This window comes from Archocentrus centrarchus, chromosome 15 (assembly GCF_007364275.1).
Source record: "Archocentrus centrarchus isolate MPI-CPG fArcCen1 chromosome 15, fArcCen1, whole genome shotgun sequence".
Lineage (NCBI taxonomy): Eukaryota > Metazoa > Chordata > Actinopteri > Cichliformes > Cichlidae > Archocentrus > Archocentrus centrarchus.
Window position 1 is genome coordinate 14,042,698 of NC_044360.1, and position 144,179 is coordinate 14,186,876.

The following is a 144,179-nucleotide window of genomic DNA, read 5'->3' on the forward strand; positions in this document are numbered from 1 at the left end:
CCCACCATGGCTTCAACAGCGAGTAAATAAAACAGGACTCTCAGCTCAGGGTTAAATGGTTAGTTGGCTACTGGTTCACGCACATAAAATTAATCTGCACCTCTCTGGCTGATTCAGTCTGTGGTCAGAGCTTTTCAAATATGACACAACTGCTTGTTTCATTTATATGAATGCCTCCCGGGTTTGGGGCTATTTTTGAGATCAAGCAAGTAATTTCAGAATGTCTCCAGAGTCAAAGATAGTGTCACAGCTTCTTTTCCATGTTTTCTGATTTAAAAAAAAAAAGAGTAATAATAAAAAATAATCAGTGAATCTACCAAATCTGCTAAACCAGTGATACTGAGTTAAGAGATAGGTCAGGCTTTGTGATCAATACATTATTATTGCAGATGAGAACTCGATAAGTCAGAGCAAGTACAGAAACATGCATGTATAAACTTGTAGAAGTGTCACTCACACACACACACACACACACACACACACACACACACACTACTTAAAAAAAAAAAAAAAGGTGTTCTGTATTATAATAGTTGGACTGTGCTTGAGGTTTTCATTACAGTTGAAAGTTGAGGTTTTTAGCCAGTGTTTTCCGTGATTGAAATTCTCAGTCAGCCATCAATCTGCATTATAGACTGGTTTCCCCTTGTCTGGTGGGGGCTAACTGAAACAGATTGAGACAGCTCTTGCTCACTGCATCACTAATGGCTGGCAATGAAAGACGTCTCTGTGCAGTTGACCCGTATGTGGAACAGGATCACGTCGCAGCTCAGAGCGATGGGGAGAACGCAGCTCAATATAGGGAGTCTCTTCGGCATCACTCACCAGTCAACAGCATCCTCATCCTATTGACTAAATGTTGCCCAGAAATAGAATCTAATCTTGGGGTTTGGACAGACTCTAGTTCTCCTAATGGTCCACCATTAGCTGACTGGAACAAAGCCCAAAGTATACAGAAATATAACAATATATTCTTGCGGTATGCACTGCATGGCAATAATGGGATCCTTATTATTGCCATGACACCTGCGTACTCTTCTGTAGTTATACTCAACAGCAGAGATCAGAGATGGCGCAAGAGTGATTACTCACTCACCTCTGCTTTGAATTCTTCTCATTATTTTCTGTTATTCAAGCCTCCATTAACCCTGAGAAAAGGCCACAGAAAACAGCAGGGGAAATTTGGGGGAATATGCATTTTCTCCATTCAGCTGTACTGAATGGATAATACAGAAGTGAAATCTAAGTGAAACAATTTCCAGCCCATTTTGCAGGCAGGCCACAGCCGAGACATTACCTGCATGACATAATTGACAGTGAACACAGGCAATCTTGTTAATTGATTACCCAGACCTGTGCTAATGGAAAATGCAAAGCCTCATTGTATCTTCCATAAAGCCTCTGTCAGTAACGTTTCCCCACAAAGACTACCAGAGGCAGACCCACTAATGTTTCCAGACTTTCCCCTCAGGGACCCCATACATCTCATCACCTTTCAGGCTGTTTTAATTCCGTGCATAATTACCAAAATATAAGATGATTATTCAGTCAAATGTTTATAGTGACATAGTATCTGACACACTGTTGATCAAAACAAACTTAAGTGAGAGTACACCCAATTTCCTTTTTTTGTTTTTTTGTTTTAATCCAGGTTGAGATGATGATGCGGGGGTATCGGCCCCGCTCCCCTCTCGTGCAGGATTCAGCCTCCAGCTCCTCCTCTGATGCATCGTTTGCATCAGTACTTGGGAGCACTTGTCCGCGCGCTGCTGCACCTCCCTACAGTACATTCAACCACTTTACCAGGTGATGACAGAAACGTGCTCAAGACTAAAATGATATGTTTTTAACGCGCCTGAAGTCGGAATCATCGTAGAATGGAGACGCGCCTCGGTCACTGCCTTTTATCGTTTTCTCTGAGTGGATTTGGCTCTTCACCATAACTTCCATCCTGGGTGGAACAAAGCGGAGGTAAGGTGCATTCCTTCTTGCCATCTGCCGCTCATCGCAGCATTTCCCCGGGAACTCTCGGCACTGGATTTGGCAAATTTTGGAGAGGCACCAGCTGAAGAGTTTCTTGGATTTACGGAGGGGTCACCAACCTCACGCGCGGACGAAAAGCATAACGATGCGGAACTGACCGCGAGCAAAGAAAGTTCGTCCAAAGTGCAGCCACGGTTGGGGAAAAATATCACAAGTTGTCTGCATAAGGGGGCCTTAAGCAGTAACCAAAACCTTTCCCAAACCGAAGTGTTTCCACGCGCGTCTATCCCCTTTCCCAGTAATGTAACCGAGAATAACACAGCTGATGGAGAAAATAAAATTGGTGATGTGACGGAAAACGAGGACAGGAATGTGACAGGTTGGAGACGTAGTGCGAGAAGCGCAGAGACTTGGTCCGGATTCAGACCTGAGGGCGGGGAGGATGCTTCGGTTTCGGACCAAGAAGAGTTTCACCTCACAAGTTCGACATTTGCACTCATCGGGGATACGGCTCATAACCAGGCGATGGTGCACTGGTCCGGACAAAACAGTAGCGTAAGTAGTTAATGTGCTCCAGATTTACGCACGGACCTCATTTTGACGCAGTGTGGTCATCATTCAGCCACAGGTCTTATATGGCAGTAAGAGTCATCCAGAGCTTTAATTTCGACCACGAATAACGAGATGAAAGATTCAAACTGAGAGCTTGCAGAATTTAAAGATATCAGTCTCTGCCTTGCACCCCTCCCTCTCTCTCTCTCCCTCTCTCTCTTTCGCTCTCGCTCTCTCTCTCGCACGCGCCCATACACGTGCACACACACCCTATTCATGCTGTTGTTTATTGATCGGCTGACTTGGCAGATATGGTAAAGAAAAAAAATGTTCTGCATACAGAGTTTAAGGGGAATTATGCCCTTTTGCTCTTTTGTCCGTGTTTCTCCTATTTAGTCACTCACATACTAACACATACGCTCATTTTCCTTTCCCCCTTTTTGGCAGTTCTCTACATGCATATGTTTTTTTCACGCAAAGATGGACTCAATAAACCTATCATTCGCCTCCAAACGCTTATATCTGCTCTGCTCAGGGAAAGTAAAAAAAAAAAAAAAGTCATAATAGTATAATAATTAATAAGTAATATAAGTACAATCATACAAAGAACCTGAACCTGAAGTCTTTTAGAAAAAAATACAAATTAGGGATAAATGAAGCACGAAATAACATCATAATACATTGATATGTTTAAAAACGAGCACCTGGAGACGGATGGATTACAGGTTGAAAGACAGCAGAAAGCTTGAACTGCTCAGTGGGGTTAATTCCCTGATATCCAAAGGGGCGTGCATTCTACAGTTGGGACAGATCCAATTTTCTTACGTCTGATTGTGGTTCTGAACTTCAAACAACATACAGTGGAGGATGTGAGTGAATGTAAATGCACTTAAAACAATAGGGAGCCTTATAGATGGAAACTAGTGAAACACCATAGAACCTTATATACAAGCTAAGACATCTAATATCTGTAAAGTATATATGGAGCACTGCCAAGTTCAGCTAAAACCAGAATCACTCAGTGGTCTTTTCTTCTTGTTCTGGTAAATAGCAAAAGCACCAGACTTTGTATGATTTGCAGTAGACTAATCTAATTATCAGTAAGACCACTGAAGTACACAGACGAGTCTAGTCTGCTCAGAATTAAGCACAAACTGGGTTTTTGATGTGGCAATATTTCTGAGCTGTGAGAATGCTGATTTTGTAGTGTCATGTTATGATATGATCAAAGTCCAGTGCACTCTCTCTAATGTCTATTGCTTGGGCTTGAAATGGGGAAGCAGAGAGCCAGGGGTTTTGGACAGTACATTTCTTTTGTATATATAATTCTGTGTCATCAGCATAGCTGTGGAAATTTACAATTTGAATACATTTAATAGCTGCTTTTTTTAAGTATTGCTCTACTTTGACGTTAGGACAGTTACACCTATTTGCTTTCTTGCTCATAGTTCTGATAAGGAGCCTTTCTCTGTGTACATGAACACTAGTTATGAAGCCAGAGCCAGCTGGTGGTTAGCCGAGTTTTGCATTAAGCCTGGAAGCAGGGGGAAATAGGTTCTCTTGTTCATCCAAAAGGTAATATTTACCTATCAGCGCCTCTAAATGATACTGATAAACTATATTACATCTTGTCAACAAAAGCAGAAACTTCTGTGGTTTATAGTGCGGCTCGAATTATTTCTTAGTTGTTTCCCTCCGGTTTGCATCCATTATGCTAAGCTGTAAGCCTCACAGCGTACAGTCTTCTACCTCTTGGCAGGAAAGTGAATAAGCTTATTACCCAAAATGCTGTATAGTTAGAGTATAAAAGGGGCAGTACCCTGGGGTACTAAGGATCATCAGGTCATACAATGATAATAAGGAAGCTGAAGTGTTGTTGTGTATGTTTGTGTGTTTTTAAATTAACAGCATGAGTTAGTTATACTCCTAAGCCTGTTATTGTATTAAGTCATTTTCACCAGGATTTGGCACTATCATCTTCACAGTTGCATGATGAACTTTCTGCTTCAACAAATTTTCCCCTTATGCAGAATCTCACCTCGCCTACTCACAGTCTAATGTGTGTGTGTGTGTGTGTGTGTGTGTCTGTGTGTGTGAGAGAGTGTGTGTGTGTGTGAATGTGTATGTTTTCCCACTTCTGCAACTTGCCACACCCTCTCCCCTTCTTTCTCTCTTTTTCTGTGTGTGTAAGTGCAGGCCAGGTGGTCACTAAGAAAACGTGCAGATTTTCCAGCTGGTCTACTTTTTACACATCTATTTAAAGCAGTAATCTATTTCAAAATGAACCGAGTTGCCTTGTCCTAATTAAACATCTTTGCTTAATCTATTAACACTTACAGTTTAGTCATAAGGGCTTTAATCAGATTCCCTGGAAACAAGAAGACATTTAGTATCACACATCACAGGCCTAAACAGCCCTGTCTTAGGAAAAACACGTTTGTTTTATTGGCTCTCTGATACAAAGAAAGAAGAACTGTTTAGGGGTCCATATATGCCTGTAGTGTTCATATCTGGACACGAAACATCTCCTGTGGTTTGTTGTCACACATTTGTTTTCAAGTTTGTCATACATGAAATAATGACAAACAATGACTTGTTTTATTTGCTCAAAAACTCTGGAACCCGGTTAAGTATTACACCTAAAGAAATTCACTCAGTTTGTACAGTCTGTGTTGCAGATGGTCCAAACTCATTGTTGACACATCCTGTTATTTAGTTTTTCTGTCCGGCTCAGGCAAATGCTTTGCCTCTCGTTTGCTCCTGAAGCCCAGTTGATGGATGTTACCAGTTGTTTATCATTTGTCCAATTATCACAGCTCACAAACGAAGCTGCAGCCTCATTTCAGCTTTTCAATCAACACACAAAAAAAAACAGGCAAAATCAAAAGGAGTGCTCAGTCCATGCTGCTAATTCATGTGGTCGTTGTCTGTCAAATTTAACATTTCAATACCAAGGGTGCTTTCATTAGAGTTGAACAATTTAACTGTAGCAATTAATTAGCAACCTTCAAGCACTCCATTAAGATAAAGGAATTGTAATAACTGAGATATACTTGAATGTTTGCTTCATGCTGAACTGTAGTGTTGCATTAAATTACTTTAAAATGATTTACCTGCATTAGATAATTTCAATAAGCTCAAATTCATCATTGGCCTTTGAGTGGAGCCAAGGCACAACATGTTTTACAGCAGGAATTAGAATGGCTTAAATATCCACAGGTGGTTAGTGTGTGGTATATTTGCATCAGACTTTGCTTATTTGAAGTTTGAACAAACGAGGTGTGTGCAGCTTCAAACAAGCTGCCTCTTATCTCTGCCTGCATCTTTATCAGTGCGCTGGTTCTCTTCCAACAAGTCCTCCAAGCAAGCGATTGTGTTCAATCTGTTGTTTCAGCCGTCATAGCCCAAGTCATATGCATTCCTGGCTTGAGACTGGGACACTGGACTAAGACTCTCATCTAATTGTCAGGATTTGCCTTTAAAATAGACCCTTTCACAACACTAAACTAATATTAGAAAATTTCTTTTTGTAGGTTATAAGGGTGATGAATTCCACCCTACCTCAAATAGTCAACACACTTAAAGTGTAATTTTCTGGGGGAGGACTGTCTATTCTCTTTCTGTTTTGCAGAATGGAGAAAACATCTTAGGTGTGCTGAAAGAAAAATCATCAGCCCTTGTAAGAGGTAATGGGAATAAAGATTTTGGACTCTACAATAAGGATGGAAAAAATGGTGGCTAAAGTTTTTTGGTTTTTTTTTTGTTAATGTGCATTTTTGCAAAGATTTCAGGTCACTGGCTGATGACATGTGTATAAATTGGTCAAAACGTATATGCCCACACAGTACAGGGTTAATCAACTGTGTATTAGTTTCAGTTTCAGCCACACTAAAATACCTTTTTTAAAACAAGCTTGCTGTAGTTCATAATGAATCTTTTTATGGCGCACATGTGGAAATTCAGACTGCAATTTTGGTCATCAGTATTATTAAAAGTGCAGACAGGTGACCAAAATTTAATCAGGTAAATAATCAGGTGTTGTGAGTCCCCATCAACTGAGCCTTTAACTTCAAATGATGTGGAAAAAATCAGAAAAACAGAGCGATTTTCTCCATTTATTGAAGGATTAGGCTGCGTGGGTCCAACCAAATTTTTCTAAATAATGATGCGCTAGTTTAACGTTGAACCTTTGATATTCAGTTTATCTGTTGTCCTTGTGTTTGAATGGCTTCATTCAGGTGCTCTAGTTTCCTCGCACAGTCCAAAGACTAGCAAGGTGAAATCTGGAAAGAAAAAAAAAAATTTGCCTGCAGGTGGTGAAAGGTGCTTGTCATTCTGTTTCCCCTGTGAGGCTGTCAAACTGTCCTAGGTCTTGTCCATGATACTCTGGGATAGGATTCAACATCACCGACCTGAAAAATCTGTTCTGGTGTGTTTTTACTTTATCCAGCTTGTTTTAATGTTACACAGAAGAAGAATAATACAGGAAGGACACTGTTATATTTGTTGTATAAAGGAAAAATCTAGAGGCAGAAAGCTTTTGCCAAAGCTGGAAGTGTAAACCACATTATTTTTCTTTCCCTGCTTCTACCTTGTTAAGGTCAGGACAATGAAGAGCCCTACAGCATCCAGGACAATTCTCAAAAGTTTTTGTTCACATGAAAACGCAAATTAGTAGCAGAGAGCCTCCCTAATACATCTCCCAGTCCTTGAGCTTTTCAGGAGTTCAGGCATTTATCATGGTTTATAATTATTTATCATGGTAAGCTGAATAGCCTGCTTCTGGGTACTCAAAATCTTCTTCTGTCTGTAGTATTGAATTTCTGAGTGCTCTATGCTCTGCTTCTCTGCTTTGAGCAACCGCGAGGAGGAAGCTTCACAGTTCATGACAATCCATATTTTCAGCTTCCCCATTTCTGCAGAGAGCGTCCTCCTCTTCATAGATCATGTTCTTGATAGCTTGGTGCACAGCTTCTCCTCATCTGCCTCATTGAGCTTCTGGTGAATTGTCTCATCCACTACTGCAAAACTGGAGGCTGGCCAGGTATGCAGTCAGTCACTAGTTTCATCCGACTTTTTAGTCGCCTCTATGACTCACTGACTGAATCATAGATCAAATTTCAACAGTTCCACTTTTTCCACTGATTGTCTTCTGTGCCCTTGAAAGTCAATATGTGTGAGCATCATTACAGTATCCTTTTAAACTGTAATGTTGTTGAGCTGAGTCTTTGTGTCTGTTAGGCTTGGATTGTAAGAATGATGAGATGAGCAAGATGTTAGGGTATTCACTGTCAATGCAAACATCTGTCCTATAATAATTCACTTTTATGTGGATATAAATCTATGCTATCCCATAAAAAGTGAGGCTACCACACCTAAACTACACAAATGTGAAAAAAAAGAGTCCATGGAAGACAACACTTAGGGTTAAGAAGATATGTTATGATCATTTAAGGATGAGATCGTGTAGTTTCATTTATGCTATCAATGTGAATAAAAATGTTTTTTTTTTTTTAAACCAATAATAATTAAGGAATCAAAAGTAAAATGTTGGTATTACAGCATTATGGAGGAGGTAAGTAAATGAATACATTAAAAGTAAGTCTGGAGATTTAATGCACAAAAAAAAAAGAGAGAAAATCTGCAGGGTATTGAAAAACTTGAAAGTCACGTCTCCTTCCTTTATAACTTCCAGGCTTCTTCTCCTTTTTTGTTTTGCCATAAATACCATCATCCTGGAGTCACTGTGAGAATGCTGTGTTTGCCCAAAGTACGATATTCTCAGTACAAAGCTGGCCTTACTCAAAGAAAATGCTAATGTATGAGCACTAGGAATATGCAGGATAAAATTGGCAGAAATAAGCAGTATATGGTGAGAAAAAAAAAAAAAAACTGTTGTGTGGATCGGAAAAAAAAGTAAAAAATGAAAGAAACATGCAAAGTCTTGGCAGGAGAGTAATAATCAATTATTCCTTTTATGTAAAGCAAAGGGGCAGCAAACATACAAAAGATGTCACTTTTTAAAGAAAATGAGCACAGGTCAGAAAGGATTCTGGGATTTATCAAAAGGATTGCTAAAAGGAGACCTTATCCATCATTATCATCATTAATGAATGTAATGAAAGCAAAATAATGCTTTCATTCTTTCTTTAAATCTCTAAATGTGTAAGTTAACATAAAATGCACTTTTCCCTGCTGATCAATCTGACACAATTTCATGTCCCATTTCTATCAAATGCCATATTGAAATAATTACAATCGAAAATGCGACTTTCTCTGCAGCAAAATCGAATCTGGATCATGGAGCTGCCGTCTTTCCATTTGTTTTTGCACTATGTTCTTTATGTTGCACTTAAATTGTTAAATATAGTTTAGTCATTAACACCTTTCCACCATTTTGTCCTGCCTGTGTAAATCCTGCCTCTTCATCATAGCGTCACAAACAGCTGTGTTCTGCCATTTCTTCAAAAAGCATGTTGACATGCTCAGACATCTTCAGACAACCCATGACCGACGCAGCCCGAGCGGATCTCCACCAGCTCTCCTCTCTCCCGGCTGGTTGCGATGGCTGAGATGCGGAAGCTGAGGGGTTGGCGTAGCGTTGTTTCGAGGAGGGAAACTTCACACGCATAAATAAATTCATGAAATACATAATGATAGCAACTGCAACACCATGACTTAGCACAAGACAACCAAAGACAACAAGATCATTTTTCCTGACAATTTATGGCTGTGGTACTGCCTGTACTGCATGGATAAACAGAGAGACTGTTTTTTTTAAAGCTCAGCACTGCACAGAAACTACTGGCAGGATGAGTTCAGCTCTGCCGAGCCACCAAGCCTTCCTGTGGTGAGGTTCTCTAACGCCTTGAAATCCTGCTGAGTGTGGTTTTTTTTATTGGCAAGCTGCGTTCCCCTCCTGGGTTTCCTTTCTTCTGCACCGAGTGCGGTCTAACCGAGCAGAAATTCCAAATTCAAATCAGGTAACGATCTTATTCTAGACTAGGATAAAGTTAATATGTCAGGAACAATGCATAATGAGATCTCACCTCTTTTTTTTTTTGTCATAGACATCTTTATGTTAATACAACTTATGTTGTGCAGGTCCACTCTGGCTGTTTTCACTGTGACTCACTGTTGTTTCATGAGCAGCTGCTAAAGCTTCAGAATAATTGGAGTAGTACCAGTTGGTAAGCAAAGAGCTGGCCTTTTCATATCTTCACAGTTAATGTTAGAATTACCGCTGTATCTTGAAGTAGTATTTGAGTTGTAAGCTGATTGGTGTGCCTCAGTGCCTCAGTGCTCCAGCTCAAACACTCTGCCAGTGGTTGCTGCTGTCAATATTCTTTTGTTGGCTATTGCTCAGTTTGCACCTCATTTTGTGGTTCAGAACACTTTCATTTTACAGTGGCCACCTGCATTACTTGTTCATATACCATCTGGCTGCTGCAAGAAAAGCATTATAATCAAAACCATAACTTTGATTTGCTCACTCGAGTTCTCCGTTTTGGATTTATAGCGATGCATTTTGGCACAGAGAAGGATCAGCTGTTTTACTTTATTTATGTCAGAGGAAACTGAAGAGTCCAGGGAGCTTTTAGGTTTGTCAACATGCTGCCAATCTTTTTACCTTTTCACTCAGCACTTCCAAATTTCAAACTGAGTGCTGAAGATTTAAAGGGAGTTTTGAAAAAAGAAAAAAAAGAAAAAAATCCTCACGCAGCGGGCATAACTTTTTATTTGGCTTGGAAACCTACCCACTTGCTGTCTAATCTTGCTTGCATTGATCAGACCCCTCTCCCCGTGCACACTGAGGCTCCAAAGCTTAGCGTGCAGCTGTAACCCAGCTGCTGAACTAGCCTGGGCGTTCATTTATGGTGAAGAAGCAAATGATGCGAGAGTATAAGCTTAAAGAAGAGGAAACCGTTTCAGATGGCTTGCCAACCGAGGCTTCTACTTCAACGCTGCGCCTTTGTCTCAGCATGAGAAGTCCAATAAAGTCAGATACTTGCTGTCCTGCTCGAAAGCCGAAGCTGTAACACGAAGCTGCACTTAAAATGCTGATCATTTGATGCTTACTGCCTGCCAGAGTAACAGAGTACTGGCATCAGGCACATCCTTATTTCTGCGAGAATGACAGTAAATATGTGCTCTGTCTTCTTAAAACAGTGGTTTAAAATCTTTTATTTAAATTCCCAGGCAGTAATATTTACTGTGATTAACACCTTCTTGTATTTATACATCAGTCTTATCAGGACACTGATATTTTATGTTGTGCAAAGTGCTATTGTGAAGTTGCTTCATAATTTATGATTGCAGTGACCTGCTATCCATGGGAGAGCCAACAGCTCTGACTTCAAACAACCTAGCTCCAGCGCAACATCTGCGCTACGAGGAAATGTTGCCTTTGTTAATGAAATGATATAAATTGATGTGGCAGACAAAAGCCTCTGTACATTATGTGTCTCACTCAGGTGGTATTGAAGTGTATGACAGCATGCTCTCCTGCAGGCTTTTGTTGCCATGGAGTGCATTGTAGGGCAATAAACACCGTAATAGAATTAGACAATTCTTTCTTTTTTAGAGGTGTTAAATGATGCTGTTTAATGTGGTAATATTATAAAGTGAAGTTTCATACTTTTTGCTCTGCTGCCCCTGGGGCTTTTGAATTTGCTTGCTAAGCTTTTTTTTTTGCTTTTTTTTGTTTAGTTTTTTTTTTTTAATCCTTGAACAGCATGCGCTCTAACATTGTTAACACCTCTGTGGTGTGGGTATCTAGGTGTTGTCACATTTCTTCTCCCAATTAGTTTGCCTTATTTGTGAAATTCAGTGCCACCAGTTGTCACACACTCGAGCGTCATCATAACACATATTCTTGATGTCCTATTAAAACGTGCGGTAATTAAATTTGTTCCGATCACGTTATTTATATTAACAGCAGATCATAAGTCTACTTGTGATGTGAACCTGTTAAATGTGAACGTGCAGCGGTGAAAAAGGCTTAGACAGTGACCACTTTTTGATATGTAATATTCGTCTTTATTATTAATATTCCAGTGAGTAACTCCTGTAACAACTGCTTTTATGGAATCATCCATCTGTTTAATTGCTGTGGCAAGATGTGATGACAGTTTTATTGATGGGCCGTCTTAATTCCAACAGCTGATAAGGCCCGATCAGCGGGTTGGTTAAAGTAGGAATGAATTGCAGTGTGTACTCTGCTGCTCATTTCATTTGTCTCAGGTGTTCATCCTTCACTAAGCGAATCGCCACACTGCTTTCTACCCCCGTGCCACCCCTACCCCTCTGCATACAACACCTTCATTTCACACCAGTAATCTCTTCACCTTAAGCTCTTTAAGTCCCCATTAAGCTTCCATTCATTCTTATATAATGATCAAATTCATCCCAGGCCATTTACCTTCAAGATTTAAGCTTTACAAAGGATTAAGAGTTGAAAAATCAATTTGCTTGCACTTGGATGTCAAGTAATCCACTTTGGAAACATGCTGGAGTTACAGCAGCCTAATGTGCTATGTACCACATGGTAGCTGTAGCAGAGTAGGTTAACTGCCCTGAAACCAGGATCACCGATTTGCAGTATAAACATTCGTGGTTTGTGTGGCGATACGCCATCTCGCTGAGTCCTCTGCAGCAAAGTTTGATTATTATCATTAAATGCTTTATTTAGACATATTCATAAATTAAGAAAAGAAAGTGCAAGGGTAGTTGCAGATAAATTAAAAATAACCTTTTAAATGTTTCAGTTTTTTGTAGTTCATTCCATTTATAGGCAGCAAAAATATTTAAATCTGGTAGTCCTTTGACTGGACATTGTTTAAATTTAATTAAAGAGCAGAGGTAAGCAGGCAGTTCTTACAGCCACACAGTGCTACTCTCTTCTGTAAGCTTTTTCATATAAGATACATAAAAAAAATAATCACCTGTGATAAATCCCTACTGTGATGCATAGAATCAAGAGGATTTAAAGTGGATGAAGAAGCATGCATATAAACAGTATCACACAGATTATACAATTATCTTATGACTATTGAATGAGAAACAGGATTTGTTTCTCAAAACAAAATCCAATTTTTGTTTTTTAGTTTTTGATAGGTGTTCCACATGGGTCTTAAAAGTGAGTTTAGCATCCAGCCAGAGTTTTTATAACAACAGTTTTAGTTCTACGACCGTGAAGGGTTTGAAAATGGCCTTTAGGCTGGATGCATCATTATTTCCTCCAAGAAGGTTATGTAATTGTTTGGTCTGTTACTCAAAAATTTTTTGTCTTAAAATTGTGATAATGGTAGGCTTTAGTAAATTGTAGCAAATAATGAAATAACAGTAAGTGTTTATTAATCATTCATAATGTTATAGTCTAATTATGTGATTAGTTTATGTAATTAAAAAAAGCATTATTTCATATTTAGGCTGCTGGCACTGATTCATCGGTGGCTCACATGTCTTTGTTGTAAGTTGTCTGATTTAAACCCTAAACCTAAACAAGGTGCTTCAATCTAACCGGACAGCTGGCAAACGCAAAATGAAACAATTGAAATCAAAACTAAGCAGTGAAAGAAACAGTACACACACACACACACACACACACACACACACACACACACACACACACACACACACACACACACACACACACACACACACACACACACACACAGATTTTCCATATCTGCCTTTCTGTATATGACATAAACATAAATAAGCTCTATAAACATTATCTGGATTGTTATTCTAAAGTTGCAGCTGCTTTACTAACCTGCTATTCAATAATTAGCAAATATTAGTAACTATTATTTCATTGTGTGTTCATAGTAAATAGCTATTAACTAAAGGTTTATTAATGATACATTTGCCATTGATTTATATGGTTATTATGATGGGTTACTAACATTTTTACAAATGCTTGACCAAACCTGTAAGTGATTAAGTCTGGAGTCCATCAAGATCTGCTCAGATCAGATTCTAATAAATAAAAAAATAAATAAAGGTATTGGAGTTTATTTTTCATTCAAACAAACAAACAAACAAACAAACAAACAAACAAACAAATGGGAAAGAAGGAGTGAGCCATAAGCCAGAGTAGAATATTAACCAAACAGTGAGTTGCAGAGTTGTTTTACCCCTACTGTAGGCAGCTGACACCAAATAGGACACCTTTGTTCCAATTCAAAGGTAAAGATGTGCTAAAACACATTTTAGTATCATCTGAATTCAGAGGACAAATTACCATGTGGTGCATTCATTAAAAGAAAAGCCTTCATCTGGTGGTTTTAAATAGCGATTTAATAGCTTCTGTGACACGGAGAGCACATTTCTGACATAGACATGCCGACAAAGTGAATATTGTATCACTTTATTGATGTGTTAACTGCAGCCATCAAGTTTCACCTTACTTTCAGCATCCCTCAGAACACAGGAATCTTTTCCAGCCAGCAATAAGGTAGATCCACATGACATTTTGCTGTAATCCTGGAGTCTTTCCAAGGAAATGCATAAAGTTAATTGCCATACAGAAGAGGGGGTGGGGGTGTAATTTGTCCTAATTTTCAGACTGCTGCAGGTTGTTTTATTGTGTTAAACAGAGGTGATAAGCTATTGATAATAGGCTATTCATGTGAGCTATATACTGTAACAGCTCTTCATTATGGAGAAACATGAATAGGATGATTGAAGTTTTTATTATATATATATATATAGTAATTGCAAATATGATATAATTGGGTTGCAAATCTTTTGAGATTATCACATCTGTAAATCAAACAACTGCAACCCCATTTATATAATATACAAAGTAAAACACTAGAAAGCTCAGATAATAATAATAATATTAATAATAACAACATGTATGGACCAAGTTCCTTAGGGCCAGAATTTGTTAGACAAAGACACAGTTTTTGTAGTTTTAACTCTGTACACCACAGTGGATTTTAATTAAAACAATCTATTTGTCATTGAAATGCAGACTTTCAGCTCTAATTCAAGGGTTTAACAAAAGTTCAGCATTAACTGCTTATGAATTGCAGCCACTTTTTTTCGCTTGGCTGTTTCGAAGAAAAAGTTGAGCTATTGTTGTAGCCTTGGCGTTGGCGGCGCCTGTTCTACAAAGACTTTAACGTTGGCCATAACTCGAGAATGATGTCACCTAGGATGTTCAAAATTCACACCATAAATGCATACTAGTCGCGCTGGACCCATCACACACTTGTTCACTGACATTACTATAACAGTATTTTGACCCCCCTCCCCCCACCGCCCCCTTACAAATCCCAAACAGCCGAGGGCTGGCACCCACTCAGCGGTGCTCTTGTCATGTATAGTCCTCCATTTGCAGAGACTCAAGTAATAGGACAAAGTACCATAATTCTAAATATAGGGAATTTTTTTTAAAACCTGGATGACTGCCTTAAGTCTAGAACCACCAAATACTGTGTTTGCTCCTCTGAGATGCTCTGCCAGGCACTGCAGTCATCTTCAGTTGATGCTTGTTTGTGTGGCTCTCTGCTTTGTATTTAATAACTGAACCGCATGCTCTACTGGGTTGAGATCAGGTGTCTGGCTTGACCACTGAAGAATATCCCATTTCTTTGCGTTGAGAATCTCTTGGGTTGCTTTGCAGTATGCTTTCAGTCATTATCCATTTGCTCTGTGAAGCACTGTCTGATCAGTTTTGCACCATTTTGCTGAATCTGAGCAGAGAGTATAACCCTGTACACTTCACAATTCATTCTGGTACTTCATCAGGCTCTTTTAGATGTTTTCTGGCAAAGTTTAATCTTGCCTTCTTGGTCTGGAGTGTAACCAGTGGTTTGCATCCTGTTATAAACCCTCTGTATTCCCATTAATGAAGGCATCTCTTAATTGTAGATCTTGGGAATTATACGCTTACCTCCCCGAGAGTGTTCTTGACTTGGTTAGATGTTGTGAAGCTGCTTTCCTAAAGTTTTTGCTGTCTCTCTGATAGGCTGTCTTTGTGCCTACAGTATATTTGGGAATTACAGGCATATTGAGGACAAACTTAATTTGACTTCATGTTGAATAATTTAGCTTTCAAAAAATCTTCAATACTACTGTTTTTTTTCTTAATTTTACAGCTAATACTGTAATTGATTTTATGTGATTGGCCTGAAAGTGCCACATGCAGTCCAAAGTATTTTTTCTGCTTCACTGAAATGATGCATTTTTGTAGAGAGCGCGCTTTTATCTAATAGAGATCAAAAGGACTTGTCTGATTTGAACCTAGAATAGGACTCCTGTTTGGACTTTTTGCATGCAGCAGTTTGATAAGGAAGTTAAAATTTCTTGTTAATATGAAGACGTTCTTACTTATCATAGGGAATGTCACCCCAAACGCTCATAACACTTGATAATTAGAAGGTAGCAGGGAAAAGCTCAACAAGATGCCTCAAAAGGCTTCCCGAGAGAGTTATATGATCTGCTGGTTTTATGATTCCCTAGTGCAGGAAGGGCAGTGCATGAGCAATTAATTTGCGTAAAGGATGAAGGGCACAACGTGAACAGCAGTTCACGTGGTGCCCTTCTGTTAAGCAGATATTATTTTATTTTTTTATATTTTTTAAATGAATGCCTTTGGATGGAATAAGTATAAGTAGGATGATTTCTTCACTGTGGATAAAAAAAGCAAGTAAAAAGTGTGTAAACATGACTTCATGCACAGTAATTACAAGCACATGCAAACACACTGGCTATGATTAAGATTTGATACTTTCCAAGGAAAAGAAGCAAATGGAATTCCACAGTGAACAATTTATTATTAATTTACACGACTGCATGAAATTTGCAGTTTTTATGTGTTTGGTAAAGGCCCATGAATCCTAAACCACATATGTAAGTGACATTTTTTATGACTCTCCACAGAAAGGATGTCCCATATATTTCTAAGGTCTGCCTTTCTATGCCAAGAATAAATTATAGTGTTTACTGATTTATTCATTTAGTCATCGCTCACCAGTGGTAGCGTTTCTTGGTAGTCTACTCTGTCTCAAAAAATATACAGATATATAAAACGCACTATATCATACATATGTGATCAGATTATCCCTGAAAATATGCACGAGTCTTTACGGCATATGGTGTAGTGGCGGTGACAAGGCATCGTGATTTTGTTGTCTTTTTAATAAAGCATTGTCTGTCAGGCAGATTAAAAGACATATGTATGGAGGACTTTTGTTTCACTATCTGACACTTTGTGGCTGCTATCGAAAACTGATGATGCACACCTTCACAGCCCGTAATCCGTTTGATCTGTTTGTCTGTAGGTGATTCTCATGTTGACAAAATACTACGACTTCAACTCTGGCAGAGTAACGGAGAGTTCTTTATGGAGGTAAGATCTCCTCTCTGATATTATGGTCTATATTTATACAGCAGGACACACTGATGTTACTGTTATGTTGATGTTAATGTAATTGCGTACTCCAGTGTCCTGTTTGGACCCTCGGAGATCTTGTTTACCAGCTGAAAAAGCATTAAAGTTGAATTATCAGCTTGACCGCCTTTGCTAGTTTCTTATGTTTTTAATGTCATTATTGCATCCACAATGGCACCATTTACTTTTCTGTCAGTAAAAAGGTGAAACATTCACTGATTTGGTGTAATAGTAGCTATATTTGGGAAAGTCTACCCTCTGACACCCTGTGGTAGATACAAGAGTTTTACAACTTCAACCTTTCTCATTTTAATGATAATGATTTTTTTATTCTGGCCATTATTATCAGAAATACCCATTTAATATAATGGAAAGAACACAAATTACTGACCGAGTAGGTGCAGGCTGAAGCTTTAGCTTTTCACCCCTATATTCTAAATATTATTTTCTAACTAAATTTCATCAAAACAAACACCAAAAAAAGTAAAAAGTTAGGAACAAATCTTAAACAAGGACAAAAAAAAATGCTCTAATTTCAAACAAGCTCTGACTACAACTACAACGAGATTCCTCCAACTGGTGGAGCATCACTAGTGGAATAGTCCACTCACCCTAGGTGGAAGCTTTTCCCTGGTGGAATATCACCAGTAAAGATCCATTGTTTTCATGAACTCTGTTCATTTCCCTGATCCTTGTTAAATTTTATTTGGAAAGAGAGTACCTTGGAGTTTTTGATGATTTAATCTCTGAATGCAGTTTGGAGGTAGATTATTTGTGCTTTTTACATTACCAGTATAGTATTGAAATAAACTGAATAATACTATTATAAGGCATGTAGTTAATTATCTGACCCATTTTTAAGCCTTTTCTCTGTTGCATATACACTGTATTAGTGTTTGTTTTGAATGTGTTTCACCATACTGCCACACTGTAGGTAACGCACAGTATAGGTAATGATTTTTGATTTATATGAAATTTTACATGTGCAGAAGTTTTGGACATTCATGTTTTGTACATTTTTTTATATTCGCCTAACGAGTGAAAGATCCCCTGTTTGATGCCGGGAAGAGACACAAATCCCTTTGGGGTTGTGTCAGAAAGGGCATCTGGCATAAAAAAATCTGCCAGATCAGACATGCAGAGCTGCCCATTCTGGCGGCCCCTTGCGAATAAGGGAGCAGCCAAACGTAGCTTTCATATGAGCGGTCCAATAGAATTTATAGTCAATTATTATGCCCAAAAATCTAGTTTCATATAGTCTTTCTATTCCAGTCTTCATTATTTTTACTTCATTTTTTAAATTCACCTGTCACTAAATATTATATACTTTGTTTTGCAATTTTTTTTTTCTTGTAATTTCTGCCCATTTCCTTTCTACGTTATTCAGAAGCTGTTCCAGGTTTTCACAGAGCAATACAAATTGGCATCATCAGCAAATAAAGTGAATTTTAACAACTTAGACAAGTTACATATGTCACATATGTATGATATGTAATATTAATTCTTACTAAAGTCATAAAAAATTAGAAGAAAACAAGTGATTTTGCTGTTATTATCAATATTCGTTCATTAAGTTCTGTGTCACATTCTCATGTCAGGTTGTCAAATACTGCTGTTGATCCTTTTAATTCCACAGTGCAATGGCTGGTTTGTTTTTGCTTTTACAGAAATGTCACCAAGCACCTAAAACCCATATTTATGTTGGTGACAAATGATAATCAGAATGCAATCTGTGAAATAGTCCCTTTGTTTAGGATGAAAAAAAGAAATTCAAAACCTCATTGTTAAGCTTTTAGACACACATGCCTTTTTATCCTCCATTTGATTTGTAAAAGATAACAGCCCCAGGGTAATAATCAAATGTCAGCATCAATAATAATAATAATAATAATAATAATAATAATAATAATAATAATAATAATAATATGTCCTAGCCTTGCATGCCACACTGGTTATATTGTTTATTTTGATAATTAAAAAATTCTCCATCCATCTAGCAAATTGCTTCATGACTTCTACTGTGGTAATTTTCTGCTTCCCTGAAATGCTTAATGATACCATCAGCATCTTAACTAGTAGGTGTTCCTCCATTCTTCTCCTCTCTCCATCAAAATCCATTTACTTTGTCCTATAATTGAATTTTAGGTCAACTGATTATGGGACCACATATGAAAAGCTTAATGAGAAAGTCGGGACAAAAACCATACTGAGCTACTTGTATGTCAGTCCGAACAACAAGAGGAAGGTAAGTGTGAATGTGCATGTCATGTTTGTGTATTCATAAGTCTGTCAGTGGGGTCATTATGATTTTTACCCCACGCAGCCCTGCAGGAGCCTGCTCCTTGTGTGTGTTGCACTAGCACACTTAAGCCCTGTGGAATGGATGCTGTCATGGCGGGCCGCTGATTCCCCTGTCTCTTGTCTTGTCTTGTCTTAGATCATGTTACTGACCGACCCAGAAGTGGAGAGCAGCTTGCTCATTAGCCTTGACGAGGGGGCGTCCTATCAGAAATACAGCTTAGCCTTTGAGATCCTCAGCTTGCTTTTTCACCCTGAGCAGGAAGACTGGATTCTGGCTTATAGCCATGACCAAAAGGTAGTGTGTAGCTGTCAGATGGCATGAAATAGTTGCAATAAAATCTGAAAATGTGACAGAAAAACATCTCCATATGAGAATGTGGGCTGTTGTGTAGGGATTACTTGATGTTTTTTCATTCTTTTGTTAGCTTTGCTTGAATGTTCTATCAGACTGAAGTCACTGTGGGGTCACAGCGCAACTAATCTCTCTATAAAATGATACAAAACATAGGTTGCTGTCATGGTCAAAAGGATTCGTTTTTTATGTTAAAGCTAACTCTCAGAACATGGTCGTCATGAGCACAGACATCTGCCACTTCTGCATCCCTTAACAAGCCATAAGGTGCAGCTACAGACAGCTCTGGATGGACGTGTCCTTAGAAAGCACAGGGGAAAGTTAACAAGTTAGACACGCCCAAACAATGCACAAACTCACTCACACACAATGGCAAGCATGAGCAACCCCCACCACCATTATATGATGTGAGAACCCGGCTGTCTGCTTTACTGAAAACCAGAGGCATCAAACTCGGACTCCCCAGCCTGCTATAGGACTTGATTTTCAGAGTAGGAAAACAGTCAAGGTCTGAGAAGTGAGATAAATGATGCAGGGAGGAAGATGAAAGCTTAGTTGTGAGCCATTGACAGGTCAAAATAAAGATGCTCCAGAGAAGTTTGCCTTCGGGTCATTCTGTATGTCTTTGTAAAAGCTACATTTCAGTGGGTTTTTTCTTGTTCTTTTTTTTTTTTTTACCGTGGCTGTAGCCGGGTTTCATTTTACATTTATTGATTGCCTGTCATGTCTTTTAAAAGTTGTAAGTACTTAGATAAGTCAAAAATGATATTGCTGATCCTCGTAAAGCTGCGAGCTTTAGGTGCACGTTGCTCAATCATTAAGAAGAGATGACAGGCTTTCGGACTGCTCGAACACAAATAAAATGGCTTTATAGAGAAAAATTACAATGATTGCTACAAGAAGAATTTTATAATGCCAGGTTGGAGTCCTGCTGTGTTACTTTAAATCAAGACGTGTGATTTGTAACTCAGAGGCCACATTGTGTATCCCTTTCCTCTTATTTAAGTCATCACAATAGATGTGCAGCATTCCACGTTTCACTTAAAAAAATATGACTTCTAAGTGTTACTGCATTTTCACATGAATTGATGGCTCTTCTCATAATCCATGCACTTAGTAGTGTCATATTTAAAAAAAAAAAACTTCATATTGATGCCACAAAATTTAAAGATTTGGCAGCTGCTTGATAATACAGTTGGACATAAATCTTGAAATAATCTTCTTGGATATTCTCTCTTAGAAAAAATGATCTTTATACTGTACTTCATGCCATAGACATTTGATTAATGCGTTCCCATTTTTCAGCTCTATGTCTCAGTTGAGTTTGGGAGGAGATGGCAGCTTGTGCATGACAACGTCGTCCCCAACAGATTCTACTGGTGAGATCAACATCCAGTCATTTGTCATTCTGGTAGAAACACACTGCATTATTTTCCACATGAAATATGTAAATTGAGTTGTGTGCATTTTTAGCATTCTGCTCAGAACAGTAGCACAGAGGGGAACGATCAGTCAGCAGCTTGTTTACAGTAATGACAAAAAAAGAGGAAAGGCAAATGTTATCGAGTCAGATTTAAGCTGAACATCTAGAGTGTGCCATTTTTTTTTATAGTTTTAACTTGGGTCTGCCTTTTTTACTTTGTCTTGTAAAGCACTTTGTAACTTTGTTTTCAAAAGTGTCATATACATTTTTAAAAAAAAATATAATAATAATCATAATCATTATAGGAAATGTCATGGTTGTAGAAAAACATGTTGACATTTGTTATTTCAGCAACGGTAAAAATTATCTCAACGTAAAGCCTTTTGGTTTTAATAGTAAATGCCAAGTGAGGTTTCCAGGCAGCCAGATCTTGTATTTATAAATATTTTATATTTGCTTGTCGTTCTTTTTATTTTTTTTACATAATGTGCTGTGTCTAGTTTACACACACTTATTAATATTTGATCCGCTGAATGCAATCTCCTCATAAAATATTTTTGGCATCATATCCAAACTTTATCCATCAGTTTTTCTTTTTTTTCATGTACCTTATGCAATCAGGACTGAGGTTGTGGCTTAGGGCTTCTGAGTGCCCCTTTGTGTTTTAGCTCTATTAGTTTAAGAGAACTGGTACAGGGACTGTAGTCCAGGATATATGTTAAATTTACGACAGGTTTTATAGTGGCTGGCTTCAAAATCTTTTTCACACCCTTGTCTAAATAAATAAATAAATAAACGAACACATATTAATCAAGGAGGTTGAAATGACATACAGTGGAGTGATATACAGGTTTTTGTTAGTCTTGAAATACATCATGTTGACAGTATTATGGTAAATACAAATCTTTAGAGGAGAGGTAATGACTAAGTAGAAATTAGGAAAAGTAATAAAAAAGGCATTTTAGTGCCTTGTTTAATGATGCTGATATTTTTATCCTCAAGGCTCACTGCTTATGGTGTGTTCAGGGGTAATAGTTAACTTTCTAATTTATTTAATTTTTTCTAGTCAATAAAGTTAAATGCAGAACGATAGACAACTTTGGGTTAAAGGTACTTCAGTTTGCATTTAGCCTGGAAAATATTCATATGTTGAAACTGCTACACGAAGTAAACCCACAGGATTTAGTGACTCTCTGTGTGAGTTTGGTATTTATTGCATCAAACTCCCAGCCCACAAGGACAAGGACTAAAAATACAATTTGCAGTGGTGAAAGAGCTTGTCACACATTAATACTTGTATAATATTGCCCACACAGAAATCCTGTCCCATGTTCAAAAAAAGGCTTCATACCTCCAGCACAGCATTCTCCTAACCAGCCTTCTACAAGAACTCGTTAAATGGAAATTTACAGAAAGTGTATGATCACTGTATAATGATCTGTAAAATATGACATAGACTTGATCTTTCTGTGTAACCTAAATAATAAACTAAATACAGTACTGTGCAGGTCTTGAGCCACCTCTTGTTTCTTTATATTTTGCTTCCAACGAGCCAGACTTTCTTGTTCTTTTTAAAGCGGGCTTGAGCAATAGTTCTCCAGGCCTTCTGGGGGTCTTTCAAAGTTTATCTTTGACACTGACTGCTTTTGCACTCCTTGTACCTGACCATTTTTTGTGCGTGTTTTTTTGTTTGTTTGTTTGTTAATTGGCTAATTAATCATCCGAGGATAAAAAAAGAGAGGCACCTAACTCAGTCAGTGTTGTGTCTGACTGAGTTCTGGCATCTGGCATATCATTGGAAAGCCTGTTTATTTCCCTTAAACTGTGCCACATTTGCAAGGAAAATGCATTTGTGGGTTGAGCAGCAGAGAAGAGTATGTGGGCTGCCAGTGTCAAACAGCTTATTCTGTTATTGACTCCTGTTTTGAGCTTCTAGTACCCCAGGTGCTGACAATCAGGCTTGTCATCACTGGAGGCAATCTCAATGCAGAGAGATAAGAGATGTAAATCTGCAACCAGTGGCAATCCCGTATCACCACAGTCTTGGACTGAACTCTATTTTCCAAGATGACAATGCTTACCCCCACAGAGCAGGCTTTATCAGAGACTACCTCCAGAATTTGGGAGTGGAGAGGATGGAATGGCCTGCCTGCATTCCTGATCCCAACCCCATTGAACACTTGTGGGATCAGCTTGGATGTGCTATTCATGCCAGAGGGACCAAAACAACCACATTGGCTGATTTGTGACAAATGCTGGTTGAAGAATGGGATGCCATCCCACAGCAGAATGTGACCAAGCTGTTGAGCAGCATGAGGAGGAGGTGTCAGGCTGTTGTGGTTGCATATGGTTCTTCCACATGCTACAGAGGCCCCTGTTGGTTAAATTAATAAATTGTTAAATTGCCAATGTCTTGTTTTGTCAGACCAAACAGGAGTCAATAACAGAATAAGCTGTTTGGCATTGGCAGCCCACATACCCATCTCTGCTGCTCAACCCACAAAAGCATGTTCCTTACAAATGTGGCACCATTTAAGGGGAAATAAACAGGCTTTCCAATGGTATGAGATTTACTGCTAAGAAGTATTGTTACTACAAAGCAATAATCAACCAAACACAAATTTCCTTATTTTTTGTGCTAAGAAAGAAAGAAAGAAAGAAAGAAAAAAGAACACGTTGGGTGAGCTACACTGATTTGTATTAGCAGAAAGAGTGCAGAGCACTGTGCTGTAAATTCATTTATCAGTAGAAACCACCTTAAAAGAAAAAATAAAACAGGAAAAATTTTCAGTTCTAACTTCCATCTTCTCTGTTGTTCTCTAGGTTTTTTCTATGATTTTTTTTTTTTGCTGCATTAAGTGACTTTATCTTCACTCTATGCAAACAATTATTACTATAAAACAATGTAAACAATTATCACAACAAATGAGTTTTACTCTGCGAGACTTTTGGTGTAAATATCTCATAAACAGCAAAAGGAAGCCATGCAGTTTCAGTATAACCAAAACCCCAGACTCAACCTGAATCAAACATCATTATATGGCATCAATGCAATATGCAATATAAATACTGGTCAGTGTAAAATGACTGGGTTTGGTCAGAATTCGCCTGTGATTGTCACGGTCCTGGGCCTGTGGCCCAGTGCTTTCAGTTCTTTGAACTTTCATCTTTTGTTATTTAATGCCTCCCAGGGTTATTATTGGTTTTTGCAGTTTTGAGTTTGTACGTTTTTCTTATAGTTTCTAGTCGGTTTCCTTGTTCTAATTGGTTTATTGATATTAGCTCCTGGTTTCCCTGTGTTCTATAGTTCAAGTCTGCGTTTTTGTCATGTTAGTCATTTCCTGTTTTATTTTGCAGCCCTTGTCCTGTGTGCATTGTGTTTGGTTTTGCTTCCCTTGTTTAATTAGTCAGATTCTGTTCACCTGTGCCATGTTCCCCAGGTGTTTCCTTTCTCCCTAATCAGCTCCTGTGTGTATTTAAGCCGTCAGTTTTCTTCTGTTACTTTTTGTGTCTTCTCTCATGGAAGTATGGGTTCTGTTCCAGTTTTCTTGTGTTTAGCAATTAGCTTTTGTTGAAGTGCTCCTTCCCTCTGTGTGCTTTTTTTTCTTTTTTGAAGAATCAGCAATAAAGCTTTTTTTTTTTTTAAAGTTCAGTTTGCCTTTAGAGTCCTGCATTTGGGTCCACTCTGCGATAACTTAATAAATGTTGTCTTTTTTTTTTTTATTTTGAATGTATTATTATAATTTAAAAATAAAATCTAAGAAAATATTTCTCATGGCCAGTCAGGATGGGCTACATACAGTGGAACACTATCAGTTATGGATTGGCCTCCCCAGAGCCCATATCTCAACATTATTGAAACAGTGCGGGATCATTTTGACAAAGAATGGAATAAAAGGCATTTGACATCCAAAGAAGAGCTTAGGATGTCCTTCAAGAAACCTAGAGAGCTATTCCTGAAGACTGCTTAAAGAAATTACAAAAAAGCTGCCTACAAGTTCAGGCTGTGTTGAATAATAAAAGTAGTCATACCAAAAACCGACTTTCCAGCTTGTTAGAATTTTGAAAAGTGTTTCATGCAGTTTCCCTTATAAACTGTAGTTCCCTGTATGTTTCAATAAATAGCTGCAGCTATTTCCACATTTTCTAGCAAAATATAATATAGTTGTTCTTTATTAGAGAATGTGTTCATAATTTAGGTTTTTACAAGACATCAGCAGATGGTCTTTCCTCACACACCACAAACAATTTGCTCTGAGAATCTGGAGCATCACACATAACAGCAGTTTGTTTTTAAAAAATAAATAGCAAACAAAGAATTCACCTCACTAACACAGACGCATCAATGCAACATTTCACAGTTAAAGACATGTTTGATTTCTTTTTTTTTTTTTTTTTTTGCCATCATCTGAAACAGCGAGTGTTGCCAAAGGATTAATCAAAAATCTAATTTGCAGTGTTCAAACGTGTGCCCACATTCTTTTGTCTTTGAGGAAAGATACAAATCCAAATATGCCAGAAAATATTTCACCCAATGTAACATTGTGCACTGCCCAACTTAACAAAAAGCATGTGGTAGCACATACCATGCATTCATAAATGCATACACGAATAAGCATATTGACATAAAAAGTTAAATGCAATTTATTTTCTGCTGCTATTAATCACCTGCTTTGTATTAACAGAAATCACTCAATGCCATTGCTTCTGTTTTTTTATTTAGCTCATCCCATCAACTGCACACCTGACTATGAAGAAGACATTAACATGATTGATAACCCATTAATCTTGATGACTGAAATGCCTTAGTTGTTGCATTAATTACTGTATTGTTCTTGCATTGCATGAGATACTGTTAATTCAGGTATGTTACTTATAGTTCAAAAGGTTTTAATCAAAGATTTTAATCAAATGTTTTTCTCATGCACAAAGCCGTGTATGAATTCTTGATAGGTCTTGCACCCTTGCTGTAAAATGTTACCAATCTTTTAAAAGGCACCCTCAACAGGCGTTGGTTATTGGAGAACATAGTGTAACATTGCAGGGGGTTATTTAAGAGCAAGGGCTGCTGTTCACTGATAGAATTGGATGAAGTATTTGACAGAAAGTCCATTAAAAGAGATGGAGCTGTGAGGCAATTACAGAGTGCTGAGGGAAGCAGGATTGGAGCTTTTTATATTGTAGTTCAGACACAGTATGGAAAATTAGAACAAACCCATCTTCTGTCACAACAGCTGCTATTAATAAAGAAGTGGCCACCCCAGTCACTCTATACTTAACTGCTATCATGAAGAATTTCTGGTAAAAGTGAATAAAATGGTTAAGTACACTTTACAGATAACAAATGGTGCAGGTCGAATGACCATCGGGTTCGTGTCTATGGTTATGGTTGCTATGTTATTGCTCCTGAACAATAAAGCAGCAAACATCACTGCAGCTTTTCTTATTTCTCATGACTAAATAAAATTATATATGAAAACCAACTAATCTAAAACAAATATTGGACTTCTAAGACCCAAAAAACCATCAATTACTGTGAGTGCAATGCACTTAATTAGCATTTTTCTCAATTTCCTTTGTTTCTATTACAGCTTAATTATGTACAAGGCTTCGCTTGATTCAAATGTATCCAATGCTTTTTGAATTCCCAAAATAATTTTAGGCAACATAAGATGATTAAAGGGATTAAAAAAAAGAAGAAATTTGTTACACAAAGAACAATATTCTGCCTTTTCTTTAAGTTCAACTAACTTTGAATCCTTTGCAAATGTACGCAAGTCAGTAAAATTATATTTATGTATAAATAAGTTATTTCTGAGTGAGTATTTGCGGTATTCAGACAGTTTATGGAAAAAAGATGCAAACCCCACCCCCAGCAGACATTTTAGCTGATTTGAACATTGTCTGTCTCACAAGCATGTCACTCTCCAAACACTGAATCACAGAGATAACACAGAGATCCTGTTGTCCATGCCCATAATTTTCTAAGGTTATACAGTTTTTTTTTTTTTCATTTTGACATACTGTATTAACACATTGGACCTAAAATCACACAAAAAACATAAAATCTGAGTAGAATTTTTTTTTTTTTTTACTGTGACAACTACAAATATGTTTAACAAAATACTTTTAGAATTTAAAATGCAAATATAATATAAACCAATTTTAAAAACATATGCACAAATTTTGCACACAACAAAATTATAAACACCTATTTACATTAAAATGCAGGCAATGCCTCAGGATTTATTTATTTTTTTTTGTAGAATTATTTATAGCACAATCAGTTGCCACACAAATTATGGCACAAATTTATCACTCTCACAACTTTCACCTGTTGCTCAGCAACTAAATTCCACACATTGTCATATTACTTTTTGATTGTTTGATGTGGTGTTTTTTTTTTTTTTTTTTGTGAGTGTATTTGCTTGCAGCACTTTCTGCTAGCAAATATCCAGTTTTTACCGTTTCTTCCTGCACTAAACACATGAGGACAACATACAGGAAACAGCATGGTGTAAATTATTGATCATAACTCTGGTTTTACTTGTTCTCTCAACACAATTTAAAAGCTGGTATATAGTTTGAAGTCCACACTTTAGACATAGACTGCTGCTATGTTGACTTAAATCTATGTCATATGGACATGCCTGGGTGTCTGCAGGGTTTTTTTGTTTTTTTTACCTTGACCCAATTATGACAATAGTTTAATCACGTGATCTAGGGGTCACTGGCCATCTTTCATACGAATTGCTGCAGTTTTGTTAATAAACAAAGATACCAAAAACAATACCCTCCAGGCAGGGTAACTATTAAGATACATGGCAACTAATTAGCACTGGCACCAACAATAAAAATACTACAATATCAATGTAACAACTTCTTGATTTTTGGATTTACAATATATGATTAACTGTTTAATACTTGTAACCACAACTTATCACACAAGTTCACCAACGAGACCACAGTGGTCGGCCTGATCACTGTTGGAGATAAATCAGCCTACAGGGAGGAAATACAGGAGCTGGCGGTGTGGTGCATCAAAAAAAACCTGGGGCTGAACACCACTAAGACCAAAGCATTAACTTCAGGGGGCAGAGAGGGGACCATGCTCCACTCCACTCCATCAACAGAGTGTGTGTAGAGATAGTAGCCTCATTCAAGTCCCTAGGGACCCACATTTCTGAGGATCTCACCTGGCCTGCCAACACAGCAGCACTGGTAAAAAAGGCCCAGCAGAGACTCCACTTCCTGCGAGTCCTGCAGAGGAACCACCTGGAGAAGAAGCTGCAAGTGTCTTTCTACCAGGCCACCATAGAGCCAGTGGTGATGTACTGCGTGTCTGTCTGGTTCACTGCCTGCTCTGCTGCAGACAGGAGGGCTCTGAAGAGGGTCACTAGGACTGCTGAAAAGATCATCGGCTGCCCCCTGCCCTGCCTGGAGAACATTGCCTGCTCTTGCTGCATCAGCAGAGCAAAGAAAATCTTGGCAGACCCTTCTCACCCTCCTGTTCAACCTGCTGCCATCAGGGAAGAGACTCGGGTCCCACAAAGGCAGGACGAACAAGCTGAGGAACAGTTCTTACCCCTGGGCCATCAGACTCTTGAACACTACACAATAATACACAGCAAGGCTTCACTGATTCACTACTCACTTCTGACTACCTCACTGGTCACAGCGCACTGCTCAGTGTTTGACCATTCACAGACCACTGTTTACTGTGAACATCTGGCATATTTATTTATATTTCCCTCAACCCTGTGCTATATTAGTACATTCAATATAACATCTGGTACAAACTCTTAATATTTGGTATATTTTGTATATTTGTTACATTTATTTATGCCCCTGTAAGTCCTTGCTTTCTTTGATAGTTATACTCCTGGTCTTTGTAGCATATACATACTGGTTTTACAGTATTTTTTTTAATCTTCTTTAGTTTTTATAAAGAACTGTGGAGTTTTTGTCATACTCCATGTTTGATGACAAAAGCTTTCTATTCTGTTATATTCAATTAAGGGGGGCATACAGTATAATGCTTTATTTTTTATTCTGGGTCTCTATTAGAGTAGCTTTGCAGCACTTACAGTTAAAAAAAGTAAAGTAAATTTATCTCATTCTAACACCATACAGCCCTTCAGTTGGGTTTCTGCTTGAAAAAAAACTGCTATTAGTTCTGGGCTCTTTAAGTCCCCCATCTCAAAAAGCCTGCTGTGTCCTGATTGGCCAACATGATAAAGCCTGGTAAAGAGCAGCTCCAGGTGCTTTTGAGCAATAGCACATCTGCTTGGCAGTGTGGAGATACATACAGTACCAGTCAAAAGTTTGGACACACCTTCTAATTCAGTGGTTTCATTATTTAAAAAGTGTCTGCATTGTAGATTAATGCTAAAGTCATCCGAACTATGAAAAAATACCTTTGGGATTATTTAATAAACAAAAAAGTATTAAACAAACTAGAACATGTTTTATATTTTAGATTCTTCTAAGTAGGCACCTCTTGCTTAGATGACAGCTTTGCACATCTTGGCATTTTCTCAGTCAGCTTTATGAGAATGGCTTTCAGTTAACAGCTGTGCCTGTCAAGAGTTAATTTCTTGCATTTCTTGCCCTCTTAATGTGTTTGAGACCATCAGTTGTGTTGAAGAGGTACAGTTGTTACACAGTGCATAGCCCTATTTGAGTAATGTTCTAATCAATATTGTGGCAAGAACTACTCAACTAAGTGAAGAAAATCAAAGCAAAAGCGCCTACTTTGAAGAATCTGAAATCTAAGACATATTTTGGTTTAACAATTTATGTTTTACTACATGATTCCTTTATGTGTTTCTTCATAGTCTGGATGACTTCAGTATTAATTTACAATGTAGGAAAAAAAATAAATAAAATAAAAACACTGAATGAGAAGGTGTCCAACCTTTTGACTGGTACTAATTGTTTTCTGTACTCCGTATTTTAAAGCCTCATTCTGGCCACTGCCATGTTAGATTTTGGAGCCTGGAGTGACCAAATTTGGAAGAGCCAAACACAAAATTAGTTCTGCTAATGTGTGCTTGCATGGTTAGAAAACTGCATCCATAACCTTTACAGGTCCACTGGACAGGCATACATACCTGTTAATTAGTGTAGCAGACTAACAAAATACCAGAATTTAACTCGTCAAAACTGAAGCACAAATTTCTTGGACAGGCTGTACCACACCGCAAGCCATAATATTAGTCAGATAATTTCATTAAAATGTGCCCAAAGACACCAGCAACACACAGCGGAGGGCTTGAATTAGCAGAATTGAGGCCAAGCAGACAGATATTGTGTTCAGCAGCCTGCATCAACACACATCACTCAAAGCAGCCAGCCTTGAAGCCTTACAGTACCAGTGTCCAGAAGGATGAGTAATAAAGATCAACGATACATTTGTTATAAAGGAGGAAACAGTCTATAAGGGCAAAAAGTATTTATTATGTATTTCTTCTAGCCAGGCTGTAAACATGGCTTTTATTGCTTTAAGATGGCCATTTTACTATGGGAGTCTGTGACTCATCTTTGGACCAAGCTTCAAGTGGCCTCTGCTGATTTTTAACACTTAGCTTTTTCAGGCCTGGAGGTTGCAAACCTACTGAGCCAGAATCAAATCTGAATACTAGAATTGACAGCATAAAAAATCCATCAATATGAACATTACAGGAAAATTATTTTTACTGCATGTTCATGGAGATGATGTAAGCATATCACAGATTAAAAAAAAAAAAAATCTAGACATGTTAATAAATGGCTTGTGATTGAAACTCCAGCATTATATCATGTAATAGGCAGGTAATTAGTGTACCCAATCTGTTACCAAAACATAGATGCCCTGCTGTAATCTTTGTTGCTGCAGAGCTTTTTATATACCAGACTAAATTCAGACATGTACGAATGGATTTGAGAAACTGCCATTTCTAATCAAGAACAAAACATTTGTGTTACTCACTAGGTTTGTACTTTGCTTTTGGGATATCCTACCGGGAACAGGAGGAGGCAGTGCTCACAAGCAAAGGATGTTAACGCTCTACAGGCACCTGAAAGCTGGCCAGTCTGAACACAGTATTCTTTTAGGAAAGATGGGTTCATTGAGCTCAGAGTTAATATCACCTTTTTCATGCAGAGGCTTCAGCAAAGCTTGCACATCAGAGGAAAGTGGGCTTTTAGGCAGTTTGTACCTATAATATCTGTTTAGGAGAAAAAGATAAACGAGGCTTTTTTTTTTTTTTTGCTTTTTTTTAAAATGTGAATCTGACAGTGGTCCATCCATCCATTTTCTTAATTATCCACTTCAGGGTCATGGGACAGACACTGGTCATAAAACAAAAAGTAATGTTTGTCATAATGTTACAGGTCCAGACTGGGCTTGGACAAAGAACAAGGAATGATTCATCTGGAGATCAGCGTCTCTGATGGGCGTGAGTCATAACAACATGTTACCTGGGCAACACAGAAAAATACATTTAGCACAGTTTAGTTTAGCAGCAATTTTTTTTTTTTAAATCCCTAAACTTGAAAGAAAGAAAGAAAGAAAGAAAGAAAGAAAGAAAGAAAGAAAGAAAGAAAGAAAGAAAGAAAGAAAGAAAGAGAAAGTGTTGTTGGTGCTAAAATTCTTCTTCCCATTTGGATACATGAAGAGTCTTCATACAGTCGAGCTCTTCATTTTTGAAGGGCTGGGCTGTGACTTGGCTCACTCGGCTTGACTTTCTTGGCCATGACACAGAAAGGGGGGCACTTCCATAAGGCCTAGTGTGTTAATGCCCTATCTCTGTAGAGAGTACTTCATTTGGCTGATGTTAACAAACTGGGACAGCTCTCTCGACTTCATCTATTAGTAAGAATATTGGCTTCCAAAATTTTGCCTCTACAGTTCACTTAAAGCCATGAGCATAACCACTGCTAAGCCTTGATTGAGGGCTACAGAAGGTTGTTTGTTCCCATGTTTTTGTTGTCTTTTTAGCACTAATTTCTTGCTTACCACAGGGTCACAGTACATAACCTGTAAACTTCAGAATTGCTCTGATGGAAACAAGAGCAAGCCTTTTCCTGGGTTCATCATCCCTAATTCCCTTGTGGTTCAGGATGAATACGTTTTTATCCAGGTGGGTTTTTATTGTGGGGTCTGGTTTCATTAAAAGAGAATTAAATGCTGCAAAACCAATGCATTCAGTCTTGTCTTAATGTACAGTCATGTTTTTCATTAACTAAAAGGGGCCATTATCCTGTGAATGGATGGAGTAAAAATTAAATCACAGTGTGGTCTATTACTACAACTCCACTCTGCCATCATGCACAACATCCTAATTAGCAACAAAGCTAGAGTTTTGATGGTGGTATAAATTATTTGACCCAACCTTTGTGCAATTAATGTCTTCATTTATGTTTATGGATGTTTACTATAGATGCGATGCACTCTATTTTGCTTTTGTAGGTGCCAGTAGGTGGCCAGTCTGTCCGTTATGTGTCCTATAAACGAAATGCTTTCTACCCGATGAAGCTTCCCAAGTACACGCTGCCAAAGGTAAGATAACTGGAAAGCATGCGGTGTTTGAGATGAGCATATTCAGAAGAACAAGCAACATTAATTTAACTGTAAAACATTTATTCCTCCAGGATATTTTGTTTTACTCATTGTAAGGTTTTTATGGGTTGATTTTTGTCTCCAGTAACGTGTGATATTTCCTGACACATTCATTAAATTGTTTTCCATGCTTTAATCTCTTGAAAACTGATACAGGATTGCATAATTATGTCTCTTTTTTAGTTAATATCCATGTGCTAATTTTCAGTTCTCTCATCTATATCTACTTTACTTAAATTATATTTATTTTAAAAAAATGAATCCAGCACATCCCAAGAGCTCCCCAAAAATGTTCTGAAGCAGAAAATGTCAATTTAGCATCTGCACAAAAACGCACTGACTTCCACTTACTGCCAGCACAGCAGGACGGCTCAGCAGTTTGAGAGACTGTGTTAGAACAACAGGAGAGATTTAGTTCCAACAGTGTTGTTTCAATAAATCTATCCATCCTGCCGTGTATTCTGTGACCATTTTCTTGGGAAGGATACATCTTGTGCACCGTGCTGGATAAGAGATCCAGTAAAATTAAGAGCTTTGCTTCATTTTTAGGTCATAGCATGAAATGCCTGAGGACTAATTGCTACACATCCTGAGTGAGCAATGTCAAGAAGTGACAAATTGTTAGCTTGGTGATGAGTGTGTATGTGCACCGCTAAGCAGATTTACACGTATTTGTTCTTTAAGTGAGTTCTTAAGAAGCATATTGGCACTTGAGTAGTTGACTAATCCACACAAAGGCATCCGCTGATGATTTCTATATATTTAGGACTTGCAGATAATCAGCACAGATGATAACCAGGTGGTGGCAGCAATTCAGGACTGGCACCAGAATGACTCCTACAACTTGTACATGTCTGAGTCCAGAGGGCTATTCTTCACCCTGATGCTGGAAGACGTTGTGAGCAGTCGAGGTCCAGAGGGAAATATAATGATAGACCTCTATGAGGTAGGCAGTGACTCTGCTGCAGGGGTGGTGCTTTCATCTGACTACATGGTTTTGTAAAATCAGGGCAGTGACTTGGTTTTGTAACTTATCCTAGTCATATATTTCATATATTTATCATATTTTCTGCTTATGTTTTTGCTATCAAATCAAAGAATTCTCAAATTAGATTTGCTTCTTAGAAATGCAGCAATTATTCAGTATTATGAATATTAAAAAAATTGTATTAAAAAGTAATCTGATTGCAGACATATACTTAAACTATTTTCCTACCCTCTGACTATATGAGGACTCTGAAGGTAACACGGGGAAAGCCATCAGAGACACTGTGTCTCTAAGAGTACCATCCAAAGTTAAATCACTGGTTTGGGACCTTTCTTGTGTAATAAAACAGACTCTGACAAGTAAAGTACCAACAGACAGCCCAAAACTTTCCTAAGAGTTCTTGTGGATTTTCTGCTGTGTTTTCCCTAAGTGCACTGAGATGTTTTAGATGCCCCTCCCATAATGAAACAGATGCTACACTGCATTCATTCTGCAGGATCTAAATGTCTCTCTCATATCTACTTTATGGCTGCTTTATCATCATTTTCGTGCAACATTACAGTTGCACAAGAAAACATTTAACAGGTTCAGTCATTAGATAAAGGATCATTGATACACACATTTAGAAAACACTGTCACTTACAGTGCATAGTCACAGTGCAGAATACTGGCTTTAACTAGTGCCCTGAACATATTATATCTGTGCTGACAGATCTACTATGAGGTTGCAGCAGATGCACATGTATGCATCAGCCTAGATTATCCTCATCCTTAGCCAGCAGTAAAAGCATCACATTCAAAGCAAAAAAAAAGAAAAGAAAATAGCCATCAGCAGTGGTTATGCTGCTTTCTGACCAGAAACACTTAGCTGTAGTGACCAGCAGACGATATGAAACGGTCATTCATACTTTGACAAAGATTTGTAGAAATGGAAGAGAAATATGAGCGCAAGTGATAGCTGCAGGTGAGAGTCTGCATCTCTGTGCACATAAATACAAAGAAGAAGACATATCTCAGGGCTGTGCCATATGTTGTTTTGATTTTGCAGAGTCCTACAGATGGTCCAAAATAGTGTTCCATGTCAGAAAAAAACTATCACTTTCAGACATCTCTTCCTCCCCAAACTAGGTCTTCAGCTTTACTTAAGTTTGAATAATTTACGGTTATTTTTTTTTCCTCCCTTTTTGTTATTTTTCCCCCCACTGCTCTCCTTCTCTCATGTTCTCAGGTTGCTGGGATTAAAGGGGTGTTCCTGTCAAATAAAGTTGTCGAGAACCAAGTGAAAACTTATATCACATACAACAAGGGTAGAGACTGGCGTCTTCTTCAGGCTCCAGCAACGGATCTCCAAGGAAACAAGGTCTATTGTGAACAAGTAAGTGGGCCACTGACAAGAGATACATTTGGTTATTTGGATTTCCATTATCTGCTTGCAAAAATACTGCAGTGAATCATCCTAGACCATGGTCAAAGTCTGCTGATAAATATGTGTCATAGCAACACAGGTCTGTGTATGGCAGCAAGTGAAGAGACCCATTACAATGATTGAGTTTACCTTTGAGTATTTGTTCATATAGTATCAAATACTTTAAAGGTAATATGTAAAGGGAACATATGATATTTTTTCTTATTTTGCGTCATATTCAAACATATGTAAATGTGATCCTATGATCACATGTTTTGAATAGTTTTCATTCATTTTCTGTGGTGATCACTTCTGGGCACAGCACCTAGATGAAGTCAAACATGAATGTACACACTCTCTCAAGAGAGTATTACTGCAGCACTACTTAAACAGCAGCGTGCAACAACTGTACAAGTCTGTGAGGGAATGGCGGCTGGGGAATCTAAAATCATGAATGAAAAAGTCAATTACTGTGATGCACTTTCAGGTCAGTCTTTACATTAATTGCCTTTAGACATTACAGTTTTGCACTGAAGTACAGTACTGAATTTTACAATGTGTCTATGTCCTATAGAGACTTACATTATTGATGTAATATGATGTGAACAGTAGTGGCAGTGACACACTGGATGATGGAACTGGGACATGAGTAAATTTTGTAAATTCAGCCTAGGTTTTAGAACGCTATGCCCCCAGTGAGTAGTATTTTATGTACTCTAGCATAAAAATAACCCACAGTGCAGCAACAGCAAGTCATTTTACTTGCTGCCTTATGTTTGTTGTTTCCTGATATTTTTCTGTTTTCCATGTCACATATTAACAGTAGCATGTAGAAAGTTTTTCTTTTTTTTTTTTGGAACATGTACCAATGGATTTAAAGGCCAACATTTTCAATCAAACCTTTACAGCAGCAAAAGGATCAGATGATGGTCACAAGCACTAGGTGCTGCCCCTCTTCAGGCTTCCAGAAGCTGGCCAATCTTAAGATAGTATACTTCAAGGAGGAAGGACCTAGTGGAACGCCTTTCATTAATGAGGGTGCATAAAGGGGCTTCCACACAGGAAGCAATTTGTTTGTTGCACATTGCTATGTTGCAGACAGTTGGATGCTGGTGGACATTCAAGGCTCCAGTTGCCTAAGTGACCCCCTCATATGACTGTTAACAGTCGTTGCTTCAAACAATCACTTTGAAGTTGAGAGACCTGCCCACTTCAGGTTGCCAGTCTTTATTTCACCCATTGTTGCTTAAAGTTGCTGAATGTCGTTGACATTCAATGGTTTCTGGTTGCCATGCCGTTGCTAGTTGCTTCCTTTGCAGTTGCTCCTTAACAAGCAACCCCTTGTTGCTTGTGACTTCCATAATTTTCAAAAAGAATTTAAAAGAATTTAAAATGGAAAGAATTTTACAATTTAACGTAACATTAGATCACAGAACACTTTTCAACATCAGCCCAGGCTTAATGGGTTTGGGACCAGGCATATTCTAGATATTGATTTTATGTATTTTTCTTTGTAAGGTAAAGTTTTAACTTGTATTTATGTACACTAACAGCAAAGGGCTCCTTATGTCATGCATTGGATTTCACTCTTTTAATTATTTTCTTTGAGTTATCCCTTGAGTCTCAGATTCTCTAAATCACCTGATAATATTATGTAGATGATGTTGATGAAGTTCTAGTTTTAAACATGTGGGGATTAAATTGTTTGAAAATCACTGGATTCTGTTTTTATTTACATCTTGCACAGCATCCCAGCTTTCTTTGAAACCCAGACTATACTATATCCCTTTGTGTAGCGTGTTGGATCACAGCTTTTTTGATATTTTGTTTATGTGCTGAAATGCAGCATGTTAGTGTATTTTGTCCCTTTCTTTTCTCCTTTCCTTTTGTGTTTTTTTTTTTTTTTAAAGGAAAAAATAGGTACATTTTGGCAAGCAAAGCTTCACATTATTTCACATTCCACCATGGTGGGTAAAGACAAATCAAAATAGATAAGGAGAACAAACAAAAGTGGCAGACTTAGTCAACAAGAAATTAAAGTATTAAATTAAAAAAATTTTTTTATATAGAGGAGAGTCTAAGCCATAAATTAAAGCTAAAGAGGCACTTAATCCAAAAAGGTCCCACAAACTGCTTTTTAATCTACCACACATTCACTCAGAAGAGATTTATCTCTGCTGCTGCATCTATCCAGTCTAAAATGTGGAACTGTAGCCATCTTCCACTATTCTGGGATATGTAATAAGTCTAACCATATTTATTAAGTATTACTCAGTATGTGATATAGCATAAGCCGGGAATCATATTCCTTCATTAGCATTGATTTGACTGGGTTACAGCTGCAACTAATATTTCTTTCTCGTAGTTATTGTAATATATATATTTTTTTATTATTCTTGTTATCTTTTATCATAACATACTACAACCCAAATATATTTGGGTTACTAACATATATGGCAATCAAATCTTCACATCATCTGCTGTCCATGAAGCAGATCTGTATTAATGTTTCATTTTACCTTCAGCAAATTAATGTCCTCCGTGTTTTGCAGCCATACTGTTCGTTGCACCTGCACCTCCATGTATCGGAGAACCCGTACACCTCGGGAAACATTGTCAGCAAAGACTCAGCTCCAGGAGTTATAATAGCTTCAGGTGAGACGATTATTTGATTTGCACGTTGATTTGTAAATCCATAGTGTTGTTCACGCTCTGCCTTAATGTTGCTTTTTGATCACAGCACACAGTAAGATCTGCTTTTTCAGATCCGATTCCAGCATTTTCTTTCGTAGCTGACAACAGTTTTGAATATAAAAGGAAATCTGTCTTTCCCGCACATCTGTTGCATGTTCTTTAGAGGAACAAAAGCACTTTTGTGTTGCTTCTGAATTAACGGTCGGATCTGAAAACGTGACATGCTTAAAATAATTCAGATTAAAAATCTTTTGTATTCAGGAGTGGTTGGACCTGACCTGACCAGTGCTAATGTCAGTATCTTCATCACATCTGATGCTGGGAACACGTGGAGAGAGGTACATTACATTAACTGTTAGATTAGGGCTATGGGTACATTTTGTGACATTAGTACATGACTGCATCTTGACAGGCAGTAATTTCTGAAAGCATTACTTCATTGACTGTAATTTTGTTTTTCTTTTAAGCCTTTATATCTGTTCAACAAAACAGCGATAAACGCTATCTTCCCTTTAAACATTCACTCAATATAATGTGGAACAAAAGTATAGCAACATGTGACTTTAGCGAGCTATTATCAGAATAAAGAACAAGAGAACAAAACAGGGAATCTGAGCTTTCATTGTCAACTTTTATTCCTCATTTTTCAGCTGTTGTTGCTGCCGTCACAGTTTCAAAAACCCCCCAAAACAAAACAAAGGCAATAAGTTTGACAGCCAGTCTTGTGTACATCTGATCTTTAAAATAAATAAAACAAAAGGAGCATTCAGACTTTTGCCTTTGGCTTAAAACTACAAAAAAACAAAGAGAGCAACCCTGGCTTGATCCTTTTGTTTATTCACACTGTTGAGACGCTTGTGTGTTCCTACTTTTTAAAAAAAAAAATTCTGTTGTTGTATAGGTGTGAACAGGCATTCTCGTATGTTTGCACAGGCTTATACTTTGTGTGGACTTGAATTTTTCTCTGGCGTTATGAAGCGGAGCTGATTGTGTCTGCAGGTTTTTCAGGAAGAGTACAGCGTGTTTTTCCTGAATCAAGGAGGATCTCTGGTGGCCATCCGACACACACCTCTGCCAATTAGACACATTTGGTAAGGCTCTCTAAGGATGCACCACATCTTTTTAGAGACTGTATTCCATCTTCAAAACAAGGGGGGGAGATTGCTTTCCTGCTGAGGCTCTACTTACAGAATTCAGCTCTATTTGTGGCTGGTCTGCCTGTGATCCAACCATTGTTCTCTCCCCCAGGCTGAGTTTTGATGAGGGCAGAAACTGGGACAAATATAGCTTCACCTCCTCTCCGCTCTATGTTGATGGGGTGCTGGGGGAGCCTGGAGAGGACACCCTTATAATGACGTAAGATTTGAGGGAACCATAAAGACACTGGCTAATTATATTTTACTGCACTGGCTAATTATATTTTACCCAGATGAAGACTTAGAAGCGTCCACAAATATTACTGAGTTTATTTAATATGGGTTTTGGGTTTCATCAGCCCGAGATGTAGAAGAGGGGTTTCTCTCCCACTGCAGAATATAGATTAGAGTCAGTGTATTATTATTAGAGGAGTTAGTGTTTTTTTCACATATTTCATCTTAAATCTGCCCTACATACCAATTTCTTTTCCCTTTTTTTTTTTCATAGAATATTTGGTCACTTCAGTCATCGATCTGAGTGGCAACTTGTCAAGATCGACTTCCGGTCCATTTTCCAGCAGCGCTGCACATCTGAGAACTATCTGACATGGCAGTTGCACAACGAGGTAAGGCGGTCCTCCCGTTATTTGACTGATGATCATGAAGATTCAGTCGTTGATTAAAGCCAAGAGAATCACTTTGATTTAGTTGCACAATAAAAGCAAGATGGTAAAAAGAAACAAAAAAAGAATTTCTGAAATGTTTATGATGCATTATTAATCACAGGGTGAAGTGTGCATCATGGGAATGAAGAGAATTTTCCAAAAACTGAGAGCAAACGTTCGATGTGTCAAGGCCAGAGATCAATATATTTCCCAGATGTCAGATTCCTGCCTGTGCACAGAGGCAGATTTTGAGTGGTGAGTTCCCTTCTCTGCAGCTATACTCTTTTCACTTCATTAAATCCAATGCACAACACTTTATCAATCTCCAGAGGCAGAGTCTGTGAAGTAAACCTAAGGCACAGCAAGAAGAGTATTTGAAGAGCTCTATTTTATAATTCACAACTTGTTATTGCTATTTCAGTCATGTTTTGTTAAATTTAGGACGTAACTTGGTAACAAAAAAGTTTCATAAACACACAATTTTCTGGTTCTTGATGCACTATATTGCCAAAAGTATTCACTCACCCATCCAAATAATTGAATTCAGTTGTTCCAATCACTTCCATGGCCACAGGTGTATAAAACCAAGCACCTAGGCATGCAGACTGCTTCTACAAACATTTGTGAAAGAATGGGTCACTCTCAGGAGCTCAATGAATTCCAGCATGGTACCGTGATAGGATGCCACCTGTGCATGCTCCCAACTTTGCAGGAACAGTTTGGGGATTGCCCCTTCCTTTTCTAATATCACTGTGCATCAGTGCGCAAAGCAAGGCCCATAAAGACATGAATGAGCAAGTTTGGTGTGGAAGAACTTGACTGGCCTGCACGGAGTCCTCATGTCAACCCAACAGAATACCTTTGGGATGAATTAGCACGGAGACTGTGAGCCAGGCCTTCTCATCCAACATCAGTGTCTGACCTCACAAATGCACTTCTGGAAGAATGGTCAAAAATTCCCATAAACACACTCCTAAACCTTGTGAAAAGCCTTTCCAGAGTTGAAGCTGTTATAGCAAAGGCTGGGCTGACATCATATTAAACCCTATGGATTAAGAATGGGATGTCACTCAAGTTCCTATGTGTGTGTGAAGGCAGACGAGCGAATACTTTTCAGAGTATAGTGTTTATTGTGCAGTTGATTTATTATCAATATGCCTTAAAATTCATGAAGTTACTTTTGCCACAAAGGGTTACCCAAACACATATTTCTGATAATATGTATCACAGTATGGCCAAAGTGTAAAAAATGACCATATATGTTCACCATATAATTGACAGTGTTCTGTGTTCATGCATATTAAACCCACAGAACTTGAAATACTTTCTTTAATGAACTTAAAAACCGTTACAGTCCACGATCGCATCAAGATAACAAAAAAATGTTGGAGCCCAGCCTTCGCAATCACATGAAAGCAGGTTCATTGCTGCATGATTCAAGTGCCCTTGAATAGATTTCCATAATGAATAACAGTAATGGTTCACTCTAGACTCTATTATTAGCTACTTCTGTACGTCTAACAAGTATTGCTTCGATACTTGTTTATCACTTCAGTCTGTCTCATCCTTTCTTTTATCTTTCTCATCTCACCGGTGCTGATTGAGCAACACCGACTAATATAACACAAGCTTAACACCACTTTATTACTAGAAGACTTCTGGCTCCTCAGAGAGTGTTTCCCTGATCATGATGAAAGAAATATGACAGATCAGTCTAACTTTGCAGAGGTACAATAATTGTATGCGTGTTAGCACAAACAATGCTTTTGCCACCTTAGAAGTTTGATACAAAAACCCCCGCCAAACCTCAAATGGCTGCTGTGCTGTGGCAACTTTTTTCTAGCCAAGAACATTTCTGTTTGAAGGATACATGGAATCACTGATTTTTTTTTTTTTTAATTTATATAAATAAATGATCAATCACCTTGATAATACCCTTCTGTGTCTTTTTCCCTACTGAAATACCAAAACAGTGACTATGGGTTTGAGAGGCAGAGTGATGGAAGCTGTGCTCCAGCTTTCTGGTTCATTCCTTCAGCAACATCTAGAGACTGCATCACAGGGGACAGCTTCCTCAACACCACAGGGTACACTTCTACATTTCTTCAATATGTTTTTGATTTAATTTAGTTTTATTTGTATAACAGTAGTTCACAACAGTGTGTGTGTGTGTGTGTGTGTGTGTTTGTGTGTGTGTATGTAAGTATGTGTGTGTATATATGTATGTATATATATTATATTGTGAAGACCCTACAATAGAGAGATAAGACTATCCCCTATGAGCAAGCACTTGGTGATGGTTTTCACAGCAGATTGGACTGACATGAGAAACAGAAAGCAGTAGACGCACAAATGCTTTCAGTTGCTTTTAGATTAGCATTCATGACCTGCTACTCTGTGAAAATAGTAGTTTGGATACTATGTATATTTAAAAATCTAAAAGCAGATGAAAAACATGTTTGAAAGAGATGTTTGCTGAGTTTGGGCAATTACAAAGATAGAACCTGAAATAGAAAAATGAGACTGACCTTGATAATATTTATTGCCACTAATGAACTATCAGTGAAAATAAGCCAGCTGCATAGGACACACCTCCCACCACCCTGAGCATCGTATCACATGCTGCTTAAAAACTAGTAATTAAACAAGTATAAACCAGCAAACATATGCATAATAGTAATAAATATCCAATTTCAGACCAGTTTACATTTGTAACACCTTTGTTCATGAAGAACTAATTAAGCTCATCTGATAGAGCTGTAGAATATGCCAGACTGTTGTTTCCCTTTTATAAATGTGTTCTGTGTCTGTTTTTATGCTCAGTTAGTGCCTGGCTGGCTTTTATTTTAGAAATTCTCTTCTCTTTAACAAATTGCAGATATCGCAGAGCTTTGTCTAACAACTGCACCGAGGGAAGTTTGTTGAAGTACAGCCCCAGACGACAAAAGTGTCCCAGCTGGGCTCCCAAGGGCCTCCAGCTCTTCACCAGCGAGGGGACGCTGGTAGCAACGCTGGGAAGGAACGTCACCTTCTTGGTGTTTCTGGAAGAGGTGCTGACTTACTTAATAAAAAAAAAAAACAAACAAGAAAAACAATAGTGTACATAATAGGGTGCATGCTTGTACACTATACTGTATATCAAGATGCTGTCATGAACATATCACAGAGGCTTAAGCAGCAGCACATCAAATAAATATGCAGTGACATGATTTACGACATGACCTCATTCTGGTAGCTATCACAGAAAATGCACACAGTTGTGTGTCAGCAAGGACACTGACAAACAACCGAGGTTGTAGTGTGAGTGACAGTATTTTCTTTCCTTTTCCAAGGGTCTTGGTTCCATGACAAGTATAACAGTGGACTTTGGCGACGGAACTGCTATATCATATGTGAATATAAGCTCCATCGATGACGGGGTCAGGCATGTCTACAGTAAAGTTGGCATCTACCAAGTTTCTGCTACAGCAAGCAATGCCCTGGGCTTTGACAGGGTCGTACTGTACCTCCATGTCTCCTGTGAGTGGAAAAAAGTCGTCTCTTATAAGCTGCTGCTCAAGCATACAAAATCACATAATATCACAATGCACTTCCACAAAGTAAGGGGAATTTATAAGGGGGTAATTAAAGCACAGACTGCAGTTTGAATCTTCTGTTTGTCTGTCATGCTGGTGGATGCTCATATTACACATGGCCAAAGTTCATGGGTTTTTTTTGTAATCTTGGCTATGTATGATGTCAGTGAGAGCAGATATCTTTAATATGGTTATCTCGAGCATACATCTTTAGCTCTGTATACACAGACACCCCACCCACCTGCTGTTCAAACCTTCTGTTAATGGGGTGATTCAGAAGAAAGTTGGCTTAAAGGAAGCTAAAACAGCTTGAAAGGCTGCACCAAGGCCCAGTATAAGATAAATAAGGATTATTTCGAAATCACAATCATGCAAAGCTGAGCCCAAGAATAAAAATATGGAGCTGGAATAAACACATATATAATGTAACTAACAGTAGACCACAACATGCACCAGCCTCCAAATAGATCAAAACACTTCGACTTTTGAACCTTTAGAATGAAAAGGTGGTTTGAAAATGCACTCGCAAGCCTTCTTTGAGTTCACGTCGGCTCATTAAAGTAAGACTTCATGGAAAAAAAAATCTCCTGCCACAGCTTTGAGCATCATTCATCCTGTGTAGGTGTAAAAGACAGCTGTTTGTTGTCTCCTTGTTGACAGAAAAGAGCACCACTGGTCACCCTGAATTTACCTCATTATAACAGATTCCAATAGTGGCACTTTCACAGGCGCAAAAACATAAAAACATCTGCAGACACTTGTCAAACCACTCTTAAAGCGCATTCAGCTTCCATACTGTCTGTTATTGTGTTCTAGGCCGCCGCTGTCATTGCCAGAATGCCGTGTGATTAAATACATGGCTTCTGTTGAAATTTTGAGCACCGTGAAAGCATTATTTTTACCCGCATTTTAACAAAAGGTATGACTTTGGAGTTTATGTATTTTCTCTCTAAAGGTCAACTCGAGCAGGTCCAGCTCTCTGCTCCGTCAGTGGTCATCAAGAACAAAGCAGTGAACCTCACCACAGTGCTCCAGCCCAGTGATGTGGGAACAGTCACTTATTACTGGTGGTTTGATAACAAAACAGAGGTAAGCCATACTTTCTCCTACACCATGCTGCCTGTTTACTGAGCAGCGTGATAGATAGTAGATAGTTTCATCTCATCTCATGCCTCTCTGCCTTTTTAGCCTGTTGTGACCCTCAATGGAGCAATCTCCTTCACTTTCTCCAAGGAGGGAACTCACATTGTTACTGTTCAGGCTTCAGTGGGCAACACCGTCCATCAGGATCAAAAGAGGGTGGCAGTTTATGGTATGTCTTTTTTTTTTTTTTTATGTTACCATCATTTTCTTCTCTTAATGCACTTAAGTAGCCAGTTAGTAATTCACTAAGTAGAATTTGTCTTGCCTCTTTAAGTTGAGAGTGAACAACTTGAAACCTTTATGGCTTCTGATAGTGAAAAAGGGTTCAGCGATGCTTCTTTCAGCCATGTCTCACAGCATTCATGAGTGAAGGATGCTTGCTGAGTCACAGTAGAAATTGTTTAGTTAAGTAACCACGGTTTTGTTCATGTGAAAAATCTAATATGGAACATGAGATGTGACTGTAAGCACCAGAAAAATGGAACATTATGGTATAGTGTTTCCAAGATCCAACTCGAAGCTTATCTTTAAAGTTCATTAATTTTTTGATGCTAATTTGCAAAGTTGCAATTGGGTAATAACTTAAATTTGCATTTATGCATTAAGTTAACATGCCAGTAACTCTTTCTTAAAGTTTAAAAAAAAAATCTTCCTCAATTAAGATACAGATATTTAATGTAGACATACAAGATATGGAACTAGCACACACACAAGGCCCATCCCTTAACTTAAAAAAGCCATCGATAACCATTAAGCAGTCATGCATTTTCTTCTGCCTATCCAGGTAAGGGCTGGAGCTTATTCCAGCTGTATTAGGGTAGAAGGCACGGTATACCCTGGACAGGCCAGCAGTCTATCGCAGGGCGAACACACAGAGGCAGAGCATTCACATTCACATTCATATTCACACATATGGCTAATTTTAGGATTTCCAGTTAACCTAACATGTGTGTCTTTGGGCTGTGGGAGGATGAGTGCCTGGAGAGAACTCACACAGGCACAAGGAAAACATGCAGTGGACTCAAACCCAGGACCTTCTTGCTAAGCAGCAGTGCTAACCACTGCACCACTAATACCTGAACCATAACCACTGAAAAAACACATGTAATAGACAACGAGGGCAGAACCTGTACACAGATAAAGATCTATAAGAACTACAATTTCCTTTGTTTCTGATTTAAATTGTTTCCTTATCTTATTTTTTACAAAGATGCCAATTTTCATGAAAATATCTGCTTTTGTGAAATCCTGGAGCTTCTATTTAAATCAAATGAACTCAGCGCTGTAGCAGATCTCCAGTGTGAGGCAGTTCATTTTACATTCTGCCAATACTACAATCTATATATTTTATCACTGGAGCTCCAACTGTCTTTTCTTGTAGCACTTAATAAACGAAGTCGAGGATTTAGCTACAGCTAATGATGCATGCACACTAATAAACTACGGATTCCAGAATGAAATTAGAAGGTCACTGGACCAAGAAATATATGCAAGAAACTGCACTTTTGCCAATCAGTATAAGGGTTATTTGAAGTATGTGAAGTGGATAATTACATAGAGATTTTTTTTATCATGAAGTAAGAAGATTTCTGTCTATATTTCAGATTATTTCCGCTCACACATTTTGGCATTTTCATCTAATCTGGACGAGCTGAACCCCGGGGTGCCTGAGTGGAGAGAGGACATCGCCAGAGTTGTGAAAAACTGCATAGTTCAGGTCAGTTCTTCACCTGCTGGTGTTATAAAGGATTTAACATGAGCAGGAATAAACCCTAGAAATAAATAAAGGAATAAACTCTAGAAATCTCATTTAGATTCTGGCAATTAGCAGCTTTACAGTGGCATGAAAGGAAAAAAAAAAACTCAGGTCACTGTCTAGTGAGCTGATAACACTTAAGTTTTTGGTTACGCTGCATTTGTAATGTATGCATGTGATCTTGTCAAGTGTTTCACTCCAATAGCGGCAGTGTCTTTAACCTCAGTAGCTGTGTAATTAGCAGTTACGCTCTGCAGACTGACATAGCACATCACCCAAAATCATTATTACCAGTGCAAGCTTTCAACTGAACATGTCAAAGCACTAAAGGGCAGTAAATGTGCTGCTATGACACTTGCCTTTTGCTCTGTGAGGAAAGCAATGCTGGTGAAAGAACACCTTAACCTCTAGTAAAGGGAGCCTAACTGTGGTTAAGCGTGCCTGGTTTTCTCTTCCAGACACTGTGGGGATGTCATAAAAGCAGCAGGTTATGTAAAAGACCTGGATACTGAGCTCTATATATATCCTACAGTAGCCCTCAGTATGAAACATTCACTTTGACCTTCTGTCTTGTCAGATATTACCACAGTTTGCACCAAGAAACTGACAGCAGACCTCTGGTTACGGCATAAATGCACTAAAAGCTCTGGCCTTTACCAAAGACTGTCAAATTGAACTTGCATGTTTAACTTGATCCGTGCATTATATCTCGACAGTGACTGGTACTTAGACAAACGATATATGAAGCAGAAAGCAGAAAGAATTTACTCGTTAATACAGATGACCCCCCAAGGATCATATTTCAGAGCCGGAGTGCAGACGATCACCTCAAACTGTTTTAAATGAAAAGCCTTTTTAACAAGGTTTTGTTGTTATTATGAAAGGTCACTGGAATCAGTGAGGATCAGCTCCTGGTCACGGTGCTTCCAGGGTTACCAACTACAGCAGAGATTTTCATTGTACCTGAGAAGAGGCCAAGAGACCGAGCCATGGATGAAAAGTGGGCACACCTGGATCAGGTACTGTCTCATCAAATCATTTTAATGGCCCTTGATGGTACACTGTGGTTTTCTGTTATCCGCAAGAAGGAAAACAAAAAAATGCTGAGAAGTAAAGAGACCATCTCTGGAGAGAATATCTCAGGACAATACCTCCTTTCCCTCATAGTGTCATAAAACACGATCAGATTAAGCTTTATTGCATTAAAAACATATCTTGTAACGTTCCTCTCACCAGAGGGTTATATCTTGTTTTGCAGCTACACAGAACATAGTAATTTTTTCCTACATATTGCTCATACCATAGTCTTAAGCCAAAATGAAAGTAGTCTGCCACTTTTTATCACGCTGCCTTCAGCATTGATTTTTTTTTTTTCCCCCCGAGAAGCTCTTTGTATAAATTTCAGTTTCTCATATACTGCTGCAATCATCCTTAATTATCTAAGATCCTTTCTCCAATTTCCGATTGATACGGCGCGTCAAGCTGTTTTTGGAGTCCTTGGTTATTTGTATCGAGAGATGTTTTAAAGAGAGCGTTACATCTTAACCTCACTTTCTCTCTGTTGGTCCACAGTACTGGAATTACTGGAAGTATGTGTGCCCTGAAATTAACTTGTATTTGCACAGACTCCCCTCTCTTTGACTACTGACTATTATTTCCTGGTTCCTTTTTTTTTCATTTCTTTTTTCTTTTATTCTTTCGACAGATATAGTCTGTTCTACAACAGGCTACCTAATTATTATCCAATTATTTTATGCTTTTCTTTATTAGTCTTTAACCCCCCCCCCCCCCCCCCCCCCAATTCCAATCAACAACTTAGAGAGAACTTGAAACTTGTTTGGGCAAGGCAATACATCCAAATGAGCATTATGTCTGCTTTTATTTTTGTCAGAGTTACATTATCGTTGTGTAGTAACACAGTTTTAAGTGCAGCTTGACTTGGAAAGTCTGTACTCCATCACCACCTAACATTAAGGTTAACTCTGACAAAATTAATGCAGACATGATGCTCATTGTGATGGATTACTGAAGTCAGCCAAGTTTAAAGTCTCTGAAAATGTATTTTCATACCATTGTGAAATGAATGGATGCAACTGGCGAGGAAAAATGTGATGTTATGCCTTGGAAAAGGTCAGCAGTAATGAGGACTGTGCATTTTTTTTGTGGTAATTGGGCTAAAACATGCACAAACTCTGGTGCAGTCCATCAAGTGAAAACACAGTGAATAAGAGGAATGTGTTCTATATAGGCTCATTGTTAGTTCCTATAGTGTCTACATAGTAATATCGCTTCTTCAGGTGCATTCTTTCTATAGCTGCTCAATACTTTCTCCTCATGTGCTTTCTCATTTTTTGAGTATACCCCTATCCAGTCAATATCTTTATTCCCATTTACACTCTTTGTTTCACAGAACCTCCAACCTCCTGATTTTGCATATGTATTGCTAAACTGCTAATTATTTCAGTGTTTCCACAGATGCACGTTGCATTTCAGTCTCTGCTGAAGTTTAATGCTTTATGTCAACACTAGAGGGCAATGCCTTCCCATGTAAAAGCACTGAAACGGCATCCATCAGAGCGCTGAAATAACACTCAGAGTATCTCAGAATGTGTAATTAGACTGACTGTCACCTTTGTGAAGTTTTGAGACTCGCATAAACCTTTGGGTAATGATAACAACTTTATTTTAAGCCACCGGGCTACATAGTTGTTATTTTCTTGCAGCAAAATAAGATTCCTGGAAATTTATCTCGAATCATGCTCCTGAAAGCTATCAAATAGGTAAACAAAGCAATAAAATAGAGATTTTTTTTTTTTAAAGCTAGACAAGCTCATTTATTCATAACGGAAAGGACCACAATGTATCACAAGTAAACATAATTTTGCTGGCTCACAGTCAGTCTTGAACTACGTTAATAGGTATTTAATTACATTGATGCATCATATAATTGGCACCATCGAGAAGGGAGACAATCTGGGGCAGGCGGCCGGGATTGGGAATTAAAGAGATGTATTTATCTAAAGCCTGTCTGATTACCTGGCAGAACCTCACAGACAATAGGGTAATAAATCTTCAGTTCACTGTTCTCATCACCAGTGAATGACTTGCAATGTGGAGGCACTGAGTGAGCGCCAACACATACACATGTGCATGTGTTGAGTGTATGTGTGGAGGAGCTTATTAAAATGTGTAATAGATTTACTGACCCTGATATGCCACTAGAACAAAAAGTAATTATTCATACTGTGTAGAGCGGTCTAATTTTAACCAGTGGAAAGATTTTAGAAAGAGCGAGATGGAATTAGTGAGGCATGGCTAAGGACTCAAATGGGCACTGGGAAGGCATTTTGGTCTCTTGTTAAATGACTGCTTCATCAAGGTGTGAAAAGCAGGGGAACCTGAGGCACTTCAGGGAGAAAAATTAAAACAGCAATTTTAAGATATTAGAACACACTTTGATTTCCAATAATGTTGCCTCGCTGAACCTATAAATGGGCAAATCATATTCCCTTTAAAAGAAAGCATGTCAAGGAAATAGTTGAATAACTCCCTGCTGTGATAGAAATGGCAGGAGATTATTTTTTAATGTCACCGCCACACCATAAGCAGAACACCTGGTTACCTGATAAGGTTTTTATCACCATTAAAGCCCGTTAGGTTTCAGTGCGGCAGGTTCAGTTTTCCATGTGTCACATCACCATTTGCTCCTCTTTAGAAGGAAGCAAAAATTCTGATTCATAATTCAGGCTGTTGGATGGAATGGCTGTGGTTGAAATATTGATGACTGTGAAATATTCCTTTACAGCTGCCGCTAACTGAGCCTTCTCTGCTCTGCCACTTCTCGTCATAGCTTTCTCAGGTTCTGCTAAGTGCTCTGAACCAAGACCTCATCCAGTTCACACTCAAACCAGGGGTGCAGGTAAACGTGTACGCCACACGGCTGTCTCCAGGTGAGCCTGCTGCATCTGTCACACACCTACCTGAACAAATGGCAGGCAGTCAGATCCATTTTTGTTAAAGAGGTGCATTCCAGAAGGCATTCTTGGGGTCATCTTGGGGCCAGACTGTGTGCAGCTCTTCTAGTTTGAGGGTGAAAGTGACATCTACATGGGAACGAGCCAGCATACAGCCTTTCATATATCAATCAAAAATGTAAAAGAAATCTGTTTGATGCATTTTTTCACATTGCATTTGTTTTCCATATGCTGTCTGTATATGCTGTGTTGATTGCACCTTAACTTTTGCAGCTCAACTGATATTTTACAGAATTGCTGTATAATCTTGTATATATATATCATCATTTGGCCTGCATATGTGCTCATTTTCTCCATCTTTCTACTTCAAAGCTCCTCTTGTGGACAGCAGTGATAGTGGCCACAGCGGCACTGCGGTCATCATGCTGGTGTCAGTTGTCCTGATGGGCCTGGCTGCCTTTGTTATATATAAATTTAAAAGGTACAGAATACTTGGGCAATAGAGCACAGTCATCGAAAGATAGGTTAGGGAGAATGCATGAAAATGAGCCCTCAGAATTGCAAACACACATGCATATATCTGATAAGATATGTTATTACTTTTTTTGTTTGTGTGCATTTCAACAACCCTTTTTACGGTCGCCCCCATTATCTACAAGCAAGCACCTAACTCCTGAACTCCTAAAACTTTCCAGAAGTATTCAGACTCCATATTTCTCTGAGTTATGGACATCTGCGACACAATAATAGCTTGAGAAATAAGACAATTCCCCTCTGTCTCAATCTGCAGAATATTACAGGGAATGACAGGCTAATCAATTCTCCCAGAGCGCTGAATGGGTGTCAGAGTCCTGCAGTTATCAATATTCATCTATCTGACAATGTGAGGGTTGACCTTTCGGAAATGCTAAACACAGCCATCCAAGGTGAGGCATACTCTGCAGAATGGCAGGAAAGGTTGAGAAGATGAATCCTGAGACAACACACATTATACAGTGAGGGACATACAGTAAATAGCATCCTCTGCTGGAGGTAATCCCATGCCAATCACATGGGGATGGTTTAGCTCCTCTGTAGTTTGTGGAATTTTGCTCATTATAAAGCAAACACTGCTGAACTTTATGGATCGTAATTACTACATTAAGAAATCAACTTTGAGTTCTTAAGCTCCCCCAAATGTCACAGCACCAGCTGCAGCACAAAAACACAAGGGGTGAATCTGAAATTAGAAATGCAAGATGTTAGTTTTAAGCAGAATTGTAAATGCATCTGAGGGGATGAAAAATTGATTGAAAAACCGAGGTGAACAATATGAAAAGTGAGGGAGCAATGCCCAGTGGAATGCAAAATGCCCTAGTTTCTGGCTTTCAAGCAATCCTCTCCCATCCTTAACAGTTAAAAATAGTGCGTGACACATTATGCTTAGTGAAGGCATTAGTGAAACAGACCTGATGGCAGGTTTCCATTAACTTGTCCCCCCCGCCTTCTGCACGACCTGCAGGAAGATCCCAGGCATGAACACATACACGGCAGAGCAGTCTGACAAAGAACAAGAGGTCATCCCATCAGTGACCTCCATAGCCGTCCCAAACCCTGAGGGGGACAAGCTGACCTCACTGGATCATGTGGATGTACAGCTGAACTCAAAAACCAGAGGTATGTAACTCTTTGTTAAAGCCACAGGCTTTATTCAGGTTCTTTTTTTTTTTTTCAGCTTGTATTAGTTTTTAAAGCAACAAAATAGGTGTCATCCTCTGAAGCATCCAAGATGCTGGTGTACTTGTCATTAAAACTGCATAATTACTTACCCGATACAATTGAAGTAACTGAAATTTTATTCGTAGTGCTAACAGCAAAAACAACAATGACACTTAGAAGATTGTTTTTTTTTTTTTTTTTTCCTGGAACATTATCTCCATTAATTTTGGAGATTCCACAGAAAGCACTGTCAACAGTTTTTATTTATTTATTCAGAATGAACTATAAAAACATGGTTTACAGCAACACCTGTGAAGAAGCCAAAAGGGTAGCGTATGGGGAGTATGGATGATAAATTCAAAGATGATTTTCCTGGTGGAATCTTCTGGACACCCCCAGCAGGATCGTTGGTTAGAGTTTCTTAGCGTGGAAATCCAGAGAATTACTGAAAACTGAAATGGTGAAACTGTTGTGTGCAACATGAATGTGGTCATTCTTGTTGACGAGTACACTCTTCCACTGAGAATTAAAAGCTGAGGTGGTAAACTTCAAACATGTAGCGTTTATTGTCTTTTTTCTGCTATTTGTGCACATAAATGGGGTGTTCTGTATATTGAAGCACACATAATGTTATAACTGATGTCTCTGCGTGTATGTGTGTGTGTTTGTTTTCCTGGAAGACATCTTGTTGTTTGATACTGTATGTAGCAGTGTCTTGCAGTCCCATGAAAAATGAGCCAAATGTTTGGCATAACATGGGAATAACTGACTAGCCATGTGCTTAAAAAAAAACAAAAAAAAACCCCAGAAAGCTAAATTTATATCTAACTGAGACACTGCTTCTGGAAAGAAACACAAAGCTACAACTATGTTTCCATAAAGGCATTGTTTTTTTTTTGTCACAACTGCCGTCAGGAACACTAGCCACACGTTGAAACGCACTGACAGGGAAGAGATGCTTGATATTTGCTTACTGTTAAGTGCTTAATGCTATTATCCTCCCCGTGTATTGTCACCCGAGTTGCCAAGATACAGGTATTTTTATGTGCTGTGTATTTATGTATTTGCCAACTTGACTTTGCCGTAGTGAGGTATTAGTATGCGCAGGTAAGTGAAGCACAACCAAGTGTGAGCCAAAGTGATGAGAAATGTCTAGGTGAATTATTTGACCCAATAAAATAATTAGTGCAGCAGCAAAGTAGCAGAGTGGTGAAAGCATTTTCATCAAGAAATATATATGAAGTTCCAGTTGATTTACCTCTACGCGTAGCTAAACAATCGACCCATCCAAGATAAATGTGTTTGTCTGCAAAAATACACCTTCATGCAAATAGCATACATAAAATTCCTCCTGTGTCGCTTTCCTTTCTTCTCCCTTGCCAGGCTACCTGCCATCTCACACAGACATCAAGCTCTCTGATGAAGCACCCCATGTGTTTTAATGTTGAGAGTCTATGACCGACTCGAAAGCAATACATCTTCTTTGGCAGTTACTTCCAGCAAGCTATGAAACCACGGTCACAATGAATGGTCTCGAGTGTTTTGCTACCCATGCATGGATGGACCAGTTCACACTGTGCTGCCTAATCCCTCTGAGGAGACTGTACAGATTTATACTTGCTTCTTGAAAAGGAACACTTTTTGACTGAAATACTTGTATTTTTGCAAGGACACTGATCTTTTTATGTAAATAATGTACATCCATAATGGAAGAAGTAAAAGTTATTTGTCTCAGCTGGTTACAGCTGCGCCTGCCCAAATATGAAAATATCAAATGGGAGTGATGTGTAATCATATCTCAAAATATTCTCCCATTTCTGTTTTTGGACTTGTGTTTGTGGAGTTTACTTTATTTAACTATGTGGAAATAGCTTATCTGAGTAAGACAGTGAGGGAAGCAGATTCATTAAGCTCTGTACAATCAGTAAATCTTATCACCAGATTCTCATCAAATGAAAGCTTGCAATATCCAGGACATGAAGGAGAGCTCCTAGTCCCAGATCTGTGTATTCCATCAAGCCTGCCTCTATGCCGCTCAAAATCTTATAATATGTGTCATAACAAAAATAAGAACAGGAGATTATAGTAGATGGGTATGCACAGCAGATGAAAATCCGAGCAATCCCTCTTGTTTAGGAGACTCAAATAAGTCATTTTGGTGACAGTGAAGGCAGCAGAATGTGTGCTAACGTCATAAATGTTACCATACGTTAACACAAATGATGCACTAATGCTCTAATCTATTCTTGTGGACTATTAATGCAATAGCAGTCTTGATTGTGATACGGTCAGTTTTAACTGTTGCACAAAACTGTGACTTTTCAACTTCATATTTACTTATTGCCGGAAGCATTTGTTGTATATTCTGGTTTCTATACAGAGAACAAAATGTAAATTTTTCAGAATAATAACAACTGAGAGGCTACACTGCGGCAGACACTTACTGTAATGCAGTAAAAAAAAAAGAGCTAAATTTGTACTTTAGTTATTAAATCAAGGTTTATTTTCAGTTTGTCATCTCCTTGACACAATTACTACTTATTTCTCATCTTTTCTTTGAACTGCTGGTACTGTGAAGGATGTGGTGCCTTTTTATAGGAAATGACTGAAACAGTGGATTTTTGGATTATTGTAATACACTTTTTATTTACTCTGGACTGTTTAAGATATTAAGATGATACCAGCATCTACACATAGCATTTCCTTAGTTTACTGTAACGCGCAGGAGCCTGCAGTCTGTTTTAGGTTTACCCCTAAGGACTCGGCGGACAAAAGCCTGCAGATTGTTTCATCTCCTTCGCTGCAAGGGACACAAAGATAGAGAAGACATATCTCCTGTCAACAAGGCTCAGCCTACGCACACAGCTTTGGTCAGCTGCTGTCTCTTTGGGATAAGTACTAAAGTTCTTCTTCATCAAACTTTTCTTTTTAAGTGTTGTCAGCATCATATGTCAGCAAGACAAATTGACTAGAGGCTTCTCCATACTTCTTCCCTCCAATCCTCCAATTGAGCCTGAAGCATAAATAAACTCGTCTTCAGACAAGCTCTCGTCTCTCCACACGATCATCAGAAGACTTTTCTTTTGTGCTGGTTATTTATTTAACAATTATTTTTGTTAAGTCCCGATAATTAACCTGTGAATACGATTGTGAACATATTTGCATGATGCTTTTTTTCCTCCCTCCTCTTTCAAGCTACTTAAATATGTCTTAATTAGAAAAAAAAAAAAATGAAATGTTAAAAATGTGAACTGGCGTATTTTATGTTTCTCAACAGGCTAGACTAATCATTCATTACAAGTGATGTGATTATTCAGTGGGTTGTTACTGTGTTTCTCATTTGATCTTGCAGAAGTAACCATTATTACAGAATAAAGAAGAAACACAAAAATATTGCAGTTTGGCTGCTGTACTTCTGTTGTTTAAACCATGTAGTTAACTAGCAGGCTATGTGAAGTCAATCAACGAGGCTCATGAGGAGCAAAAAGTACGACTCTACCCTAGCCGACTGTGGGTCTATCACAAATTGGTACTTTTGATTGATAGGCACACTCACATTGTTGAATTAGTTGCTTCTTCTGCTTTGTCTCTTAACAAGTGTTGCTTAGCATGCCTTAAGTTTCAGTGCAGCCATTTGCATAATACAATGGGGCAGAGTGAGAGGACAATGAAAAGCACCAAGTAGCCTGGAGTGATTCTAATGGGCTAGTTCCTTGGCTCTCCCACTGTGCAACAAATTAATTATCCACTCTCCAGGAAATCAACACATACACACACACACACACACACACAATCAACAAGGAAGATTTTCCCAGTCTGGGTAGCACCTTGAATGAAAAATGTCCCACAACAATAACCCACAGCAATATTGTGTTAGCCACAGTGTGAAATTGATGAGCATGTTTCCTTTCATTGAGTGCTACATTACAGTGTCTGGCTGCAGCGAATCATCCATTAGTGATTGTCACCGTTCAATTTGATTGTGCACTGCCGAACATCCCAGGGCAGTTAGAGAAAGGCCTTGGTGTTAATTCAGACTGAGAGCAGGAGCGAGAATAAGACTCTCGGGGTGTTGATGGCTGTTGGAGTGATGAAGATTGGTGTGCGATATGAAGCTGTTGAAGTGGCAAACAAAATGCAAAACACAGGAACAAGGTCCTGGTTGCTGCAGCTTTGTGTATTTCTGCCAATCACCCACAATGTTTTCTGCTCCAATCTTGCTGTCTTTCACATTTTCTTTTGCAATGCAGAGAACAATGCTAATACCCCCTCTTTTTTTCTTTCCACTAACATCTGTTTCTCATCATTTGACCAAAGCCTTAGTAATTGTTCCCATTAAATAGAAACCTGCTGTAAGTGGCAACTTGAGTGATATAGTGTTAGAGGTAAAATGAAGCTCAGTCTAAATGTCAGATGGGAATCTTCACATGGGTGTTATCACACTTCTGCCCATTAAAGCTGACTTCAGAGTCTCTGTGGGATCATTAAAAGTGCTGTGGTGAGCCTGATACACTGGCTGCTCCATGGCATCTGTGTTTCAGATAAGACTGTGGCAGGTGGTGTTAACAAAAAAAAAAAAAAAAGGTGCTCGAACCCTTTGGTTTTTAGGTTTGTGTCACGACAACCCCAAAAGGTTTCATTGGTCCAAGGACAGAAAAGTGTAGAGAAGAGTGTAAGACATTTGTTAATCTTACATGTTCCATCATAACACTTTGTGAGGACACATGCATAATACAAAACATAATTCCATATAAAAATACATTTATTTTGAACAGTTTCAAAATGGCATTTTTTTTTTCACAGTTAGAAATGTGATTCAAAACAAGATGGTTTTCATATAATTGACAAAAAGGAACAATATCATAGAATGTTTCATGCACAACTTTGGGCAAATGCACAACTAGACTATAAGACAAGGTGTTTAATAGTTTTGTTTAATGTGTCAAGTAAACTTTAAAATCACAATGATATATACAGTATACAGTACTCGCTCACCCCGCAAAAAAAAAAAGTCTTTTATACTGTTTTATCACAGATAATTAGGGCATGCTACTGTAAAAATAAATAAATAAATAAAATAAAAAAGTGGACATAGATCTTGTTGTGAGACGTAAAAACGTGGAAACACACAACTGCCTGCTCAGTGGGCTGCCTTAACAACAAAGTATGAAGATGCTAGCGTACAGATTTAATTTCCATCTTATTCTATGTACAAGTTGTCAGTATTTCCACTTCCAGGCCAGACTTTCATGTTGTGTACCATAATCTGAGAAACAGTCATTGAAAGCACCATGTTATCTTATGGAGCGGATCCACACATCCCTGCCTTATAAGCATCACCAACAGTCACATATGTATACATAAGCATTATATTTACAACTCAAAGACCTCTAGTATTTAGGGTGGTGATGTTTAGCTGAAGCAGAAAGTTTAAGAGGTTAATAGAATAAATTCTATGATTAAAAAATAAATCAAACAATCTATTAGATTTCTGTCTCATGCTACAGTCACACTCTGGAAAACAGTGGCTGAAGACCATGGCATGGACCAAAATTGTGCAATGAACTTGTGATCTTGTTGCCTGAAATGGTTGCTTTAAAGATGGAGACCAGGTCTGCAACCACTTGCAGTCAGTTGCCATCATCAAAGCCACTTTGGTGCATCAAGCCAGCAATAAAATGGCAATAAGATGGAGTCAGTCTGCTTTCAGTTAAATAATCAAGTTGGCATTGACATGCAATCTGTTTGTGATAAACCACCAAAATTTGCAAATCTGTTGCCATCTACATACACAGAAATTCACATTAAAAAGAAATTCACACAAACTATTTACAGAGTTCAGCCAGAACCTCATAGATCTCAAACAGAAATTCCTCTATAAATAGTGGCGTGGTTGCTGCAAGACACCAATTTAAGTGAAAAAGGACACAGATGCTCAGTAACCTTGCTTTAATATAGGAATATAACCAGAATTCCACTGGTTGGCAACCAAATGAGTCGAGTCTCCTATTTCAAAGAGATACGTTGCAGACGAGTTGGTCTTATTGGTGCAGACTGACTCAGATTGATTGCAATGTGTTGCAGTGTCTCCGTGTTTATAAATTAGATGGCAATTATTTGCAAACATTTGCCAGCCTGTCTGAGACTGACTGCAGTCAGTCTGAGTCAGGCTACAATTGTTTAGAGATAGAGGTTGAGGATGTTGCATGTTCAACTTCTGGGCAACCAGCTGGTCACTGCAAACACTTGTGGAAGTTGCCGTACTATTTTTACTCTACTGTGACTGAGTCTTTATGGAGGAAGAGCGAGATGTAATCTGTCATATCATGCAGGTCTTTGTTATGTGGGCTGGCTATCCATTAAAGCTGCATCCACACAGCAGTTGTAAAACATTTTTATTACATGGAATCAATATTTCCCAGCCCTGTTTAGTATTATTCTAATATTCCCCAAGGGCTATATGTCTTTACAGTAACTACTGGGAGACCAATGTTGAATTTATAAATTACAATAACACCTATATATTTGCTTTCTTGTACTAACCTGTCCATTAATGCTAACCTTCTTATTTACATTATATATTCCTCACACTTTTTCTCTAAAAGGATACTACCAAAGCTTTTGGGGTATTTTTTTCTTTCCAGTGCCTGGCCATGTATTATCCAAATAAATAAATTTACAAAATGAGTAAAACAATATTTAAATACCATCTGGATACTCATAACACTAATAGTTTTGTGTTCCAATATAGGATCCATGTCATGTCATAAAGAGTGAGGGAGTCTTGATGCCACTTGCCTTTTGTTTGGTGCTGCACTTATCAACACATTTCAGCAGTTAACCGTCCCTGAACTAGAGGCCCTGTAGTCTGGCTCAGTGGATTCATCTTTATCATCTAGATACCTATTCTATCCACATGAATAAAAAACATGTCTTTGAACGATAGCAGCTATTGGCGTGAAAACAAACAAAAAAGACCAGTAAAGCAAACTATTTTAGCACAGTCGAATCACAACAATCAGTACTTACTCAGTAACAGAGCTCATGTCTTAGACATTAGTACAGTTTGGAAATTCCCTTGTAACAATTCTTTCCATGTTTCTTCCCATTCCACCTGGAAAAAAAAAAGGTGTGAACAAACAGTTAAACCAAATAAATACAATAACAGGGGATGCTGCTAGTCTGATATTTTGGCTTTATCTATATAACACTTAGGTGACTTTATTTTTTTTTTGTGCAGGCTTTTACTGTATATTTAATTATAAATTCATCAGCCATGCATTTTGGCTAAAACCTACTAAAGAACATGGCTGAGAAGGGCCGAGGTGGTGATGAAGGTGGGCTGATAAGATACAATCGCTGTGACAAGTGGGGTCATTGAGATTGTGCAGACGCTGACTTATTTGAAAGAGGCACTTTAACATCTCAACTGTGTTAGTCACTTAAATTCAAATAAATTCAGGCATTTGAATAGAACAGTCTGAACCTAATTTCATGTTTATCCTTATAACTAATAACCTGGCAATAGATTCATCAAGGTGAAACCCTGGCTGTCAGTTCAGATTTACAAATTAAATACTGATTTATTAGATTTAAATTAATTTTATAAGGAGCATGTTTTAAGACTAAAATGTGTGTAGTCTGCAGCAAATTTAGTGTTTAAAGTAAAAGATAAAATTAAGTTTAAATTAAAATCTGAATTGTAGTGTCCCATAACACCAACCAGAAACAGTAACTATTGATCACATCACAGAGCTCTGTGTCCAAGTGGCATAGAAGACTAAAGTGGGCTCTTTCCATAAAGCTCCACTGCTCAAAGAAATTAAGGGAAAACCTCATTGTCACAGTACACCACAGCCAGTTAAATATCAGGTTATATCAGTCTGTTCAGTTAGGAAACATAAGCCTTTGTGAATCCATTTCACCTGCTTTGGTGCAAATGAAACAGGTTCACTGGAGACACAACCCCCAAAAACGGAATGGTTCCCTTTTTGTCATCAGTCATGAAGGATACCTCCTTATCCCTCATGACTGATTTTTCTCTGTTTTTGCTTTTTTGCTTTTGTTAGTGTCCTTGTCACTACAGGTAGCATGTGACAGTACCTGCAGCCCATTCAGGTTGCACAGGTAGCTGCTCCAGGATGGCACATCCATATGTGCCATCACAAGAATTCTGCTGTGTGTGAGTGTATGTGTGTGTGTGTGTGTGGAGGAGATACCAGGAGACATGCTGTTACACATGGAGAGCTGGACAGGACTGTAGAAGGGCATCAGCCAGCAGCAGAACCAGCCTCTGCTCCTTTTTGTGAGGAGGAACAGGAGGAGCACTGCCAGTGCAGACCCTATGAGGGTGGCATGAAGACCCCGTGTCCTTTAATGGGACCTGTGCTCACAGCCCAGCACCATGTAGCTTGACTGGCATTTGCCTAAGAACACCAGAACTGGCAGGTCCACCACTGGCATCATGTTTTCTTCACAGATGAGAGCAGATTCATACTGAGCACATCTGACAGTTGTGGAAGAGTCTGAAGAGACCATGGGAAACATTATGATGCCTGAAACATCATCCAGCATTACCAGTTTTGGAATGGGTTAATGATGGTCTGGGGAGGCTTATGCTCAGAGGGTACCACCAGGATAAAATCCTTAGACTCACTGTCAGACCTTATGCATATTCCTCCTGGTTCAAGAGAGTGCCGGGCCTCATGTGTTCAGAGCTTGCAGGCAGCTCCTGGATGATGAAGACATTGATGCACTGATTGGCTCCTAGACCTGAATCTAACTGAGTACCTCTGAGACAATTTATTAGTGCATCTGAATCCAAATAGTACCACAGTCTGTTAAGCAGTTCACTGATGCCCTGATACAGATCTGGGAGGAGAACCCCATCACACCTTTGGGAGTGCATATAGGCCTGTGGGGGACATACACACTACTGGGGACCATTATGACACAAGTTGGGTCAGCCTGTGATTTTAATTTTTAACTTTGATTTTGAATCCAACTCTCCAAGGGTTAATGAGTTTGGTTTCTACTGCTGTATGAGGAAACCAGCAAATTATGTTTCCTCATATAGCATCACCTCATTTTTTTCTCAACAAATTACACAATATATGTCAGTAAAGGCTTGCAACTTGAATATGTCATTCACTGAGATGTGGTGTTTGATTTAAGTGTTCCTTTAATTTTTTTGAGCAATGTACTTCTTTTGACTAGACAGCTGCTGTACAGAGACAGAAATGAGTACACATATTTTCAGGCACGTTTTCTACATTGCCAACAGTTCTTTATTCTGGTTAGGTTTTGTTTCAATTTTAGACAGTTCTGTATTTTTGTAGCCTAATATACAACATACATAGCTAATGAAGCAGTAATAAACCATTTTCGTGGCCGCTTGGGGAAGCAAAAACAAATTATATACACACATATCCTTTCAAATTTATGTGGCCATTTTTTTTTTTTCTGAGCAAACATGCTACTTTGCACAACCGCTTGTTACAAAGTAACATTATCCTTCATTTGGAATTGTGCTTTTGCTACATGCAGTGAATGTAAGTCCAGTATTCACTCTCTCTCAGCTTTGTGTCTCCTATAAAATGTGTTTTTATAGCTGTTAAATGCCCCAATATATTCACCATCTAATTTTTAATTGTGACTACTTGTTATTTGGTGCTGAGCTGGTGCAAACATGCAAGTTGCAGATTGCACAACTAAGGTTAAGCTCTGCAAAGGTGAGGGGAGCTGTAGAGTCAGAGGTTAATTCTCTGTGGGCTCATCAGTAAGAACACCTTTCAAGCGGTCATGTCACATTACCTTTTAATACACTATTATTATAAAAAAATCGTAACCAATTTAGGGATTTTACTTAAATAAAAATTCATAATGTCTTTCCAGAGTAACGATCAATAGAGGGTAAATCCAATGGCTGTGACTAATCATGTAATCAAATGAAAGGTGCTCTTTTACTGCTTCAGTGTTTTGTTTCTTTGACTGAAAGAAGACATTTGATACTCCAACACTGGCTCCAGTGAATTCAGGTGTAATTTTTAGAGGTTACATACAAACCCCATCCTCCTTTCAAAAAAGTTTTCTTTCTCCTCATACAGCATCAATTTTGTACGTACAAATGCTAATCAGAGGGTCCCAACTTGTCTTCCTCAGTTGATTGCTAGGTAGACTGGTCCTGACAACTTCCTGTCTTGTGTAATGTATCATACATGAATCCCCTTTCCAGCATAATTAATCCCTATTTCAACTCAATGGTAATTTTCTATGGAGCCCATATGAGCTGTCATTTTAATCATTTAGTATTAACATATATCAAATGAAGGTCCTTAACTAAGCTGCCAAAAAAAATGTTCATTTAAGTCTGTCAGATACTGCTTGAAATATTCAAATCTTCCTTTTAACCTTCATGAATTCTCACTGTAATTTTACTTAATAGCTCCAGCAGCATTGTGACAACTACCAGTGATAAGAGATTTTTCTTTTTTTTTTTTTTTTTAAAGCATGTAACGATATTTGGACTAAAGTGAGGACACAAAGTCACTGAACCCACACTTTAATTAAATTAAAACCGCTTGGGGCATATTTCCCGCTGACTGAAGGAACACCTGCCTTACAGGACATGGAAAATTCAGCACTATATAACATACATCAATTGGATGTTCTATTTACACCAAATAAAAAGAGTTCATAAATGCTGTAGATAAATCACTCATGGCAATATTCAAAACAGATGAACAATGATATTAATCCTGCAGTAAGCTGAACAGTGACTTGGTCTAGCAGATGGTAGATTTTATAATGTTCCTGTAAAGCAGTGAAAACTGAGTACAGCAGACTCAGCTTTCTGGGAACATTTATATCTCAGCCAGAATTGGAATACATGAGAATCAAACCAAGCTGATGAGTACTAATGAAATCTTTAAGCAGCAGGTTGTAAATTCATTCAGCATAGTAAGCCACAGATTAAAGGCCCCACGCTGCTCTGCCCTTTTCTATAGAAACACTTTTGGAAACAACTAAAAAGGAGTAAATTTGTTTCAGATCAGCAAGGACTTGGCTGAAACAGCTGAGAAATGAAGAACAGCCAAAGTGCTGAGTGACCAGAAAAAAGGCCTGCAGCCCACATGTCTGTGTCAGGAGCACTGCAATGCTACTTTTGTCAAACAGTCCACGCTGTCTGCAGGGACTGAATAGTTCTCATCTAAAAGACATCACAGCGGATGTCAAGCATGGCAATCAAAAAGTTAACTTGTCATGGTGATATCTGGTTTCTGTGCAGATGCTGCCGTTGTGCTTGTGGTGTGCAAATTGCAAAAAAATATTACACACAGCATTGATAAAGACGTTCCAGCACCTCAGACGTGCACTGCATTTTAATGTATTACTGAGTAGTTTCACTAAAAAAAAAAGAAAAAAAAAAAAAAAAAACCATTTTAAATAAGACCAAAACAAAAAAATGTCATCATATTTTGAGTCTACACTAAATACAGTTCAAATGCATTCAAATGCTCAGTGATGTTTTTCAGAGAAATAAAAAGTTAATCACTATCTGTCTTTCACAATGACAGTCAGCCTTTAAATCCTGTATTAATATATCAAAGTAGGTTCTCACATATTCATATTATATATTAAATGTGGTTTTGAAATAAAGCCTGATATCATAGCTGTTACACTGTAGTTTCTATTCAATGACTGAAAGCAACTAAGAACATTTATTCATAAGTATATTTGAGAGCAATTATACTGTACTTGAGTATTTGACATTTATGCTATATAAAGTGCTTACACACTATGTTTTTAACCCCTCATTTCTTTATATTTTGCTAGGAAATGGGAAATAGGTTCAGCAGTTTACTGAAACATGTGAACATACATGGAAATACAGCATATGAGGCAAAAACAGAGTTTGTATAATTCAAGCTTAAAAGTCAATATTTGGTATAACCACATTTATTCTTCAACACAGCCTGAACTCTTTTAAGCAGTCTTCAGGAATAGTTCTCCAGGCTTCTTTAAGGACATTCAAAGCTCTTCTTTGGATGTTGGCTGCCTTTGGTTCTGTTCTCTGTCAGGATGATCCCACACTGCTTCAATAATGTTGGGGTCTGGGCTCTGGGGAGGCCAATCCATGACTGATAGTGTTCCCCTGTATGGTTTTCTATCCAGGTATGCTTTTACTGCATTGGCAGTGTGTTTGGGATCATTGTCATACTGAAAAATGAAACTGTTGCCAATCAGACACTTTCTAGATGATACTACATGGTGGATCAAAATCTGACGGTATATTTCTATGTTCATAATTCCATCAATTTTGACAAGATCCCCAAGACCACTGGCTGAAATGCAGCCCCAAACTATAATATCATTTTTTTAAAAATAGATGACAGTAAGCACTCTCTCCTGTACCTCTGTACATATTGAAGATGATCCATCCAACGATACATTTGCGTCCAGTTATCTAATTCAGGGACAAGGGATTAACAATGATTTCAACCAAAATGTTAAAATTTGGGTTCATAACTCCATAAGATCTGTTGCCACTGATTTTCAGTCCAGTTCTTGTGTAATATGGCATACTTAAGCCTTTTCTCCCTGTTTCCCTTTCTTAAGAATAACTTCTTGACTGTCACCCTTCCACTGTGACCATTTCAGATGAGGCTTCAGTGAACAGTAGATGGACCGACTGAAGGACCAGATGTGTCTTTCAGGTCCTGTGTCAAGTCTTTGCTGAATTTCTTAAGGACATGACTTTCAGATACTGTTCATCTGCTGCAGATAGTCTTTTAGGCCTGACACCTTTTCTTGTGTCCTCCACTTGCCCAGTTTCCTCAATGTTTGTAAGTGCACACTGCACAACATGCTGTATATACCGAGCATTGGGTTAATTGCTCTTTGAGAATCATAATGTTTGTGCAAAAATACAGTTTTTACGACTTTCAAACTGTGATTTCTTTGTCATTAGCATATAAATTATGTGACATTTGCCAGGCTGCTAGCATCAAAGTGTCTAAAGATACAATTTAAAATAGGTTCTTTGTTAAGCTGTCTGTTATGTTCATCCCTTGAGTTAGGTGCCTTTTTAAATGAGTGAAAAAGCAGCCAATGTCTAACAAAAATCTTTGCAAGACCTTCAGAAAGCCTGGAGAACTATTGCTCAAGACCCCAAATTACAAGAAAGTCTGGCTTTGTGGAAGCAACATATAAAGAAATGAGGGTGTCTTAAGACTCAAGATCATTACAATGCAGATTTTGTGTCACTGCTCTATTAGTAATAATCATGACACTTTTTTTTAACTGGTTCTAACAACACAGACTGTTTTGACTGCTGTAAAGGTACTTTGAAATGATTACCTCTGTTCCTGGCCTCCATCTCTTTTTCCATGAATTCTTTCTGGGAGGGAAACTCGCTGAGCTTGACCTTGGACATGGTGTCATTCTGACCGACTGTGCTGATCACTTCTGGCTCCTTCTCATGGCTGTCCTCGGTCTGAACATGGATCCAAGGGATTTTCCTAAAGGAGACAGCAGAGCAATAAAGATGATTAGTTTTTTGATTATCAAGTGAATTCAACACAATTTACTTTCCTATCTCAATGAAAGCACCTTTTGAACTTGTAGATGAAGAATGCAGCTAAACCAACAAACACCACGCTGAGCAGCATCAGCATGGCCGACCCACTGGGGAGTGAGTTTGAGTCCACAAGTGGTGCTGAAAGACAAACACCATAAATGAGCGCCACATTTTTAACACATGTTAAACCCTTTCCTTTTTCCTAAGCCATGTCCTGCTGCAAGGATATTACTTTCATTATCCAATGTCATGAAGAGTATCTCCCTGCATGTTATTCCCTCAGGGCATAAAAAGCACCTTTAGGAGGTCCACTGCTTCTCTCCAGGGTCCATAATGCAGGCAGCAGCAGCTTATGCATAGTCATGGCTTTATAAATGCTGAGATGCAATATTCAAAGTATTTCCTCTCACTGCCCATCTTTTTCATTGTCAAAGAGAAGCCTATGAAGTGTATGACCTTTCCGGATCATTTTAAAGGCAACCCAGACCTTTGTATGCAGACACAAATGAAGACAGATCCATTGGTGGATGAAAAGGGTAAAGACACGCAAGGTGATCGACACGTTTTTGCGATATGCTAATGACCTGGTGACCCTGTGAATTTCCTGTGCATATCAAACACCTGCTTTGTCAATCATGTGATTGATTGGCTGACTTCAAAGAGAGCTACTGTCTCATAGCCTCAGGTGCAAAACTGGCACTCTGTGAAGGATATTTAAATCCTGTGATGTACAGCATCATGCCTCTCTCAGGAAACACTTTGTCTTTGGCCTGCTTTATTTTTTCAGGGCGTCGCTAAAATTCAATGTCAAACCAGTCTAACGAAGACGCATCTTATCTAATGCTCCGTGGATCTGTAGACATACTGTATTAAACTGCCATAAAATAAGACTAAGGCCTATTTGAATGTTTTGTTTTGATGTATCTCTAAAAGGGTTTCAATGTAACAACTGCTGAAAACTTACCCAAAGTTTGCTGAGTCATGAACACAGTAATACGAACGTCGGCTTTCAGCTCAAAGTGGATCAGGCCTTGGTTCAGGGCACTGACAAAAATATCTGATATCTGTCACAGGATTTTAATCAAAACACACAAAAAAACCAAAAGGGGTTACAAGACATTAAAATTTCACAAACAAGCAGGACATTTTTGCAAAGTGTGCTTCTTTGGCCTTTCAGAGTCAAAGAAAAGATTGATACCACTCTCATGCTTGCGATTAGCTTAGCTTAGCATAACTATTGGTGGCACCCACTGACTGGCTCTCTTGATTGTTCAGAAATGCACGTGGCGAAACAGCCATTCCAGGCTGTTTCTCTTGCAAAATCACAGCTTTTTGCACTTACACTGTGTTGGTGTGAGAGGCAAAGCTGAGATAGTTTGGACATGTGCAGAGGTGGGATAGTGGATAGGTTGGACAAAGGATGTTGAATATGGAGCTGCCAGGCAGGAGGAAAAGAGGAAGACCTCAGAGGAGGTTCATGGATGCAGTGAAGGAGGACATGCAGAGGGTTGGGATGACAGAGGGGGATGCTAGGGAAAGGGTGAGATGAGGCAGATGATCTGCTGTGGTGGTCCCTAAAGGGAACAGCCGAAAGAAGAAGAAGAAATAAATAACAACTATCCCCTTAAGTGATGTGTCCAGCAACCATATCCAAAATCAGTTAATCTAATTATTTTCTAATTTGACAACAGCCTTCAGATCCTCTTATATACCGAACTATATAAAATTTATGTTTCATGTCCACAGCAGGAAACAGCAGCTCCACATAAAAGCTGGCATGATATAAAACAAAAAAAATTCTACATATGATGGCTCTTACCGTCTCTAGAGCCTCTTCACTCCCTCTCTTGTGCTCAGTAGATGTATGCTCATCAGGCAAAATAAAGAGCTCTGCTGTAGTTGGAAGCCCTGGGTACAGAGACACCAGAAGCTGATCTTCATGAATCCCACACACCTGTAGTGACAGAAAAACACAACGGCCAGGTATATCTTTATTGTGGAGGTTAAAGTTTGACTCTTATCTTTAACTTGGACATCCAGATCAGTCTAAATACACAATAAATAACTGCCCGGTACTAACTAAATAAAAGGATCACACGCGAGTTACAAAACATCATGACTGCTGTGTCATTTTAGCTCACCTGTATAAAATAGTAATGACCCTGAAAGCCGTTAGTGTCTGCTGTCAACTGCAGGAAAGATCTCTTAGGAACTGATGTACCTGTGATAGAGCTGTCCGCACCACACGGCCTATGTCCTCCCTCCATTCGGGGATGTCAGGATTGTGCTCGTCAAGCGCTGGCGAAAACGACAAGAGCAGCGACCTGAAGAACTCTGTAAAAAAGGTGAAGTGATGTCTGTTAGAATATTAACGCTACTTCTAGTTTAGTTTTTGATTAATCTGATGTGCAGTTTTGTCCTTTTTCATTTGGCAACATCTGCCTTGAAGTTAATTGCTCCTCGAGATTTCGTGTTCGCATACCGTGACATTTTATTCATTAGATAAGTCCACGTTGACATCAACGTGGCGAAGCTTGCAGCGCTGACCGAGAGGCATCACACTTTTCCTGAGATAGCATATTGCATATTCATGTAACGTGCATCTCTCCAATTAAAGTGCTTTGAAGACTGTCTCCCCCACTCACCTTTAACAGTTATAACTTTTGAATCCTGCATTACAGTGCTCCCAGAAGCAACCTGGACCGTGACCTTGCTTTTTCCTTCTCTCTGAAATGTGTGCGAGATGCTTCCCTCCAAGGTTATAATGGGCTGGATTTCAAAAGGAAAAAACACAGAAATGCACAGAAAAACCTACATCTTTTTAGCTGAATATAGAACACTATGTGTATACACTATATAATGTGGGGATGCTGCACTGAACACAATCAATGTGATAGGTAAATATAATCAACCATCTGAGCTGGATCCCCCGGAATGGCACAGGATAGTCACATGCTGTCACTTTTTACATGATTTGTGGGGAAGTCTGTGTAGATTTACACTTTTAGATTGTAAACGACAACACAAAGACATCAAGAGAGGAGTGGGAAGATGGGAACAATGGCAGTAAAAAGGATAAATGCTGTGTGTGTATAGAAGAATGGTGGGAGGAGGAGGAAAAGCGTCTCACCTCAGAGCTGTTGTCAAACCACCAGAAGAAGGTCAGTGTTCTGGTGTGGATCGGCCAAACCACCGCAGTCAGATTAGCTTCCTTCCCCCTGATGGCTACAATAGGAGCGGAGAGATATATCCGCTCTAGTGGACCTGCAGCGATGACAAATATGCTATCATATATCCATATGTGCATCAAATGAATGCAGCCAGCAAGCAAAGTATTATTGTGATCACAGCTGATGTACATTTAGCTTCAGGTGTATGCTTTTGCATTTTCCAAGGTTAAAATGCATAAAAGTAATAAAACCATGACTGAAATGTAATTCAGCAGAGTGGGAACGTGACTATCCATGAAAGAGAAGAGGTTTATGCTATCTGCACAGCCTCAGGAATTGGTAATGATGTTTCTTATTCACATACTGGTGATGTGTAAAAACAGTGTGCTACTGTCAGATCCCTGGCTGTTTTCTGCAGTAGCTGTCACGCGGTAAATCCCAGTCGTTCTGTAGATGTGCTTGATGCCATCATCAGCCCTGCTCAGGTTAGAGTACGTGATCTTGATGCCATCTCCAAAGTCTAGCTGGATGCTGGTCCTCAGCGAGTCTCCCTGTGGACAGATGGTGTTACATAGCATCTGTCATCATGGCTTAGGTCAGGATACTTTCACTTAGACCACATGCAAGGGAAGAAAGATCAGTCTGCTGCTGAAGTGCTGGAGCTGAGATGTCATATAGGCTGTGTCGTAAACACTTTGAAGGTGAATATGAATGGGAAAAGACAGAAATTCAGCAGAGAAAACAAGTGGGAAAGCAAAAAGTGAGCTGCAGAGGCAAAAGAGGCCATCAAAGTGTCCTGAAGTAAGATGGAGGAGTTTATAATCAGCTGTCATTTATACAGCTGATAAAAATCACTCAAAACAAACAGAAGTATTGCCATCACTAAAATGTTTTTCCATGCAAATTACAGAAACTTTAACAACTAACTTTTTATTGCCCAGGCTTTGAGCTATCTGTAGCGAGACGTCACACTGAAACAATGGATCAAATACATTTCATTTGTGGTGATCAAAGCAATGGAAAACACACTTTAAAAACATCAAGCAACACCCTGTCAGCAATTTTAAGGCAGCATTTCAGAAGAATCTAGTTCCAATTAAATTAGCTAACACTGAGATTTGAGGACTAACCTTTCCCTTAACTTAATGTTTTTGCTTACATGCAATCAATTTGCTTAAAGGTACAAACCTGTGTTAAAGCAGGCAACAGTCTCAACATGAACAGAACAGAGTGGAACAGAACACAAAGAAAAACAGGCAATGCTCGAGAGTGAAATTTCATAAATACAGTGTCAGTTTTTAAGTGCAGAGGGGTTTTTCTTGTTGTTTATTTAATAGCCTTAAAGTCAAAACAGTTCAAGTTCTTGGGCTATCTACAGCATGTAACGTAAAAGATGCATACACTGCATTCAAATCTGTTTTTGGTGCAACGTGCTGCTGTGACACTGTATAATACGTTAGTATTCTTTTCTATACCAAATATATACATTTGTCCCATAAGACATGTTTTAAGGTCCATTATGTCCATATTCCTGAGAATAGTTCTGATTTTAAATTTCTTTTAAAATTTGGTCTCCCTTTTTCTGTGGTTGGTTAGTAAGTACTTACTTGGTAACAACCTTTACCATTTCCAGTTCCACCCATTTTCTTAACTGCTTATCCAGTTTAAGGTAGTGGAGGAGGGGACTGGAGCATATCTCAGCTGACTTTGGTTGACAGACCCATTTACAGCTACTGTACTTATTTATTTATGCATTTTTAGAAGTGTTGGTTCAAAGGGAAGTACAGGAACAAGGTTTCTTCATTGGTGCATCACTGCTGAACAAGAAGCAGTTAGTCAATATAAATGCTTCTGTATGGCAGGATTATGTAATGCTGCCTTTGGGAATAGATGTCGAAGGTCTTAATGAAAGAATGGAAACTTCATGGAAAAACATGTATCATTTTTGTTTCAAGTAATAATCATTATGAGGTGAAAAGAGTCTTTTAATATAATTTGCTTTTAAAAAAAAGAGAACCTCAGATGATTTATTTATTTATTTTTTTTTTTTTTACAGAAAAAGCAGCCCATGAAAAGCCATTTTCCTGTCTTTGATGCTTTTTCTGCCATTGGCCATGCTCTTTATTTCTCTCTCCTAGTAAGGATGACTTTTTGGTGGCCTTCCAAAGCAAATCTCAGTAGTGTCTCATGGAGAACTAGATGATGATTCCTCGCGGGTTCCCAGTTCCCACTGAGCGACCCAACTGATGGACAGCGTCAGCGACATCTGGATTCAGATGCTGTTTTCTGGTAAATGATGATGACATCGGCTCAAATAGCTTCTTCAGTCCCTTAAACCCATCTGAGCTGATGCAGATCCCATTGCTTTTCACATTATGATACTGTAACTCAACAGCTTTTCCACCTCCTCCTTTTTGCTCAGTTTTAGCTATTTAAACAAGCTTATTCACTGGATTTCTAGCATCAACTGTATTATATGCTTTATTTGTTGTGTTCTCTGTTGCATACTTTACTATTAACTGTGTAATGGAAGGTGACCTTGACTGTCACTAAAGGCACCATTTAGTACAGTTTTTATTGTTATTAGCAACTCTAACAGTTTCCACCATTTTTCTTTTACATCTTTTACTTCCACTAATTATTTCAGATCATTTATGCTAGCCTGTAGGCCATCATTAATTGAGAAAAACATCCTTTGTAAATGTGTCTCCAGCATTACACAATGTTTCTTACAGGTTTTAATAGGAGGTTGGTTGACCCGTGAAGCTGGATATCAGCAGTTTGGTGTGGAGTCCCTGGCTTTCTTGACTTTGTCACCATAAATGATATTTATAGAAGATAATATCGTTTATTTTAGCTGAAAAAGAGAATGTAATATATCTAACATAACAACTAAGCAGATACTTTGCTTAAAAGAGGCTGTGTCACATGTCAGTTTATTTCACCACGTACTACAAAACACAAAGAAAACTATTCATCAAGTCATCTTCAGCTGTATAGTACTAGAGTTAATTAATAAACGTCAGCATGCTAACAAGCTAAGCAAACTGGGAGACAAAGGTAAATCAGTCATTCATTTAGCTCAGGAATTATATCAAACAAGCATGATAGTCCACAAGAAAACTAGCATGGTTTTGGTTAATCATGCAACAGCTGCTTCTTCTTACATTGTTACAGTGTTATGACTCACCTCATTGAGGGAAACCATAAAAGTAACATTGCTTCCAACAGGAGCACTGAGCTCTCCCTGACTGGTAGACAGCTGGAGGCCTCGGGGTGCTCTAGGATGACATGGCTGCCTCCTGGGCGAGAACACTTTCCTCCCTCCTTCCTTACAATTATTGGACAAAACCTTCCGATACCTTTGGAGCATACAGTGAGTAAAGAACATCACATGATGGCATGAGCTACACATGCTACCAATTTTCCAAAAATGAAGACCTAACTGTTAACTGTCAGTAAAATGTCATTCAGTGGAATTCAGCTACAGTATTTACAAAAGGAGAAATATAAATGTTCTTCCAAAAGATTTTTTTTTTTTTTCCTGTGTTCACCACTATCCATGTATTTTTTATGTCTTTCCACTTGGAAGCAGCTCCTCAATTTTATTTCTGCACTATAGTGTGGGAAAATAGCACCCATCAGCAGCACATACTGTGTATTTGGCATGAATACAGGCCTCTGTGAGCATACTTAATTTTGTCAGTTTTCGGAATGTGAACAAGTTTCATAACCAAAAACCTGTTTTGAATTATTATATATTTTAAAATTGGGAAACAGTGCAGGCTTAGCCCCCAGAGCCTTATTCCTAAACCAATGGGAAGTAAACTGTTATTTTCTGTTTATGTACTACACACTATGACAAACAAGGTGGAATGGGATACTGTTTTGTGATGGACTGAACATTGGAGGCCACTTACCCTGTGCTGTTAAGGAAGCTTTGGCTGGTGCTGCAGCTTTTAGCCGCACCATTTGGATTAAACCAAAAAGCAGGGGAGCAATTCCCATCTGCCTGGCGCTCCCATCCATAATCACTGCCAAGGAAAAAAAAAAAAAAAAAAACCCTTCATGAAATGATAAACACTGCCACTCAGAGTAATCTAGCTATGCAAGCTTTTGTAGTGGGGCAAATGCTTTGCATTCGGAGCTTCATGGCATATTTTAAGACCATAACTAGAGACATGATTGTCAGACAAGTGGGATCAAACAGAATTTCAGACAGATGGATAAAAGATATTTAAAATTCATTTAACGATCCATTATTAATTGAATTCTAATAAGTCACTTGACATTATGCAAATTAAAGCAGCACAATGAAAAGTTCTTAACTCCGATCCACATTTTTCAAACTATAATTATATCCGATGAACGGAGTCATATTGGTTATTCTGTAAATATGCAGTGTAAGAGGGATATTAAGCCTTATGAAGTTCTGCAAACTGATACTTTTTTTATTACAAATGTCGACAAGCAGCCCTAATTACGCACAACTGAATTAGATGGGCAAAGTAGAGTGGCTGTTTGGTAAACATGTGATGAAAGAAATTAAGAGTCAGTGGGGATAAAAAGTCTGAGTTACAGTATATTCCCTGCTAGGAACACAGAGAATAAGCCATTACCATTCAAAATCATAAGCTGTGCAGGGGCATGGCTCTGAGGAATAGATCCTGGAATAGTCTTGGGCCAGCATGCAACGGTTGCCTGGCCTGCGCTTCATATAGATCTGTTTCTCACCCATCACACAGAGCTCTCCCTATCAGACAATGAAAAAAAGATTATCTTCTTTTTCAGAAGTTTGAAAAAGAATTGATAATAAATCAGAAGGGATTAATATTCCTGTTACCTTGTTGTGCAGGTACCATGTCTGATAATCTCCATCCATGCATCTCCTATTAAAGAGGCCCTTGTAGTCAATCTTAATCAGTTGCCACTCTGACCGATGGCTAAAGTGTCCAAAGAAACTGAAAGATGATGCATAAGAAAAGCAATGTTATCTTGACACATACACATGCAATTTCTGATATCATATTCAGCACCTGCAATCTGAAGTCCATCATTACTATTGACTGACAGCATAAAGTTCTTCTTGATGAGAAGTTTTAGTCAAAAAGGAAAATCCATTGGACCTTTCTTTGCTTAAATCTACACAAGAGCTAATTCTTCAGGTTTGATATTTGTTCTATTACTCTTGAACTCTACCCGTGTGTCTCTACTTACGTGATAATGTGATTGTCAGTCTCTGGCTCCATTAAAACCCCATCCACATACAGAGGTGCCAAGGAGAAACTGTGGCGGTCCCATTTTTTCCCTTCATCTAGACTGATCCTGCATAAGAAGAAGACAACAACTGTCAGTGGATGAATATCTACCTACCATTCTTTATCTATCTGTAGCAGATAAAATGATTGTTTTCTCTGTGTAACATTAAACATCACAAGCACACAGGTTAAAAACCAAGAACAAAGAAATATAAAAGATCTTTAGCTTTTTTGCCACGGCTGAAAAATGAAGCACCTTGGATTCTCTTCAATGTGAAAAATTATCTTGACAACAGGCTGAACAATAGAACAAATGTTCCTTGGCCCAGGTAGATTTTTGAAGGTGACAACAGAAAAGAGAGATATGACTCGGGTTGTAACATTAGAAATAGATTTGGGGGGTTTCAAATCACCTCTCTCGGAGCTTAATCACATTTGACAGGGCTGTAGTGCGCAGGGACATCAAAGTAGATAGTGTTACAGAGCTCCCACAATATGAGGGACTTATGAGGGCATTCTGAGTCTCATATTTCCACCCTGCTCTACTCCTCATTTACATAAAAGCACTCAAACCATCATATCCAACCAAGAGTACAAAGCTGTAACAGACTCTCTTCCATTGGAAATGACTCTGACAGTTCTGAAGCTGCAGCGCCGATACAATAATCATGCAAGCTTGGCCCATCAGCATTTTAAAACATTAAATATAATCACATGCTGCAGCGAAACCCCCCACACCCCCAAACAAAATTATATTCAGGTAATTTCCCTCTACAACTCCAACGCCTACAGTTTCTACCCACAGTATTTATGGTGTCGGAGATCACTGAAGAAAACTATACCTACCACAAGTGTCGAATTGGCGTTGCTGCATGTAACACTGCCAACAAAGCCCCTCCATTGTCAAGAAACCAAATATTGTACTCTTCATCAAAAATCTGCATCGGTGCATATGAAAAAGAAACACGTTTGCTCGTTTCCTTAAACAACACCATCTGTTTAAGGTAGCCACTTGAAGTGTATCCATGGGTCTCACCTGTCTCCAGCTATTTCCTGCATCAGATGTTATAAACATCCCAAGGTTGCTGGAGGACAGTTCTGTTCCAATATTCCCTGAGTACAAAAACATGAATAATTTCAGTCAGTGAGTATTTACATAGCAAAGACTCACCATAGCTCATAACTCACCTTTGTGCACAATCAGCTGATAAAAATCATTCAGGAGCTATGCATGTTCTCATTTTCCACTGCAGGACACGTTTATGATTTAGCCCGACCTATCATCTCATTCAAAATATCAGATTTAGTCTGAGATGTTTTCCTATTTGATTTCAATGACATAAAGAGGGCACTGTTTAATTAATTTTATGTCAGCTGCAGGGCTAAAACATATTTACCTCAAAAACAAGGAATAATCCACTGTCCACAAATGTCTTGAGTCACACAACATTTCCCTATATTTTGCTTCGAAGGAGCCAGACTTGGATTTTTTTTTTTCTAAAGTGGTCCTGAGCAGTAAATTCAAAATGTTTACTGAAGTTATTTCAAAGTTATTCTACAACACTGGCTGCATATTTTCAGTCCAGTCTTTATAACTGACTCTTTTTTGTTAAACCACTCAACACTGACCCATCAGTCATTCAGGTATAAAACTCTATAGATGAACCAGTATTGTGTCTACACAACTAACTATCCAGTAAAGACCTGACACAGGACCTGAGAGATGCATCTGACCATTCATTTGATCCATCTACTGTTCACTGAAGCCTCATCAGAGGCTCATCTGTGGCAGCAGGTCTTATGAAATGATTAATCCAAATTTGAAAATTTTAGTTCAAATCATCCTCAATATGTATGGAGGAGGTCAGGAGAGAGGTAAAACAGTGTCTGTCTCATGGTTTGGGGCTACATTTCAGCCAGTTGGATCTTGTCACAACTGATGGAGTTATGAATGCAGAAAAGTACCAACAAATTTTGAGCTACCATAAAATACCATCTGGAAAGTGCCTGACTTGCAGTGGCTTCATTTTTCAGCATGACAATGATCCCAAACACACTGCCAATGCAGTAAAAGCATACCTGGATAGAAAACACATACAATGGAGCACTATCAGTTGTGGATTGGCCTCCTCATAGCCCGGACCTCAACATTATTGAAGCAGTGTGGGATCCTCTTGGCACACAATGGAACTAAAGGCAGCCAACATCCAAAGGAGAGCTTTGTCCTTCAAGAAGCCTGGAGAACTATTTCTAAAGACTACTTTAAGAAATTACAAGATAACTTTCCTAAAGGAGTTCAGGTCATGTTGAAGTACAAATGTGGTCATACCAAATACTGAGTTTCAAGCTTGTTAGAATTGTACAAACTATGTCTCTCTATACTTTATTTCCATCTATTTTTGCAGATATTTCAATAAATTGATGCACCTCTCTCCCATTCCCTCGTAAAATACAAAGAAATGAGGGGTGACTCAAGACTTTTGCACAGCACTGTAAATGCATGTCCTTTAGGCAACTCTACCTGTAGCCACGATGATTCCTGGTACAGACTTTTTGCTGGTGATGGGTCCGGATGTGTAAGGATTCTCTGACATCTCCAGATGAAGATGCAGAGAACAAAATGGCTGTCAACAAAACGGATTCAAACACAGCACAAGTTGAAACAATATATATCTCAGATCTTAACAGCAGCAATTATAATTAGCTTTGCTTTCAAACTATTCTTCTCACTGAGTGAAAAGTGCTAACATTTTCAGACACCATTTATAAAACAAAGATACTTTGTTCCTCTCATCTCCTCCGCCAAGAGGAAAAAAAGAAAATGGCTGAGAGGACACAGAGGGCATTTGAATTGTTTCATTCTAAAGCAAACAAGGCATGTAATTAAAATTCCCCAAGATGCACTGATAAAAATGGCAAAATTGATTCAAATCATTTCACTCATCTTCCTGACTAAAGCGTACCAAAAAACATCAATAAGGTTTTTCATACAGCTGAGGTTGGGGGGAGGGGAGGGGGGGGGGGGTGTCAGGAAGCAGAAGAGAGCATAGTGGTCATTTGTAAGACACACAGAAAGACTATAACCTGCTATTAACTGAATAAACATGATTTTAAATGGTCTCTAAAGAACATACTGACTGGATTAGGTGAACATCATACCTGCTGAAAAACAACAGTCACATAATGTAACTCAGTGTAATCTAACTTTCATTAGTCCTGTGTGACAACAGGAAGTAAATTGAGATTTCAGAGGTTAATGGAAAGTCTAGACCCCTAAAATTTAACGCAATGACACTCTGTGCCTTACACTGATAATAAGAATATTCCAGCAAAGCATCTTCTCAGCCATTCAGCAGACTAAAAAGATAAGTCGATGCTGAAGCTGGCACCTGGCCTGGTGCAAATATGGCTTTGACTCCAAGAACATCCAAACCACAGCTGATGAGGCTGAAACATTTGAGGAATGTTTCGTGTCATGGGCTTAATTTTGCATGAATAAGAGCATTCATTCACTCCTGCTCAAAGGCCCGAGCTCACCAGAACGCAGTGAAGGTTATTTCCAGCCACATCAGTGGCAGGAGCTGGCAGCAGGGACCATGTTTGTCCCTTGTTGTATGTGATGAAAGTCTTTATGTGGTTTTCCATCAGTTTGTTGGCAAGATACATGCCATTTATCCCCTCAACCTAAGAAGGAAAACAGCAAAAATATATTCATTACTGTCTAAGCCCTTTTCACATCTAGTTTAGAAAATTAATCTATAATTATTGACTCATCTTTTGAGCAGCAGTGGAAGCAGTCTGAAAAATTACTACACTCCAAAAAAAAAAAAAAAGACCTCTATTCAAGGATATTTCATGTTTTGAAATTTTAAGTGAAAGTACAGTATAATAAGCAAAATACACGTTTTATTGTTAATATTTCAAATCAGTAATAATATTTTAGTAGTAGAGCACATTAAAATACCTCAAACAAAATCTTAATCTGAAAAGGAATCTGTCAAATTGTATTATAAGGATGCTAATTGATTAAGGTTTCCTTTATAATGACAGCCTCATAAATTAACAGTTTTTCAGCATTATAACAGAAAAGGGAGCAAGTGGTGGAGTGCCAGCATTAGTCCATAAACAAGGCTAACCACACACCTTATAAAAGTCCACTAGTAGATTACCGGCAGGTCCTCTGCTGGTTCTCAGGTTCTCTAATGAAAGGATAAAGTAGACCCCGGGGGAGTCTGAGATATACAGGCTGTAAGTGTTGTTCTGATTCCACTCTTGGACAGCAGCAAATACTTGCTTCTCATCTGTACTGATAATATGCATGTCCTGTGGTAGGATGTGGGTGAGAGAAAAATGGACAGATGGAAAGAGAGAATGGGTGAGAATGACAGATGCAAGTGAGCAAACACAAAATCGTCTCAAAAGAGATGGCATTCATTAAAAGGCTTAAAACTGACATTTCCTCATTAAAGTTGAGTGACCTAAGTCTTAAAAGAAAACGCAACACGTGATTAAAAAAATTACAGTAATGCTTTTTTGTTGTTGTTAAATATCATACAATTTTTATGATCTAGTAGTTACTTTTGTTGCTCACCTTTGGCAGACAATATTTAGGTAATTTCATCCGCTTGAAGGATTCTCTCATGTAGGAGACAAAGTAGCTGGCTCGTCCTGACTTGGTTACCTTTGCAATGAAGCCAGAAAAGCTATGTCACTCTAATCAGATCACATAAACTGTACATATCTTTGTGTCAAGGAGATACATCATATTGGCAAGTTATTTTTTAAAGTAATAAAGAAAACATTTTTTTTTTTTTTTCGGTTTTGGTGCAGTGGTTTTTATTCACACATTCCCATTATAGTTGATGCTGTGGGTATGCCTTTTTCCCCACATAGAGAAGCCTGTGTAGACCCTTAGAAAATTAAAAAACAAACTGAAATGGGAGGTTTTTACAAGACATACAATACAGCGAAAAAGGTGCTGAAAGTAAAGTGAAGGTAGTTTTCATCAGTAACTAAAATGCAGTAAACAAAAGGAAAAAAAAAAAGTTTAAAAATCATCCTTTGCTTTTAAAACAGCACTCTTCTAGGTCCACTTGCACAGGTTTTCAAGGTACAAGGTTTTTGAAAGCATGTTGGTAAACTTCCCACATTACTTCTGTGGATTCAGGCTCTCTCTCACTGTTTCCTATGTCTTTGTGTGATCCTGGACTAAGTAGCCAAACCGTCTCCTAGTCACAAGGTAATTCATCTGTGACTCTGACTAGGTATGTCACCAGAATTGATATTTATGTTAACTTTCAATGCTAAAATGTTGAAAACACTGCAGAGAAATGGTTTATTTAAAGAGTTTCAGTCAGGTATCAGAATTCACCACAGGACAGAAACAGCATTACTAAAGGTTACAAATGATCTTCTTATGGCCTCTGACAACGGACTCATCTCTGTGCTTGTCCTGCTAGATCTCAATGCAGCATTTGATACTGTTGACCATAACATTTTATTACAGAGATTAGAGCATGCCACAGGCATTAAGGGTACTGTGCTGCAGTGGTTTGAATCATTTAAATCATATTTATCTAATAGACTTCAATTTGTTCGTGTAAATGGAGAGTCTTCTTCACACACTAAGGTTAATTATGGAGTTATGGAACTGGGACCAATTCTATTTACATTATATTTAAGCAGTATTAATAGAAGGCATAGCATACATTTTCATTGCTATGCAGATGATTGCCAGCTTTACCCATCCATGAAGCCAGATAACACACACCAATTCTTTAAACTGCAGGAATGTCTTAAAGACATAAAGACCTGGATGACCTCTAATTTCCTGCTTCTAAATTCAGATCAAACTGAAGTTCTTGTACTCAGCCCTACAAATCTTAGGGACATGGTGTCTAACCAGATACTTACTCTGGATAGCAATACTTGGGCCTCCAGTAACACTGTGAGGAATCTTTGAGTCATTTTTGACCAGGATATGTCCTTCAATGCACATATGAAACAAATATGTAGGATTACGTTCTTACATTTGTACAATATCTCTAATGTTAGAAACATCCTGCGATACTGAAAAAATAGTTCATGCGTTTATTATTTCTAGGCTGGACTTTCGCAATTCATTATTATCAGGCTGTCCTAAAAGCTCCCTGAAAAGCCTTCAGCTGATCCAAAATACTGCAGCGAGAGCACTGACAGGGACTAGAATGAGAGAGCAGATTTCTACCATATTGGCTTTTCTTCATTGCCCCCCTGTTAAATCCAGAATTGAATTTAAAATCCTTCTTCTCACATACAAGGTCTTAGTACTATAGTACCATATCACTACATAGTACTATAGTACCATATCACCCCATTAGAGCACTTCGCTTAGACTGCTGGCTTATTTGTGGTTCCCAAGGTATTTAAAAGTATAAATGGGAGGCAGAGCCTTCAAGTTCAGGCCCTTTTCTGTGGAACCTGCTCCCAGTTTGGATTCAGGAGGCAGACACCCTCTCTACTTTTAAGATTAGGCTTAAAACTCTCCCTTTTCATAAAGTATTTAGTTAAGGCTGGATCAGGTGACCCCTGAATCCTCCCTTAGTTACGCTGCAATAAGCCTAGGCTGCTGGGGGCTTCCAGTGATGCACTGAGTGCAGTGAGTGTTTCTTTCTCACTCACCTCTTTTCACTCTCTGTGTTTATACACCACTCTGTATTTAATCATTCACTATCATTAAGCTCTGGCTCTCTTCCACAGCATGTCTTTTGCCCTGTCTCCCTTCCCTCACCCCTAACCAGTCACAGCAGATAGCTGCCCCTCCCTGAGCCTGGTTCTGCCGAGGTTTCTTCCTGTTAAAAGGGAGTTTTTCCTTCCCACTGTAGCCAAGTGCTTGCTACTAGCGGGTCATCTGATTGTTGGAGTTTTCTCTGTATTATTATATGGTCTTTACCTTTACAATGTAAAACGCCTTGAGGCGACTGTTGTGATTTGGCACTAAATAAATAAAACTGGATGAACTGAATTGAAATGAGGACATGAAGGTGGTATATGAACACTGCTTCACACAGTGTTGAAAGCAGACAAAAATTAAGCACAACAGAAATTATTGTCATTATCACAATTAGTCTAAAACTAAGAGGCTCTGAAAATTGTGTTGGCTTTATCTACAGTGCTTCTTGGAGATCTTAATGCACTACCACTTTCCCTTCCACTTACAGGCAGAGCAACACTACTTGATTGCTTATTTTCTAATCAACTAGAAGGATGGTGTTTGTCCCCCAACACACTACATTAGGACTCTAATGGAATAATCTATCGAAAATCAATGAGCTGCATTTTCCCAGGCCACATTTTTGAGGATGTTGCACTTGGCTGTTCCTTCCCTCCCAAGAGACTTTGGAGGTGTTGAAGACTGCTTATTTCGTTGTAGCCCAATCGATAACCTCATTACTCTTTGTCAAGTTAAATCCAACTGCCCCAAGCAATGAAAGTCACAAGAAAGTCATCTGTGCCACCAGATCTCCGTGCAGACACTCCCTGTATGTCCAGTTACTTTCACCAGAATCTTCCTCGTGTCTGCCTCTGCCTTGACGGTCAATCTCATCTCAGCTAAATGCAATTTGGGCTTTTTATTGAATCACCATTTCTGAATCACACTGTGATTTTTTTTTTCCATACTGTTTCATTCTTACATTGCAGCCATTCCAATCAAGTCAGTGGATTAAATGTGTTGAAAGTGAAAACTAGGTCACTGCTAGCATTGCTGCTGCAATATGATATCATATCAAAAGATTAAATCTGTGGATAAATAAATTAAAATGAACAGCAAATATTTAGGGGTGTTTATTTAAAATCAAAGCAGCCACCGAAAACTACTATAATTTTATTTTTATTTTTCTGAAATTTAGTTAGAATAGCCAAGGATGACCAAAATGCATCAAGCCTGACCAGCAAGAGAAAAATGCATAGCTGTGAATAGAAATCAATGACATTGGAGGGCATTTGAAAATTAAATTTTCTAGTAATGACGCTGACTGTGGCTGTCTAATTGGAGTCAAAGTCAGAGTGAATGTTAATAAGGACACCAACCTGTCTATTCACAGTTCCTTTGCCGCACATTTTTCAGGCATGGAGTATGTCTGTGTGGAAACTCAAAGACTGAGCGTGCCTTGACATGAACGAGACAAAACATAATCAAAACACACATCGGGCCAGTGGGGAACAGGTGTGTTGGAGAAAGCTATTACATGGGTTTTGATGGAAAAGGATGAATTGGGTGCACACGAGAGCAAAATGAAAACAAACGACAATGAAAAGACAAGAAAATCAAAGATCACACAGACAGCAACCTTTGCGTGAAAAGATGAAGTTTAATCGAGAAAAGTAATCTATTACTATGCGAACCTGTGTGAAAACGTATTCATCCTGTACGACGAGTGAGTTGGTGTCTACATGTCCAGGAAAAAGGTACTGTCTGTTGCCTTCTGTGCATCGCTGGGCTCTGCACCTCACGTACTGAGCACCTGGAAAGAGGCAAAAGGAAATCAATCAGAAGTAGATTACAACCATTTATCTTCAAACAGTACTTTGTATGCACTGGAGCTGGTATACAGTATGTAAATCCAAAATCCACTCGACGTTCATCGCTCTGAAACAATTTTCAGCTTGTGTAATATTCAGCCACTGATACTAGTCACCGGATACTTTTTAAATCCAAATTAGATTCAAGACTATTAAAGTCAAAGCTGTGGCAGTGTTACACGACAGCGTAAAGTTCAAGATGTTATTGTGTCAGACTAGAAGAGGTTGTATGGTAATTCTGATACACATTTTCTCACCACAGGAGGGTTATGAGCATCATTTCTAATGCAGGAAACTCCTTTAATTGGTTTGACAGAATATGCCATGCTGTTTAGAAAGGGGAAGCTGAGGTTTGTCGGTGAAACACAGGGGGGAGATTAAGCAGAAGAAACATCCATCAGCCCACTAAAATTCTCCGTTTTTGTCAGGAGACACCTATTCTGCTTTACTAGACTTCAGGGACCAATCTGAACAGCAGAACAGGTCTCATCTTGCCCGTGACCTCACTCTAAATGAGAGGCAAGGGGTCCTGTGGGTCTTGCTACTGCAGCGAACTGGAGTGCAGTACTCACGGCCTTTTCCGATGCGCGTCTCGATGTGGACCACATCTGATTCTCTGTCCAGCCCCATTACCGCCCTTGAAAGAACAAGAGGGGGAGAAAATAAAGAGAAGCAGAAAAAAAGGTTGGTGGATATGAAAAGAAAAAAATGAAAAGAGGGAGAATAAAGGGGAGGCACAGAATAGTGCCACAGTTTTAGATGGACATCCCTATTCTGTGAAACCAATAACAATACGTTTTTATTTCCCGTAGATCAGTCAGTGTACAATCTGCGCTACCAGCGGCAATTAATCTCAATTCACCAAGGCATTAGTGGAGGAAACAACAAAAAAGGAGTGGTATGGGGTGGGGGGTGTTGACAAAACATCCCCTATTCCCATAAATATCTACCCTGGGAAATGTGTGTTGTTGTAAAATTGTAGGTGGCTGCAGGTTTATTTTGAAAAATAACTATTTGGCATAATGTGCATGAAGAAATAGTTTTCAAGAGCACAAATAATGCATTGTTTCGGGTGCTACTGCACCCGCTGTGCTTTTCTTATTTATCAAACATCTCACTCTTCATGCATGTGGAGAGGATGTCCTCCAACCAATGTCCTTTCTTACCCAGCAAAAACAACAAAAAAAGGACAAAAAAAACCCCAAACCCACACTTGATTTGACACAAACCATGACAAACAGGGATAAACGGCCTCACATCAATATTCACTGCCTTGTGCCCGCACAGTCAAGATTACTAAATGACAGCAACAACAAAAACAGCATGTCATGTTTGTGCTATGGACAAAGAAACATATTCCTTGAGGTCTACGTGACATGGATACAATCAGTTTTGCGCTTCAGTGCTATGAGGGAGATCTGTTTTTGAATAGAAGTCACAGGATCCTTCTAAGACCATGGGGTTGTGAACACTGATTATGCAATAACAAATTACAGTCAATCACTGTACAAAAGATTAAACACATAAGGTCCACATAAGCTTACCAGTAGAATCTCCCTGGCATCACGTTGTCATGAACAAGCTGCCATTTCCTCCCAAAGTCCATCGAACTGTACAGCTGCAAGACAAAATTATCTGATCTTCATCACACTTAAAAGTTTCAGGAATAAGATGCTAATGATCTCCATGGCACAGCAGAAACACGTGAAAGCAAAATATTAAAAAAACCTTTGGCAACATACATCATTTTATTCACACTTTAAGGTTCACGGTAGATTTGCTCAGAAGATACCTTGCTGTCATGACTGTATGCCAGTATCCAGTTCTCCTGGGAAGGATGGAAGAGCAGACTCAGGATATTGAAGTTAATAAGATACTTCTCAAAGCTCGCCCCTTCATCCGAACTGATGAGAACAGCGCTCTCTACCTCTGGGTCACTAAGCATCATTATCTAAAGTAAAGAGGGCCAGATGATGTGGATAAATACAAAGAAAGGGAGAGAGAGGGAGAGAAAACAGCATTAGAAAATCTAACTTGATGCCAGGACCAAGCTTGTGAGACATAAAAGCAACTGGTTAAATGCTAACCTTCTGTTTGTTGGTAGGGCAGACATACAGGTAACTTAAAACTGTCCTTGAACCCACTTTGTCGTTGAGTTTGGTGTAGGTGCTCCCATAATCTGTGGATCTGGACACAAACAAAAAAAGAAATAAGTAAATAAAAAAAAAACAACATTTCATGTTTGATGAAAAAAATCCATTAGAGATAAATCTGAAAGCCCCATAGCAGAGTGTTGGGATGTTTTAGCCCATTAACTGCAAGTCACTTATTCTTTAGAAGACTGCCTCTCCAGAGTACACCATTCATTTTTAGATAGATTTTCTACCATTTGGGCAGCTTTTTGCTTTAAGGGATGAAAATCTAGTTGCAGAGTCTACTTCATGCTAATGTAAGTTTGTTGCTCCTGTAAAGTGCTGCATTAAAAACTAAACACTAAAACTACCATTCACCGTAGGAGCTCAAATTATAAAAGGACTAAATGTGTAATGTAATCAGAGAGGGTGGCAGTTGGTTAAAAAGCAGGGCTTTCAAGTAGTAACTGTAGAGCTAATTTTTTACAGAAATATGCTGGATAAAAAGTTAAAATTAATTACTGCTAAAAGTAACCCTGTGGCACTTTTAGCAACTAGTGAGTGGGTATCTACTGTATTTTGTTTGTTTGTTTGTTTGTTTGTTTGTTTGTTTGTATCTTAAGCTTCAGGCAGTGACGCCAAGTATTTTGAGTGCTAAGCAGCAAAACTTGGCTTTGAAAGCAAGATGCTGAGTCACATACAAATTTGCACAGTAGCGAACATACATATAAATAAATATAAATCAAAGTGAAAACATTTACTCTAACTAGCTGTAACATCTGCTTATTATTTTTAAAAACACAATATCAGTATTCACGCAAATATTTCAAAAACATTAATTTGCTGTGCAGACTGTGGAACTTAAAAATTGTGAATAACTTGGCAGCTCATGATTTGTGTTTTGAGAGGAAAGTTACAGCTGTGTGACTGCTCATTAACACAAATATCTAATCAGCTGATCACATAGCACGTAGGCATGTTCAAACTGAGCATCGGAATGGGGGGAAGAAAGGTGATTTAAGTGACTTTGAAAGTTGTATGGTTGTTGGTGCCAGATGGGCTGGTCTGAATATTTCAGAAGCTGCTTGGGTTTTCCCAGGGTAGGGCCAGACTTTTGGAGCGAACAACATGAAAGCATGGATTCATCATACCTTCTATCAACAGTTGAGGCTGGTGGTTGCATAATGGTGTGGGAGATCTTTTGTTGGAACACTTTGGGCCCCTCAGTACCAACTGAGCATTGTTTAAACACCACCCGGGTATTGCTGCTGACCACATCCATCCCTTAATGACCACAGTGTACCCATCTTCTGATGGCTGCTTTCAACAGAATAATACGCCATGTCACAAAGCCGAAATCATCTCAAACTGGTTTCTTGAACATGACAGTGAGCTCACTGTACTTAAATGGCATCCACAGTTAACAGATCTCGAACCAATAGCACACCTTTGGGAGATTCCTATTATGGATGTGCAGCCAGCAAATCTGCAGGGGTGGCTGAAGCTCAGGAGGTAAAGCGGGTTATGTACTAATCAGAAGGTCAATGGTTCAACCCCTGATTTCTCCAGCCTGTATGCTGTAGTCTCCTTGGGCAAGGTTCTGAACCACGAGTTGCGTGTGAATGTTAAAAGTGCCTAGGCTTGTATGAATGTGTGTGTGAATGAGGTTTGTAGGAAGAAAAGCATGTGAAGTGTTCAAATTGAGTAGAAAAGTGGTATATATTGTAAAAAACAGTTTATTTACCATAACTGCATGTTGTTATCATGTCAATATGGACCAAAATCTCTGAGGAATGTTTCCAGCAGAATTAAAGGAAGAAAGGTTAGTTTTCTCTTTAAGATCAACTTTCATTTAAATATCAATGCCTACCACAGGTTTGTTATTCAAAGAGGAACACTGTAGCCCATCTTGTGCTTGAGAGGGACCCACAAGTTTTTAATAGGATTTAGGACAGGTGAGGAAAAGGCCATGTCTTGATTAATTTTTGAGGCTTCCCTTGGCTAGCAGTGGAGTATTGTATGCATGTGATGGAGGATTTTCCTGCATAAAAGCCTTCTTAAATCCTGCAGACTTCTTCCAGTATCACAATTTGAAGAAAGTCTCTTCCAAAAACTTCACTGTGACTCTGGAATTCTTCAGTCCACTTTCAACCCCAAAAGGTCCAACTAGCCCTTAATTATAGCAGCGCTTACCAGTACCCCTCTTCCACCTCCACCCGGTGCACTTTGTGTTTAGTAATCCAGCCACGGCCCCATCCATCTGGCCCAAAAAGAGTCACTCTCATTTCATATTGTTTCTGTTCTGTCAGAACTGGAGGATAATGGGTTACCTATATTCTTCTGCAATTAATTTGTGCCTTTTGCCCATTTTTAACAAAACATTTAATTATTTGTTAGTTAATTAAAGAGGGTTTGCAGACATCTAAAACTCACTGTATACTTTTTGATATTCGTTATTTAAATCTCTTCATTGGCTCATTTTACCTGAAATAATTAAACCCGTCTAATAATTATGAATGCCTTAATAAACAGTGTGAATCACTTTAGCCCGCACCCTCTCATATCACACAAATATTACCTGAAAATTATAAACACCAACAAGCTTTTAGTTTTAAATGGTTTGGAGTTGGAAAAGGTGGATGGAAGTTGGAAAGTGGAAAATGATTATATGATGAATACTAACCTGCCTAGTTCTTGTGCAGGCAGTATAGTTATACAAGAATTGTATGTAATTTAGCAACAGTCTTGTAGCTTTAGGACTGAAATGGCACAAACAAGTATACAGGAGACAGGATACATATTATCACTGCTGACAAAATATTGTATTGTAGGTAACAAATGCATGCTGCATGAAAGCTGTGAAAAGAAGAAAGAACAGCTGAAATATAAAAAAAAAAGAAGCAGCAAAGGTGAAGCCACTGTCAAAGCAAATTAATACATTTCCCTCAATGATTAGTTTGCCAATAAAATGAATGGTAGGCTAGCATATGACATCACACTGTTTATTCTATTGATCAGCTACTGGTGCCAATAAACCCCAAGGAAACAGCAGAGAAAACCTCTATTCACACAGGATTGGTATTATCACTTCATTTGATTTAGAAATTTACCCAAAATAAGATGAGCAAAGTCTGTGATTTGCTTGAATTTAATAACATGTCTGGTAGCCAGCCACAGAACTAATGTTACTATAGACTGCCAAATAATAATTTGAGCTTGCCTTTTGTATGAATGGGTGTGCATGCTGTGTGGCAAAACGTTTTCCTGAATTTGTATCTAAAAAGCAGCAAAACATAAAGAGGCACAAAACAGGTGCCTATAAAAAGAGACATCACTGAGATGTCAATATGTGTTAGAGTATTGATGTCACAGTACTTCTGTGTAAGGTAAGGTAAGTAATTTGCAGTGGAATATGTACTTACAAATTACAAACATGGCACATTCACAAGGGATTAAGATTACAGATGACCTCTGCAATTTTTATAGATTACTAAAGATCCTCAGATAATATCAGTCTTGTGGGAAAGGAAGAAACACGATTGCTAACTAAAGTCGCTGCAAAATATTTTTTAATAGCTAGCTGTGCAATTATTTAATAAGGTAGGACATTTCTTGAACAAGCTTGTTTGGCTTCAGGAATACATGCAATGTACAGTCTTGAGCACAGCAAAAGTCTTGAGCCACCCCACATTTCTTTATATTTTGGTTCCAAGGAGCCAGATTTTCTCGTATTTTTTTTTTTTTTAAAGTGGGTTTGAGCAATAGTTCTCTAGGCTTTCTGAAGATTGGCTGCTTTTTGACTCTGGACTGAAAATCTTGACATTTTCAGTTTAGTCACTGTAATTGACTATTTACAGTGGAACTTATTTGTTGGTTGGTTAAGCCACTAAACACTGACCTGTGAATCATTTAAGCATAAAAAAGGCATCTAACTCAAGGATGACCAGTGTTGTGTCTACACATAACAGACAGCTTAGTAAAAAAAATATAATTTGTATCTTTAGGCACTTTGTTCCTAGCAGTCTGTTGCATAAACACATAATTTGTTCCCATTTCTTTAGCTGAATCTACTAACAAATGCCAAAGATAACACAGTTTGATAGACATAAAATAGTCTTTGTGCACCAACAAGGTGATTTGCAAAGAGCTATTAGATGAAAACTTGTCATCTCTCAGCATGCTGTGCAATGATTTTGCTTAAGAAAATTGAAGAAACTTGACAAGGGGAAAACAAAAGAAAAGTGTCGGGCCTAAAAAACATCTGCAAATGAACAGTATCTGAAAGTCACACCCTTAAGAAATAGGAAAAAGCAGAAACCTTACACAGGACCTCAGAGATACATCTGGCCCTTCAGTCGATCATCTACTGTTTGCCAAAGCTTAATCAGAATTGGTCTCAGTGGAAGGATGGCTGTCAAGAAGCCATTCTTCAGGAAGGAAAACAGGGAGAAAAGGCTGAGGTATTCCAAGTTACAGAAGAACTGGACCGGAAATCATTGGCAACAGTTCTTATCAAGAGATGAACCAAACTTCAAATTTTTGGTTCAAATCAATGTCAATATGTATGGAGAAGATCAGGCGAGACATACAACAGCAAGTGTCTACAGCCATCTGTAAAACACAATGCTTTGGGGCTGATTTTAGCCAGTAGTGTTTGGGATCTTGTCAAAATTGATGGAATTACAGAACACAGAAAAAGACCATCAGATTTTGATTCACCATGCAATACCATCTGGAAAGCGTCTGATTGGCAAAAACAAACACACTGCCAATGCAGTAAAAGCATACCTGGATAGAAAAAAAAAACATACAATGGAACACTATCAGTCATGGACTGGCCTCCTCAGAGCCCAGACCTCAACATTATTGAAGTACTGTAGTGTGGGATCAACATCCAAAGAAGAGCTTTGGAATGTTTTTCAAGGATCCTGGGGAACTATTCCTGAAGACTACTTAAAGAAATTACAAGAAAACTGACTAAGAGAGTTTTTTGAAGAGTGTGTTGAAGAATAAATGTGGTCATACCAAAATATTGATTTTCAAGTTTTGTAGACTGGTACAAACTCTGTTTTTGCCTATGTACCGTAATTTTATATATGTACAGGTGCTGGTCATAAAATTAGGATATCATGAAAAAGTTGATTTATTTCAGTAATTCCATTCCAAAAGTGAAACTTGTAACTTACAGTCATTCATTACACACAGCCTGATATATTTCAAATATTTGTTTCTTTTAATTTTGATGATTATAACTGACAACTAATGAAAACCCCAAATTCAATATCTCAGAAAATTAGATTACTTAAGACCATTACAAAAAAAAGGATTTTTAGAAATGTTGGCCAACTGAAAAGTATGAACATGAAAAGTATGAGCATGTACAGCACTCAATACTTAGTTGGGGCTCCTTTTACCTGAATTACTGCAGCAATGCGGCGTGGCATGGAGTCGATCAGCCTGTGGCACTGCTCAGGTGTTATGAGAGCCTGCTCTGATAGTGGCCTTCAGTTCTTCTGAATTGTTGGGTCTGGTGTATCACGTCTTTCTCTTCACAATACTCCATAGATTTTCTATGGGGATAAGGTCAGGCGAGTTTGCTGACCAATTGAGGGATACAGGGATACCATGGTCCTTAAACCAGGTACTGGTAGCTTTGGCACTGTATGCAGGTGTTAAGTCCTGTTGGAAAATGAAATCTGCATCTCCATAAAGTTGGTCAGCAGCAGGAAGCATGAAGTGCTCTAAAATTTCCTGGTACATGGCTGCGTTGACCTTGGACCTCAGAAAACACAGTGAACCAACATCAGCAGATGACATGGCACCCCAAACCATCACTGACTGTGGAAACTTTACACTGGACCTCAAGCAACGTGGGTTCTGTGCCTCTCCTCTCTTCCTCCAGACTCTGGGACCTTGATTTCCAAAGGAAATGCAAAATTTACTTTCATCAGAGGACATAACTTTGGAGCACTCAGCAGCAGTCCAGTCCTTTTTGTCTTTAGTCCAGGTGAGACGCTTCTGATGCTGCCTCTTGTTCAAGAGTGTCTTGAAACAAGGACTGCGACAGCTGAAACCCATGTCTTGCATACGTCTGTGCATGGTGGTTCTTGAAGCACTGACTCCAGCTGCAGTCCACTGTTTTTGAATCTCCCCCACATTTTTGAATGGGTTTGTTTCACAATCCTTTCCAAGGTGCGGTTATCCCTATTGCTTGTACACTTTTTTCTACCACATCTTTTCCTTCCCTTCGCCTCTCTATTAATGTGCTTGGACACAGAGCTCTGTGAACAGCCAGCCTCTTTAGCAATGACCTTTTGTGTCTTGCCCTCCTTGTGCGAGGTGTCAGTGGCCATCTTTTGGACAACTGTCAAGTCAGCAGTCTTCCCCATGATTGTGGAGCCTACAGAACTAGACTGAGAGACCATTTAAAGGCCTTTGCAGGTGTTTTGAGTTAATTAGCTGATTAGAGTGTGGCACCAGGTGTCTTCAATATTGAACCTTTTCACAATATTCTAATTTTCTGAGATACTGAATTTGGGGTTTTCATTAGTTGTCAGTTATAATCATCAAAATTAAAAGAAATAAACCTTTGGAATATATCAGTCTGTGTGTAATGAATGAATATACTATACAAGTTTCACTTTTTTGAATGGAATTACTGAAATAAATTAAGTTTTTCATGATATTCTAATTTTATGACCAGTACCTGTATGTACAGATTTCAATAAAGCGCTGCTTTTCCCATTTTCCTAGCAAAACAGAAAGAGATGAGGGGTGACTCAAGACTTTTGTATAGTATTATTGTTATGAAAAAAATTCCACAAGGTACCTTTAGCCTTTTGTGAATTTTAAGGAGAAATATGCCATCACTTTAAGGTGATGAATATTACACAAGGGCTAATTTGAAGACTCATGCTTTCTAAATCATTAAGGAAAGCTCAAACTTTAAAGCTTTTTGACAGCCAACAAGAAAATATGAATATCAAGAGAAGCATTATGAGTTAAACAGGTCTGGCAGATTTCTGCAGTGAAAAGGTTGGGATAATAATCAAGCAGTTCTCACTCGGAATCGAAATAATTTAAATTTGACAAAGACATCATGCAGATGAAACATCCATTCCCTGCATGTCAGGCAAGTCTCTGCAAGCTGATTTTCACGATACACTGACATGTAATAAAACCAGGTAGGAAATCAATTAATGAAGTTCAGGTATATGTTGGAAAATGTTCAGCAGTAATACACCATAAGCAAACATAGTATTTAGTATGCTTTGTTGTTGAAGAGCTAAAACATCCAGCACGGCTACAGTTCTTGAATATAACATTATTCTGAGTAATGGGCACATTGCAAGCTTACAGTATATGAGTAATAACTCTCCTTCCATACTGTTTGTACATTGAAGGCTGTGAAGAAGGAATTTTGAAGACATCCTTTCAAGTGCTGTGATGAAATCCCCTTTCATATAGCTTTTAATCTTAAATTAGAGTCAGAATTGGCTTTTATTCTCTGTGCTTTCAACTGATTTAGATATTTAGTTTCATCCTCTTTCATTAGGTTTTCTTTTCTGTAGGGAAAACCTAAAGTGCTCACATTATGCTTTTTGAGTTTCTCCCCTACCCTTTAGTCTGTTACATGGCTTTTTTTGTAAATGTAAAAGGTTTTCAAAGTAATAGAAGACAAATGTAGCTATTCTCTCCCACAGAAAATTTGTGCTTATGAACAGTTTGAAACACTTTTAGTCCAGGATTTTCTTCTCTTACTTATCTATGCCACTACATGGCACACTGTTATACTGCCCACATAGGGGCAAGTTTGGCACACCCTCAGACAAAATGGACAAAGCACTCCAAATTATCTGTTGTTGCTGAACACATGCATTCCCAGCAATTGAAGAACTGAAAAGCCAGTGGATTACTTTTGTTTTGGTGGCAATCTCCCCACAACAATAAGAAAATCCTTATAAGTTAAGTTCTAGCACTGTGCGCAGCTAGTGCAGTTACCATTATTGTTTTATTCATTTGTTTCTTCCCAACTCTCTTTGCACTTACATGCTATATTTTGCTGAATCCCCAATAAAGCTCCACATTTACATATTTTTTAGACTACAGAATGCACATGAAACAGCGACACAAATGCAGCCAGTTTAAACCAATGTAAACCAGCCTATACTTTGAAGCCACTTTTCAGCCTCCTACTATGAACATCTAAACAAACTATAGCAGCAATGCTTACAAATAAGCTAAAAACAGGAGTGACGCTGTGGGCTTGGCTATATTTACATGTAAAATTATCATAATGCAATTCAAATTAGGCTTAAGCTAAATCTTTTTGTTTACAGGCGACAGCTCTAATGTAGCAAGTGTTGCAACACTTGCGACTTGCTAGCTGACCAGTCAGACCAATCTTTTCTGAAGGGTGGTCTAAAAGAAATGGGAGATAAAGCAAAATTTATCAGACAGAGGATAAACAGGAGTGTCCCAGCGATGCGCAGTCTGAGAAAAGCAATGCTATTTTAGTAGCTAACACTAGCACATACAAGCATTTAAGGTGCAATATTCTGTTGCTGAAGTGAAAAAAAAAATTAGCTAAAAAAGTGATAGATACAGATTTATTGTGACAATGTGATAATGCGATATTATAAAGTGCATGTAAATGCTTGCATTTCATAAAACCACTATCCATAACAAGGGCAGATGTGTTCATAATCTCAGTTCTCATATTTTTTTCTCAGCACAAACCACGCTTCAGTTCTACCTGAGTGCCTCCAAATGTAATTTCACTGTATAATTGGATAGACACCCAGTGTCTGCTATCATTGTCTGTGCATTAACTTGAATCGTTCTGTTTGCTGTCGACATTGTTTTCAAAGCCTTACCCTAAACACATTTGTATTTGTGCTTAAGTACTCCTTTCAGCTGGCATATCGCTCTTTGATTGCAGAGGTGGAAGAAAGCCCCTTAAATGACGTTACTATATTGTGAGGTTTCTTGAACAGAAACGGCAGGCATTTCAAAACACAAAGGCACTTGATGCGTGTTTAGATGGCTTCTGTAAGTCACCCGTTGATCTGAGTGCTGCATTTTGCCACCAACAGAGGCCTGCAGCTGTAGACATAAATCATTTATTGTGTTATCACAGAAATCATTTACTCCCTTTTCTTTTCATAACATTCAAATCTCTGCTTTTCTAATACCCATACTAAGAACCTTCGTGCATCCCCTGAGGAACACTCTAATTTACTCGTGGTGCCATTGTTAAGCAGACACCTTGATGATGGAAGACCTCCTGTACACAATATGGGATTTCAAAATGTGTCAAGTCGGGTGTAAATCTTAGTGCCGCCTCTGGTGAAACAGATATTAATTTGAAACTCCATGCTTGGCGGACTGATGGTCTCTTTTTCACGTGTATTTCAGAATGAAATGAGTTCTCTGCAGGCTATGGCAGAGGTGAGAGAAAAGGCATATCAGAGGCTGGATTGGGCTCTATGGTATAATCCTTAATGAATTCCATTCTTATTTATGACCTGACAGGGCACTGTAACTCACCTCTCAATACATACTGAATGAAATTACTACAGCTACTGTATATAGCAGCAATTGCATGTCAATTGCTTCTGAAACAAAAGGTTACAGATGACAATCAATCAAAAACTCCATCACAAAGTTTCTAGGTCAGAGGAAAAGCACCACAGATCCAAACAAAGAATCCCTCAGATCAGTCTTGTGGTTTATCTTTCAGAAATAGCCTTGCTGATGATGGACAGAAAATAGGTTGGGCCTTCTCTAAAAGGCTGTTGTGGTGCTAGTTGTGTTATTTATGGAAGTGCAGGAAGCAAAAAGAGGATGGTTCATTCTGGATGCTTTATTAAAACATACTTTATATTGGCTTTGAGTGGAAACTTGATTGTTCATATCCTAGCCAGGAAGAATACTATAAATCATGCTTACAGTATACAGCACTCTATGAATATATTATTCTTGTTTTTTGGGCTTGTGCTTTTGCATTTTTATAAAATTCCTGCAATGATATCACAGTCTTTATATTGGTATGGATATGGAAAAATAGCCGAGATTAAAAAAGGAAAACTTACCTCCAGAGTGAGCTCTCAGTAACAGCCCCCAGGTTGAAGTCATAGAGCTTAGTCAAGATCAGGATAACCTACAAGGTAACAGCAACAGACATATTTAATTACAAGTCAAGATCTGCATTAGAAACCTTTGCCTCGCCAGCACACATTATCTGTCTCCACCTAATGACTTGGAATAAATACAGCATGTCCGCTACATTTCTTTACTAATAAATATCAGGCTCATACAGTATGTTATCCCAATGACAAGTGATCCTCATGTTGTCAGGAAATGTCAGTCTACTGGTGGCAGGATCTGAAAAAAAATCCATGTGGGCTGTCAAGAATTGTGTCTGTATCTCATGTGGAATGATACTTACATGACAGCAAACTCTGAACATAATTGTTCAGTGAACAATGAAAAGAAATGCAGTCAGTGGCTGCACTGCAACATCTTCTCTCATTTCCTTTTTCTTTTTTTTTTTTTTAACTTCATCCTTGCTTCTACCTTCAAAACATTTATGTCGTGTAGCTGCAAAAGCACCAACAGATCTCAAATGCTGATGGTACATGTTGTGTTATTTTACTTATTTTACTCATTGGAAGATGTCCAGTTTCAGTTTAAGCAGAACATTTATTCTCTGGAGATGGTTGGACAATGTGTTTCTGGGGAAACAAAAAATGCAGCCCATAAAAGCCTGTCAAGGCACAGAGGGCAGAGTGAAATGGTGTGCAAACGCATTATTGTCACTCCAATGGCATTATAAATGACTTCCCGTGGGGATGCTCATAACTCAGGATAGAAAGAGGGGTAGGGTAGAGAGCTTGGGGTAATGCATGAAGTGAGGGAGAAGGAATGGTAGATAATTACAATCAAAGACTGGAAACGTGACATAATAAGATGATTTTATTTTTTTTTAAATCCATGAAAGATAGGTCAAAAGCTCAATTACAGTGAGTTTAAATGTATTAACCTTATGGGACCCATGGAATAACTCATTAAACCATAAAAAGCCACACAAGACTCAGAGGAACAATGACATGCATCTAGGTCTGCTTTGAAAATGTTAAAAACCCAATTGACCCACAATTTAGCCATCAAATGGCCACTGTGCGTGGCTGGGACTATCTGCATTACAGGTTAATTAACCAATCACACAGTGAGATAAGCATTTGCATAACTAAATGCACCATGTCTGCAAGGTCCAACGCTGGAGTCGGAATCAATTTGGAGTACAGACTTAGTTAAATGGCTGTGATGTTAGTCCTAATTGCCTGCTTTGAAAAATAGATACAAGAGGAAAAACTCAGCCAAACTCTTGATCATTTGTCTCTTCACTTCTCTTTTGCTAACAACAATGACTCTGTGTCATGGGATATTATAAATACTACAAGGTAAATTGAATCTGGATTTGATTTTATCAGTGTCAAACTAGAGCAGTTCATTCTTAACCACGGGCATTCAAATATCCAGCATAGCAAATTAATTGAGTGAACAGCGAATAGATGTTCACACTTTCATGGGTTTCAATCACTTCTGCTATTCTGCGTGTGAATTCCAAATTAATCAAATGTACATAAATGTAGCCGAGGATGTGAAATAACCTTGAAAAAAAAAAATATAGTCAAAAATGGCAACGCTTGATAACAAAAAAGCCTCTCGGCACCCCGGCTGTAATTGCGAGTAGGAGCTCTCCCTTAACTGTTGTCAATGTGTTAGTGTGGTTGGCTCATTAACAAAAGCTGACCCACTGAAATGGGTCAGTGAAGATCTACCTCAGGGACCAACAGACTAGTGAGGCAGCTGACTGTTTGGATGATTTGTCCCTAAGTGGATACATCAAGAGTACATCACTGGAGACTGCATGTTCCCACATCTTCAACATTATTGATAGGCTGTGCATCTGTGACTCGTGTCAATAGGGAGCAAATATTATACATGCAAATTTTGAGACCAGTAGGGACAGCACATGCCTTGCACACCGGATGTGTGACTTAAACTATGAGAATGAAAGTGCATTAAACCCGAAACTCGGAGAGTTTGTGGTGCAGCCTTGCATTTATGTAAATACTGGGAACAAACAAACACAAAATGGCTTCCAGAATTATTTTGAGCCTTCTAGGTAAATACAATTCTCCATGCATATCATCGCTCACTTGCATACATGAAATTAAGTAAGGACCCTGGAAGGCCAAAAGCAGTGCATTTATTCATGTTTATGTTTTATTGATGTGAGCAAAGAGAGCTTTGCCCCAGGAAAGTCAACCAATCATTTTTCAGATTGGCTCTCACCCTCCAAGGAGTTGGGTTTAGTCATCCTTTTATCCCAACATTCTATTCTTGTCGCTGTCTTTTCCTTCTTTGCTTCCTCTTTCTTTGATTCTTTCAATCTTTCTTCATTTGTTTGTTTTTTTTTCTCTCCTTTATAGAACAGGCTCTCTAATTACTATTTTTTTTTCTCTTTTTAATCCAGAATATTTCATCAGGCAACAAAGAAAAAAAAAACATTAAAAGGCACATCACAGTCACAGGTGCTTTTGGCCAAAGATTCGGACTCTTTGAGATGGCTGAATAAACAACCTCCGTGCCAACAAGTGTTAAAAGCCATAATGTATTTGTGATTTTTTTTTCAGCTTAATGCAAAAGACTCATTCACAAACAGACCTACTGTACCAGAGTTTTCCCGTCACACTAGAATAAAAATCAGAGAGCAACTTCCTTGTGACTTGGAAAGATCAGTGACTGCACTGAATTTATTTTTTTTGCTGTCAGAGGTTGATTGCAAGTAGTTGCAGCAACCAACTTATTACTGAAAGATAGATTAGCAAAGGTTTGTAAATTATTGCCCACTCATTTATAAATGCAGTCTGATCGCCAACACATCGCAATCAGTGTGTCAGTCTGCACTGACAAGCTCAACTCGTCTACAACGCATGTCTTTGCAATAGAGGAGTTGACTCAATTGGTTGCCAACTGGTTGTATTTTGCTTATATTCCTATGTAAAAGCATGGTTTCTGAGCTCCTGTGTCATTTTGCAGTTAAATCACCATCCTGCAGCAATTACGTTACTATTTGTGGAGGAATTTTCTGTTTATCACAGTTAGTCACTGTATTTTCATCAACGCTGCATCTAATTGGCAACTTGACCCCGTTCTCAAACTGAAAGCAGACCGACAGCAGATCGACTCCATCTTGCTGTTTTATCGCCATCTTGACGCACCGAAGTCACTTTGAAGACAGCAATCGACTGCGAGTGGTCACAGACCTGGTCCTCATCTTCAAAGCAACCATTTCAAAGCCAACAAGATCACAAGTTCATTGCGCACAGTCACAGTAATATTGGTCATGCCACAGTCTCCAACTACTGGTTTTTCTAGTGACTGTAGCACAAGAATCACCTTTGCAGGACTACATGTGACAGGAAGCATGATCGCTGTGTACAGTAGAGACAATGACACTATATATGCATTAATATTATAAAGTGGGGATTTTACTTTGGGGGTGCTAAATATCTTTGGGGGGCAACAAATTTCTCTGCTCAGGAGAAGCCCTGCCTAAACACTTAGCATGCACAACTGTGGAGGCCAGACAGCATATGCAGTGACAGCCTGTGGACTGAATCATGTCTCTATAAATTCCATATCCATTTTTTTTTTTTTTTTTTTAAGAAAAATGTTCAAATTTGAAGGTGCTTCAGCGGGACATGAGAGGCATCTCAACATTGTTGGTGGGCAGAATATTTTCTACACAACTCGCAATTTAGGTATGAATCATGTCTGTGTACTGCACTGCAAAATGACTATTAATAAAATAAAATAGACTGTTGCTGCACATCAGCGCAGTTATTTCGTGCTTTGTAGCACCAAGCTTCAAATGCAACCTGTTGCTTATTCAGCCCCCAGTAAAGCATAATTAAGCTGGCACCCCTCAAATATTGTTTCTGTCTAATTGGGTAGTCAAGGGAAGCAAAGGAACCTTTACTCTAAACATCACACCTCCAGACTGTTTTTGTTTTTTTTCCTGCTCAGGAGTAGTACATCGCTGGAAGTATGAACAATCTTTAGAAATGTGAGAAATGCATCCACTTTCATGTGGATCTGACACTGTTTTTGAACATAACCAGAGGGGACAACTGAAGGAGCTAAATTAATTTCCAAGGGACCCCCAGTGTTGATAGCAGTGAGTGAACGATACGAGGCTCATTGTAAAAACTCGGCTGATGCTCAGAGAAATACTGACACATATCTCTATTTTGTTACTTACCTTTAGCCTCTGCAAATTTCACTGCTAAAATGATACACATTTACATTCTCATGAATACACATAAGCTTTGTATATTGTACTGCAGGGTAAACATTCACACGGACAGCAAGCCATCTCCTGGGAGTAACCCCTGTCTATTTAGCTCCTCTGAGCCAAGACAATGTCTAACAACTCGCTGGAATATTTCAACACTAATTCAATTATTTTCATGAGTATTTTTTTTTTTTTTTACTAAAATACACCACCTTTCTCTGACAGCTGCCTGGAGGTCAGGTTTGTGATCTCCCAAAAAACGTAAAGGTAGGTTTTGAATCCATCAAGTGAATGAGTCACATAACATGACAAGCCTTGGCTTACCTGGAGTGTGTAGGTGCATATGTAGTCTTTTCTAGGAGCTTTTAATGTGTCTAACTATATTAAGTAATATGACACTGCAGACTAACAAAGCGCCAGACTGGGTTTGAGGTCATTTAGGAATGACATCACCATTAGCTAGTTTGCTGATGCTCATCTTTTCTCTCTTCTCTTTCCCCTCAGTCCAACCGGTCGAGGCAGATGGCTGCCCTCGCTGAGCCTTGCTCTGCCTGAGGTTTCTTCCTGTTAAAACTGGATTTTTTTTTTTTCACCGCTGATGCAAAGTGCTTGTCATAGTGAATAATTGGTTTTCTCTCTATTATATTTTAGCATCTTACAATGTAGAGAGCCATGATTTGACTTGACTCTTATTGGGAATTTCACAAATAAATTAAAAATCAAATTTAAATAAAAATGGATAGTTTCTTGATCAACATGCTAATAAATGTACTGGTCACAAGTTTTAAAGCACCTATAAGAAAATATATTGCTTAAAAAAAATAAAGGGAACATTTTTGGGTGTGGTTTTGTCAAAGAGGTTGATCATTTTGGTTTTTAACTGACCAGTGTTACCTCATTTTGTTCTCAACAAATCACACAGTGTGTCAGTAAAGATTATCAGTTTGAATGTTTCATTTATCAAGATAGACACAGAGGTTTATAGCAAGTTTCAGCTCAGTGTCCACCACCACGCAACTTTTCTGTTTTCTTTCACGGCTCTCGTGGCACTGTTTTTGGCAGCAGTGGGCAGCTGTTTACAGTGAAAAACCTCCAACACACTCCTGCACACCAGCTCAGCAGCAAGCAGCAGATAGACACAGTTAGTGATTACATTTTTTTTTTTTTTTTACAAGCAAATAGTTAGATATATGCTTTTATCCTAAAAATGTATTAGTATAGCTGTATTGCTATATTATTGTATTATTATATTATTAGTCGTCTGAACAGCTAAATTGCTTCGTCAGTGTGCCCCCCCCCCCAAAAAAAAATAAAATAAATAAAATAAATAAAAATAAATAAAAAACACCCAGGCACAGGTACTCTTTCAAATAAGAAGCAAAAGAAGTGGTTTCAAAGAGGAAGTTTAGTAAAAAATGTACAACACCTTGGGGTGAGCCATGTCTAACCAATATGGCTGATCCACAGAGACCCCCTAATGCATTCTGGCTATTATCATGCACTAAGAACTGGTATATAATACAGCAAGATGGAACTCACCACTCACCTAACTACACTGCATTTCTGTTCAGACACACGCAATCTTGAAGACACAGAAATAAAACCTGTTTCATTTGTTGTTAAGCTCATTAGATTCTCAACTTCATTAAGGAAATAAAGACAGAAGCCAAGGGCAACAAAGAGTAATTTGAGTAATTTGACAAAGACTGCTTTCTTTAAGTCAACTATCTAATTAATGTCCTAGATCTTGTTCCTACACTGAGCACATTCCAGGTTTGTTATGGACTATCAGTTACATTTTCATCTCCTGTGCTTTGCGGGGAAAAAGATCTCCATCAAAGCCCAAGAAAAAATATTGTTTTTTTTTCTGTCTTTTGTTAAACCAGATAGGACTTGCTTAAAACCTACCAGTGTATTTGTAGTAAGTGATTTGTGTATCAAAATGAGTTTATCTCTTGCGTGTAGTCATAAAACATTTTCCTTTTTTTTTTTTGGCATAAGATTAAAGATTAATATATTCATGCATCCATTAGAAATTATCTGATGCAAACACCTGCAGAGAAAAGAAATACAGTATTGGTTGCAAATTTGCATAAATTTCTTTAAGGCTTGACAGCAGCGAGGGCAAAATCAAGATGCACTGCAAGTGGGTGGAGGGAAGAAAAACACAACATCTTGATTGTGGCTCTGGGAGGACGTCTCCAAAGTAGAGCACTTAGTAGAGACAAATGTCTTTTAAGAGAAATGGTGAGGTCCAAGAGAGGCCTTACTCTGTCCTCATCTTATCTGTGGACCAAATTGATTGTTTTACTTTTGAGGGTGAAAACATACTCCAGGGGATGATGCTTTCATCAAGTAAACCCCCGCAAAATGTCCCTTGTGCATTAGTCTGCTGTTTCTGTGTTTGCTTATCCACCAGACTTCTGAGCTTCGGTCATGTAACCCTGATGCTTCAAGCTTGAGAGGTTTCACCAATCAATTCAGTCCATTAAGAAGGGGGAAATGAATGAAATGGGCAGAATATAAAAGGGTTTCACTTCAATAGAGCTCTATTGTGAGGAGATTTTGTGGACATGTTGTACTTTTTTCCTGCTAACAACAATACACAATAAACTGTGTTTTTTTGTACTTAATAGGATAAAAGATTGTGATAGGTCTGCTTCAATCTCTCTCTCTTTTTTTTTTTTTAAGAAAGCTTGGGGTAAAAAGTCACTGAAATATGTTTAATGGACTACTGTAGATATGAAAATATAAACTGCCATATTTTTCCTTCCTCCTGTTTGATGTTATCCCACAATGCACTGTGGTATGCTCTAAAAAGGTGGAAAACAAGGAACACAACACTCAAGGACAAATTTGATGGCAATTTTAGAAGTAATTTAAATGTTTTGACACATTTAACAAAGTTTTAGTCACATCCCATGCAATCTAAAATTAATTTGATGCATTGTAAGTGGTGTGGAGAGCCAAAAAAAAAAAAAAAACAACATTGGCACTTTTCTCTTACAGGTTTTTGGTGCTGTATGTCTCTTGATTGCGCAAATGTAGAGTTCATAGGTTGAAAATACAGTTGCATGACTACATTTATTCTCATTGGTGCATTATCGTCTTTTTCATTAAGCCATAGCTGAAAATCTACCAGGGTGAAATACAGCAATACTAAATGAACAGTTCCCCCCAAAATGACTACCATTTTCATTTTGGAAAACTTTGTGCAGTCTAATGCCATCTAGACACTTCTTCCAGTGTCTTCTGTTCTTTCACAGCTTTGGCTCCTAATGGCTCAGCTTCTGCCTGGAGGGGTCTGAGCTAGAGCCAAAGGCGGTAGTTAGTCCAAATTGAGATTTTGGAAGAGAGAAGCCCTCCACCTAAAATGACCCCCTTCACTGCCAAAAGTGCTGAGACTCAGCTCATGAGCTAAATGTGTCCCACATATCATTTTTGTCTTTCTCCCCCTGTTGCTTATTTGCATTTTTTATAATGCATAAAGGCAGAGAGAGGAAACTGGTAAAGATTAGTTTTAATAAAAAAAAAAATAAAAATTTATACACTACTTGTTTTCTTTGCCAGTTATACTTTTCAGGGAATCATGAATGCCGCCAAGATCATGTTTAACGGGAAAGTTATCTTCCAGAAACTAAAGTGCCATGTTCTTGTACTACATTAAAGATACAGGGAGGTGATTGGAGACAAATTTTATTTAGTTTTTGATTGCATTTTTTTGGGGGGGGGGGGGGGGGGGCAAACTTTTATTTGACTGGCTTGAAAAATCTGGTTGTGAGTATCTTGTGTTAATTTGGGCTATTTTATTTACCCTGACAAAAAGTTTTAAATATAGTCTAGCAAATCAGCCCCTTATCCTCTTCATTAGGATAAAGACTGACAGGGGAATGGGCTCAGTAGGTTTCAGTGCCAAATGTTATTTCCAGCTCATTTGGGATTAATTATGTTAATAAAACAAAAGACCAACCCAATGCTCTTATTTTTTAATTGCATTCATATTTAGCCATGGAGCGTAACACCTGAGGTAAGCCAAAATCCTTTCTTCCATAGAGAAAACTTCAAATGTTAACATTTTCTTTTCACTACTAATAAAAATCTTTCCTCTTGGCTTGCACATCTGGATGTTTAAAGTGCAGGTCTTAGACATTAGAGACTGAACCTTCCATCCTGAAGTGGGAGTTTGGTTTAGACAATACAAACACTGTGGTTATGATTAGGGGGTTTCAGAGTATCTGATAAATGTTAATAGAGTAAACAAATGAGATATTCAAATCACTGGTGACTTTTTTAAGATTGAACCAAAACCAGCATCAAAAGTAACAAGGCATTCTGTCTTCATTACATATAAAAGTTCTAGCATGCTTTGTTTGCTGCATGTAGATATTTTGTTGAACAGTTGGACATTATGAGAAAATAAGTACAATGTAAGGTCGGTGTATTGCATTTTTTTTTAGGGTATAATCATGCTCTGCGTCATCTGATGGGTTAACATTTTTCTGCTTCTGGCAATTAAAACCATGTAATCTATAGTGTATTAATTTTCTCTCAAAACATACTTGCCATTACAAATAATTTGTAGATATGCATAATGTTTAATAAGGCCCATAGTGGCCATTTTGGTTTTCATGTTGGCTGGTTGGTTATCAAATGATTACATCCATCCAGTCATTTTCTCAGGGTCACTGGGGTGCTGGAGCCCCTCCTAGCTGTCATAGGGCAAAAGGTGGGACACACCCTGGACAGGTAGCCACTGTCACAGGACTAACAATTTATGATAACCTGATCGTGTCCATTTGTGTATGTATTCCTATGGAGAGCCTTTGGAGCCTTGGTTTTCAACCAACACAAACATGTTTCTGTGCAGTCCTCAAAAATCACAACTGCACGTTGCTCGATGTGGATGACACTGTGTGTCGGCTGACTGCTGACTGGTTGACAAGTGGGCCAGAACAGGGAAGGGAGCAGCTGAGTTCACCAGAAATGGGAGAAGCACAAAAAAATAAAACATCAAAGATCAAAAAGTACAATATGAAAAGTACAGACAGTTGCTGCAGTGGATTCTTTTCACTTGGTTTCACTTCAGCTCTTTGTATGTTATAACTTCGATCTTCTCCGTGGCTGGCTGATGTACCAACAGCAGCACAAGCAAGAGTAGCCCACAAACTTGTTGCACCTTATATTTTTGACTCTGCCCCCATCTGACTATAGACACTCTCTGCAGGTAGACAGGCAGTCTGTAGCTGTCAAAGGACTGCCAGCAAGGAACCACCGCTAAAATATAATTTCCCCATAACACAGAGAGACAGAAAACCTACAGTCACACATCTAAGACCAATTTAGAATAATCAATTTACAGAACAGAAAGAACATGTAAACTCTACACAGGAAAGCCTAAGCCAAGGACCAAGACTCAAACCCAGGACCTTCTTACTGTGAGGTGACAGTGCTTATTTATTTCACCACAAACCCCCCCAAAAAACAGATGCTACACTGATGTCCTTGAACCTGTTTGGGGTTTATTGTTACATTCTCAACCACTTCTGCAACAAGAGCATAGCTAAGCACAATCAGTATGATAAAATTTCAATTATTTCTGAGTGGCAAATTGAGCCACTAAAAGAAACAGAAATACAGCACAGAAAGACAGAAATGAATAGGAGTATAATCGAAGACGGTCATTTAAATATTCTGAACAGCACTTTTTAATTACTAAAGTGTGTCAGAATCACTGCATGAAATCAGGACTTACAAGTCATTTGCTAACCATAGTAAAGCTAGAATATAATTAGATTTTATTTAGCTGTTCAAATAATTTAGCCTCATCATGACATTCATAATGATGACAATTCAAATGTGCTCCAATACAATCATTAACTCACACAAATGATGTGTAGATCCTGTCAAGTCTTGTCATAACTTCCGCCATTATTTTGATCTATATTTATTTGCCCATTTATTTAGCTTCTGATTCTGACAGGAAGTCAGATTTTTTTTGTTGTTGTTGTTCTGAGCAAAAGCAAAGCATCTTTTAAAATGATTTGTTACAGGATACCAATTGAGATAGTTCTCTGTTTTCTAAATGTGTCATTTTGTGTTTGGAAGTTTTCCACCATCTCTATTGATTACAGTGTGTGTGCTGTTCAAAGGTTGGATCCTTTGCATCTTGTTAGATAGGAAAAAAAAAAACAAAAAACATTTTCCTCCTGCAACTAATACATTCCTGTCACTGTAAACAGCCAAGTCAAGCCATTATTTAAGCTGACTGCCACCTGAGCATTCCGAGTCATCTTTAAACACGATAGTAGCTCCCGTGTTTCTACTGGCAATATACTGCTGCAAAGCTTAGTGAGTCCCAACACACAATCTTACCAAACTAGGGTCACCTGCTTTGTGTGATATTAAGAAGGATAAAACCGAATACTAAATCAGCCTTGACCTTTAGGCATAGGAGTTTTAAAGAGGCTCAGTTTGTGTTAGCTCTGTCTCTGTGTTAATTCATAAATTTGTCTAACAATCTGAATATAAATTTTATGATATTCTCCAATCAGAAAATGCATAAATTTGCTTTTATAACCTAATCACAGCTATATCTACCTCACTACAGTTATTAAAACTAATTAATCACATGCAAAACTGTCAAGTATGATTCTGCACCCGCTTTGTCTCATTGATTAAAGCTGAAAAATAAAACGTGTGCATGTGTTAGTCTTACACAAATAACAAGACAGAGAGGGGCACAGAGAAATCAAGTAACGACATTATGCTTGAACATACGACTGATGGCAGGGCTTTATTTGCAGCTTAAAATTGCACTTTGTGAGGCAAATTTAAATTCTAAGTGCTGAGGAAGTGCTGAGAGGATATGTTGGTGTGATGCATTATGGTCCCTGAGCACAAATGATTCATGAAAAAAAAAGGGGGCACACATTCATGTCATTTGTGGAGTAAAAACTGGGATTTCAATGAATTATTACTATAGAGAGGTAGAAACTTGTAGGCTGCATTCCCTAAAACTGAGGCAAAAAGAAAATAACAATGGGAATGCTGTCTTTTTTGCCACAAATTTAAAAATTAAAAATTGTCCATCCAGACCCTGAGAAATGGCTTTCTTTTGGAGCAAATAACAATGTACCACTAATAGAGCAAGGCACAGTTACAACTACAGTCATCATAGTCATAGCTGTTCTCACCTAGCTGGGGGGGATGGTTACAGTAGGTGCTTAAAAGAAAAAACCTTCATCTTTACAGCCATTTGCTACCATTAATGTTACCTAATATAGTTGTTTTATAGCTCAGTCACATTGGAGTAAAAGTAGGACGCAACTTCCTTGCAACTAGGAAAAAAATCAGTGGATTGTCCGGTGACTCCTTTGAATTTTTTTATATCAAACACCGGTTACAAGTAGCTATGGTGACGACCACTTTCGATTGCAAGGCAACTGTTGCCTGGTGGGAGTCAACCTGTCTCCAAACAATCGCGGTCCTATTTGGACTGACTGCAATCAGTCTCAGACAAATTGGTGAAGGTTTGCAAATAATTTACATGTAATTTAGAAACACAAACAGACTGCCAACACATTGCAATCAATTTGAGTCAGTTTGTACTAATGAGGGCAACTCATCTGTGAAGCATCTCTTTGCAATAGGGGTTCCAACTCATTATATTCCTATTGCTTAATGCCTATGTTATTTTGCAGTTAAATTGCTGTACTGTAGCAACTATGTCACTGTTTGTGGAGGAATTGCTCCTTCAAATCTATGAGTTTTTATAGCTGGACAGTAAGCAGGTAATGTGAATTTCTCTTTAACTGTGTATGTAGATGGCAATAGATTTGATATTTGCAATTTTTTTGTCTGATGTATCACAATTAACACCCATTTTATCATAGATTGCATGTAATTGCCAACTTGACCCATTCGATCTCAAACCGATAGCAGACTCACACCATCATATTGCTGTTTTATCACCATCTTGATGCACCAAAGTTGCTTTGAAGAAGGCAACTAACTGCAAGTGGTCGCAGACTGTCTTCAAAGCAACCATTTCAGAGGTAACAAGATCGCATGCTTATTGCACGTGGTTGCAGTAATTTTTGCAGTCTCCAACCACTGTTTTCCCTAGTGTGACTGTAGCATAACCAACATAGCTGTGTTAGCTGACGTAGCTTTGTTGCCTAACATTTGTCTGTCACCGCAGACCAAGATTTATATATACACTCATAAAATGGCATTAATGGTAATTCAGTCATCAAGGTGGAAATATGCTGTCCAAAGTCAAAAGTTTCAAAAAAAGAAAAAAAAAACTGATATATAAAAAAAAAAATAAATAAATTGATAAAACACCTGCAAATTTCTTCATTGCAACGTTATGGTAATGATCACTAATTATTATGACTTGCTTTACATGTATAACTACTATGGATTTACCAGAACAAAAACCATTCAGAGGTCTAATATTATCTCTTAAAAGCACAAAACCATCAAGGCTAAAATAGGTCATGCTACTGTCCATTGTGTGTTCCATTGTGATCTTATTTGTGTGGGCTTCTGGGCAGTCAAAAATTTCCACATACCAGGGTCACACACCGATGCAGTGGTAAACAATGATACCTAACTGCAAGAAGGGTCTGGGTTCAATTCTGTTTGTCATCCAAGGATTTCGTGTTCAAGAGGCACCAAATTTAGATTTAAAGGAATGTCTTTTTCTATACGTCATTTCAACAACCTAAAGAGATGCCTTTTCACCAGGGATATGCATGACTGGTTGAGTAATGTTGCTGCCCTTACAAGTCAGTGCCAGATATAGTAGTTGGTTAAACATATTACTCTGCTTTTATTAATATATAATGGCAGCTGTCGGTTCAAAGATGCCATGGGATCATGGCACCACCCTGGTTCACTTTCTGTGATGAGAAAAAGTAAAGAAGCGAGCAGGAAAATAAACAGATGTTAGCCATGCTAACTGTTACGGTTCTGCAGTGATTTAATGTATAGACATGAGCAGCAGTATTACGGCTATGTCAGAATAACCTCAAATATAACAAAGCAACTTAAGCCAGGTGTAACACACCTGCACCGGGGGTGCATGAAAGAAACCAAGGCTACTGCTGCTAGCACTGCTAAGGTTACTCTGCAAACTAATCTGACATTACGTGTGCTTGCAATGTTAAATATGGTGCAAAGTGCTGCACATTTCAGTGACATTTAAAACATGATTTTATTAAGAAGGAATGTGACTAAAGGTTTCTTTCCTTTAACTTAGACTGTGCTTAGTTTTGAGCATTTTCTGCAAAGTTTTCCACCTTTTAGACTAGTCTGTCTATTTTCTTTCTCTCATTTAAACGACTAGTACATTTGTTACCAGGGACACCCCTTATTTTCACCTTTGACTTTTTAAATCACATTTTAACATTGTTTAGAAATTTGGCAAAGTCATCTTCAGCATCTTTTCAAATGGGTTTTTGCACAGTGGAACACACTGAGCTCAAACATTAGGACCAGCACTGCCATGCTGAAGTTTTTGTTTCATGACATCAAAGCAGTCCTCTGTGCAGGCAGGCAAACTGCTGGTATGCAGGTATACTAAGAGGAGCTAAATTAAATATGTTTTACATTGCAAAATGTCATGATGTCCCTCTGGATTTTTACTATCTGTGTAATTTCAGTTTCCTGTCAGTCAAGAATGAGTTGTAGACCCCTTGTTAATACATCTTAAACCTAGGGATATATGATAAGTTGGCTAGATGACTGCTACGTGATAGTGGCCATCACTCAACAGAAAAATAAGATGTGGTTAATGTGATTTTTAAATGGCTCACAAATGAAAATAATGTTTTGGGTTTTTTTTCCTGACAATTTTTTCACTTTGTACATTAAATTGTGCTCAGCTTTTACTTTTATCCATTATGTTTTCCTACTTTTAGACTAGTCAATTAGTCTAAGTTCCCCACATGTTTAATCACTAGTTGCAGAAACATTTTTACAATATTTTTACAACCTAGGACACAGCAGTACATTTTCTCTGCTATAATGTTGTGCATGGCATGAGAGGAAAATAGAATATGGTCAATAGCTCATTAACTGTGGCATTACTGACTGGACTTAACACCATGGGAAATAGCTGGACTTGGATCTAATTACCTTTTATTTATAGCTGCATCACAACAACAATCTCCAATAAATTAGAAGCCCCTGTGCCATCAGTACAAGTCAAACCACAGTAACCATGTAACTGCGTTACATGCTGTGGTTACAACCAGTGGCTGTGTTTCAGAACTAGACGTCCCTCCTTTTACTCGGCCAACAAGACTGGTGCAGTTTCTATCACCATCTTACAATCACATCAGTGGACAGGACACCCCTAAAGACTTGAGACAGGCTGGATTAATGAACAGTTGTGTGGTGTTGACACCTCTAGGGACAAGCAGGTAAAGGACAAAAATGGCTGGTTGAAAAAAAATCTTTTATCTTGATTTTTTGCCCTTCTTTTTTTTTGTATTTTCAAAAATCTAAATATACTTTCTATATCAAAATCAATTAGTAGCAAAAAAAAGAGAGAGATGTAACTGAAAGAAAATATTAACAAAAAATTAAAGATTGTAGTGCTGCCAGTGTTACAACACAAAGTGTACCACAGTAGGAAAATAATTTGTACTCAAATGTGAGAACAACAACCACTTTTGATTTTTATCAAACGTACTATGGATCAAAATCCCCTTAGCTAGCAATCAGGGGCAGGATAATGAAAAGTTCATGAATAACAGGCTTTTTATCAGTCTCTTTGACTGAGTATCATGTGACTTTTTTTTAATAGAGGAATCTTGTGCAGAAGCAGAAAATTGCTCTTGTATGTGTACAATAGGAAAATGAAATGTGGGAAGTTATGAGAAAAATAAAAACACATTACAACTTTTCTTTTTATTTTATCTGAGTATCTCAACAGTGGCAGCTTTTTAATGCACTTTTCATCATACTGTAACGGCCCCAAATTCTGGTCAAACACCTCTGTGAATTGGGAACCCATTACATTTGATTTTATGGATCAAGGAGTTCCTGTGCAACCAGCTCTGGCATGTTAAATGGAATGGCTGTCTATCTAATGAACCAGTTTTAAACACAGGTGTCCCCGAGGGCCATGCCATTTCCTCCTTTTTATTGTCTATTTATACTGATAAGATTATGTGCAACAATAACGGCCTTTCTCTGATTAGGCATGCGTGCAACACGACTCAGGAGGCCAGTCTGATTCCCAGTCAGCCGCAGCAAAAACGATGATGTTACAGAGCTGACAGATTGACTTGAGTTTTGCCACCTTAGAAGAAACAACTACAAAAATAAATAAATAAATAAATAATCTAAGAGATTAACAAGTGGGATTTATCAAGCACCTGGCCCTCCTAAAGCAATTTTTTAACAGCAGGCTCATGGAGAAGACCAGCTCCTTATTGTCATGGTATATGGACATTATTTACAATGACATACAGTATAATTTCTGCAGTAAATGCTCAGGAGGTGTGAAGTCAATAAAGACACTCATTACTATATGTGGCTTCAACACAGTGTCCTAGTTTGGTCAGCTATCTGTGAGGAGCTTGGTCAATCAGGAGACTAAAATCATTTGGCTGCCAATAACTCTATGATCACCAGCTGGCTTGCACACTAAGACTTTTGCCTTCAGTGGGGTAGAGGGGGGGTGCTCTGTATCCCTTGAGTATAGGATGTGGTGCAATGGCTGTTTAAAAAGATTACCAATAGTCATATCACAGCTTGAACACCCATGTGAGGCAAAGACTGAAATATTGATTTGCCATATAGGACCATCAACAGCCAAGTGTATTTATTAGTATTTTTAATTAGTTTATTTTCTGGTTTTCCTCATATTTACAGCACACATCATTACGAATCATGAATCTTTTTATCACCATCCCCATTCACATTCAGCACAGATTTAAGGAGTAAGAAACATGCACAGTCAATCGATACTACACGTAGCAAAGAACCATTAATTTCAAAGGGAATTAGTGCATGTTTTATTCCCATGGTCGACTCCAATCAATGTTATCTCTCTTAAAGTCAGAAACCAGAAAGCTATGACTCTAGGCTTTGATGTCTCAGACAATCACAGAAATCTAATAATAGTTGAGAGACTGATTTGTGGACAGATTTGGGGTTTTATGCGATAAAGTTCTTTATCAAATCTGAACTCTGAGGATTCCCCGCCGGAGCATTCACCATCACCTTCTACATCTTTCTTATTTTACTCACTGTGGAATTTTACATCTTGGTCAGATCACAGGCGAAGTCTTGAGGTGAATATTTGATAGAACTACCCCACACCACAGAAATGAAGTAATTTTCCTTCAAATGTCCCTGTAAGATTGAATTTATTATCAGTCATTTACATCTAATATAGCTTGAGCTATAACATCTAGTCATAAAATGCCATAAATCTAAACTCTAGAGTTTCAGTCGTACTTTTGGGACCATGGAAAGGAGTTCAGACTGTATAAATCTCAAATGTTGACGGCTGCAGTGACAACCCATCAGCAATAATCCGGTGAACAGTGTCCTGCAGTACCAAAGGCCATCGTTGGTGAAGACATGTCAGACCAGCAACACATTTCACAACGTATTCTACAAATCAACATTTTTATTAGCCGTATTTTTGGACCCTCTTAAATGACCCATCAACATGACCACCCTACGTGATACCTCTAATGTTAGGACATACACCGCAAAAGAAAATGCACCAGATACAAGTATGCAACTGACATTGAAATTACATAATTCTCCCAGTGAAGTAAATATGTCTGCGTTTCTAGATAACGTATGAATATTTGCATTTTTTCTGGGACACAGAAATCTTTAGATGTGGTCTCAGACTAATGTTTCTGCCACAGACCCATGTGCCCAGCAAAGTAAGGTGAATCAAATTACCTGAAGTAAAAATGCAGATCAGCTCATTTTTTTTTTTTAACAAGGCTGTTTGTAGTTTAAAGATCTTTGTTCCTGATAAATCCTGCCAGTTGAAAACATTTTTTGCATGCTGGGTATATAAAGAGAGATAAAATCTCCATGGCTTTGTCTTTGTTACGGTAAAAAAAAAAAAAAAAAAAAGGTGCATGTGCATATAGCTGTGGTGTAGGTATGGGTGGGTGTGTACGCTTTGAGGATGTGTATGTGTGTGTGTTTGTGAGGGTGTGTGCCTATGATGCAGGCAATCTGGATGTTTACTGCAATGTCTTGTCATCCATTTAAGTTGTGCATACTCCCATCAATACTGCAATACTGTATTCACACAGGGAACTGGACAACTATTAGCTGTGAGTTAAATGTCAATGACAAAAGCATGTTTCAGCTTGCCAAAAGGTCAGACAGTGTCTCGTCAGTATTACATTAAGAGTCAGGTTAGACACAATCCTTTTTAATTGTAGCTACTACGCCTTCCTGGAAGGAATTACTTAATTATTTCATAAAGAATTAGCGTGTTTTTGATTGATGCCAAACAACCTGCACCTTCCCACAGCACTGCCAGATAATATTTACCTAACGGGTTAACTGTTAAGTTAAAGTTCGGGTGGCAAACAGTTTGTTGAGATTACCGATTCCACTACAGTTTGAAAAGGCGCGAGGGAATCCTGCAAGCGCACACTCATATCTATCTGGTGTCCAGGCAAACAGGCGCGCAATGCGCATACACTCATAACCTCTATGCAGGTAACGACAGAAAACATAATTATGAATGTAAAAACAGCAAATGTTTTAATTTGAAGACTTTGTTAGAGTGGAATTTATTTGGAGGAACGATTTCTCTCCGTGCGCACCGAAACAGCTGTGCGTAAAAATGTGACAGATTGATGAATATCTATTGAATATGAAAAATTTCCATGTCAAGTAGATAACAAATGTTTTAAATATCACTGGTGTGTAGGGGAATTTTTTATGTCCTCTACACCTTTAAAATATGATGAAGTGTATTTTTGTTAAACAGAAACTCACGCTGCTGTTGTGCCCGGACCAATGCACCATAGCCTGGTTGTGTGCCGAGTCTCCCGACAAAGCAAAAGTAGAAGTGTCCAGGTGCGGTTCATTTTGTCTCGGGTTTGACACTCTAGCTTCCTCACCGCTGCGCCGGTACTCGGCTCTTGCGTTGGAAACACCTTGGACAGCTTGCACAAATCTCTCTCTTGAATGCGCTTCTCCACTTATACTCCTATCCACGTTTTCGTTGTATGTTGCACCCACACTCCTCTTTGCCTTCTTTCTTCTGGCAAAATATTGATTTTCTAACATAATATTCGCTTGGGATCGCCCTTCGCTGCCCTCGACAATGTTATACTTTTTATCAGATCTTTGGAGACGGCTGTTATAGTTTGTTTTGATGTCGATCGGTGACTCATTTCCACTCTGTGTTTCATTCCCCAGTTGCTGGCCACCGTTTCGTTTCCAAGCCCCGGCTTCGTTTGTTTCAAAAGCGCTAAAAACTTTAGTGCTGTTGTCGATTTTTAGAGAGATTTTAATTTCCGCTGTTTTTCTAGCTACACGTGCGTCCAGTGGCGTTACATCCAGTCGATAAAATCTGTCGAGCTTTGTGGGAAAACTTATTTCCGCGTGAGCCCCAAACTTGGGGTGAAAGGGGCAGAGTAACACGAAAGCCAAAAGAGAAAAACCCCAAAACGACCAAAGTCCCATTGTGGTCTTCCAAACTGACAGTCCACCAGTGGGGGAAAATATAGAGAGCGGCAGAGCTGTTCAACTTCTAAAATATTCAAGGCATCATCTTTATGAGCAAGAAGCTATTCAGCAGACCCGCTCACGTCCAAGAATTTGTCAAAGTGAGGGACCAGTTTGGGAGGCGCTGCGCATCAGACAAACGCACCGACGGTGAGTGACTGCGGGAACGGTTGGAGCTCATTGTTCATGAGGACGTTTGAAAAGAAAAAAAGAAACATTTATAATCATTTTCAAATATTCCACAATTGTATTATTTGTTGGGAACCGCAGAGGTTTTATTCAGTAACATTTTAGACTCTTTATGTAGCTTAAACCTAGACAATTTATCCAAAAAGCACTTGAATGACTCTGCCGTTGACAGAAAAAGTAATTTGTGCTTTGCAGTACCCTGTTCATTCTGTGGCAACGTTTTCCCTTTGAAATGACAGGGAAAAAAAAAACAAAAAAACATCATTTGCTTGCATCAATCAACACCGGATTCACTTGTCAACTGTGCACGCGCGTGCGCATGAGTGAGGGTGCGTTTGGGGGAAATTCTGATGGACTTCCTGATAAACATCCATGACTGATATCATTTTAAAAATGCAGTGCAGCAAAGATGCGGAATTATCTACCATTCTTTGTCTGTTGACACTGTAAGTTTTTTTTTTTTTAATTGCGCCACAAACACAATGTGCCCCAGGCCTTCTACTGCGAAACAGCCCAGGATACAAGAAAAGCTTTGAAGTCATATAATGATATGTTTGCCACCATCTTTCATGACTTGTGTTGCCACTGAGCCAGCGAGGCTCCAGTAGCTCTTTCAATCTTGTCACCTCCACAATTTGTATTATTCAGTCATTTTTACAGTGCGCATTTGAAAACTGAGCTTACTTCAAATCAATATGCCATTTAAAAAGGTATTAGTTTCAATTAGTGGAGCTAAATGAATCCTGAAAAGAGAGTCCTGCTTCCTGCTGACTGAGCTGTCTGTCAGTTGTCAATATTTAAAGACACAGTGTGTAAAATCTCACCACTAGATATCAGTAGATTGCAAATTGCAGTCAAATGAATTCTGTTTTCTTAACCTTCCCAATTGAAGTGCATAATCTTAGCTATGGTTTCCGCTGGAGGACTGCAGTTCATCTGTAGGTTGTCAGTCTGCTGTTTACTTAACCTTTCAATGGTCTAGATGTCCATGTCTACATTTACTCTGGAGGAGGCTGTAAAGCTTTTTGAAAGGAGTCCAATACTAATCAATGAGCCAGTGAAGCTCATTTCTGTCAGATGACAATACTGAGGTGAGTTGTTGAGGATATCCTGAACTTTTCTGGCCTTAAGCACAGCTGTTTTTACTGCTGTTAGCTGCTGTTAGCCGGCATCAGTGAAACTTTCTTTGAGGTGGCTCTAACTGTCGGACTCGGACATTCAGCGAATAAACTCACATACAATGTGAGAATGTAACTGAATTATTTATCAGAGGGAAAGTGTGATTTTTAGGAAACTCTGAGCCTAACATTAGCTGGCACAATGGTAGCTCATACCCAGTTATTGTTGTTTAGCCAGCTCAGCTGTTCGGAGATGGGAGGGTCGCATGTCTAATCTGCTGACAGTAAGTAATTGTGATAATACGGAGAATAAATGAGCATTTTTGTGTATGTTTTTGTGTGTTAGAGCCCTGACTTCAGTTCAGAAGATGAGGTTAGAGTTGGAAATGAGGGAGGAGAGAGAGAGCAGTGGCGGAGGACGAGAAAGCCTATCCCAGCTGTCAGGGCAAGAGGCAGGGTACACCCAGTACAGGTCACCAGCCTGTCGCAGGGCTAACACAGAGAAACAGACAACCATTCACACTCACACTCACATTCACACCTACATATTACACACTAATCTGTGTATATTTATGAATACATCTTTCTTTTGTTTCTGTTAAATAAAATTACTTAAATAAAAATACTTAGGTATACTATTTTGAGTAGATAAGTGCATTCACACTTACAAGCAGGCCTAGGACTATACCAGAGTGACCATCCAACTATCTGTGCAGGCCCAAAACATCTTTTGTTCCAGGCTGTAAATATGCCTTTTAATGCTGTAAATCTGAGAACTTTAACATGTGAGTCTATGGGGAATTACTCCCTTTTGGAGGTAGCTTCAAGCAGCACCTAGAGAAACCGCAGTTTTTGAGACTTCCATGTTGACAGATTCTCAGCTCTAGAGGTTGCCCCTTGGGCTACACATGTTGCGCATGAGTTCCAATAATAGTCAAATTGAGTCTTTACCTTGCAGTATAAAGCACCTTGAGGCAGCTTTTGTAGTGATTTGGCACATTCTAAATAAACTTGAACTGAACTGAATTGAAGCAGAAAGAAACTGTCAGCCAGCAGGCAAAGGATATCATCAGTGCCAATGGCAATGCCAATATTAGGTAGGTAGTTAATGGCAGCAGTTTTTTTTTTTTTTTTTTGTCAGTTGTTAACACTACGTGTGTTAAATTCTTCTTCAGTGTAGAAAAATTTAGTACTAGGTTTGTGGTCAGAGGCTCAACAATGTGACAGTTGTGGCAATAATGATCGTCAGATACTCCAATCTTCATTTGTTCAAAAGTACACAATTTGCACATTTAATCTGAAACACCACCTTGTTGAAATTTAAATAAATATGCGTATACATAGTGTAGTCCACAGATGTACCCACACACTGAGACACTTCCTAAGCCTATGTTTACATCTGCTGCCAGACAGCTGCGCAAAGGACAACAATAAAGAGAAGAATTTCCATCTTCTCCAAGGACGACAAACACAGCTCAAAAGCAGTAACCAGATATGTCTTTGTATGTTACTTATATTTCAAGATAAGTGGGAGCAATAATACCTGTCAAGGTTAAACCAATCCTAGCAATAGTTAGAAATTAATTCCACACTTGCATAAACATGAAAAATGAAAAAAAAAACAAAAAAAAAACAACTGTCCTGTTTTATTGTTTATTTGATAGTGAACAAAATAAGTAAAACCAAATCATAACCATTTTCAGAATTCATATTCGGGAGTCAAGCTTGTTACTCTGCTGGCACAACTCTCAGCAGCAAAATCATGCATCTGCTCAGCTGTATTGTATGTAGTGAAATGGGGGTTGAGAAAAAAATTCAGTCCTTGAAAGCTGCGCAGCAAGAACAACCCCAAAACAATTCACTGGAAGGACTGACGCTGACACGAGTTCACTGCTGAGAACAGCACCTTCGTCTCATGCACACATTCACAGACGGTGCGGTGAAAACAGCAATCAGAAGGTAAGCCAGCAGTGCCATCCGCCTCAGAAGGCTCAATTCTTGGTCATCGGTTTTTGGCACGGCTGTACAAACAAATTGAGATTCATACAAGTGAGTACTCAGGGCAGCAGGTGCTACTGTTGCATCTCCACCACGCGCCAGACAGCTAACTCTCTCTATAGGCCATTCCCGCCAGAACGCCTCTGCAATGAGGGGGTAATTGGACTGATCACACTCTGTTTACCCATTATGCTGCTAAAATGAAGTGGGTTGTTCCCAAACACACTGTGACAGGCCGGGGAGGGAGGAGGAGCCTCTTCTATCAATGACACATCTTTTAATCTGTACTAACCTTGGGCAGGGAGCATTGTGCGAATTTGTTGCTTCGTTGTGCACGTCCGTGTGTGTGTGTGTGTGTGTGTGTGTCTGTGTAAGACAGAGGGAAAGAAAGAGGAAGAGGCGAACATTTGTGCTTTTATGAAAAAGTATCAGGGGGAGAGTTGTTAATGTGTCTGTGCCCTACATCCTGTGTGTGCTTTCACTATGACAAGGAATATTGCATATCTTCCTGGGTGGAGAACATCTCAAATTCTGCATAGAACTTAGCTACAGTGAAAGAGAATAGGAAAAAAGAGAGATGAGAGGACAAGACTGAAAACTGTGTACATCTGTGTAGCTCATTTAATTTTATATGCTCCCCTCCCCAGTGTAGATCATTAGCAAGATTATCAGATGTAATCATCTCATTTCTCATGGCACATAACTCAGGCAGTCCCTGCAAACGGTACCATCCTCTCTCCTGTTTCAACCGAAGACAGGGAGCAAACTCTAAAGCTTTCAGGACAAAATCCCATTTGTGCATCCGCTGTCTGCATCCCAAGCTTGTTAGTTCCAACACTTCAGTGATCCCGGCGGAGCAGACGCACAGGCAGTAGCAGGAACCATAATGGCCATCACCCAGACAGCTCACACTCGCATGCAGGAGATGAACAGCAAGGTGCACTCCCCACACTGCTATACCCATGCCATTAAAAAGGGAAACTTTCTTTTATTGCAGATGGCAAAACACTTATTTTGTACCTCCTTCATCGTCTAGATGAAATAAAAGGGATTTTAAAATCACAGTGGGAGGAGTAGTTTAGGATGGTTTGCCACTGCAATAAACTGGCCCTGTCACTAAAAACGGTCCTCAATGGTGAATCACTGTATTACTATTATCACTTTGACATATTTGTTCTTGAGCCTTTTCCCCGTACATGATGAACAGAGGGACCAGCCTGGCAGGATATCAATACAATTTACTTGATCTCCTAAAGCTGTAGTTCATCTGTCACACACAGCTGTAATGCTTCACTTTCAGCAGGAAAGCGTTGAATGTGCTGAGTCAATTATAGGTATTACTCTTTTATCCATATTCATTTACATAATACAGTTTAATAGCAGGTCATTTCCAATTAATCCCAACTTAGATTGTCATTAGTTTGGCTATTGAGTCTATCTCCCTTGATAAAATTGTATCTGGGAACACAGAGACACTGGTAAAAAAAAAAAAACAGTTAAACAAACGAACAGGTTTAAGCCAGTAGCAGTTACTCTATGGTCTTTACAGTACTGTGCAAAAGTCCTGAGCCACCCCTAATTTTTTTATATTTTGCTAAGAAAATGGAAAATAGGTGCAGTACATCAGACAAAAACAGCTTGTACAATTCTAATGAGCTTGAAAGCCAATATTTGGCATGACCACCTTTATTCTTCAACACGGTCTGAACTCTCTTAGGCAAGCTTTCTTTTGGATTTTTATTTGCAGATTCAAGTAAAGAAATGGTAGCAAATTATGGATGTTTGCAAGAAGCTGCTAGTAACAAAATATCTAAAGATACAATTTAAATTAATTTTTTTTTCTAAGTTTTCTGTTATGTGCAGACACACCACTTTATGCTTGAATGGTACATAAACAGTGTTAAGTGGCTAAACAAAAAGAAAAAAAAAACATTAATCTGAAACTAGTCACGTACAAGGGCTGGATTGAAAATGTGTTAAAAAGTAGCCAGTGTCCAAAAAAACATTTGAAAGGCCTTTGAAGATCCTGGTGAACTATACCTCAACACTACCATAAAAAAATTACAAGAAAGTCTGGTTCTTTGGAACCAAAATATAAAGAAATAATGGGTGGCTCAAGACGTTAACACACTGCTGACCAGAATGTTTAAAAAGCAACATCAATTGCACTCCACTGTAGTCCTGAAAATTGCGTAAATTCCCAGATTTGCAAAGTTGAAAAATGTAAAAGGTTTATTTGACTTATTTTACAGTGTTCATATTACCTCTGCTCCTGCAATAAAATATCTATTAGCAAATGGTCATGATAAGTATATGTTGATAAGGTTAGGAAAGATTGCATTCCTGATTAAATACTGAAAAAAATGTACCCAGGCTTGCATGTTTCATATAAATGTGGCGCTAGAAAAAATGTTGCCTAGAAACAAAATCCAGACAGGTATATTTCCTTTGAAAACATAATTGGCAAAATAAACAGTTACTGTATACACATAATTTCCAGGAGGCAGGGTCTCACTTATTGCATGAGAAAAGTATGTTACAATGAAAAGTTTGCAAAAATAATTTTACTGTTCTTTGTTTTTTTTCTAACAAATAAGACTGAATGTTTATTTAAATCCATCTGACTTCATATCAGATCACTGCAATAATATCATTTATTTTAATCTTAATAGTAGGATTAATGATAAAAATTTGTAAAAATGAGATCAACATTGGAAAATTAAAAACCCATTAACAAGGTGTTTACCATGCCTTAGTTTTTTAATAGAACTGAGTTTGAATGTTGTCTCAGTGATACTCAGTACTGGTGAATTTCATGCTTAAAACTAATATATTTAACTGGGAGTTTAACTGTGACGTTCTGCCAACCATGTGTCGGATTAACAACTTTCAAGATGTAAGAGAAAATAAATGAATAAATTATTGAATCTGCTTAATCACTTCTGGGAGAATCTGTATGTGTGAACAGAGGCTTTCAGTAATGTTTCTGAATCCTTTTTTTGCCTAATTATGTCACCACACTCTTCAAGGCCTTTATAAAATATGACCAAAAAATATAATCACATAATATTAAAGCTGGTCTGTGCATTCTTATTAAACGTGTTTGTTTATTGCCAGTGGAGAGCGAACACCATCTGTTATCAAAGAGAAATTCTTTGACCCACTTTGTAAATACCTGATCCTTCCCTCCCAGGAAAAAGCCAGCCATGCAGATAGATAGTTTTACTTGATTGAATGAATATTTGAACTGCTTTAAACAGTAGTTGTTATCAACTTAGTTTTTTAAGTTGATAACAACTGCCAGTGGCATCATATTACATTCATATTACATACTGTATTCACTTCATTAGCTATACATGCTCAAGTGCTCATTAACACATTAATGCAAGTATTTAATTAGCCAATCACGCGGCAGCAACTTAGTGCATTCAAGCATGTAGTCATGACCAGGTGAAGTTCAGACTAAGCATCAGAATAGGGGAAAAAAGGTTATTTCAGTAAATTTGAATGCAGCATGGTTGTTGGTGGGATTTTCCCACACAGCCATTTCTATGGTTTACAGAGAATGGTCCAACAGAGAGGAAATATCCAGTGAGCAGCAGCTCTCTGGGTGAAAATGCCTTGTTGATGCCAGATGAGAACGATCAGACTGTTTCGCTCTGATAGGAAGAAAACAGTCACTCAAATCACCACTCGTTAAAACCAAGGTATGCAGAAGAGCATCTCTGAATGCACAACACGTCAAACCTTGAAGCAAATGGCCTACAGCAACAGAAGACTAGAGCAGGAGGCACTCCTGCCAGCTAAGAACAGGAAACTGAGGCCACAGTTCATATGGGCTCACCAAAATTGGACTACTAAGTCTCAATTTGTGCTGCAACATTCAGATGGTAGGATCAGAATTTGGTGTGAACAATATGAAAATATATATCCATGTTGCCTTGTATCAACACCACTGCCTTAAGCTGGTGTAATTCTGTGTGGGTGGTATTTTCTTGGCATACTTTGGGCCCCTTAATACACCCCTCCACCACCACAAAACCCCCCCAAAAAACATTCCTCTATAAATGTTCAGGTGCAAGGACTAAAAATAAGTGAAAAAGCAGCCAAAGTCCAAAGAAAAACTTTAAAGACCTAGCTGAAAATTGTTTAAATGTCACAGCTTACCTGAGTATCGCTCGCCATGTTCATCGCTTTATGACCACAGTGTACCCATCATCTGATGGCTGCTTCAAGAAATGTCTCAAAGCTCAGATCATGTCTTAAATCATTCAGTTGAATACTCAAATGACCTCCACAGTCACCAGATCTCAATCCACCTTTGGGTGATCTGCAGCAACCGAGTGATGCTATCATGTCAATATAGACCAAAATCTCTGAGGAATATTTGCAGCACCTTGTTGAATCTGTGCCATGAAGAATTAAGGCAGTTCTGAGGGCAAAAGGGTGTGAAACCAAGTTTTAGCGAGGTGGCCCTGACACAGTGGCAGTGACTGTATTAGGCATAATTACAAAACAGGATGTTGAAGAAATCAGGTGATAAATCTGTGAGCATTATGCTCATCTGCTGGTATTTGTTCTTTGGTTTTTTTTTTTTTGCTTGTTTTTTGTTTTGTTTTGTGTTTTTGTCTTCTTGGCACATTACAGTGGATGTATAGCTCATTTCATTTTCATATCTACTTTTTATTTAGGCATAATTTTAATTCTATGCTTCTAGGTCATCTTTATGTTTGCAAATAACCTATAAATGTATAAACATCAAAATAAGGTGGTATTATTTAAGTTAGTTCAAATATCATTGGATAACAATAGATTAGATTAAATTATGATAAAACCAGCTTGACTCTGAGTTCATCCAAATCCCTTCCCCACCTTGCTAGCGTCAGTATGATGGTGAACCAGATTTATAGCAGTATACCATGGCAAATTAAAATGGACCAGACGTGTTGTGACTGACAACAGACTGAAAAAAATAAATAAAAGCATCTATCCCATCTTCCCTACCCCCAGCATCATAAACAAGTAATGGTTATATCAGTTTACTGTCCTGTTATATTTTATGTTGACAAGAAAGAGGCCAGGGGAAAGAAATACCTTCCCCATTATGGATTTCACCCCACATTTACACATCAGCTGTGCGGGCTAACTTGGACTTTCAGTGGGTTTCCTTTTGGCTTTCCTCACAGGCTGAAAGGAAAGTCAATACTGCTTAAACCCCTCTGCAACTTTTGTGAGATTTTTTTTAAATGAGCGCTTTAGAACTTGACCAAAGGTGATACGGTCTCTGCTCCTTTACTTTTTTGGGGGTCTATTGGCAGGCAATTGCTTACCACCAACCACACTTTTTCTCCCACCACACATACACAAGTGCACACACATTTCTCCTTTTTGTCTCCCTGTGTTTCTTGGTCTCTCTGTCTTCCTTTCAAGTACATTCCCACCCCCCTACCCCAACCCATCCGCTCTCGGTCTATGTGTCTCCACTTGCACTTCCTCGCTGCTTTCCCATCTCACTCCTTTTGAAGTCTGAGACAGCTCAAAATCCAATGTGGTTCTTTTTTGGACAGCCAAGGGGAAATGGCTCAGAAAGAGGGGCTCAAGTTCGATTATAGCTGTTAATCAAAAATCTACAATGCCCACCATGGCGTGATGTGAGAAATGATTTTGGTTTCGATCTGTAAAGGCCGTTATATGTTACGTGCACAGATCCATGTGAAGATATATTGTCCATCGCTGCACACACAAAAATGAAAACTATAGTAGGATAATAAAAAATATATACTCTTGAAGATATGCAAGGGCGTACACATGAAAAGAAAAACAGAGGAAATATAGCAGCAAATATCCACGCTCCTGTTACTGTGGCTCACTGCAACTGCACACATGCAAAATACAATTCAGCAGGTCTCAGATTTTGTGTGTTTGTGTTATTGAACATCACTATAATAAATGAAGGGCTCTGTATGCATGTGTGCTTCTTCTCAGCTTCTCTTAAACTGTTCATCCTGTCTACTTCACTCTGGGTGTGTATATTCTGGGCCCCCAAGTAGTTTGGATAAACAGTCTGGTAAACTTTACAACAGTGTCTAAATTCTGGTAACTAAAGTCATGGCAACTCCCCACATGCCTCTGCACCAAATTCAGTGAGGTGCGGTCTGTGCCTATCCACATGTGTTCATGTGTCAAAATGTGTATGTCCAAAACTTAACTGAAAAGTCAGAAGGCTCAGGCAGACTTGCTCAAACTACCATAACAACTACCAGCTTTAGCAAACAGGGCCAACAGACACTGAATCCAGCAGAAGGCTGTCAAATGTGGCCCATCAGCCTTTTCCATCACGCTGCCAGACTGATGGTCAACTTGAAGAGACTTCAGCAGAGACTTCCCATTGTCATACGTAGACTCAGCATTTGAAGAGAACAGCCACAGGATCAATATCTGCATTGGCTAATTTAGACTCAGGAACAGGGATGATGTAGCAGATGTGAAACAAAGAAGCCGAGGAATCAGCTGACCGAAAGACAGGATGAGGTGTCTGCCAACTATAGGAGACAGTGGGAGAAGACTCAGAACTGATTAAATGTTAGCTGATATTTGATTGGTTGAACTTAAAAGATTTTAAATGGGACACTGGGCAATATGACCTCCACAGTGCTGACCAGTAGGACCTCTAGAGAGGCTGGGGGGCTGATGAGCTGAGCAGTGGTAAGGGGGAAGAGCTGAGAAATAATAAGCGCAAGGAGCTTTGCAGCTACAAGGTGCAGCTATGATGTGACCTAGAGTACAATTTCATCTTCAGGAATTGCTAGCAGATGGTTACTGGAGAATGCGAGGGCAGGATTAGGCTGGAAACAGATAGGTTTATTGCTAGATGACTGGACAGTTACTGATAATTCAGTCAAGACTCAAGGCTTGTAAAATGTATGAAACAGTCTTCTCCTCTAAAACAAACTAGATCAGCTTGCACTTTATGGAAATGTGCAGTGTTGAGTGATTCAAAAAGAGGCTCCAACAAAGAAAAAAGTCTCACTGGAAGTGAACCAGGTGTTGCACTCTTTTTTTTTTTACAGGTCAATTCCAACTTAAATCTAAAAGGTGATAATCTAACAAAAAGAAAAGAAAATACAAAACAAACAAAAAAAACCTCACAGACAGCAGGAGAAAACACAGGGGCACAAGAGGCCTAGCAGTGAACGAATGAATGAATGCACTAGCAGGGAAAACAGGCACACAAGGGAGACACAGGACAACCTATACTTGTTAAGTCTGATATAGTTAGCCATTTCTGGGTCCAAATGCTCTTTTGGTTCCCAAAATCAAACAACTTCTGGGACACCACTGAAAATTAAAAATGGTCCAAATTTTTTCAGTTTCACAAAAATGAACAGTGTGGCTGTTTCTCCCAGGTGTTACAATAAAGCTTAACATCCAGGCATCCATGATAATGAGGATTTACAAAGTTTAGCGGAGTTATAAGTTAACAAAAAGTTTGCAAGCTAGTTTCTCCTTAAAGATTATATATCATGTTCTGACTTTAGTATTTCTAAAAATTAAAACCCACAGCTGTGCTATAACTTCTGAAGTAAAAAATAAAGGAAGTAAAAATAGCAGTGATATTTGGGATGTTAGGCTAGCTGATGATGCTGTGCTATCTGGTGACTAGCTATAGCTATATATATATGATTGGGCAAATATAAATAGATTAGAACAAGAAAGATTAGGAATGTGGGTTAAATTATTCATATTAAGGTTCCCCAAAGACATCATATGGCAGGAAGAAGATGCCAAAAACAGACCAAACTTAAGCCAAGAGAATGTCTGAGAGGACATAAGCCAATATGAGGTTACTCTTTATATTACGTAGTTTGGATTACTTGCTATGAAGAAGTTCTCATAAGTCATAAGTCTAATGTCCACAAGAAATCTCAGTCTGCCTGAGAATGATACTTCTCTGAAGCATTCAACTATTTGGTGTCCAGGGCACCATGAGCCCATGGGCTGTGGTACACGTCATGAGTTTCTAAAAACTTAGCTAAAAGATGTGCTGCACATGAAAAGTACATAAAGTAACATTAAAGATTGGATTGTAGGTCAAGTTGACAATTAGTTGACACCACATTCAATAACTTACCTATGATTTCAATAGCTCAATAATGCATATTTGGAATGCACAGTAACTTCGCTAGTTCACGCTCAACATTTTTTAATGTAAGTAGATCATTTATGTGTATGTGTGTTTGTGTGTGTGTGTGTGTGTTTAAATATATATATATATATATATATATATATATATATATATATATATATATATATATATATATATATATATACACACACACACTCGCATCTTTTGTTTTTGATGAATGATACACGTTTTTGATAAAGGACACAATCCTTGTAGCAACTATCCATCATTTTTCCATAACAGGGCAACTACAGAAAGACAAACATAAATTTATAATCACATCCATACCTACAGCCAATTTAACATCAGTATTTAGTATTTGTATGTGTAACTGGAGGAGGATACCCTCAAAGGAAGACCCCAGCCAATCAGCAGGTTCCAACCACTGCACTACTTTGCCACCCATGAACTTTTCAATTTTCTACAAATTGTGCTTTTTAAGGGAGAATTTTCTTATTTTGCAGCTGTGTCTATCAATCCAATCAGTAGTGATTCTAAGGGTTATTTGAAAATGTTCTCATTTGGAAAAGTAATTACGTGACATTACTTAACATCAAAAGTAATTAATTTTATCACTCTCTTTCTTCCCTCAGCACAGCTCAGTCAAAGGAACCTTCAAACAGCATTTTAAAACTGCAGAAACAGAAAAATATTGAGTTTGAAAAGCAACAAATCTACAATAGGTAGGAGATAGTTACTGATTACAGGCAGCTTTTATAGTCCCAGAGACACACCCTCCAACTCTGAACAAAGCTTACTTTTATGTTTCAAATAAAATTTAGAACATCAATGACTAAAACAATATGGCTAAAAAAAAGTGAAAGGTAAATATAGACAGGCAATCTCAAGGATATCCAGTTTATCATGAAACAAAGTCTGTTGTTAATATTTGTACCAGTTTACATGCATCTTCGACCTGCAGTATTTGCTGCAGCTTTTGCAATGCAAAAAGCATGCAAAACTTCCAGTTAAGATTAAAGACATCCTTTGAAGTCATTACTAGCAGCAATGTTGAAACTGTAAAAGCCACAAATTCAACTAGGAGTTGCATTTCCTAAAGTAAATGCATTGTGATTGCTACAAGCTGGCATTTCTAGAAGTGATAGTGGGTTTCCAGGCTTTAAGCATGCTGAAGTAGAGCATGAAGGTTTTGTAGATTTAAAGCAACACTTCTTCTGGTATCATGTTTTAAGTAAGTAAGTAAAAATTTTTTTTTTTTTGTTTTGTTTTTTATAACAGCTTTCAAGACAAAGAACACTCACAAATTACTTTTACAAAGGTATTCATAAAAACCAGCCAACACCAAGAAGCAAAATGGACACATATGAACTGAGAAAAATAACATGAAACACAAACACTACTACCCAAGTGCCTATCTGAACATATGAGTTTCAAGCTGCTTTTTAAAAAAGATTTAATAGGTACACAATATTTTCAAAAGCACCCATGTATCAAGAATAGAAAAATAGAGTAAATTTAACAGTTACATTTCTGTTACATTTCTCATTAAACATTACCTTTGGAAGAATTTATTTTAATATTGTTGGGTTGCCGAGAGGCCTCAGACGCACCTGAAACCAGACCTTGTTTTAAAATTGATGGCACATTCAAGAGTTAGTTAGAGTTATCTACTTATATTGTACAAAAACAGTAAATTACATCCTAAATAAAGAACTTGAGTCATAATCATGGTTATCTAAATATAATGTATGATAAAATTGATTAAATGGACTTCGTAGAATAGAAAGCGAGGTTTTGTTAAATTAATGAATAGATAAATATACTAAAAATATTTATGCTTAAGAATGGGCCTTGACTCTATCATTTGTTTCACATTTCACCAACTCCTTAGACAAAATAGATGGTTAATATTAGCTAACTAACTCTAGGCAGACAGGATATTCCTAATTTTTTATTTATTTTTTGCTTGTTTGCTTGTTTTGTCCTCAGATCAACAGGTTCCGCAATGTAAGTTTAATTTGTATCATAACATCATGAGCAATCTAAATATACCAATAAACCAGTTCTTAAACTAAAAATTAAATATATCAAACAGTCCAACAACAATTACCTGTTACAGTGTGGAAAACTAGTAGCCTGCAATGGCTAGCTTGCAACACTAAAAGAATAGTAGAGAAAATAAACATTTGAAACTGCTGTAATATTAAAGTAACAACAAATAATACTTCAGTACAGGTATTTGAGGAGTATATAATGTTGGTTAATTTCTGCTGGAACACCAGTAGCGGTTGCTACGTACTTGTAACCGAATACTGCAGATTACACTTCCACTGATTCTTTGAATGAACAGTTACTAGCAATATTTCAGGTGCGCCAACTTTCACTTTCCGTTGAGCCTTGAAAATCTGCTTTAACTATTCACAGCATATGCAGCTGATGACTCCTTTTCAATCCTATTGCTATAGCAGTGTCTTTATGTTTTCCAATGTCATCTGTGCCTTTGACTACTATTAGTGTTAATGGAGGCAATAGAAATGGCCCCAATAACTAAGGAAAGAGTGTGAGCTCTGGAGCTTGAAAAAAGAGCTACTGGACTTCTTTTTGTTTCTTGAAGATGTTTCACTTCTCATCTGGGCCAGTTTTTGCCTTAGAGTGTGACTAGGTTTGAAGTATACTGGGATGTCATGCTTGGAGAAAATTCTTGTGAGTTTCTCTGACAAGCCAGCCACATAAGGGATGACAATGTTGTTCCGCTTGTCATTCTTATTCTCCCTAGAATTCAGCTGATTACCACACCAAAATTACTACACTGCTCAGTGACAACAATACTTATGAGGTCTTAAGACAAGACCCCACAAGCAACTTCAAGAAAAAAGTCATCTGTTGCCTACAACAACTCAAAAAGGAAAAAGCCACTGACCGCCCTACTTACTACAGTCTTTACCCTGGAGAAAATACTCCATGCATTTATGGACTTCTGAAGATCCACAAAGAAGGTGTCCCGCTCAGATCTATTATGATCTATTATGAGCAGTATAAACTCAGTCACCCACAACATTTCCAGGCACCTCGCCACCATCTTATCTCCAAGGAAACAAAAGGAACACATGCATGTAAAGAAAGCCCTTAAAACATGTGGTTATCCCAACTAGGCTTTCATCAAATCAGCCAAAATGCACAGGAAAGAAGGTCAAACACAAACTAGGGAGAATAAGAATGACAAGCGGAACAACATTGTCATCCCTTATGTGGCTGGCTTGTAAGAGAAACTCAGAAGAATTTTTTTCCAAGCGTGACATCCCAGTATAGTTCAAGCCTAGTCACATTCTAAGGCAAAAACTGGTCCATTTCAAGGACAAAACCCCTGAAAACAAGATACGCAAGTTAGAGTATGCTGTACTGTCCAGTGAAGAGTGCTCGGACCTCTACATTGGAGAAACCAAACAGCCTCTTCACAAACAAATGGCACAACAAAGACCAGCTACCTCGACAGGACAAGACTCAGCTGTACATCTGCATCTAAAGGAGAAAGGGCACTCTTTCAAGGATGCCAATGTTCACATTTTGGACTGGGAAGAAAGATGGTTTGAAAGAGGAGTAAAAGAAGCCATCTATGTCCACTGTGAACAGCCATCACTGAACAGAGGAGGTGGATTACATCACCAACTTTGCCGTTTACAGTGATGTCCTGAGCTTCCTCCCGAGATGCCTCAACCCCCATTCACACCTTTGTTCGGGTGACCTCAATAGGTCACTTGATAGAATGGGGCGAAGTCCCAAATTGGTTTCAACCAAAACCACTGATTGTTATGACCAACCTCCAAACCTGTTGGTTTGAGAACTGAAGAATCCTTTTGGATGAGAGGTGAAACATCTTCAAGAAATGAATAGAAGTCCAGTCACCCTTTTTTTCCAAGCTCCAGATACTATTATGACCTGGATGACTGAGAACCTACAGTATACAGACAGCAAGAGTGCGATCCGGTGTTGAAGACCAAAGAAATCAACTAATCCTCCAGCCTCATTTTACTGCACCCTCTTCCCTATACTTTTGTTCACTGCATGTGTGTGATGGATAACTATTTCAGCACCTAGCAATCATGCTGACAATCAATAATTTACCAGAATGTGAGCATGATTACTACCAGTCCTCAAGCACAGTTACTAATAAATACATTCAAGAAAAAACAAAGGAAAACGACAACCAAAAAAAAAAAAACAGACTTTGAGCATTCTGTCCCATTGGACTGTCATGAGAAATAATATTAAAAATATTAAAAAATGCCTATGTTCATCCACTAGCCTCAACTTTTACTTCTTGTACTATTATTCCAACTGTCATCCTTAATAGTCATGTTTGCATTTTCTTTACTCTTCTTACAATTGGAATACCGAGCTGTCACACTTACAGGCTCCACTGCAAATCCCATAATAAAACCATGTAGATAAAGAGAGTGAGAAGGTTGTAATAAACTTTCTCAGTTCTCACAATGCAAATGCAAACTGTACCTAGAGCAAGAGCCAGACTAAAGCAGAGCAGGCAACCAATTATAAAGCCAGGGCCAATAAAGGCTGAAAAGTTGAGACAAATGAAACAGACGCTAGATATGCTCACAAATAAGTTATTCTTTTGTATTACAAAGCATGCAAACATGTCCTTGCTAACATTCTCAAAATGCTGTTTAAACATTCTAGAAAATAGTGGACTGGCATTGTAAGAGCAAAAGTAGAGTGTGTGTGTGTGTATATGTAGCCCACTTATCGATAGTATGCCATGGATCCTCAACACTTGACGCGGACCTTGTTAATCTGGACAACATTCGAGCTGGTATGGCTTCAGACATGTAACCCCATATATCTCTTGCTCATATTCTGAGGTAGGCTTAGGTAGGCATTGGGGGGGGGGGGTCTAGCCTGGACACCCTTATTAAATACACACATTGGCTGGGATTTGAACCCATGACCGCTTGTTCCAAAAACAGTAATGTTGTCACCACACTATCCAGCTGTACAGTAATTGGAACACTCAAGGCAGTGACCCCCACCAAATTGGGAGAATGGCCCCACAGCAGTTTATTTATTTATTTATATATATATATATATATATATATATATATATATATATATATATATATATATAACACACACACTCTCACACATACAGTACACACACACTAGCTTGAACATGGCCCGGATTAACAAGGTCCGTGTTAAGTGTCAAGTGTTGAGGAATCAGGGCATACTGATGATGAGTGGGTGCTACTACACATGAACTACACTTTATACATAATCCCAGTGAAAGGGGTTACATGAAGAGGATGTGGGACCTATGGATTCTTCAACACCCAACATTCAGACTAATATCGAAACAACTAGTAGCTCAGTGTTACAACATTTGAAAGAAGCATCTGCAATCGCAACTAGCGATTGATGAGATACAATATAAATGCTATGTATGTTTTGCCTCTGAATGCCATCACAGTGAATTTTAAATCAAACAATCAAGACTAGAGTGCAGACTTTCAGCTTTAATTCAAGGAGTTTAACAAAAATATTGCATTAACTATTTAGTGGTTCCATAGGGTAATGGTTTACACATTTGCCTACCAAGCAAAGGATCCCTGGTTTGACTCCAGGAGGAAATAGAAATCCCTTTGGATTTGTGGCAGGAAGAGTATGAAAGAACAAGAAAAAAATAATGGAAAAAAACAGAAACCTGCCATATCAATCATGCAAAGCTGTTGTGACCCCTTATCAATACAGGAGTAGCAAAAAGTACCTTTTATTGTATCAACTATATAGGAATTAACTAATTAGGAATTGTATACATAGTCCTTCATTCTCTGAGACTCAAAAGCAATTGGGCAAAACTAATATAATTTTAAATATAAGGATTGTTTTCAATACTTGGATGAAAATCTTTTGCAGTTAATGACTGCCTGAAGTCTAAAATCCATGGACATCATCAGATGCTTTGTTTCTTCCCCGTGACAAGCCTTTTCTGCAGCTGCCTTCAGTTACTCCTTGTTTGAGGGTCTTTCTGCCTTCGGTTTTGCATTTAATAACTGAAAAGCATGCTCTATCAGGTTGAGATCAGTTGACTGACTTGGTCACTGAACAATATCTAATTCCTTGCCTAGAGAAACTCTTGAGTTGCTTTTGTAATATGCTTGCGGTCATCATCCATTTGCCACTGTGAAGTCCTGTCCCCTCAGTTTTTTTCTGCACTTGGCTGAATCAAAGCAGAGAGCATAGCCCTGTACACTTAAGCATTCATCCTGCTACTTCTAGTAGCAGTCACATCATCAATAAACACTAGTAGTCCGGTTTCACTGGCAGCCATACATGTCCATGTCACAACATTGTTTCCACCATATTTGACAGATGATGTGGTATGTTTTGGATCATAAGCTGTTTCTTTCCATCTCCATACTTTTTTCTTCCCACCATTTTAGTACAGTTTCATCTGGTCAAGATTTTTTCCAGAACTGTGCAGGCTTTTTTAGATTTTTTCTGGCAAAATCTAATCTGGCCTTCTTGTTCTTGAGTGTAACTAGTGGTTTGCACCTTCCTTCTCTAGAGTGTTCTTGACTTGTTGGCTAAATAAAAAAAATTGTAACCAATGAATGAATTCTGTGATTATCCACTTTAGTTGTCTTCTGTGATCTTCTGGGCCTTTTGATGTTTCTGAGCTGGCCAGTGCATTACTTCTTTTAAAGAATGTGCCAGATTGTTGATTTGGCCACTCCTAAAGTTTTTGTTGTCTCTCTGAAAGGTTTATTTTGTTCATTCAGGCAGATGATGGCCTTCTTCACTTGCATCAACTTCTCTTTGAACCCCATAGCGAGAGTTCCAGTAAAAAGCTGCCAAACGTGAGTTCAGCACTTGGAATCAACTCCAGCTCTTTAAACTGCTCAATTTATCAAAGAATAATGAGGGAACTAGACTCACCAGGCCAATCAACTGCTTTTGAGGCAATTGTCCAACTACTTTTGAGTCTCTAAAAATGGGGACCTGTTCATAAAAATGGCTACAATTCCTATAACTAATTCAGTAATTCAATAACATATTGATTGTTTTACTGTAATTAAAATCTACTGTGGTGATGTAAAGAGGCAAAAAATGTGTCATTTGTCCAATTATTTATGCACAAAAGTGCACTTTATTTGTCATGTATTTCGGAAAAGATTTTGTTCGAATATACAAGATTATTTTTGACAAAATCATGCTAAACAACATTTTGAGTCAAGTACCTTTTCCTTTTCCAGCATGAAAATGCTGCACAAGTTCCATAAAGGAAGCAGTTTTCTGAGTTTAGTAGAAGACTTTGGCCAATATGGCCTCTTGATTTCAATGCATCAACCACCTTTGGGATGAATTGGACCACTGACTGTTATCAGACTTTATCACCAAATATCAGTTCCCAGCTTCACTCATGCTCTCGTGGATTAAATATGAACAAATCTCTTCAGAGTCCAGAATCTTGAAGAAGCATTCTCAGAGAGAAACTGGCCCTGTTTTGGCAGCATGTTAATTGTTTCAAGAATGAAAAACAGTCTTATGCATACATAGTATATATATAGAAATGTATATGTGTGTTTGTGTGTGTGAGTGTCGTTTTATGTTCTTGTGCTAATTTGTTTTTCCATTTGTGTCTTAGGAAATGTAATTGCTGCCTGGATTATGCTCAAAGCAATGTTTTACCAGTGAAAGAATTGTTATGTTGTCGCACAAAGCACAGGACTATACTGTACAGTGCAGGGTTTGCATTATAAAAATAACTTACTTTTTCTTTTCACTGTTGTCTCTTTCAATGTTTAGTCAAGACTGCAATTATTCCTAACCCTAACCAAGAGGGGAAAAAAGTTTATATGCTTAAAAAAAAATGTTATCGTCAAATATTTAGCAGATTCACTCAGGATAAGTATTTTGCATCTCAGCAGATGCATTCATGCCTGCAGTGGTATTATATTAATATTAAAAAAAAAAAAAAAAAAAAAAACTATACTGAGTAGCATGGTGTTATTTATTGTAGTCAGCCAGCCAGCCAGTCTCCTCCATTGTAATTTATTGAAAAATAATATCACTATTGGAAAAAATACTTTATAAATTAGTTTATAAAGTAAATATGGTTTAAAATAAAAGTCATACCTTGTTCTAGGCTATTCCAGTGTAAGAGAAATGAAATTATCTTGAGATTCCTTCCCAGGCATTTCACCCACCACTTACACCCTGCCTCAGGTAACCTCAATTGCTCACAAGTTGGTGGAGTGGGGCAATGTCTTACAGAGGTTTCACACCTTGTCCCTGATGATGGTAATGACCCACTGCTTTTGTCACACCTTGGCTCATGTGACAGCTCACATGATTAATAATGGGTCAATGACCCTCAGGACCACCCTCGCTGGGAGTTAAATACCTGGCCCTCTCTGTCAATTGTTTGGAACTCAGTAAGCCTCTTGGATGAGAGGTGAGAGATCTCCATGAACCTAAAGAAGTCCAGTTGCCTCGTTTCAAGTAGTCAAGAACTTGAATTGCAAAGAAGTAAAAAAAAAAAAATGGTGAATTTTATTAAATTATAATTATTTTATAAACAATATTTAACAGTGTGCTTCATATGTTGGAAAATTGGGCATAATAAAGCCTTCCAGTTAGCTGCTGGTATTCAAGGACAACTTCTTAGTGTACGATGGTAATAACTTTATAACCGCCTTAATGCACCATTAGTTTTGTCTCTGTGAGGTTAGACTTTCATTTGGCGATGAGTTGCTGGTCCAGGCTACCCTTTGGGTCCTTGGAAGAACACAGCTTTGTGGGCTGTGTCCTTCAACAGATGCAAGCCCCCCAGTTGGGTTGCAGCAAGAGGCAGCATCTTTGTCCTACAGCTGTGCAGCATGAGTCAAAACAAAACTGAAGGAAAACTGATCTGAAAATATTTTGTAACCACTTAAATGCCAACTATCCACAGCATCCAGTAAAACCACATTAATTATTATTATTCGAGTCAGTCAAGAGATGAAAATGTAAAGCCATTTCCATCTGAAGTCAAGCCGCTGTGCACTCAGCAGGCAGTATATACTGTAGTTTATTAGTCTCTGCCCAAGGTTTAAACATTACTTTTGTATAATAAATTTCCAGCATAATGACTTAAGTAATCTGTTTGACTTAAGTTGATTTACCTATAATTTACAAAACTGACAAGTGGCTCTAATGGATTCAATCTTTCAAAGCACATTTAATTGATATTTGATCCCAGTGCATTTTATTAATTTAAGTGACAATGATGTATTGCTGTTGCTATTTTAGTTCATAGCAAGAAATACATTTTGATAATATGTTTTTACATTTTATTTTATTTTTGTGTTCATCAAGATGCCATAGTTGCTTGAATATTCATGAAACTGTAAAACGACTCTTATTATCCTCACCCTCCAGATTCTACTCACCCTCCACTTCTAATGGCTTATATGAGTTAAAGGTGGTCTTAACATTACATTTATATTAACGTCATGGAAAAATGCATTGCTAATAATGAAATGGAAAATTATCAGCAGATTCAGTTTCCCTCAGATCTACAGATAGCTTGTCTTGTTTCAGCTTAACATGTAAGTTTTACCATCATTTCTTTTGGCTCTGTCTCAGTATTTTCCCATACCATGTAACATATGTATGTGATGGATGAGGTTAGCTTCATAGCCTTTGCCATCTGAGGCTACAATTTGCTCAATAGCATAAACGCCGCCTGGTCTGATGGGTCTTGATTTCTGCTCTAACATTCAGATGGTAGGGTCAGAATTTGGTGTAAACAACATGAAAAGTTTGATCCACCCTGCCTTGTATCAAAGTTCCCTCTGCTGCTGCTGCTGGTGGTGTAATGGTGTGGGGAAGTCTGGCATTTCAACATGGAAGTCTATGAAAAATGACTCACTTTTGGAGCCCATCTAGTAGCCATTTGAGAAACTACAGCTGTTGTCGCCTCGTGCATTGACTCTACCTGCCCAGCGCTGAATGTTGTAAGGACAGAATTAGCTACCTCACAGAGGAGCATTTAGCCACTAAGAGGCCTGACATTTTGCTCAAGAAACTCTGGTGGGCAAAGCAGAGCTGAAAGGAGAATGAATATTGAACTTAGAGCTACAGGTGTACACAAATATGATGTCAAGTGAGTAACATTATTACCTCATTTGAGCTGGATGAGTAAACAGGCACAAGTATTTGGTAATTTAAGGATTTAACCAATTTAAGTGTTTGCGGACATTACTTTTTCCAATGCAAGAAGAATTTTATAATATATTTAGTTGTATTCTATTGCTGTTTTTCAAGTTTCAGTGTTCAGATCAGCCTTTTTATAATTAACATTTTACATCCTCATCTTGTACTGTATGAAACTAAAACAATATATTCTATAACCCGCTTTGCCTGCAGTTTATTTGCCTGAAGCACTGAAGACAACTTCATTAGAGACCTATTTGGATGCAAGTCTTTAAAATGCTTATGTGGAATTTAAAACCCAACTTTAATACTCAGATGAAAAAACTCATGAATAAATGGAGGATCACATTTAATTTGGTGTTTTACAAAAGTGCCAACATTGTCACTGCAAACTACTGGAGCAAAAAGAATTGGTTGTGCAGAGTTGTTCAGGCTTAGAGTACAAACATGGTATAAGAGTCTGGTGGGCATTCATAATTTCCAAAGTTTAAACTGCCTCCTGTAGGGCCAGAGGCTGAGTCTTATCGGGGATGACATGACTTTTACTCTCTGGATCCCCCGACTGCTCACTGTTGTTAACTCTAATGCTTAACATTTTTTTTTACTCAGTGTTGGGGGGGACGCACCAGTTATGCTTCGCAGTGGTTACAGAGCATGGATATTGGCAACAAGGGTGTATGTTCATACCCATTACACAATCACTCATCATCACAGCAGATGTGATGGAAGTGCTGTGAAAGAAGTGAGCAATGTGAGGGGGCAACGTGCGGCTGCAGTGCTTCACGCTGTTTTCTCCCTCCCTTGTGGGATAGAAGCTTAAAGCTTTCTTCTGAGACTAAATTAAAGGATCTTCCCCCTGTGCCCTGGCTCTTCTGTGCTTTTCCTCCTCTCTGTTGGGTGGCTTTCACCACAATGAGATGGAAATGTGACACAGTTAGGTGGGACTCCTGCCTGGGCCTGTACAGAGGAGTAGAGGTGTGTGTGACATATTTCCTGCAACTCCTAGCTGCTCCCAGAACAGCTGCTGAGGACTGTTATGACAGCTTTCCACTGAGAGCACAGGAATCCATCTTCTCTCCACGACACTTCTATTCCAGTTCAGTCACTCTCATTTTTCCTTTTTCCACAGTTTTTGCGATGCTGTCATTCAGGCAGCCTAGATTGGGTTTGGGGTGAGCTGAAAAGTGGTGGAAAACATTACTTTTTTACTTTTTTCTTTTTTTCTTTATGTTTTTTGAATAGCACTTGGCAGGTGTAATTACTCAGTTCTGCAAAACGCATTTCCTGAATGCTTGCACTACCTAATGACAGATATTAGAAAAGCACCCTTTGATCTTGCATTGTCTCTAACCATCCTTTCATGAGACTTTTGACAGCATTATCAAATCAGAGATAATGCCTTTGGACAAATCAGGGATCAGATGGAGACATAAAAGGCAAAACAAAATTCTGTTTCCTCATTATGCTTTAGTTCATGTCATTGTACAGTATTTAATTTAATATACTGGGTTAAAAATAAATATTTTGTACTTTCCATGAACTCTAAAAAGGGTAGAGGGGCATGCAGATGAATTCCAAATGGTTCACCTACACTGAATAATCTCAAAACAGACACCTGTTTATTCAGGCTTTGCTCTGCAATACCAGCAGGAAACCAGAAGGAGACATGTTTTCTGAACAGCAGCTTATGCATAAAGCTCTGCTGCAAGACACAAAATGTGAAAGTAAAAATTAAAATCCTCAGAAAAAAAAAAGTCCAGAAAACAAAGAGAATAGGATTTTGCCTGTGTTGCCTGTAAGTCATTCAGAGGGGCAAAGCAAAATTTTAGTTCTTTTAATAATCTCTCTGAAACAGATGACATTCATGTTCCACTGATATTGTCTAGCTGTGGGTTAAAGGCTGTAATATTCATGGGATGTTGCTTATATATGAGTGCAGATGAGTGAAGAAGTAGGCAGCAAAGCAGTCGACTGCAGGGCAGTGAGGCAGGCTCACAGCCAGAGAGTGGAAAGAGTGAAGATTTGTTTTCTATCAAGGAAAGAAACTTGACTCAAAAGTGGTACACACACACACCATAATAATGTACAGAAGTTTGATATTAGTCCCTTTTGGAAGCATAGCAGTGAGGAGCAACATTGGAGGGGTAATAAAAAAGTTATCACGATTGTAAGTAAGCCATAGGTAACTATTTTGGCAGTGTATCCCTTAAAATTAACCAAAATATGCACTTCCCCAAGTCCCATCCTGCAGCAGAATCAGCAAAAAAACAAAAAATCTAAGCATAATGTGTTTTAAAAAGTCAAATCAAACTATCAAAAGAGCATAGAAGAGCGGGGGTGAGAAATGAAGCAACAGACACAGCCCGCTAGCAGAATTTTATTGTTCAGTATTGGAATGTTAAGATGTTTAGCCCACTAATATCTTGATATTTATCTTGCTAATAAATTAAGTGGCACTGTTCAGAACCTCTTTGGAACCTTTTTTGTACCTCATATAAATTATACAGTACCCGTAATATTTTACTGCTCGGTGGAAACTAATTCCCCATAACTCTGCAGCTAACACAGGACAAGTCTTGTTCAGTCGTCTTTTATTATTAAATACAGTAATATAGGAAAACGTTCTTAGTTTTAGAGCTACCGTGAGATAGCTTTTGTCTTATCCTCAGGGGATAGTGAAGTGCAATAAAATAGAAATAATGTTAATGTGCTATAATGTTCTAAAACCTCCTGGTAAAATTTTTACAGAAATGCATTATAAGCTAGAGATTCATTTGTTTACTTGTTGATTCGGTTGCTTGCAGTTGCTGTAATGGAGGGAGAAACTTCCGTGAAAGCACGTATGCGACCCAGATTTACATGCGTGCTGCATTGCTGCTTACATTCATTGAATGCAATCTATAAATTCTAGTTACATACAGATGGCAGGAGCTGTGGCTGCTGATTGTAGCACATATTTTCATGTGATACATAGTACCATGGATATAAATGATTCCAGCTTGTTCAGCGGAAAGAAACCAATCAGTGTGCATGGAAATGTGCCTAGTGTTGAACTCTGACAGAAAGCACTCTCTTGCTGTTGGATGAAGAAAGATAAAGGTTACACTGGAGAGCAATTTGTGCTTTGCAGAGAACCAAATTAAAATGTGGTTTTGGGTGACCTTGCGGTCAGGTGAGCATGAGGCAATACTTAGGCAGCTGGTTCTAAACACTGCTCGAGCAAGGGCAGATCAGATTCTGTCTAAAGCCTTTCTAAGCTCCAAACTCTCAAATCACCACTTCTCAACCAGCAGACCACAGTGCGTGGCCTCTCTGGCTCTTCTTGGCTTATGTGTATGTATTTCTGCCACTTTGATCTGAGCCTTTATGCCTCACACCATTAGCAAGCCACCTCATTCTCCCCCTTTCTTTCTCACCCTCTCCCTCTGTTTCTTGCACACGCCAGCAGGATTTAGGATATTTACCCTATGTATTATGGATGGGGAAAATAAACAGAATGCACCAGCCATTTATATGACACACTTGTGAGATCACAGGACAGGAGCGATTAGAGTGGTCAAATAAAGCTTCAGCGGGCGATGGAAAAAAAGAGGGAAAAATACTGAGATGGAGCCTGGCTTATAAATCTTCTTCATTTTTTGTGACGCTTCCCTCCACATGTTGTCTACTAACCAATTACATTAAGCCACCATTCCCACTCTTACTGGAGGTCTATTAAAGTGGGCCTTAATGTAATAGAGGACTTATGTATGTGTTGTTGAGATAATTATCCCTCTCATTGAAGGTGATAGCACCTTCATCAAGCACAGCCAGGCTCCAGAGGACCTCCCTATGTACAAGTATATTAAAACAGCAGCACATGTGACGTTGTCATGCTCTTCAGCATTATACTTAAAAGAATAATCCTATCCAAAATTAGAAGGGATAACTTTACTATTGAGTGGTCTCCAACCTAATGGCTTTAGCAGTCCTTAGTATTTAAACGTCCAAAGAACATTTAGGCTGTAGCTCATGGTGGCTTGACTTCTCTCCTTGAGGCAGAGTAGCATACAGTAGATGTAAAAATAATGTAGAAGCTAATACTCCATCAGCAGAGATGACTCTAATGAGAGCTGCAAGCAGAGATGATCAGGCCCTTGAACTTGCCAGAGCACAATGTAATATAAAGGGGTATCATCCCAGGACTTTTGTAATACATGCATATACTTGCACAGAGCTCATATAGGACTATATAATTTACAAAATCTATATATTTTACATTTTGTTGGTATATATAACATGCAAACTTTCTCTTGCCCATAGGTGGCCCTATGTAACCATACTGATATGTAGACATTACAAGACCAGAACTCCAATAGAGTAAGAGAAATTTAGGGTGAAAGACAATTTGCATTAAAGTTAAAACAATGTCCACTTTCAATGTGAAACACTAAACCTTTGCACAGGCAATACTATATAATTAAAACTCTAGCTTTGCAATTTAGATTTAAAGCCTTAGCCTTCAACCACATATGATGTGGCACTTAATAATTCTCTGCAAGGAGACCATGAAACACCTGCAAATGTAAAAATTGTCAAAATAAAATGGCAAAAATAGTTTTCTGTTGGGTTAAGAGTACGACTCCAGATGGTGCCAACTTCAAAAGGTGTCTTGGAATATTGGATGTGTCAACCAAATTTGGTGAATCTAGGTGAAACGCACTATGTGGGCTACACCAAAAAAAAAAAAAATAAAAAATTTCAACAGTTTTGTCATGTGTGCAAGGTTTTTTATGAGCATGTTTATTCCCCCAAAACTGCAATTTCTTTTGAAGAATAATAATCATGACAGATACAAGGGCTTTTAGCACCATTCTGCGCTCTGGCCCTAATTACTGCAAAACAAATTGTTGTGTATTTTAGAAAAACTGTTGTGTGAATCATTTTTTTTTTCTCTGTTCATAGTCTCCAATTTGTTGATGTTGGTTAAGTCACATGACAGATTGTACTTGTCTCTCTCTTTTTGCTTCTCTCATTGGAATGAGAGACATTTGGAAACAAGAAGTCACGTGTTCTGTGCACCTACATTATTAGGATTTCAGATTTTACAGTTCAATTGAAATGTGATAACACTGCTTAACATTAAAGTGACCATAATTGCCAGTGTCCTGCTTATAAATATTAGCCACATCAACCTGATGATGACTAGGAACACAATTATTTATAATGAACATTTCTCTAAAAGCTATGATAAACCAACACATCTGCAAAAAAAACCCAACAGCTGATCAAGGCGTTTGTTAAAGGAAAATCTGTCATAGCTTTATATCAAGCCTGTAGTGGGCTTGTAATATAAAACACAGATCATGGAAATTTGGAAAAAGGAATGTTTGGCAGATTTTTACTTTTTCACCCTGTTGCTAAAGCTTAGTTGGAAAGTTTGGCAGGTCAGCCTACTGCTGCCTAAGGTAATCTATTACAAGCAGCAGATGCAATATAATTATCTCAGCATTTCATTTGTAGCCTGGATACTGTGCACAGTCCACCCAGCAATATTTTTTTTAGAAATAATTTGTAGTGACACGCCATCAAAAACAGCAAAAAACTTGACAAATTAAACAGAGCACCTCTACAAGGTACACACAAAACCACCTTTCATATCATGCTCAAAAGTTCATAATATCAAAGGGCACTGGCTGATGATAAGATACCCAGGAAATGTGAAGGCCTGCAGAGAAAATTACACATATCCCAACAGCAATATCTTGGCTAAAATGAAAGTGATAAGTGTGTAACCTAGGTGGAAATAAAGCTATGAATATATCAGTGTGTTAGGGTGCAATTTTTCTGATTGTCCAAGTGAATCTAAAGCTTGTGCTTTCACTGTTATTGATATATATAGAAAAAGACATGTATGGTCTCGATTTACTAGATATGGGTACAGTGTGATGGATCAGACAAGACAAAACAACAATCAGTAAGATGCCACTGCTACTGCTGGAAAGTCTGTACTCTTTGTGAAAGTCTGCAGCTCCTCTGTATCTCAGTAGACACTTCATCTGGTATCACAGACTCTGTTGTCACTTTACTGGTTTGCCAAAAAGGAAATTCAACTGCTGTTGCATCCTAGAGTATCAGACAGGAAACACACTGTGTTAAAAAAAAAAAAAAAATGTTCTAGTTTGTGTGTGTGTGCATGTTGGAGTGGGTGTGCCTTTCATACAGTAAATATGAACAAATCCTGGAAATGACCAGTTAATTTGCCATCATCATGTAGAGAATTTAAAACACTTGTTTTACAACAGCAGCGCTTTCTTCCAGTTTAATTTCACATCACACACGTAAAGGGACCAAAGGAAATACAAGTGGACAAATTGCCTCTTTTCGTCTGCTCCTCACCTACATATGCCCTCCAATTATAGGAAGGATCAAGATTATTCTGCACAAAAATGTTCATTTTGACTGAGACACAGAACCATTTTTGCAAGTACCAACTGCAGTATTTCCTGTCAGCTGCATGACAAATAACACTCAGGGGTCTTCAGATGCACCAACTTTCCAAAGTTGGATAAAGATGAATTCAAGTTCTCATTTATGCATAATTCATTATCATTATTCTTTCTATCCTGTCAGTCGGCAATGTGTTTGAGTTCAAGGGCAAAGATGAAATGATAGTACAAAGGGGTTGGATAACTCACAGTGGTAAAATGGCATTATATCTCTTCCTTAATGTTTAATCAACGCTGTCACTGAGCCCACACAAGGCTCAGTCAGACTACTCAATTTCAATGACTCTGCTGTGTGTGTGTATATGTGTGTATGTGTGTGTGTGTTTGTGTGTTTGTGTCGTGCATGATTGTGTATGTGACCAGCTTAGAAGCTAACATTCTTTCTGAAATGTCCTAGAAACTTTTCCTGCCATCAGTGTGTTTTCAGTGCAGAATGAGAGCTGAAAATCACCAATTAAAATGTCAGTGCTAAAACCAGGAGTCAGGACAATGACAGACTTTCATCACACTGACGCAGTGTGCTCCACATACATATTTCATAATTGCTTTACCAGTTAAATTAATGAATTTTCTCCTTTCATCTAAAGTAACTGCGAGCAAACCTGGTCATCGCATTAATGTGGCTGGCTAATTTCAGTGAAACTGGACCAGTCAAAATTTTAATTATTGCAAGTGGCTGAAAATACTGCATCCTTTTATTAAGAACTGCTGGCCACTGTCAGATGCTTTTAATTGTGTGCAGCAGAGGCTAACAAAATCTTGTAGAAGAAGAAGATGAAGAAGATCTCAGAGTTCTTCAACCAAAACCTTTTCAAAATGTTGTTTACACCCATTTATCATAGTAAACAGCACTGTTCGGTGACAGCTTTTGTTTGTTGTGGCTTACAATTCAGTGAATCTTCAAAAATGGCAAGCCTACTACAGAAAATCCACTCAGATTTTTAGACTGGAAAAGGAATGGCTAACATATAATCCTATTCTTCTAGAAAAAAAGTCAGGACTTTGACTTTTTTTCACAGACATATCAGTCAATCAATCAATCTTATACAGATAGAACTACAATAATAATAATAACAAAAATAAGATTAGATTTAGATTTTTGATTATTGCAATAACATCTTCGATGTAGCATCTCAATTTGTAGCAGCCATCAGGAGTTGACAGCAAATTTGCTTCCATCCATCTTGTGCTACTTCACACACTTCAACTGTGGTGTAGTTAAGTTGCAACTGTCAGTGACACCGCAGGGCATAAGGAGTGTCTGCACGGTGGTAGAGCAGCGGGATGGATTGCAGGTCTGTTAAAATCTAATCTTTTCACTATGTCTCAGGTGCATTGGACACTTTCACTTGGAAGGTGTGGGATCAACCAGCAAGTTCTTATGAAGCGCACAGGCTCCATTTGGCAGATATGCCCGAACCACTTCAGTCAATTTTGCTGGATAAGAGTTGCAACGATTGGTTGGTTGGTTTGCACAGCACTGATGACGAGGGCATTTTTAAGATGGTTGAGAAGACTGACACCCAGGATTTATCACAAGCATCTCATCTGGAAGACTTTAATCTTATCCATGTCATCCTTCAGCAGCGTCCATGCAAAAATTTAATAATAACAATTACATTATAAACTCGCATTTTTATTTGAGGTGAGATGTTCATGCTAGACCACATGCAGCGACTGAGGTTGGAGAAAGAATAAGCTGCACTGCCACATACAAGTAACAATCTCATCAAACGCATCAATATTTGCACTTGATGTTATAGCCAAGGAAGGTGAACTCAATGACCACATCAAGAGGGTAGAGTGATGACAGGCTAGGTAATGCCAAAGCTGAGAACTTTGGTCTTCAAAGGGGTTGTTTCAGTGAGTAAGGCAGAGTGTATCACTTGCACAGTCTAAATCTTTTATATGCAGTTTCCTTACCTCAGAAGGGGGCTGTGTGACTGAGTTCATGATCCAGTCAATTACAGCATTAAGAGAAAAGCCTTGTGTTACACCAGTCCCGTTGATTCAGGGGATTCCATGTCCGAAACTGGTTGCCCCTCCACATGGGCCAACCCAGGCAACTGTGATTGGTAAGGACTGCACCAGGCAAGCCCGTCAGTCCTTCGGGCCGGGTAGCTTCAAGCAACACAAAATTGTATACGAACCATACCCGGCTGACACATCTCACGGTTTTCTTAGTTTGTTCCCTGCATACCTCAAGAGAAGCTGTTCTCACATTTATCTCACATTTGGTACAAAAAACTAAGTTGATGCAGGTGGCATCCACTTGTGAAATCCAGCCTTGAAACCACTCTGGAGCCACAGATGATGCAAAACTTTCATGCTAGTGCATCCGGCGTAACCGACAAGTTTCATCCTTCAAGTTTGAACTCATTGCCATGCTGTGAATATCAATATTGTCACTCTCTCTGAAATCAGGCTTTGTGGCAGTGGTGATCCGGGCATCTCCTCACCTGATGTACAGCCATACAATCTTTACTAATCAGGTCAAAAATAATAATTGAAAGAAGGGAAGAAGAAGTAGAAGAATTACAGAAAATTTTACAGAAGAATTCATCTGCAC

At 38.4% G+C, this 144,179-nt stretch overlaps 1 protein-coding gene and 1 pseudogene across 1 annotated transcript; one reads left to right on the forward strand and one right to left on the reverse strand.

Annotated features, from left to right (window-relative positions):
- Positions 1-1,877: 1,877 nt before the first annotated feature.
- LOC115793035 (VPS10 domain-containing receptor SorCS1-like) lies at positions 1,878-54,965 on the forward strand (annotated as a pseudogene).
- A 1,510-nt stretch (positions 54,966-56,475) lies between these two features.
- sorcs3b (sortilin related VPS10 domain containing receptor 3b) lies at positions 56,476-113,486 on the reverse strand. Its single transcript, XM_030747705.1, has 27 exons — positions 112,725-113,486; positions 94,450-94,517; positions 84,311-84,410; positions 84,016-84,174; positions 83,768-83,841; positions 82,796-82,860; positions 82,047-82,165; positions 78,253-78,342; positions 77,805-77,984; positions 77,199-77,345; positions 76,183-76,285; positions 74,698-74,774; positions 74,508-74,599; positions 73,621-73,728; positions 73,247-73,364; positions 73,023-73,156; positions 72,324-72,437; positions 71,594-71,765; positions 68,768-68,954; positions 68,364-68,497; positions 67,879-68,002; positions 67,455-67,567; positions 67,053-67,187; positions 66,198-66,297; positions 65,266-65,371; positions 65,014-65,174; positions 56,476-58,768 (listed from the first exon to the last, which is right to left on the reverse strand). Exons 1-27 carry the CDS (start codon positions 113,415-113,417, stop codon positions 58,704-58,706), a joined length of 3,738 nt encoding a protein of 1,245 aa, XP_030603565.1. The 5' UTR covers positions 113,418-113,486; the 3' UTR covers positions 56,476-58,703.
- Positions 113,487-144,179: the final 30,693 nt, after the last annotated feature.

Excerpts from the sequence above, each read along its gene's own strand:
- sorcs3b (XM_030747705.1), bottom strand. The coding sequence starts at position 113,417 with ATGGGACTTTGGTCGTTTTGGGGTTTTTCTCTTTTGGCTTTCGTGTTA. Across the intron at positions 72,438-73,022 it reads ACAGCTTATGATTTTGAATG|TGATTATGGATGGGAGCGCC; the intron begins GTAATGGCTTAT and ends TTTCCTTGGCAG. Across the intron at positions 68,955-71,593 it reads TTATGGTTTCCCTCAATGAG|GGAGACTCGCTGAGGACCAG; the intron begins GTGAGTCATAAC and ends ATCTGTCCACAG.